The 144,179-nt window shown below is 44.8% G+C and overlaps 2 protein-coding genes across 4 annotated transcripts; one reads left to right on the forward strand and one right to left on the reverse strand.

The window, feature by feature from the left end:
- Window positions 1-4,229: 4,229 nt before the first annotated feature.
- On the reverse strand, window positions 4,230-98,575 carry XPO7 (exportin 7). Its single transcript, XM_054717233.1, has 28 exons — window positions 98,509-98,575; window positions 41,116-41,262; window positions 38,731-38,824; window positions 38,004-38,170; window positions 36,859-36,924; window positions 34,162-34,266; window positions 31,993-32,158; window positions 31,342-31,415; window positions 29,842-29,961; window positions 28,482-28,628; window positions 27,564-27,736; window positions 25,214-25,407; window positions 24,664-24,769; window positions 22,590-22,725; window positions 22,017-22,090; window positions 20,792-20,875; window positions 19,430-19,490; window positions 18,987-19,095; window positions 17,961-18,067; window positions 13,965-14,053; window positions 13,126-13,233; window positions 10,821-10,903; window positions 10,367-10,581; window positions 10,017-10,155; window positions 8,367-8,527; window positions 7,584-7,682; window positions 7,020-7,147; window positions 4,230-5,827 (listed from the first exon to the last, which is right to left on the reverse strand). Exons 1-28 carry the CDS (start codon window positions 98,524-98,526, stop codon window positions 5,734-5,736), a joined length of 3,264 nt encoding a protein of 1,087 aa, XP_054573208.1. The 5' UTR covers window positions 98,527-98,575; the 3' UTR covers window positions 4,230-5,733.
- A 5,983-nt stretch (window positions 98,576-104,558) lies between these two features.
- Window positions 104,559-109,296, forward strand: DOK2 (docking protein 2). Of its 3 annotated transcripts, XM_028160654.2 has the most exons (5): window positions 104,559-104,664; window positions 106,084-106,365; window positions 106,573-106,660; window positions 107,451-107,635; window positions 108,185-109,296. In XM_028160654.2, the coding sequence occupies exons 1-5, from the start codon at window positions 104,602-104,604 to the stop codon at window positions 108,839-108,841; spliced, it is 1,275 nt and encodes a 424-aa protein (XP_028016455.2). In that variant the 5' UTR covers window positions 104,559-104,601; the 3' UTR covers window positions 108,842-109,296. The 3 variants fall into 3 exon arrangements, with proteins under 3 accessions (XP_028016455.2, XP_054572780.1, XP_028016454.2); XM_054716805.1 differs by lacking the exon at window positions 106,084-106,365; XM_028160653.2 differs by lacking the exon at window positions 104,559-104,664 and having other exon boundaries at window positions 105,602-106,365.
- The last annotated feature ends 34,883 nt before the right edge of the window (window positions 109,297-144,179 follow it).

A 144,179-nucleotide genomic window follows, 5' to 3' on the forward strand; every position in this document is an offset into this window, starting at 1 on the left:
GGTCAAGGGCATGTACCTTGGTTGCAGGCACATCCCCAGTGGGAGGTGTGCAGAAGGCAGCTGATCAGTGTTTCTCTCTCATCGATGTTTCTAACTCTCTATTCCTCTCCCTTCCTCTCTGTAAAAAGTCAATAAAATATATTTAAAAAAAAAAGAGTTGGCATCCTTTCCTTTCCTTGTTCTTGATCTAAGGGAAAACATTCAGGTTTTTTTTACCTTCCAGTATGCTGTTGTTTTTTTTCTAGATGCCTTTTAAAAGATTAAGAATGTTTCTATTCCTAGTTTGCTGATAATTTTTTGGATAATAAATGGTTATTAAATTTTGTCATGTGCTTTTTATCTAATAAGATCAGCTTTCTCCTTTATTTTATATGGTGAACTGCATTTATTTTTTTTGAATGTTAAACCAAACTTGAATTCCTAGGATCAATCTCACTTCGTCATGATATCCTTGTTATGTATTTCTGAATATGATTTGCCTGCATTTTATTAAGGAATTTTACATTTATGTTCATGAGGGATATTAGTCTAGTTCCCCCTCCTCCCCTTTTAATGTCTATCAGGGTTTTGTTATCAGGGAAATGTATGTTTCATAAAATGTTTGGGAAAGTGTTTCCTCCTCTGTTATTTTCTGATTCTTGTGCAATTTCAGGTGCTCTGACTGCAAGAGCAGGGACGTGTCCTTGGTGCAGAGCACTCTGCCCTCATCTCCTTACTGTCCCATAGGACTTGCTATGCCTTGACTGAGTTGCTGCTCTATCCTGGAAGCTGGGAATCATACTAGAATCCTCTTCCCTTTACTCTCCACATCCAATTGGTCACAAGGCCCTGTTGACACCCCATCTCCCCCAATATTTCTCAACTCCCCACAGCCCTTGTCTTGGTTCAGATCCTTATTACCCACTAGCTGATGGGTTAAACAAGGGTTGGTCACTAGCCCGGCCAGCGTGGCTCAGTGGTTGAGCATCGATCTATGAACCAGAAGGTCAGAGTTCAATCCTCAGTCAGGGCACATACCCAGGTTGTGGGCTCCATCCCCAGTGTGGGATGTGCCGGAGGCAGCCAATCAATGATTCTCATCATTGATGTTTCTCTCTCTCCCCCTCTCCCTTCCTCTCTGAAATCAATAAAAATATTAAAAAAAGAAAAAAGAAAAAAGATTGGTCACTAGGCTGCTTCGCAAAGTGGCCCTTGGTGGAAATTTCTGGCTTTTAGGGCGAAATCGCAAGCTCTTGTACCCCACCCCTCAGTCAGACAAGTGTAGGTCTGCACGCGGCCTCCAGCCGGGCTGTTTCTGCGCCGCCTGGAAAGGTACCACGCCTCATGCCCGTGCTTCTGCCCTTCCCGGCCTTCGGCCCACTGGCTGGTTCTGGTGGGACTCCGCTTGCGGGCTCCTCTTTGGTACCCGCAGAGCAGGATGAGCCGCGCAGTGACTGACCCTGTCAGCCTGTCTGTCCGCTCCGCTGACTTCTTCCCGGCCAGGGGCATCGCCGCGGATACTGGGTGAGGCCACGGTGCGTGTGAAGTCGAACCCCTACCGCACACGGTTCGGTGCGGGTCCGACCCCGCAGGAGCCCAGGTCGGGTTTCCCCAAGAACGCAACCGTCCGGCTGTCAACCTCGCCCTCCGTCCCACCCGCCAAGCAGCCGCAATGCGGGGGCGGTCGGCGCAATGAGTCACAACTGCGCCTGCGCATGGCGACAGAACGAGCGGCGGCCGGAGGAAGATGCGGTCGGAAGCGGCCGTGTGCGCGCAGCGCCGCGGGAACGCTGGGACGCTGCGCACAACCACTTCCGGGGCGCGGCGGCGTGAAGGGAAGTGGTGCCGGGGCAGGGGTGGCGGCTTTCCCTCGGGCCTTCGTAGGGTCGGGGCTCCGATGTCGGTGGTTCCTGCCCTTTCCTTTTGGTGGAGGGCTATGGCCACGGTGTGAGTGAGTTTAACGCGCCCAAACCAGGCGGCCGGGGCTCCCTGCAAGGGCTTCACCCAAATCAGATCCAACCACTCTACCTTCCAGCTACCATCAGCAGGCGCTGCCAACGTCCCAGGCACACTTCCTTTCCATCCATCCTCATCCTTTTCGACTGGGCCCAGCTCGTCATGAGCACATTTCGGTTGCAGAGGCTGGAGAGGGAGTGGGGAAAGGGCTACCTCAAATAGGGCAGGTCGGCGAGGGAGACTTCAGAGAGGGAGGGGGGCTCTGTCTTGAAAAGGGCAGGTGGGCAAAGGGCATGCAACTCTAGCCTGAGGCGAGGGTTCCGCAGATGGTGCAAAGGCAGGGGAGGGGGCAGCTGTGTGGTTGGATGGAAGAGTTCCACTGCAGCACTTAATGGTTTGGTTGGTAGTTTATAACTCGATTTGCTGTGATGAGAACCCCGGACTGCCAGCTGTTGAAGGATGGGGAATTGGTTTTGAGAAATAGAAATGACAATGGCCTGCTGTATTCTTAATTGAGAGGATGCTTTACCTTCATTGCAGAGTATATTCAGTCTGTTAAGAGCGGAGGGGAGATGGCTTCCAGACTACTGCTTTCTTACATTTGCCCACCCTTTTAAACTGTCAGACCGTACCGTGGCCCCTCTGAGCTTGACGTAAGGCCACTTCTATTGTCCAATCAATTCTTATCCTGAGCTTGGTTGTCCACCAGACCTTGAATCCAGACATGCATGAATTTGCTTAATTTGTTACCCATTGGCTGACGGACTGATTGTCACTCTTTTATTCATTTGTGAACTAATAATGTGGTGGTTTGGACCACATAGGCGATGCTGTATGCTTGTCTCAGTTTCTGTCTTCATAGATATCAAGCAGAATTTAAAATATAATTGTGTGTGATGCTTGTAAAGTACTGTTCACTGTGTTTTGCAGTCAGTTTGTACTGGTGAGGGACCTTAGGCAGAATGATGGCAATGAATTTGCCTTACAAATGCTGGGTTTGCTTTTCTGGTGCTGGCTAAAAGGTAGTTGGCTTATAGTGGGTGCTAAGTATTTGATGAATGGATAGCCTGTCCTGAAAATCATGAGTTTTTCTGAGGAAGTGTGTGTGTGTGTGTATAGAGTATTCCAAGCTTGATTCTGTCCTCCACTCTGATCATCTGATGCCCCACTGGCAGCTGATCAGAGTGGACCATCTTGCTGAGTCCCAATGGGGCTGGCTGGCAAGAGGGAGGGACCATGGGAGGTTGGCCAGCCACAGGAGGTTGGCTATGGAAGCCCACTGACCATCAGGGGGCAGCTCCTGTATTGAGCATCTGCCCTCGGGTGGTCAGTGCATGTCATAGCAACTGGTTGACCGGTCATCACAGTTGTGTAGACTTTTATATATAGAGATTATACCAGGCTTAGGGACAAACTTGACTATGATGATCACTTCAATTTGCCTTCTAGCCATTAGGATACTTTTTTTTTTTTTGCCTTTGAAATAACTTAGCACCAAGAAGTTACCCAGCAGACAGCAGACAAAGGTACATCTGGATAAAGTGGGCAAGAACGGCACTCTGGAGTCTGATTTCTTGGATGTAAATCTGTATCAAGCACAACTCCTACCTGTACTTTAATACTTTCCAATGTTCCGGCAATTATGTCCCCTCAGACCGAGGTACTACATAGTATGGGGATGAGAAGCGGTCCCTGTTCACTACAGTGGCCTCATTTGATAATTCTGGCCCATGAGGTCTGCCAAGTATTTTAGGAGCTAACACTTATCCTTGAACTTGTCAGGTCTAATCCACATTAGAGATGTCACAACAGTAACAACTGGGCTTTCTGAAATTATTATTTCTCTGCTGGCTGCCATGCTGTCACCTGGAAACCAGTAAAGAGATAGAGTGGCTTCACTTTTATAGTTGTGGACAACAGCATGTATGTGTAAATATACACTTTTCCCTCACGCACATATGTAACCTCAGTCGCGTCAGCACTGATACACCAGACTGGAAACATGTTTTAGTCACACTTTTTGTTTTTAACCTTGAGTCAATATAAACTGTGTTCAAAAGTTATGAAAAGATGTACATACTTTACTGCAGATTGAATGGTATTATGTGTGTATGTGTATGTGTGTATCAACCAAACCAATCATACTCTTGGAAGAAATTGAGCCAGACTTAGTGCAATGAGAAAGTAATTTCCCAAGGTTGAGGGGCCCTGGCTTTTAAGAATGCAAGTTTCAAACCTCTTCATGTGTTGAGAGTGAGACGTTCCTGTAGAAACACTAGACTTGATTGCTGAAACCGGGTCAGTAGAAACCATTGAAGTTTATTGGCGGTCACAATGCTTACACTGTATGCAGCAAACACCCTTACAAGTCTATCCGCAACCTGATCACGCAAGAAAGGATTCACCAAACAGTCGCCAGAGGAGAAGGAAGAAAAAATTAATAGGTTTGTTTCTGGGGGTAGAGGAGAGAAATAAAAATAACACCTAATTGATGAGTGTCCCATGGGCAAGAGCTGAACTAGAGATGTGTACAACTAGCAGCAACAATTGTGGAAAAAGTACAAGGCAAATAGCTTTCTCCATTCATTTTCCTCTGTAGGTTAAAATTCTTTTTTTAAATATTCAAAACATTTATTATGGTTTTCATTTTATAAAAATGTATATTTTTAAGGGTATGGGAGAATGTTAAATACTTCATGCTAGGCAGACCTTGTTATTAAGAACCCCTCCACTTAGTTACTCCCTCCAGTTCATACATTCACGAGTGCAGGGCACACATATAAATATCCACACGCACACACCCACACACACTGCCTCAAGGGCTGGGGAAGACTGGAAGTTGTTGGCCACACGCAGTTGGGTCTCTGGTGGACTCCTCCAAATCGCTCCACAGGAGAGCAACTGGCTCATCTCTCTCTCTGGTCTCCACCTGTACAGAGACCAGGAACCCTAATCATAGACTTACATCCGACTGTAGAAGCAAGAGGCATCTGTCTGAGGATGAGGGTAAGCAAAGCGGGAAGCAGGACGAAGCTGAGAACACCGAACACTTTAGCGGGAGTGGCGGCACTGCGGGAGACCGGGGGCCTAGGGCAGCATCTGTGGTTGCGGGGAGGGGTGGTGCTCCGCATGGCTTAGAGTTCCGAATAACAAGGGCGATACAGTAACAGGAAGTGATAATGGGGGGGAGGGGGGGGGAGGGCAAGGAAAGGGCAATAAGAAAAAATATACATTTGGAATTTTTACCTTTTTTTGCCTCTCTACACTGTCACTAAATATATCTCTGCATGTCCACACACCCTCTTCAGTAAAGCTTCAGGCCACCAGAATACACATTTTCCTCACTCGCATACACAACCCCTCACATCAGCATTGGTGCACTAGACTCTGTAAAAATTTTTCAGTCACACTTTTTTTTTAAACTTGAGTCAATATAAACCTTGTTCAAAATGTTATGAAAAAATGTACATGTTTTTACAAGGCAGGTTGTGGCAGGACACCGGGGGTTCTTCGCCTTTGGGTGGCCCCAGGAGGGGGCTGGAGTCTCACATATTTGTGTCTCTATCTCCTCCCACCACCCTTCCCACCCCATCCCCCAAGAACCAGCAGCGCCCTGCCCCCTAGTGAGTGCACTCACACCCCTATTCCCTGGGGAAACAGCGAGGTGACCTTTGCCATTTTTCCCACCCCCTTGGAGGAGGGAGCCGGGATCAGCCAGGCCCTCTCCCTTGTAATTGTTTGCCCCTCGGGGCCAGACCGAAAGGACGCTGCTCTGTGCAGGTAGAGTCCAAGGAGGTGTCAGCTCATCATATCATTGCTGTTCACGCCGTAAGTGGAATTCTTCATCGAGTCGTTCACTTCCCGACGGAATGCTGACAGGTTCTGGGTGAACCTAAGAGAGGATGCACGGAGGTTGGGGGAGTAAGGTGAAAGGGGAAGGTCTTTGCCTAAAGGTTTCTAGCAGACAAGTGGCTACTGAGAGGCAGAGCTATGAACTGATGGGTTGTGTTTCTAAGGTCAGTAAATATCAGACTTAAGACTCAGGGAAAGGTGGGCTAGTTTGTGCCCCTTCTACTGGCAACTTCAGGGCAGGCCTCGAGATGTGCTCGTTACATGGGGCTGAGGGCACCGTGGGTTGGTTCACGGCAGCACAAAGGAACCTCACTGACAGAGGCAGGAAGCAACCGTCACAAAGGATGAGGATGAAGCTACTTCATTTCTTAATGCCTAAGAGACCTATGGCATCGAGCTATGCTGTCCAGTGTGAGAGGCACTAGCCACATGTGCCCGCTGAACACCTGACTTATGCCCAGTGCAACTGAGGAACCGATTCAAAAGAAATGAAATGAAAATGCTATATTTTAAGTTAGTTAAAATAACATAAACTTTAAAGTTTAATTTAGAAAAATCTCAATTTAGTTATTGGGAGAATTTCTACATGTGTTTGGAACAACTTCAGTATGGGGAATCTACTTTGTCATCTGTAAATTTTATAAAGATTTAGATTTTATCATATTTCTGATGAAACTTTAGCATCTGAATTGAGATGCCATGGTAAGTATAAAATACATAGGTTCTTGAACTTAGTGCAATAAAAAGGATGTTAAAATTCTATTTAAAAATACTGATTACACCTTGACAACATTTTTGATACAATGGGTTAACTAAAGTATATTAAAATAAATTTTGTGTTTTACTTTTTTTAATGTGGCTGCTAGAAAATTTAAAACTACTTATGTGGGTCCAGCCAGTGTAGCTCAGTTGGCTGAGCGTTGACCCATGCACTGAGAGGTCACCGGTTCAATTCCTGGTTAGGGCACATGCCCTGGTTGTATGCCAATAGGGGGATTGCAGGAGGCAGCCGATCCATACTTCTCTCTGATTGATGTTTCTCTCTCCCTGTCCCTTCCTCTCTCTCTAAAATCAATACAAACATACAAAACAAACAAACAAAAAATCCGAAAAACTACGCATGTGCCTTGCTTTTCTATTGGATAGCACTGCTTAAACGGCCTCTAAAGACAAAAGATTTGAAACACAAGTCATCCAGGATTTCTTGGCAGGGCCCTGCACACTCCACTCACCTGTCTCTGTTTTTCGTTAGAAGATTTCGCTCTATGCCTTCCATCAGGTTTTCGAAACACAGGTGCATCGCCTGCTGCTTCTCTGGGGGCTGGCTGTTCACAATGCTGCTCCTCAGGTCAGAAAAATACTGGGGGCAGGAGTGGGGCAGGGCAGGGTGAGGAGAGAAGATGGAAGAGCAGATCAGCCCTCCATCATCTGCAGGGTTGAAGGATGGAAAATCTACTAAAATTGGATACCTTTTTTTTTTTTTTAAATTTCAAGCACGCACTTGCAGGATAATATATCTTTACCTCACTTAATCACCTGCTCCTTAATGGGACTTATGCTTGTTCATGGAAGAGCTGATACTCTGATCTCCAAGTATGTTCTCCCCTTGTAACACTTGCTCATCCTTTACTTTTGTCTGACCTGCCCCATGTGCTGACTTCGACCAGGCAGGTGATTCTGTGTTGTTCAAAGCACGAGTTTCCCATTGTGGCATGTTTCTGTGCTGCTCAGTGTCCTGAAAAACGTGCCCCTCCCCGTGCCCCTGGCGCTGGGCGTCGGGGAGGTGGCTCGCTTACCTTTTCATTAAGCAGTATCAAGCCAAGCAGGGGTCGGGACATAGACCACTGGTTCCTACAGTCTTCAAAGATGATGATGTTCAGCACCGTTGACAACATCTGGAAATGGAGAAACTGAGGCAGTGACCTAGTGGTCGCTACCCAAACTAATTAGATTCCAAACGGAGGAGTTTATTAGGGTGGAAGCCTTTTCTGGCTAGGGTAAACCAGACAAATATTTTATGCAGCTTCATTTTAATCTTCTATTACAAGGTAAGTTTTTCTTCTAAGACATTTCCTTGCCTGTTCGTTAAAGTGGTTTGTTAATTCATTTTAAAATGAACCTTCCCAGTTCACCCTGACTTGTGGAAAATGGGATCAGTCAAGAAAATGATTATGGTGCAAAATGACTTTGCACTATAGCTCCTTGCACTTATCTCAGCGAAGAGAACTTTGTAACATTTTTGGGGATGTGATGGGATGTGCATTATTTTACTGCTTCCTTAGAGAACAATGTGGACCAAGAGGAGATATGGGAGAAAAAGCTTTACAGGTGCAAGCTGCTAACTCAGGCGCCATGCACAGCCAAGCGGGGCGAGGCACTGTGCACAGGGTTGTTGTGACACTAGAACGTCTATATCCAATGATTACTTTGCACACTCAGAACCTATCGCAATTCTAAGGCATAACTTCCCCCGGGCAGCAGTAGTCTGGTGAGCTACCAGACTCATCTTGCTTGGCCTCCCCTGTCTTGAAGAGAGGTTCCTCCCCTGTGGGACACCCCGCGCACCCTCACGTCCTTACCTGCTGGATCATCTCTGGATGCTGCTGCATGATGTGCAGAAAGCGGTCACTCTCCTGGTTCAGGGGTGCTGTCCTCTTCTTGGTGCTACGCGACAGCTGCTTGAAGAGGTACGTCACAATGTGGTCCAGGCAGGAGCAGCAGCCTGTGCATACCATGGTGTCTAGAAGGAAGAGGGGCCAGGGTAGAACGGAGCAGGGATACTGAGCTGCAGATGGGGACTTGGGCAAGCACGACTGCCCTTAGCTGAGACCCCAGGGGTACCCAGTCAGACTGGGAACCGTGACCAGTTCAGCCAAGGCCATGGGTTGGGATGCTTTTTGTTAACCTCTCACCCTTAACATAGGTCAAATTCTAAGTTTGAAAGTGAGTGTGTGATAATACTGTAAATAAATATTGAAATTATTGGCTCACTGTAGTATGGATGCATGTCTTCTGCTTCATAAAAAATAAATGGTTCACATGTAGCAAGTACTTCTATTGTGCTAAGGACTCTATAGATATTCTCTCTAATCTGTCCTCTCAAGAACCCAGGAGATAGGCATTCTACTTTACAAATGAGAAAACGGAGGTTTGGAGATCACACTGCTAGTGATCAGAAGCCAAGAAGCCAGAGCTGTGAGCCCACACTCGGAGGGACCTGGGGGATGGCGTTACACCCAGCGTAGCGCAGCCTATCAGCATCTGCAGTTTGCTAGTGGGCTGCAGACTCCGCTGTGCGTTTCACAAAGATGACACTGCAGCACAGCCTGTGGACCGAGCGCTGGGCTGGCGAGGATGAACCCTCACAAGAGTAAACCACGCTGTTTCTGTCTATGCAGAGGCCCCTCCATTCTTAAGAAGCTATAAAAAAGCCTTCCAGAGCAGGGTGTGCTGCCCTGGCTGGACTGCCCTAGATATGGCTGTGCACCCGGCTGACAACCCACAAGTCAGTCTATGCACTTGCAATGTATCCTGATTACTTTGCAGTTGATTTAATCTTCCATTTATGTTTTGCTCAGCCTAGTAATCCAAGACCCCTTGTGATCCCCAAGTGTGCCCCCACCCGTCTCTCTGCAGCTTCATTCCTTTTCACTCTCTTCTGCACGGGTGTACAGACATCTGGACTTCTGGTTCTTTCTTGCCTCTACGTGCCGGTACTTGTGGTCCCTGCTGCTAGGAAGCCTCCCCCGCTAACCTGGTAACACCTGTTCGGCTTTGAGGTTTATGCTTTGATACCAGTTCTTTCGTCAGCTTTCCTTGACCCCACTCCTGAACCCAGGAGTTTAGGGGTGCCTTCCTGAGAGCTCCCATAGCGCTTCTACTTCCCACTACTGTCCTGGGCAAGGGAATAGGTGGTTGTGTCTGTTTCATCCACCAGCAGGCTTTAATTTAATGAAGATTAAAATGAAGCTGCATGTCCCTTCTAACTGTGCATGGCGCCTGAGTTAGAAGGGACAGGGACCAAGTGTTATTAATCACTGTATCTGCAGTGCCTAGCAGGTGCTGGTCCTTAGAGGGGATCAGTAAGTATTTGCTGGATGAGAATGTACCCAGGAGTCATGTGCTCTGTTGATGGGCCAACTCCTGAAAGAGTAATCCTTTGGATACTGGGGCAAGATCCCCTCTTTCTGTTAAGTGGTAAAAACAAGACTACTACTCCAGGTGCTTACCAAGTGCAGTAAGTCCTTCAGATATGGAGGAGAGAATGTACATGATGACGTGAGGTTCCAGGCTGGCAATGAAGTTCATGTGGTCCTGCGTCAGGACTTCCAGTAGTGAGTAGTAGGACTGGCTGAGCTTGGGGTAATCCTGTGGGAGAACAGGAACACAAAAATCAGCCCAGGCGCTGTGCACAGCTCGCGGGGAGTGAGAGCCTAAATAAAAGGGCCCAGTCCCTTCAGATGGGAAAACAAAAGTTAGAGCTGGCTTAGAGTTCTGCAGAGAATGGTTCAATCACAGTCCGAGGCCAAGAGAAGACTGCCATGAGGGATCGGGCCTGCCTAGGAAGCTGAAGGCTTACCAGGAGATCACTGTGGGGAATGGAGAGGAGCAGCTTGATGAAGGTCTGGAGAGCATTGTCCAGAGCATCGTCTCCATAGAGACGAAAGACTCCAAAGTTGACATAACTCCCGCTGAGAGCAGCCTTCAGCATGGAGAAGCAGATGGAGATGCCCTTGAGCTTCAGTGCATAGACCTGGTCCTTTGGGACCTCTCCTAGTGTCAGGATGCGATTGCCTGAGTAGACATGTGATATATACTTATTTAACCACGTCACAATTGGTAGTTTATATACCAACTCAATCCTCCTGCTCCAAAGGCCCCGGTGCCAGCTGGCACTGTAATACAAACACTGAGCGACACAGCACGCGTGGCAGTGCTGTCCTGGTTACGGCCAGAGCTGGCCTGAGACCCACATGCAGCAACCAGGATGGAGCCGGAAGTCATGTCGGGCTGGACTCCTCTAAAGCACGTACCATACATTGTGATCATCTTGCTAGTTTCTCTGAAGAGTAAGATGCCATTGGGGGAAGAGACATCAAACTGGAGCCGCTGGGATCTGGGCCGAGAACACAAAGGAGAGAAAGTCAGAGGTGTGCTGCCGAAGGCTGGGTACCCCAGGCTCTAATCTGAGGACCTGGGGTGATTCTTTTTGTGCTGAGATATGCAGATTCCCTATCCTTATGTGAAGTAACCAAGTTGATCAAAGATATTTAACTAGTGATATAGCTTTTATCTTGAAGACCAACATGTTAGATTCAAGTTCTGCTGCTCAAATCGAAAACATTTAAAGGAAACAAAAACATGAGGCAGCAGATAAAATTACTCTCTTAAAATTGTTTTGTTTGATGAAAGCAGAGCTTCTACCACCATCACTTCTTGGTTTTAATGCCTTGTTTCTTTCCTAGGCATTTCCACTGTCTGAAATGACTGTCCATACTTGTTTTACTGTCTGTCTCCCCCCAGAATGTCTAACTCACAGCCTTTAGACATTAACCTACATTTACCTTTATAGCTTCGGTGGAACCAAGGGAGGGCACACGCATTGTTACACTTTGTAAGGAGACAAATGCAAAGGGACTGGGACTGCTCTTACATAAATCAGGCAGGAAGGCAAACATTTTAAAACAACCCGAGCTTTGAGTTCCTGACTGTTCCCTAGACCAGAGCAACTCTTCATTGGTCTGCCCTACCTTTTAATGAGTTTCACTGACTAATTGTAAAGTCTCACCCCCAGGAGTCCTGCTTAATCCTCTCCTTCCCTCCCACACTGATCCCACCAAGATCTCGCTCTACAATATGCCCTGAATCCTTCCACTTCTATGGCCCTCTACTGCCACTCTTGCCCCCGACAGTCCATTCTTCATGTGGTGGTTAGAATGGTACTTTAAGTAATGTAAACGAGATCACTTTAATTCCTTGCTTACAGTACTTCAGCAGCTTCCCCCTGTAATGAGAATACATGCCCCCTCTTCACTACTGCGGGACCAGGTCCTGTTAGATCAGCTTCTGCCCCTTGCTTGACTCCGCCTACCAGGGCTTCCCCATGTCCAAGGCCCAGCAAGCTCCCCCTTCTCAGGACTTCTGCAGTTGTTTTCTGTTTAGAGTGCTCTCGCCCCTCTCTCTGCAGGGCACCCAGAATTTTTCTTGTCATTCAGAACCCAACTTAAATATCACCTTCTCTGACCCCCTCTCCTTCAATTCCTTTGTTTAGTACCTTATTTTTCCTCTAGACCTTTCCACTGTTTGAAATGACTGTCCATGCTTGTTTTACTGTCTGTCTCCCCCCAGAATGTAACACCTAAGGTTTGGCTGGCACAATAGCTTAGGAAATTGCCTGGCAAAGAGTAGATGCTCTCAAATATATAGTTTATAAGTGAATAACTCTTAACGATAAGCCCCATGGGAGGCAACATCCTCTCTGAATTTTACAGACTCCGTCACCAAGGTAGTTTTAAAAATTATTCTCTCAGGAGTGCCACGAGAGGCGGATACACAGATCTGAAATTTTAGTTGAGTCAAAGTGCTGGATTTTTCTTTTTCTCCATCCCTCAATCATTGGACAAATCTAATTATCTGGTATTTGGGAATTTGTTCTTACTTTCTTTAAAGTGAATCTTTACTGATCCAGCTATAATCTGCCTAACAAATACCTTTTGTAAGAAAGGGTGTTCTGCCTGGCCTATGTGGCTCAGTGGTTGAGTGCCGACCTATGAACCGGGAGGTCAGGATTCAATTCCTGGTCAGGGCACATGCCAGGGTTTCGGGCTCAATCCCCAGTAGGGGGCCTGCAGGAGCAAGTTGATCAATGGTTCTCTCTCACCATTGATGTTTCTATCTCTCTCTCCTCTCTGAAATCAATAAAAAATATATACTTTTTTTTTTTTTAAAGAAAGGATGTTCTAATGTGCCCTGTATCACTCTTAACCGTCTCCATGAAACTTGATGGCACGGCATCATTTCCAAATGTTAACTTGTATGTGTGGGCAGGGAAATCAGAATCCTGGTTGCCAAATTCACTTCTCATAGGAATGTGGACAGTGAGACTCTTTTTAAAGTGACTTATTTCCTTCAAGCAGCCATAGCTTTGTATGGTTGGGACACCTTTCTTCTAAACAAAGGAAAACATATACCAGTAAACTTTTAGAAGTTTTCAAATTTTGATAGCATGAACCATATCATCTTCCACAATCTGCCGAAAACACTAGAAAAAGCAAATCCTCTTAGGACTCTCCCAGATAAAAGGGCAGTTGTGCCTTTAAAAATCTTGTTCCTCCTTACCTGTTATGAACTAATTCAGCCATCAGCTTGAGTACAGGTGTGGTGCAGGCTGGATCATGGTACCACAGCTCAATTGCCCGCTGAAGAATTGGCATGTAGGATGGGTATCTGTAAGTGAAAAGCTAAGGAAGAATTCTGAATTCAGAAAGGTACAGAATTTAAAATGATTTCTCAGCTCTGGCCAAGCATAAACTGTCAGATTAGTTTTCTAACTTCCTGTCTCTTGCTGTGCTAATCTTAGTCTTTCTAACCAGAAGGTGCTAAAGTGATTGTGTGTCCTTTAACTTGTAATAGGCATCTAATAACACATTGAAGTTCACATAATGCCTTTCTTCTGAAGAGCACAATGTATTTCATGTTGTTATTTATTCTCTTACCACTTGTGGTACGATAGGAATCAGCTGTTGGTTACATAACTTTGGAGAAACAGAGGCATTCTGCTTTGTGATTTGTTCAAATTATGAAGTCAGTAAGGTTAGACTTTGTAATTCCTAGTAAAGCTATCTTTCTTTAGTAGATTGAAATGTCTCTCTTTCCTAAGTGTGGCAAAATTCATGTGCAAAAATTCCACAGTGGGACAGTTCCACAGCCATTTATGTCTGGGACTCCGAGAAAAGCTGGGGAACCACCGATTCATTTCCCGACCTCAGTGACCAGCGCAGACAATGTTATGTCATTAAACTACACTGGAACGGCAGCTTATAGACATAGCTATGGCAGGTCTTCTGGGTAACTCTTCACCTCCTTTGCCTCCCCACTCCTCCACCCGCCTCCTTCCCCATAACCCCATCACTCATTCAAACGTCAGTTAAGGCCAGCTGTGACACGAGTTAGGATACATCCATTCAAACAGCATCATGAAACTGGTCTTGGCATTGAAGGCAAAAGCTATCCCTCTCAGGTCTCTTACCAGGCCAACTAGAGTTCGCTGTAGAAGAAGGCAAAAATATGTTAAAAGCAATGAAAAAGCAAACTTATAGCCACCTGATGGGGGCTTCACATATCTGTAATCGAATTCTTCCTCCCATCTTTCAAAAAACACTCCTTCCCAGAAATCTTACCTTTTGCGACAGCATGGATGAACCTGGATATTATGCTAAGTGAAGTAAGCCAGTCAGAGAAAGACATATGATTTCACTCATACAAGGAATCTAATGAACAAAAATAAACTGACGAACAACACAGAAACAGTGGCATGGACACATGGAACAGACAGACAGCTGTCAAGAGGGGAGGGGAATGGGGGATTGGATGAAAGAAGGTGAATGGATTATACATAAGGAAAGAGAGATGGAGGCTAGGTGGCGGTGGTCAAGGGCGGGGGGGGGGGGAATGCGGATGGAAATCGACTTTCCTTGGGGTGGTGAGGGCACGATGCAGTGTGCAGATGATGCTTTATTGAGTTGTACACTTGAGACCTATATGGTTTTGCAAACCAACATCACCCCAATAAATTCAAACAAACAAACAACAAACAAACAAACAAACATTTCTTCCCAATATTCGGAATCAATCTCTTCCATACTAGAATGACATCCTTTCCCTGGGAAAGTTAGAAAACGGGATGGTCCCAGGTTCATCACAGCAAAAGTAGAGGCTGACGAAGTTTTAAGATATTAATGTGATACGTCATGTAAACACGGATAAAGGAAAAACAGGCAGTAGAAGAGTCCCACATCCTGAAGGTCTGGTACCACACCTGGTGACACAATGCCAGCAGTGCCTCTGCCCCTCAAATGCAGCCCCTGCCAGGAGAAGACAGAGGAGGCCACACGGTTCCTGGAAATAAGACTCATGTGTCAGATCTTAGAGCCAAAAAGCACTAGGCTGTACTTTTTCAGAAAGAGGCCCAGAGGTCAAATAACTCGCCTGCAGCCACGCTGCTCCGTGGCAAGAGGGCCAGGATTAGGACTCAGAGCACCGAGACTCCAAACCCAATGCTGCCTTTCTCGATGGAGCCTTTGCTGAACAGCAGTAAGACTGCTCTTAAAAGCTAATCGGCACCAGCAGGCTCAAGGAGGTAGCACATTTGGGTATCCTGTCTCATTTGTTAAACATGACTGTACTTCTGCTGACAGCCTGCTTTAAGCAAGCAGTTCTATTCCTAAACTGATCCTGTGAGCTCAAAGTTCAAGTCTAAGACACGGCCAATCTAAAAGACTTGTTACATTAGGTGTAACAACAGTTGTAGTTCAAGGCCAGATGTTTCTTTCATGAACTTTACTTGCTTTGTACAGAACTAGTGTGATGGGGAAAGGGCTGATGTTTTCTGATATCCCTCAGCTATATTTAGTGCTAGCAGGTTGTCACTCTACATTACTAGTATGTCCCACACTAACTTAGCTTTTTAAAAAAATAAATTTTTTAAAATTGATTTCAGAGAGGAAGGGAGAAGGAGAGAGTCAGAAACATCAATGATGAGGAAGAATCATTGATCGGCTGCCTCCTGCACGCCCCCTACTTGGGACCGAGCCCGCAACCCAAGCATGTGCCCTTGACCTGGAATTGAACCCAGGACCCTTCAGTCTGCAGGCCGACGCTCTATCCACTGAGCCAAACCAGCTGGGCTGACTTAGCTTTGAATGGCACCCATCTCAGATCCTAAAACACTGACATAAAGAGGAGAGGTGGACCAGGTGGTGTTGCTCGCTGACGTCCCTGCTGACTTGGAGATAGAAAATAGAGGCTTTCTAAAGATAAAAAAGGAGAATTTTAGAATGTCAGGTAAAACCTGGCATTCTAGAATTCAGCCTCAATGTCATTATGGACACTACAAAACGTCCTACACATATTAATAGCACAGTGTCTGCTGGTTTTGGTACAGAGAGCTGTAAGTAAGGAGAGCGGATGTGCACGAAGTAAAAACACGAGGGAAGCAAAAATCTAAAAATGACAGTTTTGCCTTGGCTGGTGTGGTTTGGCTGGTTGGAGCGTTGTCCCATACATTGAAAGGTTTCGGGTTCAATCCCCGGTTGGGGCGTATTTCTCTCTCACATAGACGTTTCTCTCTCTCCCCCACCTTTCTTCTCTCTAAAAGTCAATGGACATATCCTCGGGTGAGGATTAAAAAAGAATAAATTAAAAATAAATAAAAATGATAATTTTGAGCCCTAGCCGGTTTGGCTCAGTGGATGAAGCGTCGGCCTGCGGATTGAAGGGTCCCAGATTCGATTCCGGTCAAGGGCACATGCCTGGTTTCGGGCTCGATCCCCAGTGGGGTGCATGCAGGAGGCAGCCGATCAATGATTCTCTCTCATCATTGATGTTTTTATCGCTCTCTCCTTCTTCCTTCCTCTCTAAAATCAATAAAATATATTTAAAAAAATGATAATTTTGAGGGCGAGGAATCAATAACTAAGGGTAAATTTAAAATTCCATATATATGGAAATTCATAAACCCTTCTAAATGACTCATGTATCAAAGAAATCTTAATGGAAATTAGAAAATACAAAAAAACTTAACGATAATAAAAATGTTACATTTCAAAACTTGTGGATTCTGCAGACCTGTTTCACAATAGTATGAACATACTTAATACCACTGAAATTAATACGATACACTTAAATATGGTTACACCAGTGGTCGGCAAACTCATTGGTCAACAGAGCGGCAAAATGCGGCTCACGAGTCGCAGTTTGCCAACCACTGGGTTACACTATAAATTTCATGTTATGTGGTTGTTGTGTTTTTTTTTTAAACCACAATTAAACAACTTCTGGCCCATCTGGCGTAGCTCAGTAGTTGAGCACTGACCTATGAACTAGGAGGCCATGGGTCAATTCCTGGTCTGGGCACACGCCTGGGTTGTGGGCTTGATCCCCAGTGTGAGGTGTGCAGGAGGCAGCCAATCAATAATTCTCTCTTATCATTGATGTTTCTATCTCTCTCCCTCTATCTTCCTCTCTGAGATAAAAAAAATATATATATATATATGTTGCTGAGACCGGTTTGGCTCAGTGGATAGAGCGTCGGCCTTCGGACTGAAGGGTCCCGGGTTCGATTCCGGTCAAGGGCATGTACCTTGGTTGCGGGCACATCCCCAGTAGGGGGTGCGCAAGAGGCAGCTGATCGATGTTTCTCTATCATCGATGTTTCTAACTCTCTATCCCTCTCTCTTCCTCTCTGTAATAAAATCAATAAAAAAAAAAATAAATAAAATAAAGTGAACAGATTTAAAAAAAAAAAAAATATATATATATATATATATATATATATATATATATATATATATATTAAAAAGCCCCTCAAAAACTTCTGCTGGAGTAATATACCTAGAGGGGCACTTATAGTCTTAAATGGTTACATTATGAAAGAAGGGCTGAGAAGTTAAGAAGTTAGAATAGCATCACCTCAACAAAAATATACGAAAATAAAGATTAAAAGTAGAAATGAATGAAATACAAAACATGGGTAAAACAGAGCTAAAACAAAGTAAAAAAAAGTACAAAGACTAATAAAACTAAGCTCTGGCAGGACTGATAGAAAAAAAAAGAGGAAGTACTAATTAGTATTAAAAATGAAAAAGAGACATAAACTAAAGATACAAAAATTAACAAGGCAATGTAAAAACATAAAATAACTTCATCCTCATACATTGAAAAATTTAAGATAAAAAATCCTAATTGCTGCTTAAGAACATGCTGTAATGTAAATATAGAGTTGATAAATCCATACTGGCCCTTCTATTTCAGGACCCCAGGAGTTGAGGAGGTTAAATAAAAAGCTAACTCTGTGGAAAATTCATGGATCAGCACTATTTTTTGTTAAGCTAATCGAGTCTCTATCAGGGACTCCCTCAACCAGAAGCTGACCAGTCAGTGGGTGAAGGACTCACCTTTGCCTCTTGCTCATTGAAACTATTGGTGCTAAACATCTGGGCCACCGCCTCAAACGCCGCTGTGAGTGGCAGCATGAATTGCTCATACTGATCCTCATCCTCTCCTGTAAGGGAAACAAGCAGGATGTGACCCCAACACACACAGCTCAAAGCTGGGTATGCAGAGAGAATGAGACGAGCAGGCCCAAGGGTAAATCAGGGGCCCTTTATTACCCTAATTAGTAGTAATTTCAGAATAAAATGTATACATATAGAAACAATTTTTAAGCTAGAAAATGGCTGAAATCATCTTGTCCAAATATGTTCAATTTTTTTCCATACTGAGTTACAAGATCAGCGATTCATATGTATGTGTATAAGGCACTCTGGTATTTATCTGTTTTTCCTTAAGTGAGAACTATAGTCAGCTGAGAGAGAACTGAGTCTGTTGTGTGAGAACTAGACGAGACTCAAGCTTGAAACAGGTGTGTGTAGAGACTTTATTCAGTTTTCTCTTTTTAGTAACCTTTCACAAACCTAAAAAAATCTTTAATGTCATTGTAGTAGGATTAAATTTAAATAGCTCAAAATGATGATGATGCCATTCTGCTTCAGTTATTAGTTGATCCCAAACTGCTAACATCACAGCTAGAGCTAGAAAGGTGTGTAGGCCCTCCGGGTTCATATGTGCTAACGGGAAATAAAAGGTTTCGTTGCACCCCTATGTGGGGTGGACGGGGTTATATGACCAACAAGAAGCATTTAGGAATCTCAATCCCCAATTCCTTATTTTACAGATGAGAAATATGGACAGTATTTTAAAACCACTGCACATCAGCTGAAAATTTCAGACGCATACTGCTATTCTCTTTCAGGTACAGGGACCCTGATAGTGTTATGTACTCTCAGACTATTACTTCAGATAGTTTTGTTTCTGTTGAAACAACAGAAAAGACCGACCCCACACCTAGTTTTCTATCCTCAAGTAAAAATTTAGAATAGTGTCAGATTACTTTCTCAAGTGTCTAAGATTTACTGCAGTACCTAAATCCACCATGAGGAGACGCCCAAGTGCTGTGTAGAAGGTAGTCCGACACCGCATGTCTGTCAGGTTGGACTGATTGTTAATGCCCAAAAATGAAAAGTGCTCGCTCTATTGAAAAAGAGAAAACAAGTTAAAATGATAAAAACGTGGGTTAGAGGCAGAATGCAAGCCAGTAATTTTAGAACTACTGATCCCTTTCAAGCTAATGGCTACATCATCATTCCGTAAGGATATGATGGGTATTAAGCATTTATTTTTTGATTTGTTATTGTTACCTACAACTAATTTATCTTGGTATGAATAACAGCTGGCGGTTTCACCATAACTCAGACCACCTGGAGCACCAAGAGCAGCTGTGACGACAGTTAAGTGTAAGCTGCAGTGTGCTGGGGGTCGGGAACAGTCTGCCTGGAGGAGCAGGAAGAGGGCTAGGACCACTCACCGTGTGATTGTTCAGCATGAACTGTACCGCACTCAGCTTCACTAGTTTCCTTACACTACTGTATGTGCAGGCAAAAGGAGAAGGTCAAGGAAAGTGTGATGCAAACCAAGAATCTTGAATGCAGAATGAAACTACTTTATTCTAAGTACAATTCCATATCCAGATATTGTTTTTCTTAACCACTTGAGTATAACACTGTCAAAAGGGGAAAAAACGTGTACTCTTCTAAGCAGTGTTTAACTGAGCAATGAGAATCCATATCAAACTCCTATCAGTAAGAAAATAGGTAAAATCCAGCAGTTTCCCCCAAGAACCATGAACATCCTAGAGCAGGGGTCCTCAAACTTTTTAAACAGGGGGCCAGTTCACTGTCCCTCAGACCGTTGGAGGGCCGGACTATAGTTTTAAAAAAACTATGAACAAATTCCTATGCACACTGCACATATCTTATTTTGAAGTAAAAAAACAAAACGGCAAAAACACCCGCATGTGGCCCGCGGGCAGTAGTTTGAGGACGCCTGTCCTAGAGTAGCTTTTCTCCAGGAGGCTTCTAAGAGATAATTAAGCCCTAAGGCCCTGTCTAAGGGGTCCATTGTGTGTAGTGAATTAACTTTCTCTACTACGCATTTAGGAGGATACTAGCTATATACACTGAGTGGCCAGATTATTATGATCTCTGAATGCATAATAATCTGGCCACTCAGTGTATGTCCTATATAATAAAAGGCTAATATGCAAATTGTCCCCTCGACCAGGAGTTCAATCAGCAGGCAGGCCAGCCAATGCCCATGTCCCCTCCCCCTGGCCAGGCTGGCCTGGACCCCACCCATGCACGAATTCATGCACTGGGCCTCCAACACACACACACACACACACACACACACACACACACACACACACTGAGTGGCCAGATTATTATGTGTTCAGAGATCATAATAATCTGGCCACTCAGTGTATAATCTTTGGGAGAATTGAGAAAAGTCACTCAGTATTTTTAAGGTTTACTTTTCTTGCAGATTCTGGCTTGTGAGAGGCTGTCTCAGAGTGGTTCCAACTTTGCAGCAGACCTAGTCCAAGTGGAGAGGAAGCAGAGCCACTGCTTTTACTGCGAAGCTTGTAATCAGGTTGCTTCTAGAGATAGCCAGGGATAAATCTGTAGTAAACTATCAGCTTGTGGGTTGCCTCATTTCTGGGGCCTAGACTTATTCCTGGATTCTGTGTGGGCACTGCTTTTGGCTCCTAGAATGGAAGACACTTAAACACCCATAAAGCTAAAGTAAAGTGGAAACAGCAGGCGGCCATGATTTCTAGGAGGGCGCACACCACAGTTCCTGCGGTGACAGAAGATGGCTTAGAAAAGGATATCCAATGGAGAGGTCATTGAGGAGCTGTAGTGTCTTGGAGGTGATTGGTTCACAGCGGCCCCAGTACTTGAGGTTGGTGATGCTGGAGGACAAAAAGAAAAAACAACACAGGAGACACTTTTGATTTGCCTGTTTTCCTTGAGGGTTGGGATTAGAAAATCATCCATCACGAATCACCACACATCTGCATCACCAATTCACAGACATCACAACCACAAAAAATGGGTATAAAATCTCCGTACTTACATTTGGTTGACTAGAAAAATTATCCTTCAGATAATCTTCACTACTTGGTTCCAAAGCTACACTGGCCCATACCCAGGCCCTTGGAATTCTGGGGCACTCCAGGGCTGATTTCTGCAGCAAGGGTAAGAGATTTCTGCGGCAGTGATAACATGCAGACGTATGCAATTCTGCACCTGCACCATCCACTGTCAGCTGCAGAATTCTAGTAGCCCTTGCTTCTGGATTCTTGGCTGGCAGAGTCCTTTAGACCCCCTTTGCCTTTTTCATCTTAAATTATCAACCAGCTCATGGATATGAGTGTTTAGGATTGGGATGGTTGGAAGGAGGCAAAATGTCACTTTGCACACAGCCCTGGGTAAGTTGGCTCCAATGTGTGCTTTGATAAATTAAGCTCCTAAAAAGGGGAAATGCAAACAAAGGGCGCAACTTAAAAACAACAACAACAAAAGGGCCAATTAGGAGCTTTCTTCCTTCCAACTTTGAAGACAAGTCAAACAATAGCACCAGATTTTGGAGATTCGAGACTCTCAAAGGGTGTGATGCTTGAGAGGAGCAAGCCTGTTTTAAAGTGGGGCTCTCCTCCCAGGGGGCCGCCTAGTGAAAATCAGCACCAGAAGGCAAGTGCCCACTCTGGGCACCCCTGGCAGCAGGGTGATGGAGTGAAGGCTGAGCACCAATCACTGGGGAGGGAGGGCCGTTTTGCTAATGCCACGACAGGGTTTCACCTGTGATTCCAGAGGCTTTGGATGAGATTCCACATGAACAAAATTAAATCCTTGCCTGTACAAGCCTGGAATGCTCTGGGGCCGGGCCATATCTCTAAGCACAGCTTGTCACACACTCAAAATGCACAGTTTTCTGACGCAAACGATCAATGCTGGAATACCAAGGCACTGGCAGCACAATGCCAAGATCACATTTTACAGTTGCAATAGGATTGCAAGGGACTCTTGCTGATGGCAAGCCAAAACACTTACATTTTTCCTATGAAGACGCTTAGGACCATGGTCTCATCATTCAAGCCCAGAACTTCTGAGAGGCGGCGGTACAGCTGGTGTGTTGAGAAGAGAAAGTAACCAGAAAACACGGATTAGAAAAATCACATCCCAGTACTGTTATGTCCTCATTCAGGGGGTAAGATGTGGGAAGAAGAATGGCCAACAATGCTGCAGAAGCCTTTCCTGAAGTGAAAAGCTAGGCTCTAAGTTACTAAACACTGGGTCGGGGTTGGGCTATCTTACAGTTCCTTCAAACGCTGCATTTACAAAAAGACTGTGAAACCTGCTGTTCTAAACATCAATTCATGAACAGAGACTGAGAACTGACAATTCTGGGAACACCAACAGGTACTTGTTAAGTATATGGAGCACTAGAGAAATGGGCCCATTCTTTGATGAGTCTCCCAAAATTCTATAAACTAAGAGGAGACAGCTGGACTATTCCTGATACGTAAAACCTGGAGACTGTCGGAACTGTTAGCAGCTGTTTCCTTGAACAGCAATTCCACAAACAGAAGGGAGAACCAATGGAGCCAACAGAGAGTCTGTTACCTTCGAGGATTTTTGCACCTGGTCCCCAATGTAGATCTTACGAAACTGTTCAAAAAAGCTCAGCATGGCCAGCTCTAGCTTCTCGTTGCCCGCCTGAGCCAAGCGAGAATCTGTTAGGTTCATCAGCTGGAGCACCCTAGAAGAAGAAGAGCAATGGTTCTCTCAACAGCAGGATATCCCAGTCACTCTAGAAAGAGTCGCACAAGTCTCCTCTCCTCCCCATACTATCTGAAAGGCATTCTCCGCAGGCTCTAAGTGCTGGGGAGGAACTAAGAAGTCTGTCCCACAGGAACCACAGCCAAGGAATAAATATGAATGACTAGTGAGATGTTTAAAAGTTCCAGTCCGCTGAGACTGTAGATTGAGGCAGAACTTGTAATCAGCTTAACGATGGGGGGTGGGGGGGAGGGCGGGGAGCCCATCTTTCAGTAATGGTTTTCCTTGAAACTTCTGTGAGACCTTGAGTAAAGCAATTTATTTTGAGTCCCTGTTCCTCATTTATAAAAATGAGGGAGACTGGACGAAACCAATGGTTCTCAATCATTTTTCTCACAGAGCCAAGAAAGAAATGAAGACACATGAAGGACAATGGTCACAGGTGGCAACACTTCCAGGGACCTAAAGCAGATATGCTGCCTGTGACTTCATCCCTTCTCCCTGGAGCCATCCCCACAAAGAAAGCATACTGGAATGCAAGTGCATGAATGTGAATGAATAAGAATAATGTTATTACAAGTGAATCACCTGACACTCTGATATTGTGAGAATAGGTAACAAACTATGTGTGACATGTCATGAGTGAATTAGATTCAGCCATTGTGCAGCAACACGCAACTAGAACTGGTATAGAAGAGACTGTCTGAACTCAATTTACATTGTGGCACACACACTATCACACCAGGCTGCAAACTCAAAGAGGCATTAGATGTCATTCTTAGTAAACCTTTGCTCGACTCGTCAAAAAATGCCAGTGTGACAAGCTGTGAAGTGGTCATCTGACAAACAAAATGGGGGTACAAAGAGACAAATGGGGATTTTCAGAATATGAATAAAGATTATGGATTAAAATATCTGGGGAGCAATACATTCTAAGGCACCCTGTTAAAATGTGTTTATCTCTAAGGAGACATCAGGAAGTTTAGAATCCTTCAGGGTAGCAGTTCTCTGAAAGGTCACAAAACCATTTTCATAAAAATACTACCACACTATTTGCCCTTTCCCTCAAATTCTCACAGGAGGGTGCAGTGTGGTTTCCTAGGGGCTACAAGACCACGGGATCACAAGACTGAATGCAGAAGCAGGTCTGAGAATCCAGCTGACTTCTATGCCAGACATTAGAACAAAGCCACTCTTCTCATTAGTTTTTTTTTTTTGGAAAAAGTTATTAAAAATATTATTTATGTTGAGATGTAATTTGGCTTACTGCTACTTTAAAATGAATTCTAAAAATTTTCTGTTTTATTTCTAATACGATAAACACTGACAGATGTATATAACATTAAGCAAAGGCTCTCTGAGGTCCTTAAGGTTTGAGAACCCCTGCTGTAGGGTATTCAATAGCCCACCGTTTTATTTCTATGGTAAATTTTTAGAAATCACTAAATGCTTACTTATGGGTTTTAGTAATGTAAGAATCACACAGATACAAAATAACCTGAAGTACTGTAGTAAAGGCTGCAGAAACTATATGATTCTATCTTTGGAGGATATTGGAAGAACCAGCTTTCTATTAGACTTGCTCTAGTATGGCAAAAGCAGTCCACATTTTATTAACTTTCAGGTATTGTCCTTAAAGAGAACTACAAGCAACTCCTCAGTCTAATTTCCTAATTCTGTACCCACCACTTCCTTGCCGAATTAAAGTAAGGTTGGTAGTCAGAGTTCTTGCTATACGTATGAAAGGTTTGAAACTGGACCTGTAACAGTCCTTCCTTCTCATGAGATTATATTCCATTAATAGGGAGAAGAGCATTGACAGAAGCATGTCAAGTTCCTGTGGTCTCCGAACCCAAAAGGGGTTGTGGGTGAGGGTGGGTCGCAGCAGTGAAACAGGAAGCCCCGTGGGAGCACTTACCGACAGACAAGCTCACCATCCATAGCATCCTGCTCATCAGTGCTGGCAAAAGAGACCCGGCCACCAATCACGGCCCCAATGATGTAAACCAGCCATGTCAGCCTTCCTGCAACAGGAGAAATCCCATTAATGTCACTTCCAGTAATAATTTCACAAAGAAATCCCTCACTGGGAGGATCACTTCTCATTAGGAGCTTCCTTTATCTTAAGAACACCATGGAGAAGCCACAAAGCCTTACTTTGCTTATAGAGTATAGCTACTACTCTGCTCTGGTAAGGGTGCTGGCAAGAGGAAAATAACCAAGATAACCAAGTTTCCCCTACCAGACAAGGTCATTATTTTTAGAGTGCAGAACTTAAACACAACCACTGCAAATGATTTCAGTTACTCTTCCCTCGTCCCCTGTGGCATTTAACAAACACTCTTTTGCATGCACAGAGGAAGCTGATGATGGAAGAATGCTTCTGAAGGAAAGGGAGGATAGAGGTGGCAATGAGTGAAAGGGTACTGACATCACCGCCGTACAGGCCCGGTCCACTGTCCACTCACCCTCCTGCACGGCAATATCCATTGGGCTTGCGCTGGCACTCTGCAGCAGCTCCTGATAGGACTGAGCCGACTGGTCAAACAACTGCACGAGGAGCGCACATGTCTTCTCGTATTCACAACGCCCGATTGTAGACAGCTGGTCCAACTGCTGCTGGACCAGACCTGTATCCTCCAGAGGATCTTCCAGTCCATCTCTACTCCCAAGGGAAGAAATATGCCTATTGATTTCCCCATCCGAGCACTCCTTCCTCTTCATTTACCCACTGTTTCCAACAGTGGAGGCCCATAGCTCAACACTACTTTTAATCAAAGAAGAAATATCAAAAAAATTCGAAGGCAGACACCTTCAACCTAAGCACCAGTCTCCCTTAGGAATATTTTGCTTGTTGGTGTCCAATCTTTCAATCTGGATTTCCAGTCCTTAACATTTGTTGGCCCTGATCCTCTCATTCCTATGTTTCTCCACCCCAGGAGCTCTGGCCTCTTAGCCTCTCGTTTGCTCTCGACCATAATAAACTTTGGGATGATAAGTATCCTGTCTCCTGAGTGAGGCCATTGTGACCAGATGTGTTTGGGAATTCAGAAATCTTGAGGTTTTAGGGAGACAATATGGTACTTCTGCCATGTAATATGAACCCTCAATGGGCTCTGTGGTGTGGCAAATACAATATTCCTACAGCGAATGTATAAATATTATGAATAGTCACACCAAATAGAATTTAAAAAGACCACAAAGGGTCTCATATCAGTGCATGTCACGTTTTGCCATCAAATCAATTTTGGTGCCAAACTTATGAGAAAATTTAGTTTTCACATCTTGGATTTCAGAATTACAGATGGGGCCCTGTGGATTTATACCAGGTCTGGCCTTCTCTACTAGTTCATAAATTTGAAAATCCTGTCATATTACAAGCTCTCTGTCTACTGTTACATCACAGAATGACAACCCAGCAGCAGCAGCACTACCACTACCACTACCACTAGCGGCTCATAGTTGGTTGTGTGTTTACTGTGGTCCACACAGTGGGCCAGGAGACATAGTAAATTAATCCCTATAATAACCTTGCCCAAGAGTACACGGCCATTAACTAGCTCTCTGGGCCCAGAGCCCACCCATATAACCACTCCCCGACATGGTCTCACAGACATCAGCTGACTCCTCAAGAACAGAAACTAAGCAGCTAATAAAAATAACACTTCCCAGTGGACTTCAAAAATACTCAAATTCTGAAATGATTCAAAGTCATAATCAGTTAAGACCATGACCTGTTATGACAATTAAATGCATTCGACTCTAAGCAAATTAAAAATCCAACTTAAAAAACCAAGATCTTCAGAGTCCAAGTAAATTCTCCTGAGAAATAGCCAATGAAAAATATACAAGTAGTCTTAAAAGTTCTCATCACAAGAAAAAAAATATTTTAACTATGTACAGAAATGGATGTTAACCAGACTTATTGTGATCATCTTGCAATATATACAAATACTAAAGCACTATGTTGTACACCTGAAAGTAACAGAAAGCTTTATGTCAATTATACCTCAAAAAAAAAAAAAAAAGGTTAAATGAGGTCTTGAAGGTGGGCCTCTAGTCCAATAGGACTGGTGTCCTTATAACATACATATATGTGCATGCACACACACAGAAAAGGCCCTGTGAAGACACAGAGAGAAGGTGGTTGGCTATCTGCAGGCCAAGGAGAAAGGCCTCACCAGAAACCAACCCTGCTGGGACCTGGATCTCAGACTTCTAGCCTCCAAAACTGTGAGGCAAAACAAACAACAACCCAAACCACAAGCAAGAAAGGTACCTAAACCAAGTAACTTAACTTCACACAGGTCATTTTTGCAGGGGTCTGACATTCCTTTAGCTATAAGTTTCTGGTACAGTTGACAGGGTAGACAGAAACCATGTGTAAATGTAATACAATCAGTGATCAGTTGCCTAGAATTATTATTTCTTCTAGTCAACTCTGGATTGTGTAATCCCTTTTATCTATTTAGTATTTTAGGAGTTCACATTAAGCACCTATAACTTACACATTATAATTCTTATAATCTGTAGTCTATAAATGTCTCTCTCCTATTTAAGGAAAATCAGTGGCAAGGACAAACATTATATTTTGTATTCAAAGATATTGCTACCGATGGCAATAATAGGACACAAATAGGATGTTAAAGACTATTCTTTCAGATTTTATGCTATTCTGCTGACATAGAAGAATGACCATTAACAGTATTAGCTCCAATAAGACTCCCATCAAATACATTTTTTTTTGCCAATGGGGTGTCTGATCTCTGGCAAGTCTAACACCAGGCTACTGGGGGCAGGCTGTCCCAATGTCCTTACCTCAGTATAATGTGCACAGACTCCAAACGGGATGTAATGTAGGCTTTGGTGACTTCAGGAGTATAAGTTTCCAGCATGTGGGGCTCTGTGGCTTTCACATATGGCACAGAGGCTGCCAGACGCTGCCATAGGCTCAGGAGATAGTGCACGCTATTTGGGGCAAATTCCCAGTGCTAAGGAAAACCAAAAGAGCAGGAGGCATACTTCTTATTTCTGTACACAATACACTAGTCCCATGCCACTCGACACAAAGGATAAAGACTTAAAAAAAAGATGAGAATCTTGTATGGGCTTTGTTCTGTGTATGGCAATTAGTCTAATGTGTTTACTAGTATTTCAGAGACTATGCAACTAATGAGAAGAGCTGTTCTATGCTGGATGAGTAAACCTTGCCACAAGGAAAACCTTGCATAAGTGGTTCTCACACATTAGTATGCATGAGAATCACTTAGAGAGCATGTTAGAAATAGACACCAGGCCTCCACCCGGAACCTAGTGAACCAGAAATTGTGGGGTAAGATCCAAGCACCTGTCTTTTTCATTAAGCTCCTCAGATGATTTTGATGCAAGCCATAACGTTTGAGAGCCAGAGCCCTATATTACATGAGGAAGAAAGAGAGGGCATTCACTCTCTCTTTACTCTGTCTAGTTCCCTGTTCCACTCTTGCCTATTGTGACTCTGAGGGGATTCTCTTTGCCTTGTAATTCCTATGTGTTCTCCCAATACTCCTTGCACTTTTGTAATACACAGAGTAGACTACCATAGTAATTACTCTGCAAGGTTACCCTACATGTATTTATAATTCACTTTTGCCAAGGGGGGGGGGGGGAGAGAATATTCTTAGAAGGCTAAAACCAGTGAGCAAGAGAAGAGGTTCCAATGTTTAGGAAGAAAGAGCCAAGCTATCAAAGACAAACCTGTAAGCTGGTCACTGTGAAGTTAGCTATCAATCGGATGACCTCAGGGTAGTTTTCCACCTTTACTAATTCTCCCAGTTGATAGTTACTCTTCAGTCGGGCCAGTAGTCTGCAAAACTCATGGTAATTGTTTGGGTCTGATAAACTCTGGTGACAGCACAGGAGGAAAATAAAATGTAAAATGTGACTCACTATACTTCCGAATGACATTTGGGATGGCATCAGGGGAGGGGGGAAATCTACTTAAACTTGTTAAGATTCGAGCCATCATTCAGAAGGACACATCTGTATAATGTTTAAAAATAATTTTTTAAAAAAGGATGGGTACTTTGCTTATCTCATGTGTTCACAGTAATCACCTTGTGGCATTAGCCTCAACTGAAAGATTCTGAAACAGAAGCCCAGAAGGATCACACTATGGGCCTACGGTTGTAAAGCTGATAAATGGCAAAAAAAAAGGGCGTGATCTAAGATGTAACTAGTCTGCTTGCTTCTCATCAATTAAAAGAAAAAGAAATTTTCATCTTCACATCTGTCAAACTTATCAAGAACAATTAAACCACAGCAGCAAAGTTATGCAAATGTTTTATATATTTAAACATTTAATAATTATAAATAAACTTATCTATTCCTATATTATGTTTTATATTTTATACTTATATCAAACTTTTGATTTATTCGCATATAATACCAGCATATTTATTTTTCTTATCTATGTCTTCCTCTATTGGCATAGGGGGACAGACCTTACTTTGTTCACCACCGTATCCCTGGCACATGGTAGGTGTTTCATAAAATTTGTTGAATGAATGAACTATGAACTGATTTTATGATATGTCCTAGTGTAGAGAAGTTATACTTTTAAAAAAAGAGATGTTTACAAAATCTTGGGGACTGAAAAAGACAAAAAGGACTACTGAGCTATGGAACAAATATTTGAATGAGAAATCTCTCCCTTCCCACCTAAAAGCTGTTCTATATAGTTAAATAAACAATGCACATTCAAAAAATTGGAAACAAAAACAAATTTAAATTCTTAATTTCTTAGGGGGAAATGACTCTAGCTCTAACCTTATTTTCCTGTGCAAAGCGATCCTTCCCACAACTTGTGCATTCCTAAGCTAGAGGGTACAAGCTCCTCGTTTGGGCCAACATTCTCAAGAACTTTCTACAAATACAGATTCACTTAAACCTTTTAGAACAAGACTGAGCTGTTTTCTGGGATTTCCACTAAGTATGGCCTGTAGATGGATTTCCTTCTGACTTGTAACAGACACACACACACAGAATCATATATATCACATATATAGACATAGCAATCATATAGTTATTCAAATAAAAACAAATCCTCAAATTTTACCTGTGGATTTTCCAGTATTCGTTTAACACCATCGACAAGATGAGAGAGAAATTTGGCCCTCTCTGCATTGTTAAACAGGGATCTTCTAACGGAGGCAATCTGTACTAAGCAAGATAATACCTAAAAACAGGGCACAATCCAAACACAGCTCGTATTAAAAAGATTGTACAGCTATTTTCATGGCCTTTTCCACTCCTCTACTCTTCTTCTTTACATATGCCTCTAATTCTCTTCTTCCAACCCCTGCTACAATTATAATATAGAAAGATCAAAGAGGATATAGCTTAGGATATCTAAAACAACTTTATTAAAAGAAAAAAAAAAGAGCATTACATCCAATCTGATCATAACAACTACTTAAATTCACACTTTGGAAATTCCTAAACTTAGGCATTATTCTCTGACCACCCCAATGCTTCCTTCATTCTTGTTAACATACATATTTAAGGCTTGAAAATACCAGGCAATTCATGGTTTAAATAAAGTTTTAGATTTCGTGTGTGTGTTTTTTTTTCTTCCTGTTTTATTAAGATCTTTTGGCTAATCAGGCTTTGCTATGTAGTGCTACAATGAAATATCTGGGCCATGAAAAAACCAGCGTTTACACTGAAAGCATTTTACCCTTTCCCTACTGTGCGAGATATTTATACTCTCTGCTGAACCAGACCTATTTTCTACCCTTCACCACCCTGCTCTGTTCCCTGGGAGGCTGACCTCTGTGAGTAACAGCAGCCCAGCTCCCTTGCCCTCTTGCTTCTAGTTGGCTTCAACCATTGGAAAGTACCAGCAAGGAGATCAGGGCAGGAGGAAAGAAGTGTCACCTCCCGCTGGGCCATGGTTGGCAGTCTCTACCTCTGCTGGACATTGTACAGCCCTGCCCTAGGCCACAGCTTCAGCTTTCTCCTGAGCTCCTACCTGGCCCCTTGAAGCTTCCCACAACTGCTCACCCCAGGGGGTATAGTCATCACCTCTTCTTAGATTCCCTTCATTTTGCCCACACCTTTATAAACAGCCTTTTCATTAATTACCCTTCTTGAGTACATTACCTTTTCCTAACTTGATACAAACAACACTGAATTCATGTTTTGTTAAAGCAAAGGAAGGTCTACATTAATTTGGAAAAGTACAACAATGACCAGGAAGTAGTCCACTGTAGAAACACTGCGCCAAACACCCATTACTATACTGTGTCTTCTTTACGTTTTGCACAACGGTATTTTACCTCAACCATCTGAAACACCAGGCCACCATCTTTTAGGACAAGATGAGACCAAAAGAGCTTGACATCTGCAGCAACTTGTCATTAAACAGGAATAATTTTAAAACAATTAAGACTTTATTGCAAGAACTTTTAAGCTATAAGCTTGACCTTGGCTAGATAACCAACCAACCCTAGTATTTCCATGCGTTAGTTCTATGATTTTGTACAACAAAATGAACTTAAGGCTCATTCACCATTGCAATTTTCTAGAAATAGGTTTGCTTTAGAAACTGACTCACCAGAGGTGAAAATGAAGGAGGGATGGAATGATACAGGTCAAAAAACAGCTGCAGAGTTGAAGAATCTAAGAATGCTGAAAGAAAGACACAAAAGCACTTCACTGAGCATGTCTGCACACTGCCACTGGCTGAGTGCTGGCACCGCGTTAGGGAGCAGATCTTTCCGCTTTCTTCACTTACACGGTGCTTATGATCTTTGAAAGTGATAAGCTAATAAGGGCTTTTTGTTTCCCGTTTTAAGGCATAGTTTTTGGCTCTTCTGAGAAACAGATCATTCTTCTGATTCTCAGAAACTTAAGACAATAGGGCTCTGTTCATAGCAAGAATTTTTATCCTTAGGAACACACAAACATAAGCACATGTTCTTTTGCTTGATTTTGTTTTTAAAGCTCAAATGAATAACCTAATGAAAGTCTCTAGGTGGTTAATGTAAGAAGGTCAAAGTCATACTGGTCAGTAATTAAAGAGTTCTTTCAGGCTGGGCGATCCATAAGGTCTCCAAGAAACTCTCCCTCACATTATGAAGACAGATGCTGAAATTATAAATGCTCTTGTACAACAAACAGGGACTGCCAGGGGTCCTGTAGACCGTCCTGCAGATACTGCGCAGAGCTGAGCAGCAGCCTGTTTCAGGTGGGGCGATGCTCTTACCTGATCTCCAGCTGGTGGGAATCTGTACTGTGCACAGGTCATCTGAGGACTCGTCAGTAGATGTGCCGATGAAATCAAAGTTTAGGCAGTTATGAGTAAGTTTGAGCAGTTGCATGAGCAAACCATGCTGACTTTCATCATTCAAGTTTAGATTCTTTCCAGAAGCCTGTAAAAATTAACATAATGAGCCCCAAGCAACCACTCCTCTTCCAAGCTTGCTACTAGACTCACAAGCAGACTGTTGAGCCAGAAAGGGAGGACTACATTTCAACACAGAAAAGCCACAAGATGCTGCACTTCTATTACCTCAATGCCACCATGACAACCCTGGCTCCTTATTACTATTACAACACATTTACTGTAAAACATGAAGCCGGTATTTAAAGAAATCCCCCCTTTGACACTTATTCTTTCCATGTAGACATAGTGGCCACAGGGAATCCTGAAGCAATATGTGTGGTTACTTCATTTGCATGTGAAATTCTAGCTATGTCTAGGCAGGGCTAGGGTTAAATTCTGGGAGGGAGTTCTAGTACGTTTTATATCCTGTCCTACCTTCCTTCCTCTTTTTAATATTACCATCATCAGAATCAACAAAAATCTTTCAAACCAAACCTAAAACAAAACCACCACTTAATTTTATTTATTCACTGGCAGTTAACCTGCCTGTAGCTCAATACTGGTCCATAGCTCCTGGGATTCTCATGTTCAAAGTTCATACCAGCTATGAACTTGGTGAGAGCTGACTAATTGTTTTTATTTTTTTTAATATATTTTTATTGATTTCAAAGAGGAAGGGAAAGGAAGAGAGATAGAAGCATCAATGATGAGAGAGAATCATTGATCAGTTGCCTCCTGCCTGCCACACACTGAAGATCGAGCCTGCAATACAGGCATGTGCCCTGACTGGGAATTGAACCATAACCTCCTGGTTCACAGGTCCACGCTTCAACCACTGAGCCACACCGGCAGGGAAGCTAGTTGTGTTTTGATAGTATCAGTGAGGAGGATTCAAACCTTAGTTTTCTCAAAAGCTTTTCCCCTCCAGGGGGTAAAACAGTTTTTTTCTGGGCAGCTCACCCAACCTGAGTACTATCTGGGAATTCTGAGATAAGCGGGCAATTGAGGAAAAAGATGGACATCATTAAGTGGAATGACAAAGAATTCAAACTTGTTTCTAAAACTAAAACTGGGCCCTAGCCAGTTTGGCTCAGTGGATAGAGCGGCAGCCTGTGGATCAAAGGGTCCCAGGTTCAATTCTGGTTAAGGGCATGTACCTCAGTTGCAGGCTCCTCCCGGCCCGGGCCCTGGTCAGGGCTCGTGCAGGAGGCAACCAACCGATGTGTTTCTCTCACATCGATGTTTCTCTCTGTCTTTCCCTCTCTCTTCCATTCTCCCTGAAAATCAATCCTCAGGTGAGGATTAACAATAACAACAAATAATAATAAAACTAAAACTGGGACACACTGAAAAATGAGAATAAGAACGAAAAACCCCCAAGTCCCCCAAATGAACAAAGAGCCAGAGACTAATCCCATTTATATTTCTATAGGGACAAAGCAGCCAAACATTGTTATAAATGTGTAGAACATGTAAGTTAACATTTCTTAGTTCAACTCTATCAATAAATGAATGGAAACACCAACTATTCTATTTTAAAACAGGTAATTTCCTTATGTGATACTGTCTACCCCTTCAGGTTATGAAATCTAAATGGATGTTAAAATTCCAAAATCTGCTTTCCTTACAGATGTTGCTTGTTTATTGGCTGCTTTTAGCTCAGCAGGGGACAGGGAGTCAGACGAGTTTTAGTGTGCTAACAATGTCGTCTGAGCCTGCTTTCAGAGCACTACATGCCTTTACTCCACACAGGAAGATTTTATGTGGCTATAAAAAGAACAACCAACAGAATCTCAAACTTTGTGGTAAACTAGATTCCTTTAAGATAGGAGCATAGGATAATATTCTCTCACTGCTCTTCCGTAGGGAAATCACAATCCTTTCTCCAACACCAGTGCTCAGGCTGGCAAGTTTCTTCAGCATCTTAGAGACGGGTATTATGTGAGAGGTGTTGATGGTGATTAAAGAGATGCATAAATACCTATGGGGTCACTCACCTGTCACCCTTTCAAAATAAACAGGGAAGCAGGACCCAGCCTACCATCTCACCTGTTTTAGTAAATTGCAGGAAAGTGTGAAGATATCAAATAACGATGAATCTCGGAAAGAAGAGGCAATTTTTCTGTGCTTGGTTAAAGGATGGGTGGTGTCTGCCTGTGCAGAAAAATAAACAATACAAGTTTTAGAATTAAATAAAAAGAAAAAAAAATTTCATGCAGACTTCAAATAAAGTAGAAAGATTTCCAATAAAAGCCACATAAATACAAAATACATTTTAAACATTTAAATTACTATAAGAATCATATAAAGTGAGAGGATGCAAAGGACAATAAGCTGCTAATAGCCAGAATATCATGTCTCCAAGGTTTACAGAGGGAAGACAGAAGGAGGAGTGAATATCTCCATTGCAAAGTTTTAATTTCCTCTACACCTAGGTAAAATTTAACAAATTTTGGGCAGATACTGGTAAAAATTACTATTATGTTGCCCTGTGGTTTAGTTTCAAAAACACATAGTAGCATGGCTTGGGTTTTGATAAACAATCCACTGGGCTGAAGTTACTGCAGAATTTCCAAAACAGTCAGTAACCAGCAGCCATGGACTTCAGATGAATGACAACAGCCTGTAAATACTTTCCTCCTTCTCTAACCTATTTGTTTCTATGTGGAGTCCTGACCCCAGGCGTGAACACTTCAATTAAATCGTTATATTGCTCACTTATTTTCCTTTTTTTCATCTTTTCAGCCTCATTTTAAAGGTTTTTGTGGTTAAGGATTAAATCTTTTACTTCTTTAGTATGTCCTCTATTCCTGCCGCTACTCAATAATAAGTAGGTGGTAACTCAATAAAAGGGATTAAAAAATGTTAAAGGTTGTCAGGGTATTTTTTCCAATTGAAAGCTTAAATCTTTCTATGCACTGACCAATTCATCCAAGAGGAAGCTCATTTTGCTTTTGGCACATTAAAGAATAATGAGGCAAGATTTCTGACAGCCAAGTTATGGGCCCTCCTGATTTTATTTCTAAGCTCAGACAGGAATGGTAACAGAAATACATTTTCTGATTTGAATCTGACAACCCCTTAACTAAAAAGCCCCACAGAAAATTTAGTTTATATAGAGGTTCAAAATATTCCTCATTTCCAGCTTCAATGTCACTGTGTTATCATACGTGTCCTAGATAAATAAGCTACTGCTGGATTATACATCCTATAACACATATAACCTATTATGCTGATCATAATACCAAGAATAATTACATTAAGTATGTTACACACATTTCTATTGTTTTCTTAAGACAAATAAAATTTAAGTCTTTTTTATACCAACACTGATGTATTTTGTGAGGCCAAGCTTCACAAGGAGAGAACATGAATCCCACAATCTCTGCCCTTAGTTAATGCTCGCTTTCCGACTACAAAGGTAACAGTAGTTAAATAAGTAGTTAGCCCTAGCTGGTTTGGCTCAGTGGATGGAGCGCTGGCCTGTAGACTGCAGGGTCCCACGTTTGATTTTGGTCAAGGGCACATGCCCAGGTTGTGGGCTCGGTCCCCAGTGGGGGGCGTGCAGGAGGCAGCTGATCAATGATATTCTCTTTCATCATTAATGTTTCTATCTCTCTCCCTTCCTCTCTGAAATTAATAAAAATATATTTTAAAAAAAGTTATTAAAGCACAGTCTTTGGAATAAGACTGTGGATTTGAATTCAGATACTGTTGCCTGCTAACTGTGACACCTTAGACAAATTATTTAGCCTCAGTTTCCTTCTCTAGAACATGGGATACACAGTACCTTTCTAGGACTATTGTGAGAATGAAATAAGTTAATACAAGCAAAGTGCTCAGAATAGCGCCTATCACACAGTAATCACTCAAACGTATAAGCTATTATTATTTTGATAATTATCGACCACAATGGGGATTGTATGTGACAGAGAACACGTACAGCCTCCAGATTTTAATAGGCTAAGCAAGTGTGTTTAAAATAGTACCAATACAATTAAAACTTCTCATAGGTTAATAAAAATGTCTGTACAATTATGAGCAACAGCAAAAGTGATGCCAATGTAATTATTAGCTGACAACTGAAGGGTGAGATATTATAACTAATATTAATACTGGCCTGTTCAGTAATTATAAATTTTAGCTGGATACGCAAGTAAATGACTGAAAAATAACAGCCAGAGCAAAAGAAAGCCACTGGTGTTTCCTCTGTAGTGATCTGTATCATCAATGACTACTTAAAACATTTGGTATTTAGTAGACTATTTTATGCATTCTGAAAAGATTATCAGCAAAATCTTTAATAATCGGACGTGGTAATTTATTTTTAAATGATTATAAACATGTATTAATGTATGCAGCAGAAGGGGCACACAAATGATGCTGGTTCCACTTTTGTGATTCCCTTTTTAAAACTCATTCTTTTTCATTAACAAATAAATTATTTCATTAAGCTTTTGACTTAGGACCATTGCTCGTATCTCTAATAGTGAACATTAATACCAGTGAGGAAAGCTGAGATGGGGATAAAATATTCTGGAGACAGAAGGGGACCAAGACAAAAAGAGTGAGGTAGGTTGTACTTACAGAGGAAAACCCAATGCAATTATTTCTTTTCAAAAGGGCATTAATCACTTACCGCGAAAGCACACAACTGCCAAAAACGATCATCCCACACAGAGCAGAAAACACCAATACTAAGAAAAATATGGCACTTACTTCAATGAGGAAGGCTGTAGCACTTACTTGATTAATTTCATTGGTTAGCTGAGATAAAATTGTGACGCCAATGATGCAGTATTCAACACTATCCTGGTAAAAAAAAAAAAAAAGGAAGAGTTGGTATGTGCAGCTCGATTTCAGCACTGGAGATGCAGTCACACTTTGGAAATGACAGAATCATGGGTTGCTATTAAAACTGCCTAGACAAGGCAGCAAGGAACCGTAGTTCAAAACTGCTGCTTTGCAGGACATAAAACCTAACAGCCATAAGGAAGACGGCTGAATCTGACTTCATCAAAATTGAAACCTTTCATAATTTAAAAATAACCATAAGCATTATACCATGCACATTATAAAAAGAGAAAGTGGCAAAACACACTTAAGATAAATTACAAATGAATGTGTAACAATTTTCAAAGAAACTGTATACAACAACAACAACAACAAAAGGCAAAGAAGCCGACTTAAAAATGTACATAAGATATAAGCAGGAAGTTCATAGAAAAACCAAAATTAAGTAGTAAATTAACCTATGAGAAATTGTTCCGTCCCATTCATAACTCAAATGCTGAGATACCAATTATTTTTACCTATTAAATTGGAGAAATACAACAGTTGAGCTTTCAGGGTGGAGGTACAGGGAAATAGGCACCTTCTAATTGTTGGAGGAAGGAACTTTTTTGGGGGGGTGATTTGGAAATATCTTTAAAAGCCAAAATACACATATCCTTTTGCTTGAATAATTAAAATAATCCCTATACACTTATTCAAAGTATGACAAGATAGATATATATGTAAATCAATCAATCAATCTACCTACCTACCTACCTACCTACCTACCTACCTACCTACCTACCTATTTGGATAGTCATTGAGTGTTTATTTAACAGTGAAATATAGAAGCAAACTTAATGCCTACCCCTAAGAGATCAGTTAATTAAAGTATGGTATTTTAGATCAGAATAGTATGTAGGCATTAGAAAGAATGAAGGAGGGTTTGTTTGTGCTGATGTAAACATACAAAGCCAAAACACATTATGGGTAAAAAAGACACAGACAAGAACATATCAAATAATTCTATTTTGTGTAATTTCTAGAGAGTAGAACTATATATAAGTATATGCATATTGCTTCTCCCATTCTTATTACATTAAATATATACATCATACCTGTAAAAACCTTGTGACGTCTGTGATTGCATTTCTGAAGACATAGTCATCCTTCTGACAGTCAAACCAGCCCAGCTTTGTGATTCTGGCATACAACTGAATAAGTGCTTGTGTCACGAAAGTAGCCAACTTTGGCCGAGTGGCAAGGTAGTTGAGCACATAGTTCCCTATAAAGCAAAAACAATCCACATGACATAAAGCTCTGTCAGGGAAGGGCATATATCTTTAAATGTACTAAATGTCCAAGAAATGGCAAAATTATGCTATTGATTCTAAACTCCCTTACGTCTTCATGCTACTGAGAAATGGGACTTTGAGTGTAAGATTACTAGGCTTTCTAAATGAGAATGTTATACTTGTCACAATGAAGAACCCGAAGTATGGCAGCCTTGAATCTATTCCTAGATGGTTAAATCACACAGTCTGCACAGAATTCAAATCTTTAACAATGTTTTTCTTAGTTATTAATGGCATAAAGACTGAATTAAAGAAACCTTCTGACAACTAAAGGGGTTACTTAGGCTTATCTAGAAGTAATTATTCTGGGCACTCTTCACTTTCATAAGCTCAAAATTCTGGGGGTGGGGGAAACCTAGATTCCAGATATTCTGTATGCTTAGCAATTTCAGGACATTATCAAACAAGCAATATCAATTTAACTATTACCACCAGCACGATACTAAGCAAACTAATTTCTTTAAGGAAGAATAGACAATTCTCTACTTACGAATATCTATTCGTTGCTCCAATGGTAGAGGGTTGTTTGTGCGTGATACAAGCTTTGTAAGGCATGTAGCTGCCAGTAACTGGGAGTACGATGACTGTGAAAAGAGGGGGTGGGTGGGGGCAAATGTACAATTACATTTTATTGAATTAGCCAGTCATAAGATTTTTTTTTTTTTTCATTTGGAGATATCTGCTCAGATTCAAGAAAGAATTGTTTTGCTATATTAAATCTAGATTTTAGAGCATCTATCATTCTAAGAAAAAGAGGCCAATATAGTAGCCTGTGCTCCATTTGGCTGATTTCAGTCATGAACAAGGGACGAGATCAAGTAAATGGCCTGATCAAACTGAACCCAATATTTCCATTACTTCAAGGGAGCACATGGGAGAAGGGATCTTTTCAGAAAGGTATTAAGGTTTTTAGAAGACAAATCTCTTTTCATTTAAACCAAGAACTCTTCTCCCATCAACAGCCTTGTTAAAGTGATGTTTCAAAAAGTTTCACCTCAAAAATATTCCCAAAGTCACCTCAAAATATTCCTTTAGTATGGTAGAAAGAAAGAAAAAGAAAGAAGTATTAGAGGGAAGATCAAGTAAAAGGCTTGATCAAACTGAATCCAATATCTCCAATACTCCAATATCTACATTATGCTGTATAGTTAACCCCCAAATTACTAGTATGTCTTTTCACCAGCACAGCTATCTATCAGCTACAGCTTTGGAGAATATACTAGTTTTAAAGTAAATTCATAACAATTATTTATGAGAAAGAGAAATTATGGCCACAGAAATGGAGTAGCATTATCATATTCTCAAGTGTGGATTTTAATGAATTTTAACCTTATACAGAATCAGAATTATCTATCTGATCATAATGTGCAAGAAGGAGCCATGTGCGAATTCCTCCATGTGACTGTATTACATAATGTCATAAACAGAGACAGACTCAGTACCATTAAAATAATTTAATCAAGGATCAAGGATAATTGTCTATAAAACTAAAAGTCCTTAAGACAGTACGCTATCTACAGGCATTACATTATACCACCAGTTATAAAAAAAATTTAAGCTTAAGAAAAAATCTATAAAAGTGACTTTGGCATGTGACTTTTATTCAACACCCCTGAACAGGTTTTAAACTGATTAGAGTGGGTGTGTCAAATCACTAATAACGTCAGAGAGGCTGCTGTAACATGGTGTATAACTAAACACTACAAAACACGCAAATGGTCTCCACACATAATTCCAATAAATCTGTTAGGTCACGAAGAAGTCAACATAGATGAACAGGGAAGAATCCACTATGATGAGGTGTTTTCGTATTGCAGAGGTCCTGTTCTATTGCAGCTGCTCACTGTCAGTAGGAGCGTCTCCAGTTAGCATAGTGTCACACAGGGAGTCAAACGGGAAAAGCTAGTTGTGCATTGTCCACAGTACAAATCTAAGTGGATCAATCCTAAGATCAAGTGACTGAAAGGAAATATATAAAACACTACATATGAAAACAGAACAGAGCACCGTGCAATCTCTGCCCATGACTCTGTACCCTTCGGATACTTGCAAAAAGAGTTAGCTTCTCCAACTACTAAAGGATAATTTTTAGACTGTAATTTGTTCTGTTTACTGAATAATACAGTAACTCTACTAATGAAAATGTAAAAATGGAGCCACCCAGAATTGTACCCTCTGAACAAATTAGTTTCTTTCGTTCTTTTCCCATTTCCTTCCAGTCTTAGGTACAGCACTAGCCTCTAGTCTGGTTGGGATTCCACTCTCTCAATGCCCTTTCATGATGGTTGGATTTTTACCCCTCCTCAGACCCCCATCTTCCAAAAATATTTATCAAACTATGTCTCATTAAAAGTATTATTTTGATCACTGCCACTGCTATTTTTAGCTAGAAGAGGTTCTAATTCCATTTTTAAAACTGTAACTTCAATACTTTTCATTGTCAAGACCATTTCCCCTATATTTCTAAGGCAAGAAGCAGCAGCTGTAGCACAGAGGAGGAAAAATAGAGAAGGCTGGGGAACCTGTAAGGTGACATGGACTTTGTGGATAAGAAGTCATTTATATACAGACCTTCCTTCTTTGCAAGGAGGTAGTGATTAAGAATAAACAACAGAAAAGGAGTCCCAGAAACTAGACAACATAAAAAATGACAGGACAAAATAGATCTGTTCGGTGTGTTCAATGAGATTTTACTGAAGAGGCTATATGGCCTTCCTTCTTCTTTTTCTTTTTTTTGGCTAATCTGGCAGGTATGGTGCTTTTTAAAAGTAAAATTAAGAAGGCAAAGGCACCTAGAAGAATCCCAATTCACCCCTAAACAAGAATATATTTTCTTAAACATGTTATCCTTTAGGATTTTTCAAATCTTACGTACACTTCCTCTTTCGAGGAGTAGCTGGCACTTGCTCAGGCAATCGGGGCTGTTGGTGAATTCAACCAAGGCTTTCTCTGCCTGGAGCCGAGTGGTTGTATCTGTGGTTTCATACAGCTGTTTGCACAGATTCTCTAACTGGGCCAGGCTCTGGAAAAGATCAGTCAAGAAAGAAATCAGTACAGCCTACTATATAAGCAAGAAACCGTGCTTGAAATTACTGGACAAAAAGAAATAATAATCAATGAAGAGAGACTTGCTTCTCAACTCTGAGGAGAAGCCAGGTGACCTTTATCTAAAAAAAAAAATAAAAATTATATATATATATATATATATATGTGTGTATATATATATATATAATTTATAGCTCTTTATTTGATGTTTTAGAAGACAAAATGATAGACTGCCTAATCAATCTATATATTTTTTCACTTACTCCGTTAAAAATCAATCACAAATGATACCTTTTTTCCTTGAAAATACACATTCTCCTAAGCTTTACCCAAAAGCTTTCAAATAAAAATTCACAATTTATTTGTTTGCCAAAATTATGACTAGTCAATGCTGTAAAATGAAGCACATGGACACATACTATAAATGTCACATATATCTTTACATAGTTTTACATATTTCCTCTTTGCCAAGTAGTTATTAGCTTACAATTATGTGCATGCATACAGATACCAACCTCTCTAAGAAAACTTCAGAATGTATGTACATACGCACCTTCCTCCCTGGGTCCCTCATGGCTAAAGTTCCGTAGCCAGGAGTCTTTTCTGTTGTACTTTAAACTCTTGCTTCGGTTCCAAATTTAAATGGCAGGGTCAAAATAAATTCAACCCTAGCATATGCTCACACAGAGATAAGACAAGGGAAACGCCCCCAAATAAACCCTTCTCTCCAAATCTTGAACCAGTTCCAAATAAGCAGGAAGGGGATGGGCGTGTGCTTTGGTCAAACCCCAGAAGGACACAAATCTACTTCCACTTAATGCGGTGTTAAAAAGCAGAGGAAAGAACTAGTAAGAGTTGACTTAATACCACCCTGCCCTAACTAGAAATGGTGAATGGGAGGAGGCAAAAACATCTGTTAGTGTTTAAAGGAATGGTTTGGACTTTAAAAAGGAATCTATGCCTATTTTCTACAGTAGCAAGCAAGATGTGGTTTAAACAGTTCAAAGAACCCCACTACTAGAACTGACAATTCTGATAAGAAAAAAAATATTTTAAGAAACCAACCTGGGTGAATAGCCTAAAATAATATTGCACAGCCACAGTCTGCCCAAGACTTTTATTACCATGTTATTTCACTGGGCTGTGACTATAAATCACAGTTTTCCCATTAAGCAGGAAAGCTCTTAGGGCAGCATACCTATTTTACTCAACATGATTAATAAATTTCAAACATTAACCTAAAGAAAACCAGAAAGACAAATACTGACACTCCAAGATCACCACCAGTCTCACTTCAGAACACAGCAAAACAACAAAACCAACCAACCACCCTTCACAACATCTCGGCTCTGACCAGGCCTGTGTTTAACTGGTTCCTCCCTGACCTACACTTAATACCTTCTTCAATGCAAAAGCACAGAGAAAACTGCGCTTGCAAAGATCTCAAGGAATAAAGCTCTGTAAGTAGTATCTGGATTTTTTTTTTCACATAGCTTATAAAGACAAAAAATTAATTACAAATATTCCATAAAACACATATGAAAGTCAGTGATCTGCTTGCCAATATTGGTCCAAGACCCTACCGACAAATAAATCAGTTTAATTACAAATTCCCTCATCGAAAAGTTTTTGTTTCAACCTACCAGGCAAGTTTTCCCTCCCTCCACCTATAAAATGGTTCACTTAAAAGAAAGGGAACACATTATTTTAACTAAATGGGAAGAACTATTTTAACGAAATGGGAAGATAGCTGTAAAATCTGGGATTGGGTATTAGCAGCCTCAAAACCTCCACAGCCACCACACCCTGAGCAGATTCCCTAAACAGTCCTGCTGCTTAAGGTATAATGATATCCTTAAAGTCGGATAATCAGTTCCTGGTGGCACCTCCAATGCAACTCTTGTTTATGTTCATTACAACAAAGTTGTTCACACAACGGCAAAGCATCTGTCACCAGTAGTTCCGTACTGCTAACAACAGACATGCAGGTTATGGTGGGCATCTTGTTGTTGTTTTGCTTTAATTTAGCAGAGAAAAAACATACTGCAGGGTAAGTCTGGTAATGAGTTTTCAGCTCAGGAAACAAGAATGTTTAAAAAACAAAAAGTAATTTGACTATTTACACAAACAGTTTGGAGAACTAGAGCTTTTACTTCTTTGTTTCCAGAAGAACAAATAGGAAACAATTTTGTTTTCCCAAACAATTAGTAGAAACATCTAAAATCCACAGGGTTGAGAGACATTATATTTGCCCATACTCCCCATGGAAGGAGAGGGGCTGAGACATTTACATTATTTTGTTTGGATCCTCATGTTCCCAAAGTAAATCTAATAGATTATTCTGAATGACCTTTTTCTGGACACAGAATAAAATAATTTATCTTATTTGATTAGCTATTAAGACTAGTAACTTACATTTAGGGTAGCAACAATACAACCCAGCATCTTCCCCTTTTGCTTGGTCATACCTGTATGAAACCTCCTCCCATTCACCATTTCTTATTAAGGATGGCTACCACATGACGCCAGTTCAGTCACACAGAAGCCCCCAGAGAAAAATGCCTATTTTCTGTTCCTGAGATGATCAAACCTATAATCCACAGAGAAGCTTCCATCTAGTCCCACTGCAACAGAGAAGCCCGTTGGGTTGGGGCGAAATACTTCACAGAACTGGAAGGCAATCTTCAACTAACAAAGTATTGTTTTAGTAAAAACGCAAGGCGATCAAACCCCCAAGCCTAGACCACACGATTTCACCAGCAATAGTTACAACAAAGGTATTAAGAGAATATATCTTCTTCAATGTTTAGCAATGTTATTTTTAATATAGTCTCTTAAACCCGGATAGAGAAAATGTAGCTCAATTATTCTCTTTTCAATATAAGGTGCTACCAGTTCAGACTATGAACCTCAGAATATAATGATTTATCTGAAGATTAGAAGAAAATGAAAATTTTGTTTGTACATTAGATGCTATATACTATCCCACAAAGTAGAATACCTTGGAATTTATTTTTATTAATTTGTAAAACATGCTTTTTAAAAAAGCCTAACAGTATATACTTTTAAACTAGTCTCACTGCTTTAAAAATATCCACTTGGAGGTTTACAGGAGACTAGGCTACTCTCTTTGAAAAAGGATTTGATGACATTCCCACTAATGCCAACTACTGAACTAGATAGAAAACAAGCACAATCCTTGGGTGGCTAGTGAGCTGTGCAGGTGCTCTGCAGGGCACATCTGTCGGAACCACCTGGAATGATCAGAAGCCACAAAGTGTAAAGGCAGGCTCAACCCAGAGAAGTTCTCATGAAGAGTATAGAGTAGAATTACCAATCTAATAGCTGAATTTTCATGATTAGGATGCCTTAAATATAAAAAGAATTGCTGGGAGATAAAATCAAGCCATTTTCAACCTGTTTATAAACTACATCAATTTAGAGCTTCAGTTGGAATTTTTCTGTGTTCTAGAGAACACTGTTAAATAAATTAAAAGATGTATACTGAACCTGTCAGAAAACGAAGCATGTTAAAGATCTACAAGTAAGGTTTAAAAGGCGATATACTAAAACTCCTAAAAATTCAGTAACAATAATTATTGAGAGGTTAAAAAAAAAAGTGACAAAACATGCAGAGTATATCATGTGTAATATATGTTAGCAAATTCATAGATGAAAATGTGGATGAATACAAACCAATTATTTCTGGAGGTGAGATTATGGGAGACTTAATTTCTATGTTACATATATTTCTGTAATTTATTATCACAACCATATACTACTTATAAGCAGGAAAAAACACACCCAACAACTGTATATAGATTGAGCAAATTTAAGTTACATTCTTCTTCTAAAGTAACTCTTCTAATTAGTAACATATTACTAATTAACAGCTGATTCTGTTTTCAATCAGAATTCATAAAACCAAAAAGGCAAAAGGCTAAATTTTTAAAAAATATGTCTCTGTTTATTACCACTTTTATTTTGTTCTTTCTTACCATTAATAAATGTTGACAGTTTTAAGGGCCTGAAAAGAACATTTCATGCAAAGTTTCCTCTTGTTTACCAAGTAATCTAGACAGCAATCTTGTAGGTCAAAGCTATTTTGGTTTTATACATATATTAGCAGATCTCTAGGATGTCACTGCAGTGGGGCCAATGGGGGAAAGTAGATGGCTCTCTGAATGAGAATGTTTACATATACAAACTGTTTATTTTTAAAAGTTAAAGAAAAAAGTTTACGAAGCCAGTGCACAAGACTAGAATCTATACTTTGCAGGAGAACATCCGAATGGCCAACAACAAATGAAAGGTGCCGCAGCTCAACTATCATCAGGAAATGGAAACTCAAACCCCAACGAGATGGCCATTAGAACGACTAAAATGAAAATGCCCAGATCAAGTGGATAAGAAACTGGAACTCATACACTACTAGTGGAGTCTGAGTTGGTTCAAACACATTGGAAAACTGGCAGCCATCTATGAAAGCTAAACATATGGATACCCTATGACCCAGCCATTCCACTCCATTCCACACCTAGTAGATGAATGTGCTAAATTCACCAAAAAACACGTACAAGAATGTTCATGGCAGCACTAAATGTAATAGTTCCCAAACAGAAAGCCATCATAGTAGTATGAATAAATATTTCATTAAAAAAAAATATCTTTATTGATTTCAGAGAGGAAGGGAGAGGGAGAGAGATAGAAATATCAACGATGAGAGAGAGTCACTGATCGGCTGCCTCCTGCAGGGCCCCCCCCCCCCCGCCCCGCTTTTACTGGGGATTGAGCCCACAACCCAGGCATGTGCCCTTGACTGGAATCGAACCCAGGACCCTTCAGTCCCCAGGCCGATGCTCTATCCACCGAGCCAAACCAGCTAGGGCAATATTTCATTTTTTTAATCTGCATGCTGGTTTCACAGGCACGCTCATTTTGAGAAAATCCATTGAATGTACATTTATAATTAGTGTATTTTTCTGTATATTATATTTCAATAAGAAGCTTTAAAAACAGATGCGTGGCCCTAACTGGTTTGGCTTAGTGGATAGAGCGTCGGCCTGTGGACTGAAAGGTCCCGGGTTCGATTCCGGTCAAGGGCATGTACCTTGGTTGCGGGCACATCCTCAGTGGGGGGTATGCAGGAGGCAGCTGATAGATGTTTCTCGCTCTCTGTTCCACTCCCTTCCTCTCTATAAAAAATCAATAAAATATATTAAAAAAAACAAACAAACAAATAAAACAAAACAAAAAAACAGATGGATGAATGAATGCCACAGTTTTCCCCACATTCCCCAGGTATTTACTCTCATCTATTTCTTTCTGATACTTTGGAAAAGAAGTTCATCAATAACCAACAACTGCACGTTAGATTTAGAATGTTTAGAAACACAAGTCCCATTATTTTCTCAGTAAATAAATAAGGTAGGACTTATGGATGCATTTAAGGACATTCTGTTTCTGAGAGTACTAAGAGGGTGAGTAAAACTTTTTGGTTGCAGATGCTGTGTAATGTGTATTGCTGTAAAACAAGATAAAACACATATTTTTGGCAAGTGATAATGCCATGCAAGAGCCTTGCATGCATTAGATAAGGATGGCAAGTCTGCGAACATATGAGACTGCAAAATTTACACTTCAAACTACTAATCAATTCTAATTTGTAATAAACACATGATTTTGCATCGTGGGTAATAGGCAACCAAAACACATGTAAACATTACAAACTGCCAGACTAAGTATGCCTGGTCACTGAGTGGTTTATTGACTTATAAATTTAATTCAACAGTTTCATTTAACATGTCCCTAGAAACCGGTTTTGGTCCCTTCTCACAGTCACTAATGGTGCAGAGAAATACAAGCTGTAGTGTAAGCTGAATTTTCTGAGGCACTGGTGTCAAACTGGTGGCCTCAAACTGGTCCATGTTTCTGTTTTTCATCTGGTTTAAAACTTTGGTTTTAAAGTTTAACAAAGTTACCAAAATTTCATAATAACACCTGGTTTTCTAGCTTCCCATTAAAAATGAGAAGATCTTATAATACTGGACCTGCATTTTCAAGTGTCACTAATCAGATGACACTAAGAAGTCAGTGCTCTGGGCAGGCTGCTCTAGGGACCACAGTCCCTAAGCACCTGGACACTGCAGACATCTGAGTTTTCTCGCTTGAATGGAATTTTGTCTCATACCATTGGTTCCCTCTGGGAAGTCAAAGTTAAATAGTGAGCATATGGCAGTACAACAGACTTTGGCTTAACTTTGGGTACTAACTTTGTGCCAAATGTGAACTTTTGAGTACAAGGGGCTACATAAAATTTAGGCAAAGAATTAGATGGAGAATTAAGCACTGGATATTGGTCTTAGTAATTAACTGGGTGACTTTGGGCAAGTCAATTTCCTTGAGCTTTAGTTCTCTCCTGTGTAAAATAAATGGGTATTATTATATTCTTTTTAAAAGACACTCCCAATTCTAAAATACTATGATTGCAATATACTGTTCTTCCTACTTTAATTATTTAAGTAAATCAGATTTAAAGACAAGCAAAATTAAAATTAAAATAATGATGAAAACAATAGGGCAAATTTTTTAAAAGAGAGAATTACACTTAAAAAATAAATCAGGCAATACTCACTGTAGCATAGCAGCTTACCCACAACTTTAGTGACCCAGCAGCAGGAACAGGATCCCTTTGGCGTGGAGGGTCAGTACAGTCTAATAGTTAAGACCTCAGATGTCAGACAAATCCCTACTCCTCTATTTACTAGCTGTGGAAATATGATTAATTACTCAAATCTTTCAACCTAGCGTTCATTTCTTTTAAATAGAAATAACATCTACTTCACAAGGTTGGAAAAGTCAATGAGGCAATGTATGTAAAGTGTTAATTACTGACTTTATTACTGGCTGTTATTGATTACATTGGCTACTAAAAGCTGGAGAACAACATAAATGAGTATAAAAATCTGTAGTTTCTTCTAGAGGGGTTATAAATGCCTTTAACTGTAAGGCTAGAGGGTTGGGGATACAATATACAATTGATCCTTATTCTTCGAGAATTCCTTATCTGTAAATTTACCTACTTGTTAAAATTTATTTGTAACCCCAAAGTCAATACTTGCAGCAAGTTTGTGGTCATTTGTGGACATGCACAGAAAGGTGACAAGCTTGGAGCCTGACACACACATTCCCAGCTGTGGTACAAGGCAAAGCTTAGCCTTCTCGTTTCAGGCCTCATACCATACTATCTAAGTGTCCTTCTGTGGTTTATTTAGTGCCATGCTTTTACAATTTTGTGCTTTTTGTTGCCAATTTCACTGTTTAAAATGGCCTCCAAGCATGGTGCTGAAGTGCTGTCTAGTGTTCCTAGTAGCAAGAAGGCTGTGTGGAAATACATTAGATAGGCTTCATTCAGGCATATTAAATAAGCTGTCTACACAGAAACACACATAAAACAAGGTTGTAGTTTGGTTGATGAAAATGTTATGACCAGAGGTTGGCAGGAACCTAACCCTGTATATCCTTTAGGCAATGGTTCAGTATTTGCTAATTCAGTGTTCCTGGACAACTTTATAGAACACAAACACCAAGAATAATGAGGATCAACTGTATTTCTGGCATCACTGGGTGGTATTTAGTACGTATTTCCCCACAGAACTTGATTATATTGCCACTGTTACAGGCATTTGTTCAAACAGGTATTTATTAACCTTTTGCACTCGGATGTCGAGTGTGACTCGACACGGTTAGCATTAGAATAAAGGAATCGAGAAAAAAGCAAGCGAGTGCAAAGGGTTAACTTATATAACTTTCATATTAATGTCCATAATACTAAAATTGTTATTTTTGGTCAATCCTCACCCAATGATATTATTTTCCACTGATTTTTTTTTTTTTTAAGAAAGAAAGTGAAAGGGGGAGAGAGCGAGCCAGAAACACTGATGTGAGAGAGACACATTGATTGGTTACTTCCCGCACTCACCCCAACTGGGGCCAGAGATTGAACCTGCAACCCACCCAGGTACGTGCCCCTGACCGGGAATCAAACACTGACGCTTTAACCACTGATCTTACCAGTTAGGGTCATAATACTCAAATTCTTGCACAACTGGCTCAAATGTCTGCTTAAATTGCCATTTATGTTGATTATGTGTTGTGACTTTAGGTCATGAGCACTAATGTACACATACACGTAAAGGACAAAAGTCTGCTTTGGTGTCTGGCACACAGTAGGAGCTGCATAAAGATGTTTTGCAAAAATAGGTAAGTCTAACTCTTAAGCTTCTAAAAGGACTTTGTGTTAAAATGACACAACTGACCACACATCTAATTTTGTTCCCTCCCAAACTTAACTGAAATAACACTAAAGGAATTTCTTTAAAAGTCATAAACCCACAAGGATTATGACAGGAGAGGGGTCAATAGCAACAAAATTTTAGAATCCAGAAAAATCAGTAGTAACTGACTTAACTGACTCAAGAGAGCCAAATCCCTTGCCAGTGGCGGGGAAAATCAACCTGATTTACACACCATGCTCAGGTGTGAAGGTGAAGTGGGGTGACCACAGCAAAGAAAAACAGGGTGAGAGTATTTTTGAGAAGTCAGATATCTTCCTTTACTCTACGCCTCTGAATGGCTGTCCCACGTTCTCTGGCCTGGGATTCACCACGGCAGTCAAAAGCACACTTGATGATGTGGACATCATATAAGCTAATAGGTTAAGTGGCCACGTGTGCATCCCATGCTGCTGAGTCTCTCCTTACTCTGTTCCTTCCACCCAGAAATGCCTGTATCTAGACTATTATCTAGACAGGAGTTTAGAAGATTTTTCCCCTGAGAGTCTCATTAGTCATAAAGGAAACACCTAAAAAAGATGCACTAATATAGGGGTTACCCAATAAATGGCACAGTCCAATTACCCTACTTGTCTGCTTGATGCCTCAAACAGACAAGCCTCACCCCACACTTAGAGTTTCCAATCAGCTTTGTAGTCTCTTAATCTTGATTTTAAGCAAATAATCAAGGGTTACCAGAAAACTGAAGAAAGACTTTAATATGGAAGATAGTGTTAAAAACAAGACAACAGACCCAAAAGGAAATTGCTTATGTCAAGCCCCATGTCACCAAACTGAGACAATTAGTTTCAGCTCTCCCAGAAATGGAATCATAAACCAGTCAATCAGGAAAGTAACTTGACACTAACCAACCTTCCTTTTTGCCTATTATGACTTCCTTATTCCTGCTCTTCCGTCTGTAAGTCTTTCGTTTTACACAGCTCCGCAGAGCTTTCTATCTGCTAGACTGGATGCTGTCCAACTGAAATAGATATTTGCTCAAATAAACATAAAAATTTTTTAATATGCTTCAGTTTATCTTTTAACAATTTGAATCTAAACAAACACACCAAAAGCAACCTACGAGGAGCAAAGAGAAACTGCAGGGAGAAGGAAACTTGAAAATATAAAAAAATAAAAAAATAATTGGGGGGAGGAGGGGATATTAACCTCACCAAAAGATAAGAAAACATTACAACTGTGGAATAACAAGAAGCACTGAAAAAAAAAAAAAAAAGATACAACAATAACAACATACACATTTAAAAAACATAAAAGAGATCTCAGAAATTAAAAATACAATAGAGGAGACAAAATATCTACCGAATGCTTTTAGCACAACAGATGAAAATCAAGTCACACCCAGGCTCTTACTGTGAAACCTCATAAACCTGAGGGACAAAAAGAAGATTCTATAAGCTGTGGTGGGACAAAAAAATAAAATAAAATCCAAGCCAGGTAACACATAAATGATGAGGGATCAGATGGCTCTGGACAACACAAAAGCAACACTGAAAATAAGCCAACATAACAATCAATGTCTGCAAGATTCTGAAGGAAAATGATCAACACAGAATGCTATACGCAGGCCAAACACTAATCAAGTGTGAGGACAAAAAACCATGCTATTTCAGGCATGGGAGGCCACAAGAATCTATACCCGTGCTTCACCCCAAAATAAGAGCAATCTCATAAAAAGGTAAGCATGGAATGCAGGAAAGAACTACAAAACAGGAGAGGGACATCAAGGGACCCCTGGGAGGGTGGTGAAGGAGATGACCACTGTGTGCTACTCATCCAGAGGAGCCAGGCCTGTCCCAAGCAAAGTGGCCCGAGGGGCAGGTCACGTGCCGAAAGGCATCACCAAGATGCCTGATGCCATGCAGGGCAGCATACCTGGGTGAGAGTTCTCATGTTAAGAAGTTTTCACCTTATTCCATATTAAAGGTCACAGAAAAGCTCTCAACAATGTAACTGCTCAACCTTAAACTTTGGAAAGTTTTTATAGATCTGCATAATCATTTAAAACTAACATTCTAAGGACAAAGGCAGTTGTGCAACATTAAAGGATGACTTTGAAATCAACACTGCATTTAAAGGCTGTAATAAGCTTTAGGCATAACATTTCTGTACTCTACGGAGTTCCAACTAGAAAAAATAAAAACACAATAAAGTTGGCTTTTGTCACCTTCACTTTCTTGGTAAAAGAAGTCTGTCTCTGCAATGCCTTTTATGAAACTTGATTCTGTCATGCTGACAGTATTAAAAGACCAAGGCAAAATGGTGAGTAAGAGAGTAGACCATGGAGGCCACGCAGGAATTTTCATCTATTTGTGTTAAGCATTAGGTAGACCCTTTCATTTTGACAACTGATGTTCTTCAGTTCTTAGGAACGGAAGCCAACACACAGACACTTGGGAACACAAATTTGCAGTTTGAAACAATCATATGTGTAAATAAACTTCTCTGCTATATTACCATTGCCCTGAAACCTTATTTTTAAAAGCACATCTGTACAATGCTATAATCGTTCAATACTACTGTTAAAAGTGTTAAGTCACATCTCTAACAATTTAAATTGGAATATACTGTCTACTGCTATTCTCAGATTTTTTCCTTACAAAGTTAATAATGATTTTAACCACATAGCAAGCATGATCAAACAATTACCTTCTAAAGGTCAGAAAGTGATAGCCTATTGGTTAAGTATTAAAGGAGCCAAAATGTGCGAGTTGTATAAACTTTCACCTCATTTAGTCCTGGTTTCCAAGAATTATTTGCTTTGAGTTCTATACTATTAAAGTTACACTATAGAGAGATACTGTTGGGCCACTATGTATTTGTCAACTTAATTTTATGTTCTTAATATTAGTTTGGTACAAGATTCAAACTTTATAGAGTATTGAGGGTATTTTGGGCAGAGTCATATTAAAATATTAACCTTTTGCACTCGGATGTTGAGTGTGACTCGACACGGTTAGCATTAGAATAAAGGAATCGAGAAAAAAGCAAGCGAGTGCAAAGGGGTTAAAAGTGCCATTTGAACACTGATCCTATATAATAAAGAGGTAATATGCAAATTGACCATCACACCCTCACAAGGTGGCTGCCTATCACCAAGCCAGCAGGGGGGTTAGTGAGGGACGACCAAACGACTGAACAAGCAGGCTGTGTGGGGCGACCAGGCCGGCAGAGGGGCAGTAAGGGGTGACCAGGCCAGCAGGGGGGGCAGTTGGGGGCAACCAGGTTGGCAAGGAAACAGTAAGAGGCAACCAGGCTGGCAGGGGTGGGGGGGCAGTTAGGGGCGACCAGGCCGGTGGTGGTGGGGTGCAGTGAGGGTGATTAGGCTGGCAGGGGGGGCAGTGAGGGTCGACTAGGCCGGCGGGGGGGTGGGGGGGGGGCGGCAGCAGTTGGGGGCGACCAAGCCAGCAGGGGAGGGCAGTTAGTGGTGACTAGGCCGGCAGAGGGGGGCAGTTGGGGTGACCAGGCTGGCAGGGGGGCAGTAAAGGGTGACCAGGCCAGCAGGGGTGGCCAGTTAGGAGCGACCAGGCTGGCAGGGAGGGGACAGTTGGGGGTGACCAGTCCGGCAGGAGGGGCAGTTAGGGGCGATTAGGCTGGCACGCAGAAGCAGTGAGGGACGATCAGGCCGGTGGCGGGGGGGGGGGGGGGCCAGGGGGGCAGTTAGGGGTGAACAGGCAGGCAGGCAGGCAGGTGAGCAATTAGGAACCAGCGGTCCAGGATTGTGAGAGGGATGTCCGACTGCCGGTTTAGGCCCGATCCCTGGGATTGGGCCTAAACCTGCAGTCGGACATCCCCTGAGGGGTCCTGGGTTGGAGAGCGTGCAGGCTGGGCTGAGGGGAGCCCCCCATGCATGAATTTCGTGCACCAGGCCTCTAGTTTGTATATAAGAAAGCAAAGGAAGCTATCAAACACAATCACCAATCATCTGAGGCCACCAATCACTACATAAAGATCATATTATGTTTTACAATGACTAAATAAAGCACTTATACTTAGTTTTATTAATAGGCTAGGCAAATAAGTGCAACTGGCCTGGTAAGTATTTAAGGAACTTTAGGAATCTTAGGCCCCCTCCCCCCCTTTATATGTTACTAGTTCTTACAATTTTCACCACTGATAGGAATTGCATGTACAAATAGAAACCATTTTTAAAAAAAGACTATATGGACTAGCTACAGACTGAGAGAAAATCTTATAAAATATGTATCTAAGAAAAGACTGGTATTTAAAATATACAAAGAACTTTTAAAACTTGACAACAACCCAATAAAAGAATTGGCAAAAGATTTGAACAGAAACCTCACCAACGATGTACAGATGGCAGATAAACATAAGAAAAGATGCTTAACAATGTATATTATCAAAGAAATGCAATTAAAACAATAGTAAGATATTACTACACATCTATTAGAATGGCTAAAATCCCAAACATTGAAAACACCAAATGCTGACAAGGATGTGGAAAAACAGTAACTCTCATTTACTGCTGATGGGAATGCAAAATGGTAGAGCCACTTTGGAAGACAGTTTGGCAGTTTCTTACAAAACCAAACATGCTCTTACTATATGATCCAGCAATTGTGTCCCTTGGTATTTACTCAAATGAGCTGAAAACACATCTACACAAAAGCCTGCACATGCGTGTTTACAGCAGGTTTATTCAGAATTGCCAACACTTGGAAGCAACTAAGGTGTCCTTCAGTAGGAGAATGGGTAAATAAAGTATGGTACATACATTCAGCCAATGGAATCTTGTTCAGTGATAAACAGAAATGAACTACCAAGCCACAACAGTCATAGAAGAACCTCAAATTCATATTACTAAGTGAAAAAAAAGTCAATCTGAAAGGCTACATACTGTATGATTCCACCTACATAACATTCAGGAAAAGGCAAAACTACAGAAACCATAAAAAGAGCAGTAGTTGCCAAGAGTTTTTTTGTTTTTGTTTTTGTTTTTGGGGGGGGGGGGTAGCTGGGGGGAGGAGAAAGGGATGAAGAATAGGCTGAACCCAGGGGATGTTTAGGGCAGTGAAACTAGTCTGTATGATATTGTAATGATGGATACATGTCGTTATACATTTGTTAAAACCCATACTGTAGACTGTATAACATTAACAGTGGACTTTAGTTAATAGTAATGTATCAATACTGCTCATCAATTGTAATATTACTACAATAATGCTAATAACAAATAATGCTAATAATATACTACAATAATGCTAATAACATGTTAATAACATAGAAAACTGTGAACAAGGAAGTATGTGAGAACTCTACTTTCCACTCAATTTTTCTATAAACCTAAAACTGCTCTAAGAAGTATATTATAGCCCTGGCCGGGTGGCTCAGTTGTTTGGAGTATCGTCCCATACAGCAAAAAGGTGTGGGTTTGATTTCCGACCAGGGCACATACCTAGATTGTAGGTTCAATTTCCAGTTTGGGCATGTACTGGAGGCAACTGATCAATGTTTCTCTCTTACATCAATGTATCTCTCTCTGTATAAAATCAATTTTTAAAAAAGTATATTAGAGATTAAAAATGGCGGTGAAGTAAATGGAAGCTACACTGACACTCTCACAGGACCAAACTAGAAATACAACTAAAACACAGAAAAACCACCCTGAAGAATCAGCTGAAGACTAGCTGGAGAGAACCCTGATGACCAAGGACAGTGGAGATTGCATAGAGACTGGTAGGAAGTGCAGAGGTGTGAGAGGGGTGGCTGTGCTCACACAGACAGTAGCTGAAGATCTGGAGGGATATCTCAGCTGTGGGGGGTTCCTACTGAGAACTCTTGGGTCTAAACCCCAAGTAGGGCTCCCCAGCCCAGAGCACCAGAACTGAGAAAGGTGCACACATAACACCTGGCTATGAAAAGCAGCAGGGTTGCTGTCTGCCAGGCAGAGACTGCTGAAAATGCAGGCACCCTCTTAAAGGGCCAACACACAAAATTTCATGTGCATCTATTCACCTTGAGCTCTGACAGAAGGAGGGCAGAGTGGATTGGAGCTGTGTGAGGAGAGTCTAGGGTTGGGGGCTTTGGGGTTGGAACTCTGAGGGCAGCCACCCTGGTTTCCTGTGCTGAATCATTCCCTCACGCTGCGGAGGACATCTTTCTCTCATGGACCTTTGCTATCCAGGTGGTTTTGGCTTGGGGGAAAGGCAGTTGCCCCAACCTGTGGTCAACAGCCTGAGGCCAATCAGGATAATACCAATCACACTGCAGGCAAAGGTGATCTCTGGAGGCTTTGAGTCTTTGCCTGATCCATTTCTGGGCCCGGGGCTAGGAAAAGCAGACCCTGGTGCACATCTTGGTCCTTTCTAACCATGCAGCCCCAGCAGAGAGAGGCACAAGCTGTGGATTGCTGATAGCCCCAAACAGGGTACTCAGGGCCAATCAGAAACAGCATCTGATATTGTCCTTGACTAGAGATTGGGAGTTGTAGCAGATCTACCTAATACACAGACACAAACCCAAATAGGCAGCCAAATTGGGGAGATAAAAAAAACAACCCCCAAATGAAAGAACAAAAGAATTCTCCAGAAGAGATAAATGAAATGGAGATAAGAAACTTATCTGATATAGAGTTCAGAATAAAGATGGCAAGATGCTCAAGAGCATGAGAAAAAATGTAGTAACTATGAAAAACGAACAGATGGAAATAAAGAATGACATAGCACTAATAAAGAAGACACTGGAAGGAATACACAGCAGATTAGGGGAAGCTGAGGATTGGATTTGTGAATTAAAAGACAGGATAGAAAAAAATCACTCAGAGAACCAAAAAGAAAAAACAAAATACAAAAAGAAAGCTTAAGGGAGCTGTGGGACAACATGAAATGTAACAATATTCGCATAACTGAAGTGCCAGAAAGAGGAGAAAGTGAGCAAGTAATAGAAGGTGTTTGAAGAAATAATGGCAGAAAACGTCCCTAACCTGGTGAAGGAAAAAGTCACACAAGTTCAGGAGGCAGAGAGTCCCAAGCAAGAAGAACCCAAACAGGCCCACATCCAGACACATCATAATTAAAATGCCAAAAATTAAAGACAAAGAGAGAATCTTAAAGGCATCAAGAGAAAAGAAATTTGTTACCTACAAAGGAGCTCCCATAAGGCTGTCAGTTGATTTCTCATCAGAAACTCTACAGGCCAGAAGGGAATGGCATGAAGTATTCAAGGTAATGAAAAACAAGGATCTGAAACCAAGATTACTATATCTAGCAAGGTATCATTCAAAATACATGGTGAAATAAAGAGCTTCCCAGAAAAAAAAAAAAAAAAAAGCTCAAGAAATTTATCACCACCACACCAGCACTGCAAGAAATTTTAAAGGGACTACTGTAATGAGAAGAAATAGAGAGAGAGAGGAACCAAGATGGCGGCATAGTTAAACAACTAATCTGCTGCCTCACACAACAATTTCAAAAATACAACTAAAAGACAAAAACGTCTACCACCCAGAACCACGGGAAAGCTGGCTGAGTGGAAGATTTACAACTAAGAAGAGAAAGAAGCACAATCGCTGAAAAGCTGAGGTACGGAGGCACGCGAATCGGGCCGGCGGCGGGCGGCTGGGTGCGCGGCTTTTCTTCAACCCGCAGGGAGACAAGCTCCCGATCACTCTGAAATCCAGTTTCTGGGGACACTCGGGGGACCCAGACGCCTACGGGGAGAAGCTGGACTCTCGGCCATCGGGTCGGAAAGTGAGAGTGACTTTTGCAGTGGTGCGCCCAGCAATCATTGTTTACTGCGCTGGAGCGCGGGGCGCAGGGACTTGGAAACGTGGAAAGGCAGAGACGGCTGACGGCAGCCATCGCCGTTGGCCACGCCCCAGCCTAGTGACGTCCTGAGACCCCACCCAGCCCGGAGGCCCCGCCCTGAGGCCCCGCCCCGCACATTCTACAAACCCGCCCCGGCTCCACACAGCGGCTTTTGCATATAAATGGCCTGTTCTGGAGCAGCTTAACCAACTGCAGCTCCAGTCAGACTGCTCCAAAACCGCCCAAGCAAAGGAGGAGAAAACTAGTTCTTGCTGTAGCTCCTGCTGGGGGACACACAGTACACAAGGGTACACCAAGAGTGTCCACCTCAAGTAACTGGGAGGCTGACCCGTTGAACCAATAGGACACCTAGTACACAAAACTACCCTACCAACTTAGGGAAGCAGAGAATATGAGAAGGCAAGGAAACAGATCACAAACCAAAGAAATGGAGGAGAACAAGCGACTGGACATAGAGTTCAAAACCACGGTTATAAGGTTTTTCAAGAATTTCATGGAAAAGGCCGATAAATTCCATGAGGACCAACTAGAAATTAAACATACACTGACTGAGATAAAAAATATTATACAGAGACCCAAAAGCAGACTAGAGGATTGCAAGAATCAACTCAAAGATTTGGAATACAAAGAGGCCAAGGACACTCCTCCAGAGAAGCATGAAGAGAAGAGAATTCAGAAAGTTGAAGATAGTGTAAGAAGCCTCTGGGACAACTTCAAGCGTACCAACATCAGAATTATGGGGGTACCAGAAGAAGAGAGAGAGCAAGATGCTGAAAACCTATTTGAAGAAATAATGAACGAAAACTTCCCCCACCTGATGAAAGAAATAGACTTACAAGTCCAGGAAGCGCACAGAACCCCAAACAAAAGGAATCCAAAGAGGACCACACCAAGACACATCATAATTAAAATGCCAAGAGCAAAAGACAAAGAGAGAATCTTACAAGCAGCAAGAGAAAAACAGTTAGTTACCTACAAGGGAGCTCCCATACGATTATCAGCTAATTTCTCAACAGAAACCATGCAGGCCAGACGGGAGTGGCAAGAAATATTCAAAGTGATGAATAGCAGGAACCTACAACCAAGACTACTCTACCCAGCAAAGTTATCATTCAGAATTGAAGGGCAGATAAAGAGCTTCGCAGATAAGAAAAAGCTAAAGGAGTTCATCACCACCAAACCAGCATTATATGAAATGCTGAAAGGTATTATTTAAAAAGAGGAAAAAGAAGAAGAAAGATAAAAATTATGAACAACAAATACATATCTATCAACAAGTGAATCTAAAAGTCAAGTGAATTAAAAATCTGAGGAACAGAATAAACTGGTGAACTTAATAGAATCAGGCATAGAATGGGAGTGGATTGATAATTCTCAGGGGGAAAGGGGTGTCTGTGTGGGGAGTATGGGAAGAGACTGGACAAAAATCATACACCTATGGATAAGGACAGCGGGGGGGGGGGGGGGAGGTAAGTGAAGAGGGGGGGTAGGAACTGGGTGGTGGGGAGATATGTGGGGAAAAAGGAGAAACAATTGTAATCTGAACAATAAAGATTCATTAAAAAAAAAAAAAAAAAAAGAAATAGAGAGAGAGAGAAACATAGGCATACAGAATTAAAATGATAATAAATAAGTACCTATCAATAATAACCTTAAATGTAAATGGATTAAATGCTCCAATCAAAAGACATAGGGTATCTGAATGGATACAAAAACATGACCCAATTACATGCTGTCTACAAGAGACCCACCTCAGAACAAAAGACTCACACAGGATGAGTGAAGGAATGGAACAATTATTTCCAGGTAAATGGAAATGGGGGGGAAAAAGACTTCAAAATGAGGGCAATCACAAGAGACAACAAAAGTCATTACATTAATACTAAAGGGATCAATCCAACAAGAGGATACAACCCTGGTAAACATACATGCACCCAGTATAGGAGAACCTAAATATATATTTAAAAAACTTCTACAGGACTTTAAGGGAGAGATCGACAGCAATATAGTCAAAGTAGGGAACTTTAACACCATGCTGACTTCAATGGATAGATCTTCCAGACAAAAAATTAACAAGGAAACAATGACTCTAAATGACACACTGGATCAGATGGATTTAATGGACATTTATAGAACATTTCACCCCAAAGCTGTAGAATACACATTCTTCTCAAGTGCACATGGGTCATTCTCAAAGATAGCTCACATGTGAGGACACAAAACAAGTCTCTTTAAGTTCAAGATTGAAATCATATCAAGCATCTTCTCGGGTCACAATGGAATGAAATTAGAAATCAACTACAGTAAAAACACTCAAAAACATTCAAACACATGGAGGCTAAATAGCATGTTATTGAACAATGAATGGGTTACCAATGAGATCAAGAAAGAAAATAAAAAATTTCCTGGAAAAAAATGAAAATGAACACACAACAACACAAAATCTCTGGGACACAGCAAAAGAAGTCCTAAGAGGAAAGTTCATAGCACTACAGGCCTACTTCAAAAAAAAAAAAAAAGAAATATTAACAATAAATTATTTAACCCTACAACTTAAAGAATTAGAAAGAGAAGAAAAGCCCAGAATAAGTAGAAGTAAAGATTAGAGCAGGAAAAAAATATATATCCTAAGACATCCGAAACACCTATCAGAAGAATGTATGCACCTCTATGTTCATAGCAGCACAATTTACAATAGCTAAGATCTGGAAACAGCCCATGTGCCTATCAGTAGCAGAATGAATAAAAAAGCTGTGGAACATTTACACCATGGAATACTAAGCAGCAGTAAAAAAGAAGGATCTCTTATCCTTTGAGATAGCATGGAGGGAACTGGAGAGTATTATGCTAAGCGAAATAAGCCAGTAGAAAAAGACAAGTATCACATGATCTCACTCATATGTGGACTCTAATGAACAAAATAAATCGATCAACAAAATAGATCCAGAGTCATAGAAGTATAGAACAGACTGTGGAATCTCAGAGGGAAGGTGGGGAGGGTAGGTGGGTGGGAAGAGATGAACCAAAGAACTTGTAAGCATATATGCATAACCCATGGACACAGACAACAGGGGGGTGAAGGCCTGGGGCGGGGGGTGGGGGTGGGGTGGAAGCAGGCTGCAAGGGGTCAATGGGGGTAAAAGGGGGACATTTGTAATACTTTCAACAATTAAGATTTAATAAAAAAGTATATTACAAAGTCTATTAAAAGCAAATCTAATTTCTCATTTAAAAAAAGTCTTACTCTTCCTCTACAAGTTTTATCTTACTGTTTTTTGATTTACTAACCAATGTTCTATAATACAACATGACATTTTACATCTTAGTTTTCATGTCACTGGTCCACTTGGCAGGGCAATAAAACGCTTAAAATTATCTAATTTAATACATAGACATTATAACACTGTCATTCATCTTCAATGATGAAAAATTTTCTTTACTTTTTTTTTCTTTTTTCTTTCTTTGTTACTTTTTGAATTCCACTTTTACCCCAAATATCAGTTACTATACATTCTTAATAAAATCCAAAGTTAGCCCGGCCTGCGCCCTCTCGCAGTCCAGGACCCCTCAGGGGTTCTTAGTGCTGTCGCAGAGGCAGGAGAGGCTCCTGCCACCACAGCTGCACTCACCAGCCGTGAGCCTGGCTTCTGGCTGAGTGGTGCTCCCCCTGTGGGAGTGCACTGACCACCAGGGGGAAGCTCCTGCTTTGAGCGTCTGCCCCGTGGTGGTCAGTGTGCATCATAGCAACCGGTCATTCTGCTGTTCAGTCGATTTGCATATTAGGGTTTTATTATATAGGATTATAGTCCATTATTTTGGTTTTGTCTTTTTAGGACTAAGAATTACACATTACTATTATTTAATACAACGTTTGTTTAGATTTACTTGTGTTTTATCAATTTCATTGCTCACCTTTACTTCTCTCATAATCAAACCTTTTTAGAGTATTTTCCTTCTTCTTTAGTATATCTTTTATAGAAGTTCTCTAAGTAAAAATCTGTTGGTGGTAAACTCAGTTTTTGTTGATTCTTAACAGATTATTTTGTTGGGCACAAATTTTAAGTTGACATTCATTTTTATCTGTACTATTTTTTGGCTCACAGATTACTGTTGTCTCTATAAAACTGTTCTTTTTATTTGCAGGTGATATTTTTCTTTTTTTAAAAATATATTTTATTGATTTTTTACAGAGAGGAAGAGAGAGGGATAGAGAGTTAGAAACATCGATGATAGAGAAACATCAATCAGCTGCCTCTTGCACAACTCCTACTGGGGATGTGCCCGCAACCAAGGTACATGCCCTTGACCGGAATCGAACCTGGGACCTTTCAGTCCGCAGGCCGATGCTCTATCCACTGAGCCAAACCGGTTTCGGCTGCAGGTGATATTTTTCTTTCTAATTTTAAGACCTCTTTATCTTTCTAGTTTGTAGCTTTACTATAAATATGTCAAGATGATTTTTAAAAATTTATCTTGTTTTGTAAATGTAGACTTTAACTCACATTCACATTTTTTTTCAGTTCTAGAAAATTCTCAGCCAATATTCTTCAAATATTTCTCTCTCCCATTCTTTCTAAGTAACCTCCATATCTCTAACCTTTCATACTTTTCCTGTCCTTATCTCCCTGTGCTGTATTCTGAACAATAACTTCAGATCTTCCAGTATTCTCTCTTCCTCACTGTGTCTAATATCCTAAACTATTTATTGGGTTTAAAATCTCAATGATTATATTTTTAACATTCTATTTCATTTTTGCATGTGATTCGTCATTTTTGACGACCACTTTTTGCATACTCAATTTTTTTCTTAAAAATTCATTATTTTGTTAAGTATTTCATAGTTTAATTTTTAAATTCTATATCTAATGATGTTCCTGTATCTGAAGTATTGTGTGTGTGTGTGTGGGGGGGGGGAGAGATGAGGGGGAATTGAAGTAATTTATACCTGCTGCTTATATTTTCTGCTCAATCTCATTTATAGGTGCCTTTTTCTGTGTGGGGTAATATAAACTCATAATTGGTTGGTATAAATCTATGGAAATTGAAATATCCATGTTGGCCCTAACCCCACTAGTGGTAGGCAAACTCATTAGTCAACAGAGCCAAATATCAACAGTACAAAGACTGAAATTTCTTTTGAGAGCCAAATTTTTTAAACTTAAACTTCTTCTAACGCCACTTCTTCAAAATAGACTCGCCCAAGCCGTGGTATTTTGTGGAAGAGCCACACTCAAGGGGCCAAAGAGCCGCATGTGGCTCGCGAGCCGCAGTTTGCCGACCACGGCCCTAACCAATTTGCCTCAGTGGATAGAGCGTTGGCCTGCGGACTGAAGGATCCCAGGTTCGATTCCAGTCAAGGGCATGTACCTTGGTTGTGGGCACATCCCCAGTAGGGGGTGTGCAGGAGGCAGCTGATCGATGTTTTTCTCTCATTGATGTTTCTGACTCTCTCTCCCTCTCCCTTCTGCTCTGTAAAAAATCAATAAAATAAAAAAAAAGAAAGAAAAGAAATATCCATGTTGTTCTGTTTCCGCTAAGAACTACAGGGCTGCCTGGCCAGTGTGGTTCAGTTGGTTGAACGTCGTCCCATGCAATAAGAGGTCTCAGGTTTGATTACTGGTCAGGGCACATGCCCAGGTTGCTGGCTTGATCCCCAGTAGGGGGTGTGCAGGAGGCAGCATATCGTTGTTTCTCTCTCTCCTTGTCCCCGCCTCTCTCTGAAATCAATTAAAAAAAAAACCCGCACATACTGGGGGGGAAAAGAACTACAGCGCTTTCTAGGATCTTGGGTTAATGTGAAGTTTCAGTTTTGGTTTCCTCACTTTGCAGCACAAGTGTTCAGTTTTAGCATTTGACCCTAGAATGATTTTTGCTTACAATTCACTCCCCACACTCCAGTTTGAGAGGGTTCATTTATATTAATTAATGGGGGTGAGGACTTGAAGGGTTCCCTTATTTCTTACAAGCTTCTCAATGCTTATTCAAATTCTAACAGGATCTACTTAATAGTGACAGGGCACTTCAGAAAAATAGTTTGCTATACAGTAGGAAAATGAACTCTATCTTCCTACTCACGTTTGCTCCCAAGAGATTTTCCTTACTTTTTTCAGGGTAAGGTCAAATATGGTTTAAAGGGAATTATTTTAACACTTTACTAAGCATTTCTGAGTGTTGTATAGAAGAATTTTCAAGTAGTATATTCTGCCATACTGCTAGAAATGTTGTAAGTCTTCTTTTTTTTTCAAACGCTGCTGTTAAACTAGATCTCTCCCATCACATACTTCGGAAGTTTTTCTATACCTATGGGTGGGATCCGTGATATTTATCAGTATCATCCTTATCTTGTCAGATTCAGAGAACTTTTCTAGTCTATTAAGATCTTTTTAGCTCCTATTTTCAAACAACCCTCCCCTTGCCTTGTTTATGAGCAGCACATTAAATTTATATTTCAGCAGTTATTTGTTTATATGATTGTTTCTCTTATTATCCTTTGAAACTAAAGGATAGGATACATCTTAGTTACTCTTGATTTTTGAGGACATGTAGGAATATATAACTCATAGGAAGTATTGAATAAATGCATGCTAATTGAATGTCCTTATCTAAGTTGCTGATAAAAAATATTGAATAGTGTAATAAGTAGATTGCCAGAGCCTTGAGACCCATAATAGAGACCCTGCTCCCATCAATGATCCATTGACAGCACTCTTGGGTATGACCATTCAACTATTCAATGATTCAACAAATAGTTGGGTCTGTACGAAATCTTGCATTTCAGCCAATTACCTAATTACTATGAGGATATTCTGAGAAATTTTATCAAATGCTTTGCTGAAATCCAGATATATTGTCTACAGCATCTCCTTTTTCTACTAGCCTTACTGACTCACCTTAAACCCTTCCAAATCATGTTGATCTCTTTAGTACAACTTTGAACTCAGCAATAGACATTTTTACTTTACATGCTGCCTTACTGAATTTCAACTTATCTTCTCATGATATGTAACATGGTGCTGAACATACAGTAAGCCATCAATAAATAACTACTTTATTATAGCAGAGTATCCTTTAAATGTGTGGTAATTGGGGAGAAAATGAGAATGCTCATCTCTAGTCCCCCCTCACTAGAGGGAAAGGGGAGAAGAAATAGGATTCTGTATTTCTTTACTCCAAGGAAAGGGAATAAAGGATGTTGTGTTTGCCCAGCTGGCGTGGCTCAGTGGTTGAGTGTCGACCTATGAACCAGGAGGTCACAGTTTGATTGCCGGTCAGGGCACATGCCCGGGTTGCGGGCTTGATCTCCAGTAGGGGGCATGCAGGAGGCAGCCGATCAATGATTCTCTCTCATCATTGATGTTTCTATCTCTCCCTTTCCCTTCCTCTCTGAAATCAATAAAAAATATATTAAAAAAAAGAATGTTGTGTTTAATAAAATTACCCTTTAATACTACCAAAATCTGCTTTCATTTTGTTAAACATCATTTTTTCAAACAAATACTTGTGAGAGTAATGTATTCAGTTACCAATCCAAAGAGGAAAGGGACATGTATATTTCTCAGATGATGTGAAATAGAATATTTTGAAACATACTGTCAATCACTGTAGCATACTAACACTACATCCCTAAATATTTTAATTGATGACATTCAAAAGGAACTTCCATCAAGTTCTAATTCATTTTTCCTAATTCATTTTTTATTTTATTTTAGAGAGAGAGGGAGAGAGGGAGAGACACACACACACACACACACACACACACACACACACACACACACTAGTACACACACCCATCAATCGATCAGCCACCTCCTATACCCCCCAACTGGGGATCGAAACTGCAACCCAGGCACGTGCCATGACCGGGGAATGAAACCCAAGACTTTCTGGTGCATGGAACAATGCTCCAACCAACCAGGCCAGGACAAGTTCTAATTCTTGAGAAGCCTGGGAAAACCACACTGTGCGCCAATTCCTTAAAAACCCAAGATTATTTTTGTATCTTTCTAAAAAAGGAACCAAGATGAGTGCTGAATATGACAGTCAGTGAGACTCCACCAAGTTCTCTAGTTCAATGGTTGTCAAAGTGTGGCCCACGGACCCCTGGGGGTTACGGAGACTCTCTCAGGAGGTCTGTAAAATCCAAGCTATGTTCATAGTAATACTAGGACATTATTTACCTTTTTCACTGTATGGACGTTGGCACAAATGGTGTACCAAGGGCACCAATGCAATGGTGGATAAAACTGCTGGTGCATTAGCACAACCCAGTGGCATCAAGAGTGTAACAGCAATCATTGTATTTTTCACTGCCACACACTTATTTAAAAAAAGAAACAGAAAAAAAGAAAAGAAAAGCTGGTTTCATTTAAGAATGTCTTTGGTGAAGGAAATGAAAAATTATTATCCTTAAACCTCAATCTTGAGGACACATCTTTTTAATATTCAATGTGACAAAGGGAAAGTACACATAAAACGTTTCTGCTGCATACCAATGGGTTTTCATGTAGCAGAATAAAAAAGTTCAGATGTGGTTTCAGATTTTATGTTGCAACTAGACTTCACGAAACTACTACTTGCCAAAGAAGTATTAAAGAAGGATATCCACAATTACTTGAAAAGGCTATTAAAATATTACTGTTTTTCCAATTATATATCTGTGTGAAGATGCATTTTATTCATACATTTCAACCAGAATAACACATGGTAATGGATTGAATACAGAAGTAGAGCCCATCCCCCCGATCCTTGGGTTTTGAATTAGCAGATTCAACCAACCAATTCAACCAACCATGGACTGAAAATATCCAGAAAAATATGTTACATTGTTACTGACACATACTATGTAGTAAGGCTTACAATGGCTGTCTCTATACTGAACATATACAGACTTTTTACTTGTCATTAAAGAATACAGTATAACAACTGTTATTTAGCATTTACATTGCATTAGGTATCTTAAGTAATCTAGAGATCAGAAAGTACACAGGAGGATGTGCACAGATTATATACAAACTAGAGGCCCGGTGCACGAAATTCGTGCACGGAAGGGGGGGCGTGTCCCTCAGCCCAGCCTGCACCCTCTCCAATCTGGGACATCCCTCTCACAATCCAGGACTGCTGGCTCCCAACTGACCACCTGCCTGCCTTCCTGATTGCCCCTAGCTGCTTCTGCCTGCCAGCCTGATCACCCCCTAACCACTCTACTGCCAGCCTGATTGATGCCTAACTGCTCCCCAGCCAGCCTGGTTGCACCCAACTGCCTTCCCCTGCAGGGTTGATCGCCTCACAACTGCCCTCCCCTGCAGGGTTGATCGCCTCCCAACTGCCCTCCCCTGCTGGCCTGGTGCCTCCCAACTGCCCTCCCCTGCTGACCATCTTGTGTCCACATGGGGGCAGGATCTTTGACCACAGGGGGGCAGCTATATTGTGTGTTGCAGTGTTGGTCAATCTGCATATTACTATTTTATTAGATAGGATAGAGGCCTGGTGCATGGGTGGGGGCTGACTGGTTTGCCCTGAAGGGTGGGGGTTCCCTTGGGGCTTGGGGTGGCCTGAGCGAGGGGCCTGTGGTGGTTTGCAGGCTGGCTACGCCCCCCTGGCGACCCAAGAGGAGGCCCTGGTATCTGGAATTTATTTACCTTCTACAATTGAAACTTTGTAGCCTGGAGCAAAGCCAAGCCTGCTGCTCGCTCCACGGCCAGCAGCAATTTCTGTTGGAGTTAATTCACCTTTTATAATTGAAACTTTGTAGCCTTGAGTGGAGGCTTAGGCTGGCAACAGGAGGCGCGGAAAGCTTGGCTTCTTTTGTTACTGTGGAAACCCTCCCGCTCTCAGTGGTTGTAGCCATCTTGGTTGGGTTATTTGCATATTTGCTCCTGATTGGCTGGTGGGCGTGGCTTAGGTGTAGCAAAGGTGCGGTCAATTTGCATATTACTCTATTATTAGGTAGGATACTATGCCATTTTATATAGGGACTTGAGCATCCGCTGATTTTAGTATCCATGGGGGTGGAGGATGTGTACTATAACCAATCCCCCATGGATACTGAGGGGCAACTGTATGAGAATCCAGCAGTACTCCATGAAGCCAGATATTAGAGATGTACCCCCCAAAATGCTACTTTAGTAAATTTTTGTTTTGTCTTGGAACGTTTTTTCATTAAAATGTTTATAATGGGTTATGACTGTTATTTTAAATGAATTTAAAAACATTCTAAAAATTATACTTTATTTTTTAAAAATGTTTTCATTGGTTTTTAATTAATTAATTAATTTCAGAAAGAAAGAGGGAGAGATAGAAACATCAATGATGAGAGAGAATCATTGATAGGCTGCCTCCTGCACGCCCCCTACCGGGGATAGAGCCCGAAACCCATGCATGTGCCCGTGCCCTTGACCTTGACCGGAATCGAACCTGTGACCCTTCAGTTTGCAGGCTGACACTCTATCCACTGAGCCAAACCGGCTAGGGCTGCTTTAATTTCTAAAAAGTAAATACTGTAGCTAAAATTACATAAATAAAAACTCTTTGGGGTCCTCAATAATATTAAGAGTGTAGAGAGGGGTCCTGATAACAAAAGTTCGATAACTGCTGCTGTGGCTGATGAAAAACATCACTGGGGAGTCCTGTTCCACTTTACACACTGCAGGAACAAACTACCTAATTTACCTTATCTAGCAAGAAATACTTCGGGCTACTATTTGCCATCTGTACATCTCCAATATTGCAATGTAAGACCTAATACATTACTATAAGGTGAACAGCAGTCACTCCCAGAAACAACTTTGCCAACCACCTCAGAAACCCTGCCTCTGTGCCCCATCCCAAACATAACACCTTCCCTCTCTTGCTGTAAATAATCATTATCCTGGCTTTATAGTACTCTCTTCTTCGTCATTTTCTTTTTATGGTGTGCTTCCCTAGACACAGCAGTTTAGTTTTGCCTACTTAAAAAATTTCTTTTGGTGTCTTTAGGTTTCTTTTTATACACAGGATTCTCCAGCATCCCTTTCATTTCCATATAATTTATCTATTGAAGAAACCCAGGCTGTTTGATCTATAAGTTCCCCAGGTTTGAGTTTTGCTGACTGTATCTTCTTGGTACAGTTCAGCATGTTCCTGTTTTGGGTATTTCCTAAAAATTGACAGATGGATCCAGGCTGAATTAGACTTAGGTTCTTTCCTCACTACTCTGGCAAGATTATAGGAGACACATGATGTCTGATTGTTTCTTTTTCTGATCTTAGGAGCCCCTGATGCTCTATACCAATAACCATATCCGTTCTGTCAGTGCGGATTGTAAAATGGTGATGCTTTAATTCTATAATACTTTTTCACTTATTCGTCGGAATATATTTATAAATTCTGCCCCTCATCTACTATTTGGTTATGTATTGGTTCAGTACATAGAAAAGACACAGGAAATAATTGTTTCTTTTCCTTTATCTGTTTTTAAGATAATGAATTGGTTTCCTGCCATCCTCTGAAGGTGACCAGGCATTCTTATTTTTAAAATATAATTAAGAGTTAATTAATTTAAAAATAGTTGATTAACCTCTCTGCCCAATTTTCTTTTTAAAAAATATATTTTACTGATTTTTTACAGAGAGGAAGGGAGCAGGATAGAGAGTTAGAAACATCGATGAGATGAGAGAGAAACATCGATCAGCTGCCTCCTGCACACCCCCTACTGGGGATGTGCCCGCAACTAAGGTACATGCCCTTGACTGGAATCGAACCTGGGACCCTTCAGTCCGCAGGCCGACACTCTATCCACTGAGCCAAACCAGTTAGGGCTCTCTGCCCAATTTTCAAACAGCACAAAACTATGTTAGATTTAGCTGTGTAACAATCCGTTTCATATGCCTGTAAAGGTACATCTCCATAGTAAAGGCATTTTTAGTTATAGAAAAGGTTGATAACTATTTAGTTCTTAAATATATGACAAAATACTAAAAAATGATTTTCTTAACACTTACGCTGATAAATTCAGATAAAATATTTTAAAAAGTTGTCTGTTTTGGTGATGCTGTTTTTCTGACCCAATGTTAAAAAATTATCCATAAAAATCTAGAGAGAGTTCATACTACAAGTATTTTATAAGAACCTTATTCAATTAACTTTGGCTTTAAAAAACATGACTTGCCCTGGCCAGTGTGACTCAGGTGGTTGGTCAATCCCATGCACTGAGAGGTTGCAGGTTCAATTCCTGGTCAGAGCACATGCTTGGGTTGAGGATTAGGTCCCCAGTAGGGGGCATGCAGGAGGCAACCGATCCATGTTTCTCTCCCTCTGTTCCTCTCTCTCTAAAATCAATAAAAACATATATACATATTTTTAAAAAATGACTCAATTGTTGAAACTAATTACTCTAAAATAACTTTAAAAATAAAAAAATGTTATCGCTTGAAAATCACGGACACATTCTGTAGGCAATGCCTATATCCATCTATTTTTAAGTTATAAAGAATATATAACAAAATAAAAATAAAAGGGCTAAAAATAAAATCATCTCATTTTATGATCAACTTTAAGTTTCCAAAACAGAAGTGTTTTTCATGTTCCCAGTCACAAAAATTATGTAGATAAAAATCTTGTTTTTTAATCTTATTCCGAAATGAGATAGGAATAAGACTTTCCCAAAAGATATTTTCCATACTGGAGAGCAATTACCATAAAACATTTTAAGTATAATAAGAGATTTAAATGCTCATGCTCCTCATTCTCACTAAATACACACAAGACCTCAACCAGTATAGAGAACAATGTTTTGAATATGGGATCCTCAGATATAGTTTGTTCCATGAGTTCTCTATGAGAATTTCATAATGATGCTTTCATTTTAATGACTGTTTAAAAAATAATACAATCATATTTTAGATTATCTGCCTGATGATTTTGGCGCTCACATATGTGTTTAGGGATATACTGGTGCCAAGTATGCTTTAATAATTGAGATCTAATAAAAAGGACTTGATTTCTCAGTCCTTTGAATGCAGAAAAATGGTGGGCGAATTGGGTCATCGCATGGCACACAGCAGTACTAGCATGCTGAACTCAATAAAGAACTTACAAAAATGTCTTAATAGGTGCAGGGGTTCCTATTGGGGTGATGAAAGCCACTGAGTTATATACTTTAAAAGTGCTGATTTTTATGTTATGTGAATTTTATCTCAATAAAAAAAGAACTTGGACCATAGCAGTCACTATTGTAGATAGCATATTAAATGTATGTTGCCAATTTGAATATAATTAGTTTTGTGGTTTGTTTTAAATTTGTAGCTTCATTTATAGTTGCATAAGAGTGACAATCCTGTGGAAATTATGCCTAGTTTTATGTTTGTTAATATTTGTTCCATTAGAACCAAAATAATTCAAATCAATACTGGGGATCTGTGAGACACCATTTTCAACTTTAAAATGGGCTACTTATTAAGAAAGTTTGAGAAAAACTGATATGAAAGACTCATAAACACTATCCACATTTTATTTCTCTGAAACTATAGTAATAAAAAATGGGAACATATTAGAAATTTTATATCTTCTTTATAAATTACTCCAAGACCTTTGAAGTTTCTTATTTACCCATATAATATTTCTACTTGTAAAAACTGAATTATCACCCAGCCAGCATGGCTCAGTGGTTGAGCGCCGAGCTATGAACCAGGAGGTCATGGTTCGATTCCTGGTCAGGGCACATGCCCGGGTTGCGGGCTCAATCTGCAGTGTGGGGTGTGCAGGAGGCAGCCGATCAATAATTCTCTCTCATCATTGATGTCTCTCTCTCTCTCTCTCTCTCTGCCTCGCTGAAATCAATAAAGATATATTAAAAAAACACACAAATAAACCCCTCCCCCCAAAAACACACACACCTGAATTACCAATTTAAACATAGCAGCTGCTCAACAAATATACATTGCTTTAAAAAATGAACAAAGGTACCAAGAATCAGGTACTGAGAAACAGAAATGCAGGTTTCCGCATTGGTCCCAGGATACTTCAGTTTCTGCTTGATCCTCTACAATTAAACAAAGTTACTAGTCAGTAACTTCTAGTGGTTCTAGTGAGCATTTTAGTAATTAATAAACTCAAAAAAGGAATACCCTCCCTGATCTGACAATTGGTAAGCTGTAATAGACAGGGATAGTGCAGTGACAGGAACAGTGATGGGATTAGGAAGGAACTATCTAAGAGCTACTTCAGAATCCTAAGGAACTAGATAAGCATAGTTTGAAAAGTATACTAAGCTCAGCTCCTGTGGGGTCAGCCAGCAAAACATCAGTTGCAAGTCTTCCCTGTTATATTTCAGTACTAAGAGATTTAATCTTGGTAGTAGAGAAATCAAGTGTTTTTGTCTGAAACATATCAAAAAAAAGTTTTAAAAAGCAAATAAATCTGCAAAGTAAAAAAAAAAAAAAAGCCAATAGTTTGTCACCTCAATCATGTTTTGGAAATACACTTAATATATCCAAATAAGATTCATTCATTCAAACAATATAAATTTGTGTACAATTTATGGTGGTGGATTTTATAATCTACCAATGATTATGTAAATTACAGATGTTACAGTAACATTTTATCCCATGTTGAAAATTCCAGGAGAAATGCAAGTTTGAAATTTTTTGAGCTCTTATTGTGCTAGGCATTTAAAAATATAGTGCAATTTTGGAACTCAGATTTGATTAGTCAAAGTCTGAGTCTGTCAAGGCTGATGACAGAGTAAGTGATTATTCTGCTGAGGCGGATATGTAGTAACAAGGCACTCATGTAGGTTGTGCGCAGTCTAGTTAAGCACTCCACATTTACCTACCTCTCAACTCCCAGTTCACCCTCAAAACCATCCAATGTGAAGTAGATACTACTCCCTCTTTTCAGATGTAAAAACAGAAAATTCTATCTATAGAGCAGTGAGTGTTTCACATCAACTACTTATGGAATCATGAATAAAAAACATGCCAATTTGGGAACTGCCAAGTTAAAGCAAAAATCATTTTTAAACTGAAAAATTTCTAAGAGTCCTTCAATATGCTAATTGCACACCAGGAATTTATGAGAGAGATACAATATGTCGTTTCCCAACTTCTAAGACCAAACAATCAATCCTTTTGTGGGTGGGGAACAGGTGATAGACCAATGAGCCATGAAATACTTAGGAAATAATGCCATTATGATCTCACAAAATTTGAAGATTCATAAAAGTTTGGGGATTAATTTTCATTGCAGTCTATTGGTTAGGACAGGCATCATACATAATCATTCTTTATAAGGCAGGAATCTAGTGATTTGGATTTTATAAAGGATTGCAGATTCAAGATTCAGCAGCCTTTATGAAACAAAAGGTCAAAATTGTTCTGTTGATTATATCTTCTGGACATAAAGAGAAGTCATGGTGGCAGAAGTAATTACCAACAATCCCTAAATGACTGCTAATCAGAATCAGTTGGGGGTGCTCTTAAAAAAATCAAATTGCTATAGCCAAATAAGAAAAAAACACCAAATTGCCACAATCAAGATTCTGATTCATTAGGTTGAGGTGGGTCCCGGTGATTCTAATAGAGGTAGGGTTAGGAGACAGAGGGAAGAGACTAGAGAGCTTGGCTTTCAAGAGGATCAAACAGAAAGGCAAATGCCTCCAGCTGCCATCTCAGAATGGAGTCAAGAAACAGTAAGCCATGTACCATAACCATGAGTATTGGGTAACCTTTGTATCTTTAGTATACAGAGTGGCCAGATTATTATGATCTCTGAATGCATAATAATCTGGCCACACAGTGTATATCCTATATAATAAAAGGCTAATATGCAAATTGTCCCCTCGACCAGGAGTTCAACCAGCAGACAGGCCGGCCAACTGCCCATGTCCCCTCCCCCTGGCCAGGCTGTCCGGACCCCACCCATGCACAAATTCATGCACAGGGCCTCTAATAGACACACACACACACACACACACACACACACACTGAGTGGCCAGATTATTATGGGTTCAGAGATCATAATAATCTGGCCATTCAGTGTAAATTGCAGGGTTGTATGATTGGAATAGATGAGATTTAGGTTTAAATTCCTACTCCATAAGTTACTATCTGTGTGAAATTTAATCTCTCTGTGCCTCAGTTTTCTTACCTATAATATAAAGTACTTAGCAAAGTGTCTGATATGTGATAAGAGCTCAACATACACTGTCATTATTGTTATTCCTGGTCAGCCTTCCAGTAGTGATTAGGAGTAAAACTGTTAGGGGTAGGGAGAGCCTTATGATATTATTTTAGGAGGAAACAGTACATAAAAATGTTTTGGAAGCCTGGCTGGTATGGCTCAGTGGCTGAGCATTGACCTATGAACCAGGAGGTCACGGTTCAATTCCTGGTCAGGTCATATGCCTGGGTTGTGGGCTTGGTCCCCAGTGTGGGGTATGCAGGAGGCAGCCGATCAGTGGTTTTTTCTCATCATTGATGTTTCTATCTCTCACTCCCTTTCCCTTCCTCTCTGAAATTAATAAAAATATATGAAACAAAACAAAAAAGAAAAAATATATATATTAAAAAAATGTTTTGGAAAAGAAAACCCCAGGGTACAGAATGAGATGGGGCAAGTAACAAAAGTGAGGAAAGAAGACTTGAGTCCCTGGTATTTGTAGAAATTGGACAGAGAAAGAGAAAGAAAGATCCTGCCCATAATACTCCCTACAGGGACTCTGCATGGGCACGAGAAGCCATGATTTAATTAGGAGGAAGTTCTAATGCCCCAAACAATCCCAATACTCCAGACAACATTTTACATTTAAGAAAACTAAAGTTCTGGTGGTTAAAGTTATTTGCCCAAAGTTACACTGCTATTAAATTAAAATTTAGATATTGCTTCAAATTCAATGCACCTTCCACTGAACCAAACTGTCTGAAAAAAATTCTTCATTAAGTCCTATCTCTGAGAAGGAAGAGGCCAAGTTATTTGGTGAAAATAAATACATACCAACAAATACATACCAGGTAATTAGGTCTATTTAGTGGAAAAGAGGGAATATTGGCAAGAAACCTGTTTTAAGAGCTTAATACTAGAATTTTAATCCTGGCATTCACTGATTGTGTGACTTTAGGCAAAAAACTAAAATTTCCAATTAGTTTGCTTGCCTGGGAGAAGCTTGCACCTTGAAATAAAAATCAAAATAATGTATTTTGAACCTATTTATAAACTAGGTTCAGACTTCTGGTTCCAGCAATATGGCAAAGTAGTTAGCTTCAAAATCCCTGAAATAAACATCTAATTATTCCAGAGAAGGAACGAAAGAAAGAGGAAAGGAAGGGAGGAAGAGAGGGAGGGAGAGATAGGAAAGCTCCTTACTTGAGTCTGAGGCTAGTATAATCTTACACCAAAAACAGACAAGGGTAGAGCATAGAATGACAAAGGAATATTACAAGCCAATTTTTAAGAACAGTCAAAAAAATTCCAAATAAAATATTAGCGATCCAAATCCTCGCCTCCCCCCCGCAAAATAAATTCAACAAGCTGATCCTAAAATTCATATGGAAGAGAAAATGGACCAAGAACAGTAAAGACCATTTTGAAGAAGAACAAGTTTGGGGGCACTAGCCTTACAAGAGACCAAAACTGATTATAAAGCTACATTAATTAAGACGGTATGATATAGCGAGTGTAGTGATAGAGAAATAGACAGATGAAACAGAGCATCCAAAAGAAAGCTTCTTATATCACAGACTAGAGGCCCGGTGCACAAAATTTGTGCACGGGTAGGGTCCCTAGGCCTGGCAGGTGATCAGGGATGCTCGGGGCCTTCTTTCCCCTGGCTGCTGGCTGGGGCCTTCCTTCATTCCGCGGTGCCCCCTGGTGGTCAGCGCATGTCATAGTGAGCGGTCAAACTCCTGGTCAGTCAAACTCCCAAGTGGATAATTTGCATGTTAGCCTTTTATTATATGGGAGGATATGGCAATACAGATCAGTGGAGAAAGCTGAGTGAACTATACAATAAACATGGTTGGGAGGATCCATTGGGAAAAAGTAAAATTAGACCTCTATCCCAAAATGAATTTCAGTAGGTAACATTGAAAGTATGATGAAAATATAAGTTTTTACTTTTTCCCATAAATAGAATGGTTTAACCAAAGGACATTAAATGTTCTTCTAGAAAACAATTTGAATCTCTATAAATACTAGAATAAATGTCCCAGCTAATTGAAACTAAAATTACAAGGTTATATATTATAATACAATAAAATATATAAACACATACACATATGCATTACATACCAAGTACAAGTTAAATGCACATAAAAATAGTATAGTCCTTATAGATTATAAATTACCATGGGAAAAAGGGTATTTTTATTAATTCAAATGCCCCTATTTTAGTCACATAATTTTTCATGACATAATTCCAACAAGCAGCCAAACTGAAATGTAGGAAGAAATAAAAAGTACACGGATGATCATGATCTACTTTATGGTGCATTCCCACCTTTTTGCTATCACACCTCTGTCCCTGCAACTGAAAATTAGAATCAAGATGCTACACACAGTTTTATTCCTTGTTTTTTTCCATTTAAATTGTGAGGTGATAATTTTCATAAATCACTCAAATCTCTGACAATCTGTTTTGAATGCCTGCCTAGCCATCCATCACATTCTAGTTCATGCTAATCTCTAGCCTCATCTCCTCCCTTGGTTCACTAAGCTTCGGTCAGGATGGTGTCTTCGTCTGTGAGGAGAGGTCTTCCTCACCATAGGGTGGTTAAACAAGCCATTTCTTTTTGTTGGGTACACTGTCCTTTCCTTCCTCCTACATCCCCACCTAATAATAAGAATAAGAAATCAGCACTCTGAAAATCCTATACAATGAAAGCCTAATATGCAAATCAACTGAATGACAGAACAACTGGTGGAATGACTGGTCGCTATGACATGCACTGACCACCAGGGGGCAGATGCTCAATGCAGGAGCTGCACCCATTCTGCAGGCCCCAGGCCAGCCAAGGCGGGTGCCAGCAGGGGCCCCCTGATCGCCCCGCAGAGGGAGGCGACTGGTGGTGGTGGGAGTGGGGTTGGCCGGCGAGCGGGCGGCGCCAGGCCGGCCAGGCCTAGGGACCCTACCCCTGCACGAATTTCGTGCACCAGGCCTCTAGTGTTATAATATACCCCCTTTCTTCATATCACTTATCACACAATTTTTAGACATGTATTTATTGGTACAATTTGTTAAGTATCTGTAAGCAAGGACCATGCCTATTTTGTTCTCTGCCTTATCTCTAGTATTTAGCACAGAATCTGTTCCATAGAAGTGAAATATATAATTACAAAAACCATTTTCTTATTTAAATCTACTGTTGTCTAAACCTTCCTTAAGCATGTTTACTTGTATTTTTTTCTTTAATTGTGCTAATCCTATCTAATAAAAGAGTAATATGCAAATTGACCATCATTCCAACACATAAGATGGCTGCCCCCATGTGGTCAAAGATGGCTGCCACAAGATGGCCAGCAGGAGAGGGTAGTTGGGGGCGACCAGGCCTGCAGGGGAGCGCAGTTGGGAGTGACCAGGACAGCAGGGGAGGACAGTTAGGGGTGACCAGGCTGGCAGGGGAGGACAGTTAGGGGCAATTGGGCCAGCAGGGGAGCAGTTAGGCGTTGATCAAGCTGGCAGGGGAGTGGTTAGGGGGTGATCAGGCTGGCAGGCAGAAGCGGTTGGGGCAATCAGGCAGGCAGGCAGGCGAGCGGTTGGGAGTCAGCAGTCCTGGATTGTGAGAGGGATGTCCTACTGCCCGTTTAAGCCCAATCCCAGCCTGATGGGATCGGGCCTAAATGGGCAGTCGAACATCCCTCGAGGGTTCCCAGATTGGAGAAGGTGCAGGCTGGGCTGAGGGACACACACCCGCATGCATGAATTTCATGCACTGGGCCTTTAGTTGTATAATAAAATTAAGATTTTAATAGTGGAAAAAGTTAAATTTCTTATATTATCTCTAAAAAACAATATACAGCTAGTTATCCTTCAAAACTATTGAAATGAGGGCATATCAATATTTTAAATTGTAGCATCACATTCTAAAATTCTTACTATCTTAAAAAATTATGATTCTAATCCCATTTCATTAACCTGATAACAGTATTCTTTCGATTACCATGGACACATAATATAATTGTTGCATTCATAAATAAAACATTCTAAACATTCAGTTGTGGATAAACAAAAACAATGCATTTGATGAAGAAATGTTAATTGGCTTTAAAATGCTTTCTTAACCCTTTGCACTCACTTGCTTTTTTCTCGATTCCTTTATTTTAATGCTAACCGTGTCGAGTTACACTCGACATCTGAGTGCAAAAGGTTAATACAACCACATAAATAAAAATGTAACATTAAACAGGAAGTTACTGTTGTACATTATTAGAACAGCTGTCTGCTTAAAAACAGGAGTCTGGACAATATTCCTATTTTAAACAAACCTATATTTGTGATTGAAAAATAATGATTTCTATACCCCACAGTCATGAATTAGGAGTTTGCAGACATCACTACTAAATAATAGTAACAACGATGACATCATAATATTCAGTAATAGGAGGAAGATATTTCAATAGTTTTCTAAAACCGCAGAATGTGAAGTGCAACTATAATCCTGACAGTGAAGTACTATAGTATATACCACAGGCCAATTAATACTTTGTCCTATTGCGATGCATCCTTGATTCTCTAAGTCAAGATATTTATTAAATACACATTACAGCCAACTTTCTTTGAATGACCCCATTTTGTATGTTATTTCTTTATACCTGTATATCACAAGTATCAAGAATGAACAACCTATAGTTTCCGAGTCTAGCTCAAACTAAATATTCTGAGATGTTAAGTGAGCATAACCTTTTGGCCTGACAGTCTAACGACCCTATATAATAAAGAGGCAATATGCAAATTAACCATCATGCCATCACAAGATGACTGCGCCCACAGCGGAGGCGGGGTTCCCGTAACACAAGATGGCTGAACCCACAGTGGAGTTCCCATAACGAGTGATCAGCAGGGACCTGAGGCTGTGTGGAGCCAGGCCAGGGTGGGGGACCTGAGGCTACACCCCCACCCAGACACCGGGCTGGAGGACCTCAGGCCGCGCACCCCGCCCAGCAGGGCTTGATGGGGGACTCAGGCCACGCACCCCACCTGGCGGGGCTTGATGGGGGACCTCAAGGCCTGCCCCCACTTTGGCACTGGGCTTGACGGGGGACCTGAAGCTGCGTCCTGCGCCTGGCGCCAGGCCAGGGCCTGGTGGGGCTTGACGGGGGTGGGGCCGGCCGGGGCCAGATCTTGCCCAATGGGGATGGGGCCAGTTGGGTCTGGGTCTTGTGCGATTGAGGCGTGCGGATAGGCGGGGACTTGACTCTGGGTCCCATGGCGCGCCCCAGACTCTGACAGGAGAAAGATGTTCATATACATTTTACTAATTTTCTTTCATCTCTGACACTTCTATTATAGAGAAAGGGCAAATAGCAACATTAAAATATTCCCTCTAATTAATTCCCTTTTAATGTGCACGAATTTCGTGCACCAGGCCACTAGTTGATAATAAATGTCTAAAAATTTGCTAGTAAGAATGAAAGAAATTTTAAGAAATAAAGGCAGAAAGAGGACAGTGAGTTTTTACTCATGTAAAAATTCATTTATTAAAGATTTTAAAAAATTGATTTTGAGAGAGAGGAAGGGAGAGGGAGAAAGAGAAACGATCAATGTTTCAATTGGCTACCACTTGCATGTGCCCTGATTGGGAATTGAATCTGAAATGCCCAACCAAATGAGCAACACCGGCCAGGGAAAGCCTAAAAATTTAGAAGAAAGCTTCTCAGCTCTCCTTATCTCTTTTCTCATGAGAAAAGCCCCCAAACACTGTACGTACTCCTTTAGAAGACTCAACAAAAAAGAAGCATAAGAAACTCAAAACAGAACATTAAAAAAAAACAACGGATAAAAGCAATCACGAATACTTAATCTTGGAACCTTGAACTTTGATTCAGAGAAGTAAAGAATTCAGAACTCCATATTTACCCTCTGACCAAACAAGTAAAAAAGAATATTAAAAAAAAAAAAATATTAAGTAAATGTTTCTTAAGAAGTTTTGGGATACATGTCTCATACATGCTGGTTTTCTGATTCTCTGGAATTCTAAATAATATTTTCCTTAACAGTTTCATAAAATATCAATCTGTCTTTGAAGTTTATACTACTATATAACCTATGAAAAATGCTTTCCAGGAACTCAAGTCAACAAATGAGGATCAGGCAAGTTGTGAAATACAAGATTTAGAAGAATCTTCTAATAGAAGAAATGGGAGGTTTAAAAAAAGAAATATTTTCTGGATACCCCTCAAACACTAGCTATGAAGGGACAAAGAAAAACTAATCTGGTTTTCCAAGTTAAAGATGGGACGGGGAGACAAAACAGACCAAGTGCAAATTAAGTAGATTTAATTTTAATTGCCTTAACAATAAAGAAAAAAGCATTTTACTCCTGTTGCTAACAGAATCTGAGGCTCTTCCAGCAAAGAGACTAAAATAAAATAATGGATTTTCATTCAAGCTTTACAGTTGCTAAGTCTTAATAATAAATAATGAAGGTGTATATGAGCAACTAACGTTTTACATATTTACAACAGCTGATGGCTATTGAAATGGGCTTTCACTATGAAAATGAGAGTTCTAACCCAGGTCAGTAACAGACATGCCTACCAGACATCTCCACTCAAATGTATACAACCACCTCAAAATCTGGGTATTGGAGACTGACCTTACTATCTTTTTTTTCAACATCCTGGTCATTCACTCTTCTTAGCTGTCCAGAAATATGAGCGCCTGCCTTCTCACTTTGCACATTCAACTGTCATTCAAATCCCACCAAGTGTAAGTTCTTTAACAGCCATGTCCTGTTCTCCATCTTCACAGTTATTAACCCTGGCTCAAGTCCCAATTAATTCTTGTCTGGACTACCACTTCATCTCTTACTTTGTCTACATTCAACTGATTTTCTATACCATTGCCATCATAATGTGATTATTGTCACGCTACTTAAAAACCGTCAACTACACATCTACAATACAAATTTTTTAGCAAGATATAAATTCATGTTCTCGTCCCTTCCTACCATGACAATCTCATGTCATCTTGCTCCTCTATTTCCAATACAGCAGCAATATTTATTTATCTATTATTTACTTATTTATTTATCCATCCCCACCCAAGGATATGTTTATTGATTTTTACACACAAAGAGAAACATCAATATGAGAGAGAAACATCAATAAGTTGTCTCTCCTATGCTCCCCAACTGGATATCAAATCTGCAAACTAGGTATGTGCCCTGACCAGTAATTGAACCCACAACTTTTTGGTGTTTGGAAGATGCTCCAACCAACTGAGCCACCTGGCCAGGGCATACAGCAGCAATATTTAATTGCTTTCACTTTCCTGGAATGTTCCAAGGACATATACAGTTTTGTTTATGTGTTCTCTCTGCCTGGTATGCTACTTATCAACCTAGAGAATATTACCACATCTGTTAAGATCTGGCTTAGTAATTCAGCACTTTAAGAAGTATTTCCTGGCTCTCCAAAGGAGGACTGACATTTGTGTCTCATTATGTTCTATGCATACATGTGTCATATCACCTATATCAGTGGTCGGCAAACTGCGGATCGCGAGCCACATGCGGCTCTTTGGCCCCTTGAGTGTGGCTCTTCCACAAAATACCATGTGCGGGCGTGCACGTACAGTGTGATTGAAACTTTGTGGCCCATGTGCGGAAGTCGGTTTTCGGCTCGCAAAAGAAATTTCAACCGTTGTACTGTTGATATTTGGCTCTGTTGACTAATGAGTTTGCCGACCACTGACCTATATCACTCTATATCTAGCGACTGAAGTCCTTGAGCACAGCTGTGCCTATTCACCTTTATATTTCCACTGCCCAGCAATCTGGCACACAGTGCACAATGAAAAACTATCAGCCAGATGAAGAAATGTTTACTGAGAAGTATATTTAGTTGTGAGTTCTTCTACCTCACTAAACCAACAGGGTGATATGATTATAAATAATACTATCCTGTCAAAGAAGCAAATAGTTGACACATTTAGGGTGCATATGAAAGACATCAGGTCAATTTGAGAATGTGACAAAAATTGTTTCAAACCAGAAATTGTTTAAAAATGTACCTTTCGCTGGCCCTGGCCAGAGTGGCTCAGTTGGTTGGAGCGTAATCCCGTACACCAAAGGGTGGGGGGTTCGATCACCAGTTGGGGCGTGTGTGGGAGGCAACCGATTGATGTTTCTCTCTCTCTCTCAAAAAAAAAAAAAAAAAAAAAAAAAAAAAAAAAAAAAAAGCACCTTTCTGGAAGTCTCTGAAATATCCATTCATTATACATTTCCTTATTCTGTATTAACTGGTGTTGTTTTTTTTGAATAATTATATATATTTTAAATTTATTACAGATGCCCAACATTTTCCACCCCTTTGCCCCACTCGACCCAGCGCCTATCCCACCCCAGGTCTTCCCCACACTAGTTAGTGTCCGTGTCCTTATATAGTATGTTCTTTGGTTAATCTCTTCCCACCCTCTCCACCCACCACCCCTCTGAGATCTGTCATTATGTTCCATGCATCCATGTCTCTGGACCTATATTATTTGTTAGTTTATTTTGGTCATTAGGTTCCATATACTAGTATAAGTGAGATCATGTGATATTTATCTTTCTCTAACTGGCTTATTTCACTTAGCATAATAGTCTCCAGGTACATCCATGCTGTTGCAAAGGGTAAGAGCTCCTTTTTTTTTTAATCCTCACCCAAGGATATTTTTTTCCGATTTTCAGAGAGACAGTGGAAAGGAGGGAGGGAGGGAGGGAGGGAGGTTAGGAGGGGGAAAAGAGAGAACAATGTGAGAGATACATCAATTGGTTGAGGAAACTCCATACTGTTTTCCACAGTGGCTTGCACCAGTCTGCATTCCCACCAGGAGTGTACTAGGGTTTCCTTTTCTCCACATCCTCACAAGCACTTTTTGTTTGATGATAGCCATTCTGTCAAGTGTGAGGTGATAACTCATTGTTTTTATTTGCATCTCTCCGATGATTAGTGAAGCTGAGCATTTTTTCATGTCTATTGGCCATCTGTATATCTTCTTTGGAGAAGTGTCTTATTCAGGTCTTTTGCCCATTTTAAAAATTGGAGTCTCCCTGATGTTGAGTTGAATGAGTTCTTTGTATATTTTGGAAATTAACCCCTTATCAGATATATCATTGGTGAATATGTTCTCCCATACAGTGGGTTCTTTTTCATTGTACATTTTCATATATGGTATAGCCCAGCAGTCACCAACCGGTGGTCCACGGTGGTCCGTGAGGTCCGAAAGGTTGGCGACCGCTGGTATAGCCTATTGTTCTTGGGCTAGGAACCTGCAAAACATGTTACTGTGTTAAATACTGTAGGCAACTGTAACACAATAGTATTTGTGTATCTAGACACAGAAAAGGTGCAGTAAAAATCTATACTAATAAAAGGGTAATATGCTAATTAGATCGGAAGACTTTCTGGATGTCCTTCTGGACAAAGCCATGGTGGTGGGGCCGAGGCAGAGGCGGTTAGGGGTGATTAGGCCAGGAGGGGAGGGAAGTTGGGGGTGATCAGACCGGCGGGGGGGGGGGGGGGGGGCGCAGATGGGGGTGAGCAGGCTGGCAGGGTGGGGGCAGCTGGTGGCGATCAGGCCGGCAAGGGGGGGCAGTTGGGGGCAAGAAGGCCAGTGTGGGGGGGTCATTGGGGACGAGCAGACCGGCAGGCAGAGTGCTTAGAGGCCATTAGGCAGGCAGGCGAGCGGTTAGGAGCCAGGGGTCCCGGATTGCAAGAGGGATGTCCGACTGCCGGTTTAGGTCCAATCCCACAGAGATCAGGCCTAAACCGACAGTCGGACACGCCCCAAGGGGTCCCAGATTGGAGAAGGTGCAGGCCAGGCTGAGGGACCCCCCATGCACGAATTTCATGCACTGGGCCACTAGTCCTATATAATAAAAAGGTAACATGCAAATCGACCGTACAGTGGAACGACCAGTCACTATGATGTGCACTGACCACCAGGGGGCAGATGCTCAATGCAGGAGCTGCCCCCTGGTGGTCAGTGCTCTCCACAGGGGGAGCGCTGCTCAGCCAGAAGCCGGGCTCACACTGGTGAGCGCAGTGGTGGTGGTGGGAGCCTCTCCTGCTTCCGCAGCAGCGCTGAGGATGTCCGAGGGATGGCTTAGGCCCATTCCTGGCCTGCTCCCCGCGGGGAGCGGGCCTAAGCTGTCCATCGGACATCCCCCAAGGGCTCCCAGACTGCGAGAGGGCGCAGGCCGGGCTGAGGAACCCATCCTCCCCTGAGTGCACGAATCTCATGCCCTGGGCCTCTAGTATAGTATAAGTGATAAAAAATGGTTTACCCGTATAGGGCACTTAACATGAATGGAGCTTGCAGGACTAGAAGTTGCTCTGGCTGAGTCAGTGGTTGAGTGGTGAGCAAATGTGAAGGCCCAGGACATTACTGTGCACTATTGTAGACTTTATAAACACTGTACCCTTAAGTTACACTAAATTTATTAAAAATATTTTTCTTCAAGAACAGTGGAAGGGAGGGAGGGGAGGACAATGTGGGAGATACATCAATTGGTTGAAGAAGCTCCACACTGTTTTCCACAGTGGCTACACCAGTCTGCATTCCCACCAGGCGTGTACTAGGGTTTTCTTTTCTTTAGCTTACTGTAACTTTTTTACTTTATAAACTTTCTAATTTTTAAAAATCTTTTGACTCTTTTATAGTAACACTTAGCTTAAAACACAACCACACTGTACAGCTGTATAAAAATATTTTCTTTGTTCATATCCTTATTATGTAAGCATTTTTTCATTTTTAAATTTTTTACTTTTAAAACTTTTTTGTTAAAAACTAAAACACAAACACACACTGTAGCTTGGGCATAAACAGGGTAATGATCATCAATATCACTGTCATCTACTTCCACATCTCAGCCCACTGGAGGGTGTTCAGTGGCAACACACAAGGAGCTGTCCTCTCCTATGATAACAATGGCTTCTTCTGGAACAAGTCCTGAAGGATCTGCCTGAGGCTCTTCTTGAGAAGGTTATCACTCTTTTCAGTAATTTTTCTCATCATAGATTTGCTTGTAGGCAGAGGATATACCATTAACACCTCTCTCTATTAATGAAAGCTTTCCATGTTAGTGTCCGTTTTCAAACTTAGTAAGGAGCTTATTGAGGTCTGCAAAAGCGTCTGCTAAACACTTAATTGTAAATTTTCATGAGGGATGGGTCTTCTTTTTCTTCTCCTAGTTTTTTATGTTGCCTCTTCTTAAGTTACACATTCCTTTTCCAATTCCAATGACTCCTCATTAGCCAATTACTCAGGAATCACCTCCAGAAGCTCCTAAATGTCATCCTTAGGCTAAAGTTGTTTGCCATCTCAACCACAGTCTGATTATTGTGGATTATTGTAGTCTCCTCATCCTTGGCAAATCCTCTGAAGTCACGGATGGGCCTCCTGAGTGTCTTCTTCCAGATGCTATCGGTACATTCCTTAGTGACATCACCCCAAGCCCAAGCAAGGTTCTTGATGCAGCCATAGATACTGTAATCCTTTTAGAATTACATTAGCTTCTTCTCAGTGTTTTCCTCCGTTGCAGCAATAGCCTGTGCAAAGGCCCTCCTCAGATAGTAGGCCTTAAAAGCTGCCATAACTCCTTGACCTATTAGTTGGGTCTGGAGGGAGAAACACCACTTTGATGTTGGGATGAAGATCACCATCAAAAGGAGGATGGATGTCCAGGAGCATTATCAACAACTAGAGGCCCGGTGCACGGATCCATGCACGGGTGGGGTCCCTCAGCCTGGCCTGCGCCCTCTCGCAATCTGGGACGCCCCCCCAGCCCCCGAGGGATGTAGCAGTGCCGAAGCAGCAGGTGGCCGGGCGCAGCTCTCCTGCTGCTCATCCTGGCCCCGCTGCACCTGTTCCCAGCCATGAGCCCGGCTTCTGGCCACCAGGGGGCAGCTCCTGCCTTGAGCATCTGTTCCCTGGTGGTCAGTGCGCATCATAGCGACCGGTTGTAAGGGTTGCTTAGGCTTTGATATATATATATAGATAAGCAAAATCTTGAAAAGTATGCTAGTCTCCAAACTGTACTTGTCCATTTCCTTGGCACAGCAATTCAGGAGAGCATCTTAGAAAAGGAACTGGGTCATCCATGACTTCTTACTGCTCCTATAGTACAATGGCTGCCTGTACTTACTGATAAGCTTGAAGGTGTTCTCACTGTGCCAGATCACAATTTGTAGCCTGCAACACTGCCCCCAAGCAAGACTGTTATCCTGTCCTTAAAACCTTGAAACCTGTCATTGACTTGGCCTCCTTCTAGATAAGAGTCCTTTCAGGCATCCATTTCTAAAATAAAGAGGTTTCATCTATATTAAATATTTGCTCTAGCAAGTAATTTTCCTCCACAATCAGCTTATCCAGAGTTTCAAAAAATTCTTCACCTGCCTTCACATCAGCACTCACAGACTCACCACTTACTTTCATACGATATAATGAATAACAACTCTTAAATCATTTAAAACACCCAGAGCTAGTGGTAAATTCAACACTGTAGTCGGGTCCAACCTTTTTCTTTCAACATTGCAAACAAACTTTTTGCTTTGGCCGTGATCATCATGGTGCTGAAAGGGACATGTTTCAATGTCTGGTCTTCAATCCAGGTCAATAGAAGTTTCTCCATCCCTGACATAGACCCTTCTCGAATTTTTGTTAGTCCATCGCCTTCAATGAAACTGATCCTTTAACAGCTTTTGTCATTTTGTTCTTGTTCTTCAAGACTGTAGATCGTGGTGGAATAGGACATGCCTGACTGGTAAGCAATAACTATCACTTATTTTCCACCTTCATAGTCTGTAATCACTTTTAATTTTGTTTCCAAGTCAATTATTGTACATGGCCTCTTTCTGGCAACATTAGCAGTGGATTCTGTATACTTAGGGGCCATGATAAACAAAACAACATGAGATTAAATCAAGTACAAGAGAAAATGGTGCAATCTAGAGATGCAGCAAACATGGAAGTACGAGGCTGCTGCCAGGGTAACATGCCATACTGTTTTACAGCAAACCCTTTCTTTATAAACCCTTACACTCAAAATTATGATAAATGGTATTATAAATACATAAACCAGCAACGTAGATGTTTATCATTATGTACCATAATTGTATATGCTACACTTCTATAGAACTGGCAGTGCACTAGGTTTGTTTATACCAGGGCATCACCACAAACAATTGAATAATGCACTGTGCTACTAAGGTACAACAGCTATGATGTCACCAAGCGACAGGGATTTTTCAGCTCCATTTATAATCTTATAGGAAGGATATAATCTCACTGTCGTATATGTGGTCTGTCATTAACCGAAATGTATTTAGAAACAATTATGCCTGCCCTTAAGAGTAGAATCACACAAAACAGTTTCCAGAGACATGAAGATTAAAATTCAATTTTAAGCCGAAACCGGTTTGGCTCGGTGGATAGAGCGTCGGTCTGTGGACTGAAAGGTCCCAGGTTCGATTCCGGTCAGGGGCATGTACATTGGTTGCGGGCACATCCCCGGTAGGGGGTGTGCAGGAGGCAGCTGGTCGATGTTTCTCTCTCATCGATGTTTCTAATTCTCTATCCCTCTCCCTTCCTCTCTGTAAAAAATCAATAAAATTTATTTAAAAAAAAAATTCAATTTTAAAGTAGGCCTTCTTAATCATTTTAACTTAGAATACTTCTGGGTTATTTTCCAAACTAATGCTATCATTATAAAAAACTTTAAGAGCAATAATATTTAAAAATTAGTAGCTAAAGGGAACTCGGCTTGCTAATGTATCAAGAGTTAGCACTTAAGTGATTTCATGGTTTTAATACCTTCCTCAATAGTCCAATCTTATCTGTAAAATGGTTACAAATACATGGGAATTTTATAAAAGTTGTTTTTGCAAAATGATGTGGGGAAAAATACATTTAGAACATTTTTTTAAGTCCTTAAAACACTACTTCCTCTCACTCACCAGGCTAAGAAGACAGAACATACCACAGGCTCATGGTGTGAACAGTCAATAATCTTAAACGCTTTAATACAGTCATTTGCATTCACCTCTGGGAGAACGAGGATCTAGCTTATTTTATTGACACACAGGAAAGCAATTCCAGAGCCTAGGTTCCCCTTCTGCTTCCAATCCCTTTGGTTCAGTGGCCAAGTTTTTCTTATTCTAGAGTAGCACTGTCCAATAGAAATTTCCATGATAATGGGAATATTTATATTTTCACTGTGCAATATGGTAGTCACTAGCCACAGGCTGCTACTGAGCACTTGAATGTGGTCAGTGTGACTGAAGAACTTAATTTTTAACTTAATCTAAATTAAATTTGAATAGCAGCATGTGGCTAATGGTTACCATTTTGAACAGTGCAGTAGAGATCCCAGAATGCCACAGTCAACAAAAGATATCAAGTCTGATCTGGTTCCTGTCAAACTGGGCTTGAGTTAGAACCTTACTGAGCTAGCCCCTTCCCCACCCAACAGCCAGGCAATAGATATGAAGGGACATACAGCTAGGAATATGCAAACTTTTTATGTGAAGCGTCAGACAGTAAACATTTTAGGCTTTGTAGGCCAATAAGCCAAAAGGTCCCTGTTGCAACTATTCAATCCTGCCATTGTAGCAAACGTAGCCACAGACAATCTGTAAAGGAACTCGTGTGGCGGTGTTCCAATAAAACTTTTATTTACAAACACTGAACTTAGAATTCCATATAATTATCATGTGTCATAAAATATTACTCTCTTTTAGATTTTTTTCAACAGCTTAAAAATATAAAAACTATTCTTAGTTCTCAGGCCATACAAAAACAACTGTGGAGCCAAACCACCAGCCTGGTTTGCAAACCTCTCAGAGAGCACATTTAGATATTCAACACTACTAGGCATCAAACAAGTACAACCTAAAACCACAGTTAGGTCCCACAAGAATGACAGTATCAAAGGTTGGTGAAGATATGGAGAACTCTTATACAGTGCTAGCGAGAAAGTAAAACGGTCCAATCACTTTGGAAAATTGACAGTTTCTTTAAAAAGTTAAACATACCCTAGAACTCAGCCATTCTACTTCTACTTAAATCAAGAGAAGTTAAAATTCATGTCCAAAGACTTGCATATGAATATTAACAGTCCCTTTATTCAGTGACTAAAAACTAGAATTCTTTCAAACATCCTCCAAGGGTGAATAGATATATAAAATGTGGTACCTTCATACAGTGGAATACTACTACTCAGCAATAAAAAAATAACCAACTACTGATACTATGCAACAAACTGAATGATTCCCAAAATCACTGCATTGAGTAAAAGTAGTAAAAAACAAGAATACACAGTAGCCCTAACAGGTTTGGCTCAGTAGATAGAGCGTCAGCCTGTGGACTGAAGGGTCCCAGGTTCGATTCCGGTCAAGGGCATATACCTTGGTTGTGGGCACATCCCCAGTAGGGAGTGTGCAGGAGGCAGCTGATCGATGTTTCTCTCTCATCGATGTTTCTAACTCTCCCTTCCTCTCTGAAAAAAAAATTAATAAAATATATTAAAAATAAAAAAGAATACATAGTAAATCCATTTTCTAAAACTCCAAGAAATGAAAACTAATTTACAGTGACAGAAAGCATACTGGGGTTGCCTGGGGCTGAGAGAGGAACAGACTGCAGTCAGGAGAAAATGTTCTGTATTTTGATAGTTGTGAAGGAGTCACAGGTGTATATCTGTCCAACTGTACGCTTTAAATAGATGCAGTTTACTGTACACACAAAGATAACTCTGCTGGCATCAGTTACCCAACAATCCCTATGAATTTACTTTCAAATGTGAAGAGCTGGGTAAGGAGGGATAAACTAGAAGCTGATTTGAAGTCTCACACTCTCACTGGTGATGCGAAGTGTGCCTCTGGGACTTCTAGCACACAGTGATAGAAATCAAATCAAAGAGCTTGATATAGACAGGCTCTAGGAATTCTGTAGACTGAAATCTTTCCTGTTCACAACATTGTGATCTCTGTATTTGGAATATGGATCTTAAGTTAGGCTACAATATAGAATTCCAGAATCCTATATAATAAAGAGGTAATATGCAAATTAACTCTCACACCCTCACAAGATGGCTGCCAACAATCAGGCCGGCAGGGGGGTTAGTGAGGGACGACCAAACGACTGAACAAGTAGGCTGCGTGGGGCGACCAGGCCAGTGTGGGGTGGGGGGCAGTTAGGGGCGACCAGGCAGGTAGGCAGGTGAGCGATTAGGAGCCAGCTGTCCAGGATTGTGAGAGGGATGTCCGACCCTCCCCCCCGTGCACGAATTTTGTGCACTGGGCCTCTAGTTAATAAATAATCCTTTACATTACAGCAAGTTATCATTTGTAACACCTTTGGGATAATGTCCTTATTTTAAATACACCCTGCTGCTCAGGTTCAATTTGTTTAATAACTTTTTGTTATAGGTCTTATGAAGGCTTGATGAAACTTGCTCAGCTGTGGAACAAGAGGTCAAAATATTAAGAGTAGAGAAAACAAGGTCCCATTTTCCAGTAAGTTTTAATTGTTCCTCTCAATTCTTGGGTATGCACTAGACTAGTTTTTGATAAAACCCTACAGGATTCCTCAGGGTCACTGATAGAGAAATAAAAAATAAATCTACTAACACAAAACAAATAATATTCTTTTTAAAAATATAACAAATAATATTCTAAATAATTTGTGGCTATACATTGGGAAAAATGGAAATGAAGGGTTTTTTTTTAACCAAGAAGAGATATGTGAAATGCATGTCTGGCTTCCCAGATTCTTCTTTGTTTTTGACCCTCACCCAAGGGTATGTTTATCGATTTCCAGGGGGGGCGGGGAGGACATGGCAGGGTGAGAAACATCAATGTGAGAGAAAAATCAATTGGTCACCTCCCATTTGTGCCCCAACCAGGGATCAAAGCTGGGATTGAACCCACAATCTAGGTATGTACCCTGACCGGAAATCAAACTCACAACCTTTTTGGTGTATGGGAGGATGCTCTAACCAACTGAGCCACCTGGCCAGAGACCCAGATTCTTTTCAGAGCAAACTATATGTTATAGGTTCCTATAGCCAAATTAAATTTCATGCATGACTTTAGACAACGTCTTTTTGGAAGACAGAAAGAACACACCAAAATTCAGGTGTCAGTGGAGGTGAATAAGGTTAAAAAACTGAGCTTTGAAATTATTTTTGCCAAATTTATGACACATACTTTTGAAACTTTGCAAGCAATTCTAAATAGAATTGGACAAAAATCCGAAAAAAACAACAACAAATAAATAAACAAAAAAACCCCTGCTTTTCCTTTCTTAGTCTTGAATACACCCCTTTTTAACCATGCAATTGACTTTAACTTTAGGGTAAATGTCTAGCATAACTTGATTCTTTCGGAGACTACACACTTTAAATGTAATTTATCATAAAATTACAGATGAAATCAGCATTTGTGTCCAACACAAGTTTGAACATTTAAAAAATTAGAAGGCCACCAGAGCTATAAGACCACAACTTCCTGAAGCATCACAAGGGATATTTCATGAAGTTAGTTGTCTTCAGAGGTATGTAAAGGAATGAATTTTGACTGTTTTCCTGGGATTTTTAAGTGAGAATCATTTTTCAGTATACTAGCATCAATATCTGACTAATGTCAATTTCTTGTTCCATAAGAAAAGTCTTTCACTGCTTATAGGTGTGGTAGAGGAAGGCATATTTAACAGATGAAATAGAAATATTAGTATGAACATAAATATTTTAGAAACATTTACAAAAAGGTACATATGAATGGAGAACACAGTGGTTTATCTGGGAGAATGCTGGAAATCCCAACCAGAATCTTGGAATATAAAGTATTTACCAGGTCACCTAATCCAGGCTCAAAGACTAAATGAATTATCCAATTAAATGGCATAACACATATTAAAGGGTTTTAGCATGGTGCCTGGCTAACATGTGCTCAACAAATGTTGGTTATATCCCTTTCCCTTATCCTCAACCAAATCCCAAGCCAGGGACTTTACAATAACCACCACCACAGTCATCACCTAAATCTTCCAACAGTTCTTCAGTCTTCCAGAGACAGAGGTCTTTTCATCAGCCTACTTCAAGGAAAATTTCATTACTATTATCTCAGTAACACCAGCCTTCTAGAGTTGCTGTGAGCATTAATGCGGCGAACAACTAAAAGTCCAATGCATGAAGTTTCCAACTCTGCCTTCTCTCAAACACATCCTTTCCATTTATGGTAGGGTGTGTGTGTGTGTGTTTGTGTGTGTACATACATGAATGTGTACAAAGGGATGCAAATATTGGACATAGGACCCAGTTTTTGATAACTGCCCTCCTTTCCCCAAGATTTTGATATGCCTCTTGGGTACCAATCTCATTCCACTGAGAATTCCCTGCTATAGTGAGTCACTACAAATGTGAGGCAGGAGCTCAGATGTATTGGAATGGGGGGGGGGGGGGGGGGGATGGGAATAATAGTCTCCTCATTCGGGAACATGCTGACAAAACCATAATCTCACTGTAAATCCACAACTCAATAACCCAGGCTTATTATTATCTTCCCAACTAAAAGGCAAAGCTCCTGAAAATAGGACATCACATCTTATACTTCCTTCAGTGTGTCAGCATTAACACCAAGAACAGGACATAGGTAAATGCTTAATAGTCACTATTTATCATCCCCAAGAATTCAATTTTAAAAAATTCAGCCTGGGGCGGTGACAGGTGCAGGGTGGAGGGGGGTCAATGGGAAAATAAAAGGGGACATATGTAATACTTTCAACAATAAAGATAAATTTTTAAAAAATCAGTCTACATATAACTGTCCAGGAATACATATTGTGACCCTCAACTAGCCTTTCATATAGGTCAAAAGAGAAACACTGGTAAATCAGTTTCTGAATAAAATGTAGTGAGCATTTTTATCTAAAAAGGAGTATATCTTTAAACTCTAGTTCTAAAGTCCATGAATGGCCTGAAACTATAAGCAAATTTTTTTGTAGGTACTTTTCCTCCCTGGAGAGCACACAGCTTCCATCACATTCTAAACAAACATCCTGCCAAACTTCCCCAATACAGGTAGTTGGAGAATCACTGCCATATATTGCTTCTTCCCTGGCTTTGAAGTTCAAGCTCTCATGTTCAAGTTTAAGCATTACTCAGCTTGACTTCTAGCATATTAAAAATCAAATGACAGGATAGTAGTTACCCTTAGGAGAGTGTACAATTAGTTGTTGAGGGGGACTTATGAAGCACTGATAATATTGTGGATTTGGATGTGGTTATAAAAGAGTTTTCAGCCCGGCCAGTGTGGCTCAATGGTTGAGCATTGCCATGAACCAGTAGGTCAGGGCACATTCCCAGGTTGTGGGCTCGATCCCCAGTAGGGGGTGTGCAGGAGGCAGCTGATCACTGATTCTCTCATCACTGATGTTCCTATCCCTCTCTTCTTCTCCTTTCCTCTCTTTGAAATTAATTAAAAAACAACAGCACTTTAAAAAAAAGTGTTCACTTTGTGAAAATTCATCAAGCTGAACACTTAAAATTTTTGTATGTGAAGGTATAGTTTAATAAGAGATTAAAAACAAAACAAAACAGTAGCAGACAGGCTACCATACAAGGGAGACATCAATGTGAAATGCAAAAAAGAAGTCCTTAAAAATTAAAGCCCACAAGGTGAGGACCCGAAACCTCTGGGCAATAGCCAGTGATGCACTGAGGCCCTTAGTCCAAAAGCCTGCAAGTAACTGAGCCTGCCAATGGCCCCACGAGTAAGCGTGAAAGCAGATTCTCCATCCTGTCAAGCCTTGAGGTTGATTGCAGCGCCAGCTGAGAGCCTGACTACAAATGAAACACCATGAACTAGAACCCTCAAGATAAGCCACTCTCAGATTCCTGACAGAAAATCTGTGAGATAATATATGCTTGGTGTTAAAAAAATTAAAAAAAGATATAAACACTATCCTCTTTAACATATATTGAAGTAGCCTTAGTAGTTGTACCTACAAAGACAGTAGCTTATTAGTTTAAATTGGCAATTTTCGCTTCTTGAAAGGCTGTGGTGCAATGCTGCTTTCAAAACCCAACAGAGAAAAAAGAAAATACAGCTGGTTATTCTGAACATTAATTTCTGGATCAATGGAAGTTAATTTCTATGTAAGATATAGATCAGGGAGCTTCTCAATGCATCTTTCTCCTACCTCCATCTAAATTAGAGATTCTGTTAGAATAATGTTTTGAGTTTTACTGCGTAAGTGTTTGAATGATACCATATGCAATATACATCCCTTAACTTTTCCAAAGTCTTTTCTCACAAGAGGAAATATACTAAAGTCAGAGTTATCAAGTAAATGTAAGCATATTATTTGTATAAATCCACAGAAGAGGTAATGGGTTCAGTGAGGGAATGTAGCGATTCCAAAATCATACAACACAAATGTAGCATGTTTTGGAATCACTGTATTAGTTCTTATATGTTTGTCTTCTGAACCTGCTCATAGACAGCACCAGAACTGATGCTTCAGCAGTCTGGCTCCTGTCTTTTCTCAGTTCTGAGTCCTCTGCAGTGCCCAGCACAGCAAAGGGTCTTATAGACATTGAGCATCATGGTATTAGTTTAACTGGTGGTGGTGGGAATCACAAAAGTTACCATTTTTCCCCCCAATTTAAAATTCTCAAAAGTTGTACAGAAACCCCTTCTCAAAATGGACTACCATAGCTGCTATCATTTCCTTGCATATTTTTATAAGCTGAAAAAACAACAATCAATTTTGCTACAATCAGGCTAAATTTCTGCACTCTGTTAAATTTTAACCTGCCAGTTGTAACGATTCTTCATGGCTCTCTAGGGTTACACTGGTGGTCAATGTTTAATAACTTCACATTAAATTTAAAACAAAGTATGAATATTTGAAAATAGTATTTTCTGTTATTACATAGTCATAATGCAGAGCCCAATAATACTTTAAGATTCTGTGTAAGGCCTGGCATAACAACAAAATAAACCCAACAAAACCCCAGAATTCTCCTTCATTTACATTATTATTTATATTACAATTATTTAATATATATATTTAGTAAGTACTTGATATATAATTATAATGCCATACATTCTTCCTTTTCCTCAAGATTCTGATCACCTGCTAGCACTATTAAAGCTTTTTTATCCTTCTTAATCTTTTGCATTACCACTGTATCCTAAGAGTTATCTTCATCTTTTTGCAATAACTAGCCAGCAAAGACACCGAATCCTCATTACCTTCATCTAACTTTATATATAAATTTAAAAAAAAAAGGAAGGAGGGGCATTTGTTTTATGAAGATAAATGCAAATGAAGTTTGTTTGTTGTTTTTACAGTCAGTGCTCTGTACCTTCTGTCTCCTTGGTGGGTGTAAGATATGATCCAAGACCAAGAATAAAAAACCGTGCCCTGACCAGGTGGCATGGCTCAGGGGTTGAGCTCGACCTATGAACCAGGAGGCTATGGTTCGATTCCTGGTCATGACACATGCAGGGTTTCGGGCTCAATCCCCAATGTAGAGCATGCAGGAGGAAGCCGATCAATGATTCTCTGTCATCATTGATGTTTTTATCTCTCCCTTCCTCTCTGAAATCAATAAAATTATATTAAAAAACCAAAGCCAAAACATTGCACCCTGGCTGGTGTTGCTCAGTGGTTAGAGTTCTGGCCTATATACCATAGGGTCTTGGGTTTGATTCCTGGTCAAGGGCACCTACTTGGGTTGCAAGTTCGATCCCTGGCCCAGGTCAGGCCTGTGCAAGAGGCAACCCTGTGCAGAAGGCAACCAATAGGTGTGTTTCTCTCACACTGATGTTTCTCTCTCCCCCCCCCCACACACACCTCCCTAAAAATCAATGGAAAAATATCCTCAGGTGAGGATTAACAAAAAACAAACAAAAGGATTAAAAAAACCGGATTACAATAAGGAGTTGCTGACAGCCACTCCTCTAAAGAAGTTTGACTGTGACATTGACAAAACTAGAAGACAAATCAAAATTACTTTTTCACTATTAACATTTTGTGACACTTAAATCTTCCATAAAACACATATCCAAAGAGATGCTCAAGACTTCAGCCTGAGAATCATATGACACTTGCTCAGTGTTAATTAAAAAAATAAAACCCAAAACCAAGAAACTGCTCACCCTGGTGGTTCAGAAAAGTAGTAGATAATAATGACTCAACCATTTGGTCCTATATAGTAAACTTGCAAATAATCACTGTCTCGAATTTGTAATAGACACCTATTTATTACTGTTTGAACAGTGTTTTGAGAAAAGTATTTCTCTCAATGCACTTCATATGTGTCTCTAGTCCTTCCATTTATTTACTCATCCCAAACAGGGAAGGTGTTATCTTTTTCTTGAGGTTTTCTGCTACAGCGTTAAAGTACCATGTTAAAGTCTGTGAGTATCCAATACGAAAATTTAGTGATTTAACAAAAAAAAAAAGCAATATGCCCCGTTTTCTTTAAAGAGAAAAAAATTCTCTCATGAACTTATCCTATTGATATAAGGATCACTCATTTAGGGAGCAATGTACTACAGCTCTTAAAAGTAAAATAAAGCCCTGGCCAGTTTTCTCAGTGGTTAGAGCATCAGCCCGAGGACTGAAGGGTCTTGGGTTCAATTTCGGTCAAGGGCACATACCTCAGTTGCAAGGCTCAATCCCTATCCAGGTCTGGGTGTGTGTGGGAGGCAACCAATCATTTCCCTCTCCCATTGAGATTTCTTTCTTTTTGTCTCCCCGCTCCTTTCCACTCACTTTAAAAAGATCAATGGAGAAAATATCCTCGGGTGAGGATTAACAACAACAACAACAAAAGTACAATAAAACACTGACTGGCACACTCCTCCTTCTTTTGAAAGTAAGTTCATTTTGGGGTGGGTGGAAGAATAACAACATGTTACTAAAAATAAGGTAGACCCTCCTCTGAGGCAAAAATGCTAGGAAAATTGGGCCCTAGCCAGTGTGGCTCAGTTGGTTGGAGCACCATCCCTTAACCTTAAAGGTGGTGGGTTCAATTACCGGTCAGGGCACATACCCAGGTTTCAGGCTTGATCCCTTGGGGATGGATGTGGGAGGCAACAGATTGATGTTTCTCTCTCTAAATATCAATTAAAAAAATAATAATACTAGGAAGATTGCTTTGATGCACCTTGACTTTCCGCTGGTGAGGAACGACAACCTTTTTGGTTCAAAATATGGGAGAGATCACATTAAGAGATACTTCTTTACAGATGTATAGTCATAAAAGTTCACGGACTTCCTCTGAATTCCCCTTTGGACAGTCTCACCCAGAAAGGCTAGCTAATTCAAAGCCTGCTCTGAAATGCTCAAGGACACCATTCCCACCCCCCACCCAACCACCTCCTGTAGATAAGAGCACCAGTACCAAAGTCAAGGGCCTCTGGTTCACTCAGCCTTACCTTAAGTAAATCTCCTATCAGCTCAGTGCTTTTGCTTGTTCTTTCAGAATGACAGAAGTAATTCTTGCTTATCTACTCTTTCGGGATAGCAGAATTTAAAAAAAAAAAAATCACATAAAATCTTTCACGCTTCTTAGAAATGGCTGCTATAAAACTCAAGGTTCTACACATTATTATCATCATTTTGTATAGTTTTTCGGCTACTTCTTAATTAGGCCATGACACTGGCTTTAAAACACAAATCTTGTGGTCTCCCATCTGTACAGTTTTTTGATGTAACTCTGTCCTAAAAACTAGTCCCTCAGATTCCAAAGATTTAGTCTACAGATCACTGGTCTGAAAATTTAGTCCCTCTCTCCCAATCAAAGACACGGGTATAAGTCACACCACTCTAGCTTCCTGTAGACATGACATTAGAGCAAGACTTATTCCTTTGACTTGAGGAATACTCTATATAAAATGCACAATAAATCTACATTGATTATGCTCTCTACTTGGCAAAACATAAAACCTGGGTGGTTGGTTACCTAGAAAATCTCTGAAGGTTTCTGATAATAGATTGGTGTCAATAACTGTCATAAAAATACCAGATCTAAGGCACAGATTGGAAAAACTTTACGGAGTTTGCAAGAAATAACCCTGAACTCCTCCAGGTCTGGTCCGGGCTGTCCTTTCCTAGGGCCTGTGCCCTGTCTGCGGAGAGTGGCCTGGGCCCAAAGCATGCCCCTGGCAGCTCTTGAACCGGATCAAGACCCTCCACAGCAACCTCTGCACCCAACACAGCACCTCTCAAGACTGACACACCCCCCTCCACCCTGCGTTTCACAGGAGGTGTGGGCACTCAACTCCCTCCCTGTGGACAGGGGCGCCGGAGGGCGGGCGGGCCTGCCCGAAGCACCCATTTTGGAGGACTGGGGCGCTCGGCCTTGTAGCTGTGTGATTAGGAGTGTGGGAGTGAAGGGCGCATCCGTGGGAGGGAGGCCGGAAGGGGGTCTCTGGTATTGGGGGGCAAGAGGAGGAGGGCGGCGGAAAGACTGGGGAGAGCGAGGCTCTCTTTTTGTTATTCGTTTCGGGCCGGCGGGTGTGATGGGGAAGTCCCCGCAGGGCAGAGGCGGCAGGGGGTCTCCCTCCGTCCCGCGTCCTGGGGGCGCCGAGGACTCGCGGGGAGGCCTCCCTCGGCGGGAAGACAGTGACTGCGGCGCGCGATCGGCTGTTCACGCCAGGGCGCCGATCCCCGCACCCCCAGCCCCGAGCCAAAGGCGTGGGACCGGGTGGGAGGGGATGGAGGAGGCCCCCGGCCCGGAGGCGGGAAAGGCCCGGAGCCCGGCCGGGCGGCGGCTCGGGGCCCGGACGGCGACGGCGCGGGCCCAGGGAGCCCCCAGCCAGGCGAGCCGCGGGGGCCGCGTGCGCCCTCTCCCCACGCTGCGCGGCCGCCCCCTCCCCCGCCGCTCCTCTCACCTGCACATGATCCGCCATTTTGCTCCATTCATGCTCCTCTCCGGCCCCCTCCCCCCCAGCGCGCACCTCGGCCGGGCCGCCGCCGCTGCCGCCGCCGTCGCCGCTGCGCCTGCGCGCTGGGGCCCGTCGCTACGCTGGCGGCGTAGCGCGGCCGGGCTGCGCAGGCCCCGGTGGCCGGCCGGTGGTTGGAGAATGCGCAGCGCCGCTGGGACGCCGTAAAGGCGGGGGCAACGTCAGCGGCCGGAGCCGTCGGGGGCGGGGGTTGGGGGGGCGGTGCGGGCCGGGGCGCGCGGAGGGAGGGGGCCGGGAACAAAGCTTTGTTTACATGGGTTTAAAGGGGCCGCGCGCTCGGGCCGGCGGGCGCTGGAGCGGGAGCTGGCGCTGCCTGAGCTCGGTGAGAGTCCTTGGAGAGGCCGGGACCTGTCCCCGCCCAGACCCCCGCACCTGGCGGACTCCTCTCTTCCAGAGCTTCCTCTTGTCTTGCCCCTGGACGCCCCTGGTCCCCGCCTGTGACACTGCATCCCCGAGGGGTCTGCCTCTGCGCCCACCGCGCATGACCCCACGTTGGATGCCTGCGTTCTTCCTGACTTTCCAAGCCCGCGGCCGAGTTTATGTTTGCGTCTCCCTAGCTTTCTGCTCCAGTCGACAAGGACCATTGCTCTCTGATCCTGGGTTTTACCAGCAACCCAAATAGTGATCTTGTTTTCATCTCTATCCTTTTCTCTTCCATAAACATTCATGGCAATAGCCGCCAAATAGTGGCGATGATAGAAACCTGCAGAAGGCACAGTTCCAATCTTCCCAAGTAGATTGTTATCTTAATCAATACTCTAGGCTGCCTCCTGAGAGGGGTCAGATGCTGGGAAAGTGGGGTTGGAGGGAGATCGAGAGGTTTTTAGGACCTCTGGGCTCAGTCTGAGTGGAAAAGCCATCCTGCTGGGTCAGATCAGGTCAGTCCCTGCCTGCTGAGGCTAATTCCAATCTTTCCCATTAGGCATTATCCGGTTAGATAATGCCGGTTCCTGTTTCCCATTGGATGCCACTCTGGCTTCCAATCAAGGGCCCCAGATTAGATTTTAGCTGCATTCTGAGAGTGTTGGTTGTTTGGAGAGTTCGTACTGACTGGGGGCTACCACGTGCGATGGAAACGATGATGGTAGTGAATATCACTTTCTGTTTTGGATAGCGTGGACTGGTTGGTGCTAAGCGTTCTTTTCAATCTTAGTCCTCCTCCTAGTGTGTCTTCCTGGTTTGCCGGGGGTGGGGCTAAAAACTACATTACCCAGACTTCCTTGCCGCTATGGTTCTATATGCAAGATAGTCTCTGCCAAGTAGATTCACTCAGATAAGATGCCTACAGAGCTTTTTTTTACTGTTGCCCCTGAGACGTAGTTTGTTCGTTTTCCAGCAACTTTACAGTGTTGGAAACTCGCTGAGTGTAGAGAGCAGGGGTGGTGGGACAGATGCTTCCTGACCTTGGCATCACAGCTGTAGTGGTATATTCTTGGAGTCACAGTTTCAGTAGGAGTCTTCCAATACTCTGCCTGCCTGACTGGGTAGAAGTAACAGCTTCCTGTGGGCCAGGCCCAAATCCATCTCCCACCACACCCTTCCTGCACAGTTGTTTCTCTTATCTTCCTCATCTCAGTAAATGGTGCCACCATCCACCCAGTTGCTCATACTAAAAACCCAGGAGTTACCTTGATGGCTAGTGTCTCAACAGTCCCCACACTTGGAAGTCCTGTTGAATCTTTATCTAATACGTACTTAAATCTGGCTACTTCTCTCATCTCCACAGCTAACACCTTGTCTAGGCCCCCATCACACTTCTCCTGGGCTCTGGGAATAGATTCCTAACTAGTTTCTCTGCTTCCTATCTTGATCTCTGGATAAGCCACTTTCCATATAGCTGCAGGACATTCTTTTAAAATCATAAATCAGATCATTTACTCTCCTGCTTAAAAATCCTTAAGTGGCCTCCCAGTGCATTTAGAATACATTCCAAATCTTGGCTGTAGGCCAAGATGCCATGTGATCTGACCTCATCTCTACTGTGCCACCTCTTGTCCACAATGCTCTGGTCATTGAGGCCTTCTTAAGATATCTCACACACAGGTGTTCCTGCTTCAGGGCCTTTGCACTTGAAGTAACTTCTGCCTGAAATATTGTTTTCTCAGATCTTTAAGTGGCTGCTGCCCTCATGCCATTGACTATTTTTTTTTTTTGCAAGAGAAAATAACCAAATTTAATACATACATATGTATTCAAACCCCACATACAGGAGAGTTTCAGAGATAGAAATGGAACATGGGGCCCTGGCCGGTGTGCTCACTGGTTAGATCATTAACCCATGCACCGAAGAGTTGCAGGTTCCCTGTCAAGGGCATGTACCTGGGTTGCAGATTCAATCCCCCGTCAGGGTGCAGCCAGGGCACATGGTGGAGGCAACCAATCCTGGGGTAGAAGTAATAGCTTCCTGTGGGCCAAAAACATCTCTCTCACATCAATATTTCTCTTTCTCCCTCTTTCTCTCTCTCTCTCCCTCCCTCCCATCCACTCTCTCTAAAAATCAGTGGGGAAAAAATATGCTCAGAGAGGCTTTTCTCATCACTCTATTGAAAGTTGCCTGCTGACCCCATCACTATCATACTTATAACATTGTCACTCTCTGTCCAAGACTATTTACTTATATATTTACACTTTTCATTGTCAGGGAAAGTAACCACAATAAAAACAAAGATTCTATCTGTCCTGTTTATGTTGTGTCCCTAGTACCTCTGTACAGAGTAGATGCTTAGTAAATAAATTTTGAGTTAATTAACTTCTTTATAGCTCCGTCTTATTCTAGGGGAGTTTGGAGCTCATAGGAGAACATAAAGAATTTGAAGTGTTATGTCAATATTAAGGAGCATAATTATTATGTTATAAGCCCTTCCTCTCAGAGTTTCTAGCACTGTTCTCTCTCTCTCTCTCCTCTCTCCACTCTCTCTCAACTGGGTTCTATTTTTACTTAGTAGTGAGAGCCACTTCCAAGCCATCTTTGAAAGCTATTTTGATAAAGCACACCACATGATATATTTAATGGAGAAAGAGCGAGGGCTATAACAATGAAACTCAAGACTTGCATTGTTCCCCCTCTCCCCCCAAGTCAGAAACCAATGGGGCAAGGAGGTGAGGGGTGTCCCTTCCTAGACTATAAAACAAAAAGAGAAGCCAGGGGCACCCCGCACCTCACCTGTGCCTCTGGATAAACACCTGGTTGCTCTTTTTGTCACTGGTACCTGGGTTGGCCTATGGCGGGGCAGAAGGTACTGGGGTTAGTCCTTCTATGCAGGGTCCGTCCTGCCAAGGACACTGGGAAGTGCCTTGAGGGGTGTCGCTCTTAGGACACTCCTGCTGCCCTATCTTCTGCAGACAACAGCCACAGGATGCGAATTTCTCCAGCTGCCACCGTCAAGGGAGGGCATGGGGGGTCTGGAATACCTAGGGCTCCCGGTTTAAATAGCTTTCCAGTCGTCTGGTGCGCTCGGGTGCCCCCCTGTGGTTCCAAGTGGAAAGTGTCTACCTTAGGGGAAGGCATCAAGGTGGTGGTGGTGGTGGGGGGGGGGGGGGACATCTATTGTCTTGCTACTCAAAGTGAGGTCTGGTCCACTCAGCAGCAGCATCTCAGGTCTCACTGCACACCTGTATCAGAATATGAACAAGATCTGCACACACGTTTGAAAGGCACTGCTCTGCCAGCCTCTGGGATGGCCCTAAAAGCCCTTCTCACTCTGTATGAGATGCTGATGTTGGCCATTGACCACACAGCTCTCAGGTAACGCCTCTCCTTAGGGACTGGGGAGACGTCCCCGGGACCTTTCCCCACACCGGCATCCTTGGGTCTCCTCTGGCCTCTGGGTCAACCTGTTGGAGCCCAGGCAGCAGGCCTGAGTGCCGAGAGCTTTATGTGACTCAGTCCTCTCCTCCAAGGGCTCATAACAGCCATCTTTTAAAGCTGTTTCATTTATTTATGTTTAATCCTTACCTGAGGATATTTTTCCATTGATTTTTATTTATTTATTTTTTTATTTATTTTTTTAAAGTATATTTTATTGATTTTTTACAGAGAGGAAAGGAGAGGGACAGAGAGCTAGAAACATCGATGAGAGAGAAACATCGACCAGCTGCCTCTTGCACACCCCCTACCAGGGATGTGCCCGCAACCAATGTATATGCCCTTGACCGGAATCGAACCTGGGACCTTTCAGTCCACAGACTGACGCTCTATCCACTGAGCCAAACCGGTTTTGGCTTTCCATTGATTTTTAAGAGAGAGTGGAAAGGAGGGGGAGAGACAGAGAGAGAACTATGGATGTGAGAGAGACACATCGATTGGTTGCTTCCTGCATGAGCCCTGAACTGGGGCTGGGGGTCGAACCTGCAACTAAGGCATGTGCCCTTGACAGGAATCGGACCTGGGACCCTTCAGTCCATGGGCTGACGCTCTATCCACTGACACTCTATCCACCGGCTAGGGCTGACACTGTTTTGATAAAGCACACCGCGTGTAAGCAGAAGGCCTGGGGTGTGCCCTGCTCTGCTCTCCTTCCCAAGGCAATTGAACCGCAGGTGGTAGAGGAAATGGCCCAGTTACATTGCCCCCATTATGGGGTTACCCCAAGAATGCTGGTCTAATTCTCCCATCCCCCCAGCATTTCTGCATCATGCCTCTATCAGATTGCTTCTTAAAACCTTCTGGCTCTGAGTTAAAAATCCTCTGGGAAGCTTAGATTTCCCTAAAAAAATGTACCTACCTTCTTGCATGGAGTGTGATGCCACTTAGGGGACAGCAGTAAACGGACCGTTGAATTCAAGATCAGAAGCCCCAGAACTTCCTCCTCTGCCCCCACAGCCCCGTGACCTCAGGAGGAGAGCTGCAAGCAGGTGCGTTCATACTTGCCCTTCCTTCTTCCAGAGCTGGGCAGTGTGGCAGGTAACAGTGTGTGTCTCTGGGAATTTTGGCAACTGTGAAGTAATTTTTTTTTTAAAAAATGTAAGAGATTGTTATTGTAACTTTAAGCGATAACCTCGAGAGGAAACACGGGTGCCTTTATAATGCTCACAGAGTCTGGGAGATGGTAACGCCAGCGGTTTAGACGTTCCCTGGGAGCAGAGCGTGTTTGGGGACGTGCATACGTCTGGAACCTCAAGGAGGCGGTGTCAGTGTGTGCTGTCCTGGGGGGAGGGAGGAGTGCTCCCGGGGAGAGAAACGGCCGTGTGTGAAAGTGATGAGCTGTCATGTTCCTGGTGGGCTGGTGGTGTGTGTGGCTTTGGCTCTTACGGAGTTGAGAGGCTTGGGTTCCAGTTTAGTGGCCTTGAACATGTCCCCCAGACCTTCCTGAACCTGTCTCCTCATATTTATTTATTTTTAAAAATATATTTTTATTGATTTCAGGGAGGAAGGGAGAGGGAGGGAGAGAGAGAAATATCAATGATGAGCGAGAACCATTGATTGGCTGCCTCCTGCACACCCCCTGCTGGGGATCAAGCCCGAGACCCCAATTGATCCTGGGACTCTTCAGTCAGTGGGGCTGATGCTCTATCCACTGAGCCAACCCGGCCAGGGCTCTCATTTTTAAACTAGGGTTTGGGCTGGTTGGTTTCTAGGTTCTCTTCCAGCCTGTCATGCAGACCACCCGTTTGAGTGTGGGGCCTTTGCTGTTGGCGTTACTGTCAGAGTTGGTTTCTGGGTCTCTTTGTTCCCGGGGGTCAGCCACTCTCCGTTGGTGACTTCCCACGCCAGCTTTTGGACCCGAGTTGTTGCTCCCCAGAGAGCTGGCATTGGCTGTGTGGAAATTATCTCTCACTGACTGAAAATGCAGGAAGCTTGAGCTTGAAACTCACTCATCAAAAAGAAAAAACACACACACAGAGCAAGAAACCACAGGGCTTATCAGCCTGTCGTCATCAAGCAGACTAGAATAGTGCAGAGAACTCTAGGCAGAGAGGAAATGAACTTGAGAGAAGGGGGAACACACAGGGCAGAGAGGAGAGAAAGAGGGCGGGAGGGGAAGGCGCGAGCGGCAGGGCAGGGCCCGCGATGGTGGGAGGATGGAAGACTTGGCGGTGAAGCAGGGCTTCCTGTACCTTCAGCAGCAGCAGACTTTTGGAAAGGTAGGAGGAGGCGGGCTGGGCTGGGGGCTGCCAGAAGTTCCTGGGGAGGAGAGGGGTGCGCCCAATGTCCCCAAACCCTTTCAGGGTGGCGGGGGGAGTGGGGGGAACTGTACCATCACCACGTTAGACCCAGAGCTTGGCTTGGGAGGGCTCCTTCCTCAGCAGCTGCTCGCCTCCCCCAGCAGGCCCCAAACTGTGCTCTTTGCTGATGCTGCTCCCCGGGGGGAGGGGAGCGGATGAGGAAGGCTCCAGCCCCCTCTCTTGCCTCTCTTGCTCCGTGGTGGCTTCTCACGGGGACACCTTGGAAGGGAATGGAAGAAACAGCGGAGGGGTCATTCAGGATTGCTGTGGTGGTTCCTTCCTTCCCTGCCCCACGGGGTAGGTTTGGCTGGTGTTAAGCTTGAGCGGAGCCCCAGTGTGTCCAACCTCCTTCTCCTTCTTTGGCCTCCTTAAATGAGGAAGTCCTCTTCCCTCAGCTGACCCACACAGGGCACCCCTCTCCTCTCCCCTCCTGTCCTCTCCTGTCCTCTGCTCTCCTCTCCTCTCCTCTCCTCTCCTCTCCTCTCCTCTCCTCTCCTCTCCTTTCCTCTCCTCTCCTCTCCTCTCCTCTCCTCTCCTCTCCTGTCCTCTCCTCTGCTCTCCTCTCCCCTCCTGTCCTCTCCTGTCCTCTGCTCTCCTCTCCTTTCCTCTGCTCTCCTCTCCCCTCCTCTCCTCTCCTCTCCTCTCCTCTCCCTTCCCCTCCTCTCCCCTCCTCTCCTCTCCTCTCCTCTGCTCTCCTCTCCTCTCCTCTCCTCTCCTCTCCTCTCCTCTCCTCTCCTCTCCTCTCCTCTCCTCTCCTCTCCTCTCCCCTCCTGTCCTCTCCTCTCCTCTCCTGTCTTCTCCTCTCCTCTCCCCTCCTCTCCTGTCCTCTCCTCTCCTCTCCCTTCCTCTCTCTCTCCCCTCCCCTCCCTTTCTGTCCATCCTGTCAGGAGATGAGGTGGGAAGATCCCGGAGGGTCACCTGAAGTTCCTGGAGATAAGGCCTTCTACAGAGCGAGATGCTGGTCTGCAGTCTGGGCCCGGGCGCTGTCCCCCTCCCTCCCGGGCATCAGCGACTCACAAGCTTTCCCTCTTCCGTGTGGACCTCCTGGGCCTGCCTGCCTGGCCGCCTCGAAGGCCACCTTCACTGTGCTTTTCCTGCCTCCGGCTCTCTCTGCTGTCATCTCGGGCGTTTTCTTGGCTGCTTGCGGTGGCTCTCAGTTCCAATGCTTTCCGATTCCTCAGGCCGGCTTGCCTCCTTGGGTCTCCTGGGATCTTTACTTCTCGCCCCGAGCTGCTGCCCCAGCCCCTTCCCATGGATCCTCCACTCCCCTTTGGTCACCATCTCTCCATCTCTGGTTGGCTCCCTCTCGGCACCTCCCTGCCACGCACCTGGGTTCAGAAATGGCGCAGGTTCGGGGCCGTGCTGTACGGACAGTCGGGCTGCGCCTTGGCCCGGCTGGAGCTCCAGGAGGGCCCGGAGAAGCCGCGCCGGGGAGAGGCTGCCCGGAGGGTGATCCGCCTCAGTGACTGCCTGCGGGTGACGGAGGCCGGCGGGGAGGCCAGCAGCCCCAGGGACACCAGCGCCTTCTTCCTGGAGACCAGGGAGCGCCTGTACCTGCTGGCCGCCCCCACTGCCGAGCGTGGCCACTGGATGCAGGCCATCTGCCTCCTGGCCTTCCCGGTGAGCTGCCCAGGGGTGCAGGAAGGGCCCCGGGGTGGGCAGGAGTTGTGAGAGCCAGGGCCAGGGTGTTGGGGGGCAGGCCCTTGGTGGGGGTGACCCCAATCCAGAATGCAGACAGGGCAGCAGGCTGAGTGTGCCCTGAAAGAAAGCCGGGGCCGGAGGTGGGGCTTGGGCTTGGTGACATGGTGAGACCGGCCTTGTCCCCAGGGCCAGCGGAAGGAGCTGCCGGGGCCGGAGGGGCCGGGCAGCGGGCCCTGCATGGAGGAGAACGAGCTGTACAGCAGCACCACCACAGGTGAGGGGCTGCCTGCTCTCCCGGGGCGCGGGGGGAGGAGGTGTGGGCCGGCAGCGCGTCTTCCTGCTTGTGGTTGTCCCCGGCGTGGCCAGCCCCTTACCAGCCTCTCCACATGGCTTCCGGGCCTGGCCAAGGTGGAGGAGCCTGGCTGCCTGGACGGCCAGCCCTTCACCCCGGGGTTCACTCCCTCTTGCCCAGGCCCTGCTGGTGGGAGAGGGCAGGGCCGAGGGGTCCACGGAAGGTGCTGCTCTTGAACCCTCTGTCGTTAGGACCTGGGCAGCTTCTGGAGAATAAAAAAGGCTTTCTTTCTGTGGCTCGAAGGGGTCCCGTGGGAGGTTTCTGCTGACAAGGCCCCCCTCCCTCCTCTTGCCATCGGTCTGGTCCTCCGGGTGGGTGGGGGTGGGCAGGAGGGGCAGGATACGGGGCACCCAGTCTCCACCCCGCAGAGGGCACGGGGGCATGGGCAGTGGGTGAGGGGCTGAGAGCGGGGAGGGCAGGGCCAGGTGCACCTGCCGCTGAGACAGTAGGGCTGGGGGGAGAGATGAGACAGAAAAGACAAGGCTGTGGCTCTGGCAACAGGTCGGAAGGATGTGGGCACGAGGTTGGGGCGCATGTGGCTGGGTCACGGTGCCTGCTGGGGTGGGAGCGGTACCTGGCATTTGGGGGAGTGTGACCCGGCACAGAGCAGGTCACGGGGAGTGAACGCCACTCTTCTATGACCGCTGGCCGCTCACTGGGAGAAGGGCAGGCTGCGGTCCCCCTTAACAGACTTCTCTCCCCTCCTCCCCAGGGGCCCCCTGCAAGGAGTTTGCTGTGACCATGAGACCCACGGAGGCCAGTGAGAGGTGCCGGCTCCGGGGGGCCTACACCCTCCGGACTGGAAAGGGTGCCCTGGAGCTGTGGGGGGGCCCTGAGCCGCGTGCCCTTTTGTACGACTGGCCCTACAGGTTCCTGCGGCGCTTTGGGCGGGACAAGGTGAGGGGGGGGGAGAGGGGAAGGGCTGCAGCAGGTGTGGAGGGGGAGGAAGAGGGTGGGGGAGATTGTCAGGGAGACGCAAGGGCCCTGTGAGGACGAGTGGGAGGAGGAAGGAATGGGGAGAAAGGCCCGAAGGAGGAGATGGGAAGGGAGCAGAGGAGGAGGCGGGGAGCGAAGAGGAGGCCGAGATGTGAGACAGGGAGAGAGAAGGTGGAGGTGGCGGAGCGGGAAAGGAGGCTGGGAGAGGAGGCCGGGAAATGAGGCCGGGAGAGGGAGCAGACCGAGGGGCAGGTGTTCCTGAGGGTGAAGTATGTGCCCAGCTCCACACTTGGATGGAGGAGGGAGGATGAAGGGAGAGGAGAGCGAGGGCTTTGTTTGAAGGAGAAACATGGAGGAAGGGAGCAGAAGCAGCTTGGGGAGAGGGCTCGGCCGGTCCCCGTGGGGCAGGCTGGACGTGATGGGTTTGAGTCTCGGAGCTCGGTCCAGGGGAAGCAGCCCTGACCTGTGGCCTAGCCAATTGTCTCCCCTCCCTTCTCCTCCCTCCCCCAGGTAACCTTTTCCTTCGAGGCAGGGCGGCGGTGCGTCTCCGGAGAGGGCAACTTTGAGTTCGAAACGCGGCAGGGCAATGAGATCTTTTTGGCCCTGGAAGAGGCCATCTCTGCCCAGAAGAATGTGCCCCCCGCTGGGCCGCAAACCCAGCCAGCCCCAGCCCCAGCCCCAGCCCCAGCCCCAGCCCCAGCCCCAGCCCCAGCAGCGCTGCCCCGGCCCGAGAGCCCGTACTCCCGGCCCCACGACTCACTGCCACCGCCTTCACCCAGCGCCCCTGCGCCCACGCCCCGGCCACGCGGCCCGGAGGGGGAATACGCAGTGCCCTTCGATGCCGTGGCCCGGAACCTGGGGAAGAGCCTGCGGGGCATCCTGGTGGTCCCGCCCCAGCCCCGGGGTGACCCTCTGTATGACAGCATCGAGGAGCACCGGCCGTCCAGATCCGACCACATCTATGACGAGCCCGAGGGGGTGGCAGTCCTGTCCCTGTATGACAGCCCACAGGAGCCCCGGGGGGAGGCCTGGAGGAGGCAGGCCACAGCCGACGGAGCCCCCAGCGGCCCCCAGCACAGCTACCCCGTGGGGCAGGACTTCCCTGCTTCTGGCCTGCCGCAGGAAACCGAGTATGACAACGTCATTCTGAAGAAAGGCCCCAAGTGATGGTGGGTGGAGAGTCTGGAGCCCACGGAATGCCAGCACCGAGGCGGGCCTACCAGGAGGGGGCTGGAGGCTGGCGAGAAGGAGCGGGAGGGGGAAGGCAGGCCTCCCTTCGAGCTGCTGCTGCTCACTCCTGCCCACTCCGCCCAGGAGCCTCCCTCCGCTCCTCGCACCACAACCCGAGGACTCGTCCCTCCCTGGGTCTGCTGGGTCTGCTGCCTGAGTCATGATCCCGAAGCAGGAAGAATGCCCCGAAGAGACCCACCCTCCTCCTACCCTTTCCCACTTCCTCTTGTTCTTTCCCGGGTCTAAGGGGATCAACCTCAGGCTTTCAGGACAGAAGAGAAAAGCGTGTCGGCAAGTCGCTGGCTCCCCGGGCTTGCGCAGGCCTCCAGGCTCGCAGGGGGCGCTGCAGCTCTCTGCAGGCGTTGGACTTCTCTGTGGCATTAAACGTTTCTGAGGTGTTTTTGTGTGGCGAGTGCTGTGGGGCGGGGACGGGACAGCCACAGCCTCCCTGGTGGGGAAGGAGCGCTGCTCTCGGCGATTCATACGCCTCTGCCAGCGGCAGTGTCCTCTCTGGTCCCAAGCATCTGAGCCGGGATCTGCCGAAGTCGGGCCACCCCGGGAAAGATGTTCAAGCATCCCTAACCCCTTGCTGGTGCAGGGCCAACATCAGAAAAAGTGGGGAGTGGGTGTCTGTGGGAAGAGCTAGACTGGGGGACAGGAACGAGTTGGCAGTTTTGAGCCTCTCCTGGATGAGGAAGGAGTGGAACCCACTCCACCCCTCACCCTGGTGGGGTCTTGCTCTCTTTGTAACAGGAGGGGGTTCTACCACATGGGCTTCCTGCCCTGTCATTCTCCACAGGCCTGTGTCCCACTCGCCCACACGTCGGGGCCCATGCACTCTCTTCCTCAAATCCTGCTTTCGTGGCAGTTCTGCTTCCAGCCAACCGGCCAGCAGCACGGAGCACCGTTTGTAGGCTCCAGACTGCCCTGGTCTTGAGAGGCTGACAGGCCAGAGGGGGTGGCGACAAGGACATGGATGTCCGTCATGAGAGGAGGGCTTACGTACCGTAGGGTGACTCAGGGCCTTGGGGTCAGAGGAGAGACCTCGGGGTTCATTGGGGGACCAAGAAAGGCTTCCTATGGAAGGTGGCATTTGAGGTGGACCTTCAAGGGGGGAGGGACTTGATGAAGATTAAGGGCGTGAAGAAGAGAGCATCCTGGGTAGAAAAGCCGGAGCGAGTGAAGGTCGGGGAAGGTGCGGACAGACTCAGCAAAGCGCTCTCCATTCCTGTGGAGGGAGCCTTCGGCCCTCTGGTTGGGAAGGCGGGCCCCAGCCATGTGGTGGAGGAATTTGTACGTGATTAGAGGGAGGGAGGAACGACAAGGCTTCTGAGTAGAATCCCCTAAGAGCTGCACACTGGGGCTAAAACCCCGTGGAAATGGACCGGGCGCAGGGTGGGCCGGGGCTGAGCTGTAAGAGGAACTCAGAAGAGACTGTGGATTCAAAAGACACTGTAGAGAGGTGGCCTGGAGATCTGGGAGTCTGTTGGATGTTGAACGCGGAGAAATAGGGTTTCTAGAGAGATTCAGGTCTTGGGAAGAAGGAGAGCTTAGTTTCTGATATGTTTAGGTTAAGCTGACTCTACTCTACCCACCAAGAGGCGTGCTCGAAGCAGGTGGAAAGGGGCTCTCAGGTGGGAGGGAGATGAGCTAGAAACCTGAGAATTGCCTGCAGCCTCCCAGGTGTGCTGTGATGTAAGCTGTGCCTTTGCTCGCATGAGAGTGGGCTGGACACGGGAAGGCCCTGTGCAAAAGGGCTGTGCCGCGTCTGGGCCTACCCCCAGAATACACTGCCCCTTGGGGTTTCAGTTGTCCCCCAGTCCAGGCTAGGGGTGGCACTTGGGGGGGCTCTGAGGCAAAGAGGCCTCGTTTCTTATTTGTCAGTAGCACTTGAGGTGGACGTTCCAGATCAGCCCAGCAGGGGGCAGTGTTAGCCTGTGGAAAAGGCTGCTGGGGTCCTATCTGCTGTCATGTCTTCTGGCTGGACCCTGAAGGAGGGAACTTAATGTTTTTTTTTTATGACCCTAGAGAAGGGAGGAGGACTGTCCTGGTTTTGAGAGACTTACAGGCCAGAGGGTCCTCAGAATGCTACTTGGAGGCCTGTGGGCTCTGCCTCCCAGAAGTGTGAGACCCTAAGCTGAAACTTGCCCTTCTCCCCTCTCCTCCACCCCAGGATCCTGGGACGCTCTGAATTCTTTGTTCTGATGCTGGCTTTGCTCGAAAGGGGAAGTGGTAGATGGGCGCTGCAGGGAAAGGTGGGCGAGGGCTGCTGGGACGGGGAAGTGGAGCATTTGGGGAACTTGGGAAGGGTAATGAAAGCCCTTGAAACAGTTCGTCAAAGACGCTGACCACACTGCCAGGGGCCCTCTCAGAAGGCATGACCGGGTGGGTGGGTCATTCTGCAGAAAATTGTGTCAGCACCAGCGCAGCCATCCTTAACCGCACCATCGCTTGTGACATGCACATCATTTCTTAGTTCATTCCTCCTAGGAGCCCTGCCCAGAGCTGAGGAGCCCGGCGCTGGGGGTAGGGGGTGGGGTGGGGGAGGGAAAACCCGTCCCCACCGCCAGGAGCCCACATGCAGAGCTGGTCTGCAGAGATGGTTGCAGGCTGGATTCTTAAAGGCGTGAGCCTTAGGGATCCATCTCCTCAAACAAACACAGAGGAAAAGCCCTCCTTGGCTGTCGAGGGGCAAATTCATAAATAAGGAGACAGCTGGTTTCAAAGGAAATGGGGCAAAGTAAGACCAAGGACTAAGACAGGGTCTCAGCTCCATGGTCTGTCTGCTACCCAGCTGCTGTCGATACCAGGAGAAGCATTGCTGTGGCCAGGACACTGTTTCTCTTTGCTAATTATGATGCAGAGGTTGCATGGTGACTGAGCCCATGATAGAGCTATGTACCCAGATTCATATAACTGTGGCTGTGCACACGTGAGCATACGTTATCATTCTTCTGTTTCTTTTCTTCTCTCTCTTTTGCCTCCTCTTATATTTTCTTTTTCCAGAGCATGGGGATGGTGTGTGTGTGTGTGTGTGTGTGTGTGTGTGTGTGTGTGTGTTGGCCTGTGGTCCACCCCTAAGCCTGCTCCCAGGCCAGGCCCTCTGGCGAGTTCCCACCTTGGAGCTTCAGGATAGACCAAGGCCCAGATTGCCTGGGCCTCTCCGCTCCCTCAGACTCCTCCCTGATGGCTGCACTCAAGCTGTTGCTGCCACCACCTTTCAGCTGTGATGCTAACCAGCCGCCTGCCTCCTGCCTCGTGGGCGCTGATTCAATTAGCCAAGGTGCCCACCTCCTGCATGGCCATTTATACAATCAACCGGGGCAGCTGGAGAACAGGGAGGGCAGGGCTGGGAAGCAGGGGAGGGCGGTGAGCTGGGGAGGGGCGGTAGAAGAACGGGGCCCTGGTAGGGGAACCTGATTCGATTAGCTATCAGGCTGGCTTCCCTGAGCAGGTGGCTGTACATCACTGCCCTGCTCCAACCCTCCACTCCTAGGCCAGATGCGGGCCAGCACAGAGCCGGGTCCGTCCATCTCCAGGCTCCTTCTTGCTTCCCTCCCACGCTGCAGCCCTGGATTCCTGGGCCAGAGGTGGCTGGTGTGTTTGGGAGAAGGAGTGGAGAGGGAAGCAGGGGGTTCTCAGGGATTTGTGGGGAAGCTGCAGTCCCAGGGCTGGGTTAAGTAATTCTGGGACCTGCACCCCAGGGCAGGGTCAGCCTTGTGCGTTCAGGAGTCTGATCAGAGAGGGCTGACTGGGGAGGTGGACTGAAGGAAGGCCTGGGGCAACAGCGTTTGGGAAAACATTGTTCTTGAGTTCGTACAGCATTTTTTTTCCAGTACAGACTGCTCAGGGGCCTGACTACCTGTGTCCAAGCTCTGGCCCTGCTGCTCCTTAGCTGTGTCTCCACGCATCTGTTTCCACATCTGTAAGGGGGAGATAATGGTATGTTTTTCAGAGGCTTGCTGTGAAGACAGTGAGTGAATACAAGCCCATCGCCTAGAGCGGTGCCTGGCACACAGAGCTGCAGCATTGCCCGTCATCTCCCCTCCCCTCCCCTCCCAGTGACCCCACAAGGCCAGCAGGGCAAGATGTCCCTGTTTCGCAAGCAAGGAATGGAGACGTGGACAAGCAGAGTGAACTTGTGGGGTGCAGGAGGTGGGCGGGGGGGGGGGGACTTAGGCTTTGTGGAAGTGGGAGGACTTGGGAGGAGAGGTAGGATTTTGATAGGAAGAAAGAAAAGTGGGGAAGCGTTGCAGGAGAGGCGAGAGGAGTAACATCAAAGGGCAGGATGGGTGGCTCCCGGCTGGGGCCTCTGCACACCTGGGCAGAGCGGGCTTGTCCCCCTATTTTGCCCAGAAACAGGAGAGCTTGGAAGGAAAGCCGCTTTCCAGACTGGAAGGCCTTTGGCTGGAAGCAGGCTGGAGAACCAAAGCCACAGGGCAGATTTTCCCCTTTCATCTGAGCTGCTGCCTCCGCTCATGGCCTGCAGCTGGCCCGCCAGGGCACGGGGCAGGCTCCTTGCTGGGCAGGAGCTCCCGGTGGTCCAGACGGCATGGCCCACCAACTGGTGCGGTGAGTGCGCAGCCTGGGGCCACTGCTCTGCAGCTGGGGAGCCCACCTGTCTCCCTGTGCCCTCCTCTAAACCTGGGGAGGAGGCTGGGAGGACGGGGCGGACGGGGCAGACGGAGCGGAGAGCACTCTGAAGGAGGTTTGCCTTCTCTCCCGCTAGACTGCAGACGTCCTATGGGTGGCATTCATTCTTTGCCCAATTTATCATTGTACCCCCAGCACCTAATGCGATGCCTGGCACCAGGTAGGTACAGACAACCCTTTCTTTTAAAAAAAATATGTTTTTATTGATTTTTAGAGAGAGAGGAAGGGAGAGGGATAGAGAGATAGAAACACCCATGAGAGAGAAACATCATCAATCACCTGCCTCCTGCATGCCCCCTACTGGAGACTGAGCCCACAGTCGGCAACCAGGGCATGCGCCCACGACCAGGAATCAGCTGGTGACCTCTTAGTTCCTGGGTCAACACTCACCCACTGAGCAGCACCGGCCGTGTCAGGTAACTCTTTCTCGATGGAAAGAATAAATGAAGCCCACTTTATTTGGAATGGGGGGGGGCACAGGTGCTCCCCAGCACGTAATGATTTGTGGAGCCCTGGGAAGACTCCCTATCCAGAAACGTCTCCCCCACTGACTCCAGGAGTCTCCCCCTTAGCTTTTGGAGCCCAGTAATGAGCGGTTAGTAATCCTTGGGAGACCGCGAGGGTGAAAGGAGCTGGGCTGGCCTTGCTGGGGCAGGGGGGCCCCGTGGTGGCAGGAAGGAGGCGCTGAAGGCGTGAGTGGCCCTGACCTGGGTGTGAGTAAGGAGGTTGGCTGGGGCTGCCCCTCCGATGCGTCCTTAGCCTGGCAGCCGGGCCCGCAGGGGCAGGAGGCACACAGGGCCCGGCTCAGGGCACACTGCGTAGCTGGCCCAGTGCTGAATGGGACTGGGAATTGGTAAGTTGCCCTGTGGATGCCCATCTGTCTCCTGTGCCCATCGCCCACCCTCAGCCCCACTCCCCCGCGGGCCAGATGCCCCGGAGGCTGAGAAACCCCTCTCCCCTGACATTTCAAGGAGCAGAAAGTCTGAGCCAAAAGGGGCCTCAGCAGCCCTTTCGCCTGAGTCCTTATCTTCCACTTAAGGAAACTGAGGCCGAGTTAGTTTTTAATCCCTCTCAGATGTATTGATATTTTACTAGAGGCCAGATGCACGAAATTCGTGCCAGGGGCTTGGCTCCCCACCCCTCCCACCACGGTGGCCGGCCGCCTCTGCCTTGGCCCCCTCCTCCGTGGCTTCGTCTGGAAGGTCGTCCGGAAGGACGTCTGGTCTAATTAGCACATTACACTTTTATTATCATAGATTAGAATTTGTTTACAGTTGTGCTGAATGCAAAGCAACAAATCACTAATGCTGACACTTGGGATGTTCACAGGGAGATCATGTGTGACCTTTTATGTGGATGGGGAGGGACAAAGGGGAGGGTCCTACCATCTCTCAGCAAAGGCTTTCTTCCATTCCCCAAAGTCATGTGGGCTAAAAAATATTAATCCTCTTTCTCCCACCTTCTAAGTTCCTCTAGGCTGGGCTAACAGCCCAATTAACCGAGACAGATTAACAGGAGAAAAATTTTAATACATGAGCATGGGGAATTCACATAGACATGATACAGCCATGAAAAGTCCAACACTGGGTGTGCAGGACATTTTGGACAAAGGAGAAAAGGGAGAACATGGGGTATTAGATGTCAGAAGGGGCGATTTACAGGTAGTTGAGGAAGATCGGAACACACGTGGCAGGACAATTCTTGCTGGCTGACGCAGAACAACGGGACACAGGGGCTGTCGAGGTGACAGGCACCTGCCCAAAACCCTCCTGTTTACCATGCTTAATTAGGCTAAGGCAGCATCCTAAGATCTCCTTCCAGAAGCAGGTTTCTCTGTCTGAATCTCTTGGGCAGGAGAGGGGGTGGGGAGGGTCAAAGGTTCTTTCTTAGTCTTTTGTTTCTTAATGAACAGCTTAAAATCAATATCCGAAAAAGCAGCTTCAGGATGGCAGACTTTTGATTCCTTCAATCATCACGCAAACGCCCAGGGGTGTGACCAGAGGCCCAGGTTAATCAAGGGCAGCTTACGCACTGGAGCTGTTCATTTTCTGCTGGTCGCTCACTGGTCCCCGAGGGAAGGAACGCCTGCAGCCCTATTCCCTTTTCATTTTCCTTCAGTCACTACCCCCACCCAGCCCCTTGCCCACTTTACCCTTGACCCCAGGGCAGCTGGGCTCAGCAGGCATCTCCCAAGCAGGGGCAGCAGCCAGACCTGGCTCCAGGGTCCTGCTTCTACCTGCAGACCAGCCAACGCAGTCCATACATGTGTGTGAGGCGAGGGCAGGTGAGGGGCTGGTGGACAGGAGGCGGATTGTGGGGAGGCAAATGGGATGGATCTGGACAAGAAGATGTGAACGAACGAAGGAACAAACAGAGATGGTGACTGAGTGAGGAGCCAGAGGCTCCAGTGGGGTGGGGGTAGTTATCTAGGGATCTGGGGGGGGGGAAGCAGGGGGGAGCAGCTGGGATGAGACCGCCTGCCTGGTCACAGAGGAAGGAGACACCTCAAGGGGTGGTGGCTTGAGAGAAGCAGAGTTATGGAAGCCAGGACCCAGGGCTGCCAGGTGGCCTGGGGGGTGGGTTTGTCTAAACCTGGGTTTATGCTTTAGAGCCAGTGAGAAAAATCCTGCTTTTCTTCAGAACAGTTGGCTGAGAGGGAGTGGGGACCTGGCTGGGTCTGGGGGGTGGGAGGTGGTGCTGGTGGAGGAGTGGAGGGTCAGGGGAACAGGGCCGGCCTGGGTGGGCCCAGCTGGGCCCGCTGGGTGTGCAGCACAGGCACAGAGCACGGGCATGGAGCACTCAGCAGGCTTCTGTGCTCAGAGCCAGGCATCCAATGCCAGAGGCCCACAGGGCCAGTTGGGCCCCATGGACCAGCCGAATCCAGCCTGAACCTAAGGCAGAGACTGGGCTCTGTCAGGTTCTGACAGCCGACCTGCACTCTCCTGTTCCTGCCTCTTGCTCAGCTGGCCTAACTCAGGATCCTGCTTCCTAGTAGACAAAATACAGCTGCTCCACCCCCCTGAAAAAAAGGCCTTTTGATTCCTTTGATGGCCAAGGCATCGAGGCCAGCAGCAGGGTATAGGGCATGGGGATTAAGCTCTGTGCCCTTAAACTCCATGTGTCCACGAGGAAGGAAGATATGGGCCACCAGACCGAGCCCTGAGCTGGGAGCTGTACTCCCTGCCTGGCCACTAACTGGCTGTGGCATGTTGGGCAAGTCTCTCAGGGCCTTATTTTTCCATCTGCAAAATGAAAGAGCTGGATTCTAGGTTAGAAGACCTTCAGAGTTCCCATGAACTCTACAGGACCTTGTTTGGGCCTAGTAACACCTCCCTGACATGTCAGGGAACCTCTGGAGCGGTGGCCTGGGCCCCCCAGCCCTGGCTGGGAACTGTTGCCCTAGAGAGCCCTGCCCCTGTGCTCCAACTCCAGACCTACAGGCTGGACACAGACAGAATGAGGCCTCCTGGGGGGAGCTGGGTGGGGAAGGGGAGGGGTCAGACAGTGATGCAGCTTCCCCAGGAATCAGGGACTGAGAACTGGGCTTCAGAGGGGAGTGCGGCTGATGGCTGCGTGATTTGGGGTTCTGACTCTCCTCTAGGTATTCATCTGCCTTAAGGCACCCTGAGTGGGGCAGACTGGGCCCCAAAATATCTCCCCCATGTAATTCATCCATTATCGCTTCACTCCATTTGCTAATGAAAGATTTTATCATTTCTAAAGGCCTGCCTATAAAATGCAGAGACCTCTATAAAGTGCTCATGCCTTAACTTCATCACCAGCTAACAGTCAATTATTTTCATTTTTAACAGGAAATAGATGAGCCAGGAATTTGGCCTGGATAGAGGTATCAGGGTTGTGATGTGTGTGTGTTCGGGTTGAGGATGGAGATGTATATTTCCATTCATTCAACAAATATTGACCAAGCGTGGATGAGGTGCCAAACAGTGTTCTTGGTTCTGGGGTTGCAGAGTATAAAAAGGGGACAAAAATCTTGGCCCTTGTGGCATTTACATGGGGGGGGGGGAGGGGCAACTGGACAACACACACACACACACACACACAACACAAAAAAACAAAAAGCCAAATACAACTTTTGTATGTCAAATGCAGTCCTTGCTGTGGGGAGAAGTAAAGCAGGGGCGGGACAGGATTATGGCTGCAGGAGGGGCAGACCTCTCGGTGGGGGCTTGTCTATGAGGGAAGGACTAGCCTCGTGGCCTCTGCAAGCCCCGGGACTAGAAGGAGTTGCTTTAAAAATTTAAAAAATAAATTTGTTATTGATTTCAGAGAGGAAGGGAGAGAGAGATAGAAACATTAATGATGAGAAGAATCATTGATTGGCTGCCTCTTGCATGCCCCCTACTGGAGATTGAGCCCCAAACCTGGGGAATGTGCCCTGACCGGGGATCGAACCGTGACCTCCTGGTTCATAGGTCATCACTTAACTACTGAGCCACACTGGCTGGATGAAGGTCTTATTTTGAGGGGTGTGCCCTTGGACCTTCCCTATGCTCTTGCCGTCTCCTCCTCCATCCAACACCCCAAGAGCCACAGAGCACTTGGGTCCAGCAAAGGGGACTGTGGGAGACCCCCTGGCAGACCACCATCTGGAAATGTTCCCTGGGTTACAGAAGGAGGGAGTGGGTGGAGCCAGAAAGCTCTGGACCAGCCAAAATTAGTGAGAAACAGTGCTTGCTCACCTCTTATGGCTGGTTACCCAGCCCTAATCTGGGCCATTTCTCTCTTTTTCACACCAAGGTTTGGAGGGAGCAGTGTAGCCATGTGGGATGTCAGGGGTCACTGCAGCAAAGAGTCAAGGCTTGCGATGGTGTTGTGGTGAGAGGGGAGGAGGTGGGGGGGTGGAAGGGAGGTGGTAAGGGTGTGTGGAGAGAGGGGAGGGTGTGTGGTGTGGGGAGGGCACAGGATAGGTGGCCATGGGCCTGTTTCAGAAGGTGCCTGGTCTCCCTTGCTCTGTTTATTTCTCCATCTCCTTTTCTCTCCCTCCCTCCCTTCCTCATCCACCACAGGGCCTCCTCTGGCCAGGTAAGGGGTAGAGAAGCAAAGGAAAATGTCTTGCCTCGTGGAGCCTAGTGGACAGACAGCAGATGCTCCAGGCTGGGGGTGTTTAGTGCTCAGAGGTCTGCAGACACAGCATGGCGTGGCGGTGGCCAGCTTTAGAAAGGAGGCCTGACTCTACCTGGGCCTGAAGGAAGGCGTCCCAGGGCAGGTGATGCAGGGCAGCCCCCTAAACTGGGGAGGAGAAAGGGCGCTCTGGGCAGAGGGACAGCGTGTGGTCCCTCTGGATGGAATGTACTGTGAATGTGTTGAGTGAAGCCAGGAAGGGCTGGTCATAACCCAAAGCACCGCCCCTGGCAGGGCAGGGAGGAGGCCTGCAGCGGACATTCCTGAGGGCTGCACTCATCACTGGCGGACCCCAATAGGGTCAAGGGTCACTGCCACTAGAACAGGTGAGGCTGAGGGATCCTAGTGATTATGGGTCCAATCCTCTCCTTTATGGTTACGGAAATAAGCTCGAGGGGCTGAGAGAGCTACTCAAGGTTTCATAGCTACACACAGGGAGGGGCCCCTCCCCCACGCTGCTCCAGCGTGCTGGCCCTGTGCTGCAGTGAAAGAATACCTGCAGCCATCCTCACTGAGCTTTTCACCAAGCCAGGCCTTGAGGTCTTCCTATGGACTAACGCCTCTGTCTTCACAGACCCCCCGAGAGGCAGGTACATGGTTATGACTTCCCCTAAGGCAGAGAGGGGCAGCAACTTACTCATCTTACAGCTGGTGTGTGAAGAGCAGGGGTCTGAACCCCATAGTGTGCTCCCAGGTCCATGCTCTTACGCCTGGAAGTGATGTGGAATGTGGGGTCCTGACTCCTACTGATCAAGGCTGCCGGATGTGGGCATGGTGCTGGCTCTGGTGAGCTGGCTCAGTTTCAGCAGCCTCAGGGAAGTCTTCTCCATTCCCAGGCTCCCCATTGCTTATGGTGTTTGCAGATACTGCCCCGCCCCGTCCCGCCAAGCAAAGACATAGTGATAGTATCTGAGCAACCTGCCCTGGAGATAGAAGTATGGGATGCTCTCATTTGTAGCACTTGCTGCTTTCCAGGGTATAAACATTCCCACTCTCAACGGATGGTCCTTGGTGACAATTCAAGGCCAACAAGAACCCACAATCTGGCGTGCATGCAGCGAAGAGGGAAACTTTACCAAGTGCAAAACCGCTCAGCTGTGATACAGCACGTTGTAGAGCAGCTCTGGGGCCAGGCCCTCTCTGCCTGGGCTGCGTGATGCTCTTTGATGGTCTGTTCTGCTCCTGCTGACCTGCTTTGCACTGCGCTGGTCTGCCTCCCCTGGCTTTACTCTGCTTAACCAGCTCCAGGAAAGGTAATCTACATTCTCTAGTGAAAAGGAAAATGCCCTCTCAGAGAGCCAGCGGGGAGCTGGCTTATATGACAGGAGTCCCTGTCCCTGGGGTCCTTGATTGGTTCCTCCTCATGCAGATGAGGACTCCAAATCCTCACAGTTTGATTGGGCCCAAAGGCACTGTCCTGATTGGTCAGAATAGAGCCACTCTGATTGGCCACAGCTGCACAGTTCTGATTGGATGGGGAAAGGCTCAGTACTATTGGTTGAAATAGGATTTCAGGCTCTCCTTTATAAGGGCTGGCTCAGGTGGCAGAAAAACAGTGCAATTCTAGTGCAGAGGCAGGCGGTTCAGGTTTCTCCATGAAGTGCAGTTTGTGTGAGAGGTTCTTGTGCAGAAATGGCTGCTAGGCTCTATTTTATTTCATTTTTAAAATTTGAGCCCAGTTAGCCATCAGGAGCCCTTCTTACTAGGTGTCTTCTCAGCCCTGTTCACATCACTAGGGCTGCTTTCAAGCTGTCAGACATCAGTTGGCTTTTGAAACCCCTGAAACGTCTCACCATCGGCTCTCAGTGTGGGCCAACTCCAGTGCACCTGGCCACAGGGCCCCACCCCTCCCGACACTGCCCAAAGCCCCCCTCTCCCTTCCCCTGCCACCTCTCTCACCGCCTCTGAGGAGACTAGGTTCACATAAAACCGGTGTGATCTGAAAGTTCTCAACTTGGGAGGTTTGACAACTGTTTTATTTCCTCTGCGCAAAAAGAAATAATAATAAAAGATTCATGGAGTGCTTCCCACTATGGTATAACCATTTTCTGGACGGGTCCTCTGTGATTTATTGGAACCTTGGTTTGCAGATATGCAAAGTCCACCCTGAGCGGGGAGGGTCTGGCCTGAAGGCACAGCCAATAACTCAGGAGCTGGTCACAGGCCTCCTGGCCCCTGGGTTTACTCCCGCTGCATCTCAGCTCTGTTCCAGGTGCAGGGGGGTGGATGCAGGCAGACAAGAGAAAAAGGCACGATGGAGTTTGGCTTTGCCATACACCAGCCGGTGGCTTTGAGCCAATATCTTAGATGCCTTGAGTCTTAGCTTCATCACTTTAAAATGCAGACCTTATTAATACTTGCCTTTTGTATCTCATGGGGTGTTGTGAAGACCAAATGAGATAAATGGGTAACAAAGTACATACAAGGGAAGGAAACACGAATAGCTCTTAAATGTGTACGGCGAGCCGGGCCTGTGTGGCTCAGGGGTTGAACGTCCACCTATAAACCAGGAGATCATGGTTTGATTCCCAGTCAGGGCACATGGCTGGGTTTTGGGTTTGGTCCCCAGTGGGAGCATGTAGGAGGCAGGTGATTGATGATTCTCTTTCATCATTGATGTTTCTCCCTTCCCCTCTGAAATCAATAAAATATATTAAGAATGTGTATGACAATGTTCAATCTCATTCAAAATAAGAGGAATGTAAATTAAAATTACACTGAAAAATAATTTTTTCACCTCTCAGATTGGCCAGATTCCAGAATTTGATAACCCACTCTAATGGGGAAGTTGTGAGGACACAGGCAGTTTTATATTTCTCATTGGGAAATAAATGTGTGTAACTTCCACGGAGGGCAATTTGGCAATAGCTAGCAACGATATAAATACTCATATCTTCTGACCCAGCAATTCCACTTCTGGGAATTTATCCTACAGATATGTTTGCATAAGTGCAAAGGGTTTATATTTATGGCTGTTTGTCGCAGTTGTTCTAGATGGGAAAAGATCTGAAGCAATGTGAATGCCCACCAAGAGGGGTCTTTAGGAGACCATGGCTCAACCACACCATGGAGGATTATGCAGCTGCAAAGAGGAAAGAGAAAGCTTTTGTACTGATGTAAAAGACACATTGCCAAGTAAAGAAAAGCAAGGTATGAATGCTATGTACAGTATGTACATTTGTGTTTAAAAAAGGAGGAAGTGGGAATATTTGCCATGATTATGTAGTGAAACTCTAGAAGGATCTCTGACAGTGGTTAGCTGTGGGGGATGAGGCTGGGATCTTGAAGGATAAGAGGTGAGAGTAACAGGGAGAGTCTCCAGGGTTTGCCCTTTCTAAAAAAATATATATTGATTTCAGAGAGGAAGGGAGAGAGAGAGAGAGAGAGAGATAGAAACGTCAATGATGAGAGAGAGTCATTGATTGGCGGCCTCTTGTGCGCTCCCTACTGGAGATCGAGCCCGAAACCCGGGCACGTGCCCCGACTGGGAATCAAACTGTGACCTCCTGGTTCATGGGTTGACGCTCAACCACTGAGCCTCGCCGGCCAGGCCAGGGTTTGCCTTTTAATATGCATATTTTATTTTTTGAGACTTGTGAGTGTATTAACAATTCAAAAGTATAAATTAAAAATGGTTTCGTACACTGTAAAGCACCGTGGAGATGCTAGTTCCCTGGGCTATTATAAAAATGAGCTAAATTGCATGAGTGGGACCAGCGTCTGTGGGGTGGGGGTCGGTGGGGGAGGGGCAGGGAGCGGAGAATGCTTGGGGTTCTGGACAGGGCAGGAGCAGCTGAAGTGGGGCATCTTGAAGGGAAAGTGTTCTCCCTGTTTTATTGGAAAGCAGCTGGTCAGCGGGACGTGGAGGGTCGGGTTGGTGGTGGGGACTGATGTTCTTGCCCAGACCCATCAGAATGGGGGTTGTCCCCTGTTTGGGTAATGGCACCAAGGCTCCCCACTTTGCCCAGGAGTGCTGGATCCTACAGGGAGAGGTGTGCTGGGCTCTTGCTGGCTGAGTTCTGACCCTGGGCCAGGTGTGAGCGTGAATGCTCCACCTGTAACCTCCCATTTAAGCCTCTTACAATGCACGGGTAGGCATATGATTGTCTCCATTTTACAGATGATGTAACCGAGGCCCAGAAAGATCAAGCACTTTATTCAAGGTGCAGCCGGGAGGGGGTTGAGCTATGATTCCCGTCAGCCTGGCTCTGGAGTGGTTCTCCCAACCATCAGGCACCCTGCCTCTTGGTGGAAGGCCCTCGGCTCCCTGCCTCCCCTGGTGCTGTCCGTCCCTCCACTGCTCCGAGATTAGAGCACCAGCACTGGGTCAGAAAGGAGCCCCTGACTTCCTGTTAGGTGGGGGCAAGCATCACTGTTGGGAGACCCCTTTGTCTCTCCTGGATGTCATATGGGCAGGCACGGTGGGGGCACCATCCAGGTGGCTCCTGCTGCTTCTGTGTCACCACCACTCTCCCATCCTGACCCCGCCCCAACCCCGCCCTGCCCTGCCCTGGCATCTCTGACATCCCAGAAACCAATCCTGACCCACGGAGGCCTCTCGTCAATGAGAGCAAGGCAAGGGCCTCGCTATCTATGGGGGAATCTGGAGGGAGGTGGGGCTGCCCAGCAAAGTTCCAGCATCGTGTCTCCAATTAAAGTTGTGAGGATCCATCTTCTAACTCAGCCCCCCGCAGAAATTGACATTTATTAGGTTGTCAAAACTGATTTTTCTTCCTGGCCCTTTTCTGCCCCCAAATCAGTGTGTGTGTGTGTGTGTGTGTGTGTGTGTGTGTGTGTGTGTGTGTATGAACATGCTTTTTAAAAATTAAGCCCTGTCGAAGATCTGGCTTCTTGATTCCTGACAACGTGGAAGGAAGCGACCTGGGGACAGAGGTCGGAGGTGATGGTCCCCTGTCCCCGGGGATTCAGCCAGCCTCCTGCAGAGGCAGAGGTTGCCTGCTGTGTGGTTGTAGAAGCGCCCCACCCCCAACTCTGAAAATATTTCTCCTCCATGTGCCACGGAACCTGGACTACCTCCACCAGGGACTCATTCCTATGAATTTATTCATCTTTTTCCTGGGGTCTCTTTTAAAGTGAAATATGAGCTCCTAAGAGGGAAATGCATTAAGTCACTAACATCCCCGAAGCACAGAATTCAGAGCCGGAAGAGATCCTGAAGATAGTCTTATCTTCTCTTGTAGAGAGGGAACTGAAGTCTGGGGAGACGAAGGGATTTGCCCAGGGTCGTTCATCACATCAGTGACGTGATGTGGCTGTCACCCAGATCCTCCGACTCCAGCTCAGTGGGATCGGGTTATCAGCTCAGTTTTCTTTGGTGACAAGAGGGATCCCGGCCATATGTAGGCCCTGGCCCCCAGCGGAGGGAAGGCCAACAAGGGGGTGGGGATGGGATGGGATGGAGGAAACGCACAGAAAAGCAAGACTGATGTGAAGGTAATTTTGCCTATGTCCTGTTTTACCTGATTGTATGTGCTGTCATTTTCATTTTATCTTTTGCAGTTTATGATTCAAGACATCAAAGATAGCTCTATACTGGCTGGCTGGTCTTGGCCTTTCTTTAGACGATGTATGCCAAATATCAGTCTTCATCCCTACCTTTGCTATTTTGGCCATATCTTATGCCACTTTTATTAATATGAGATAACATTTAAAAACTCATTTTAACTTAATTTATTTAAAAGCTAAACTTTGTTTTATTACTGTGCGAGGAAAACCAGTTATCACTTGTCAGAAATAGATGGTAATCATAAAATAATTATAATGGGATCAAAACACAGTTATTAAAATATTGTTAGGTGCCTTTGCTGCCAAAGGCTTTTAGCCTGAAGTTTGTTTCTCCTCTGTGAAAAGGAAAATTAGCAAGTGTTGGGAAGGCATTAAAAATCTGCTGGCTGCCGATACCGGTTTGGCTCAGTGGATAGAGCGTCGGCCTGCGGACTGAAAGGTCCCAGGTTCGATTCCGGTCAAGGCATGTACCTTGGTTGCGGGCACATCCCCAGTAGGGGTTGTGCAAGAGGCAGCTGATCGATGTTTCTCTATCATCGATGTTTCTAACTCTCTATCCCTCTCTCTTCCTCTCTGTGAAAAATCAATGAAATATAAAAAAAAAAAAATCTGCTGGCCACCACCGCGCCTCCCCCCCCCCCCCCCCCCCCCCGTGAGACTTTCCTGAGGTATCGGGATCTGTGTTAGTTTCTTGGGGCTGCTGCATACTGAACGGCTCAGCACAACAGGAATGTGTAGTCTCACAGTTCTGGAGGCCGGAAGGCAGAAACCGAGGTGTCAGCAGGGACACGCTCTCTCTGAAAACTGTAGAGGAGAAGAACCCTTGCTTGCCTCTTTAAAATTTTTTAAAAAATTTCTCAATTACAGCTGACGTTCAATATTATATTAGTTTCAGGTGTACAGCAGCATGGTTAGACATTTATGTAGTACTAGGGGCCCAGTGCATGAATTTGTGCACCTTGAAAGGAACTGTGGGCTGAAAGGCTGCAGTGGGCACAGGGCGGGTTTCGGCCCACCCTCCGAGCCCCCACCTGGCCCCTCCCACCAGGGCCCTCAGTCCCCTGTCTGCCAGCACCACCACTCCCACGTGCTGATGGTGCAGAGCAATTGGGGCCAGTGCCAGCCGCGAGTGCCAGCAGTGGCTGCTGCCCTGATCACTCCTCAGGAGCAGGGGGAGGTGGAGAAGCCCTCACGGGCGATCGGGCCGGCAGTCGCTGCTTGCACCCGCTGACGCTGACGGCGCTGAGTGATTGGGACCAACACCGCCAGCAGTGGGTGCGAGAGGCGGCTCCAGTGCCAGCAGCAGGTGTGAGCGTTGGCTGCTGGCCCCGATTGCCCCTTAGGAGCAGGGGGAGGTGGAGAAGCCCTGAGGGGTGATTGGGGCCGGCAGCTGCCACTCACACCCACTGATGGCGCCGAGTGATCGGGGCTGGCACCGGGTGCGAGCAGGCCGGCGCTGGCAGCAGGTGCAAGTGCCCAGTGGGACCGCAGTGGGTGGGAGCAAAGAATTTTCAGTAATCACCAGAGGCTCACCTCGATGACAGCGACCGGCGCCCTGCCTTGGTCTGGCGGCCCTGCTCACCTGCTCCACTATCCAGCTGCAGCCATGCCCACCATGTTCTGTGCTTTGCTGCCTGCTGCCAACACCTGCCAGGTTCCGAGTGTGCCCCCTTGGTGGTCAGCACACGTCATAGCGACCGGTTGTTTGGTTGTTCTGCTGTTTGGTCTATTTGCATATTAGGGTTTTGTATATATATAGATATTAATTGATTCCCCAGTAATTCTAGCACCCATCTGGCACCATACATAGCAATTACAACATCACTGACTATATTCCTTATGAGGCTCTTTACATTCAGTCCCGTGGCTATTCTATAACTGCCCATTCGTACTTCTTAATCCCTTCACCTTTTCACCCCAACCCCAAATCTCCCTCCCATCTGGCAACCATCATTTTATTCCCTTTATCTATAAACCTGTTTCTGTTTGGCATGTTTGTTTATTTTGTTCTTTAGGTTCCACATGTAAGTGAAATCATGGTATGGGTCTCTTTCTGCCTGACTTATTTCATTGAGCATGATGCCCTCTCGTCCCATCTATAATGTCCAAGTGGAAAGGTTTCATTTTTTATGGCCGAGTACTAGTCCATTGTTTATATGCGCCACTCCTTCTTCATCCTGGATGGATGACGTATCCATCTCTGGATGGACACTTGGATTGCTTCCACACCGTGGCTGTTGTAAGTAGTGCTGCAATGAACATAGGGGTGCATGTGCCTTCTTGAATTAGCGTTTTGGATTTCTTCCAATAAATGTCCAGAAGTGGAGTTGCTCCGTCAGAAGGCAGTTCTGTTTTTAATTTCTTGAGGACCCTCCATCATGTTTCTCACCGTGGCTGCACCCATCTGCGTTCCCACCACCAGTGCACGGGAGTTTGCTTTTCTCCACATCCTCACCAACACTTGTTTTTTTTTTAAAATTTTTTTATTGATTTTTTACAGAGAGGAAGGGAGAGGGATAGAGAGCTAGAAACATCGATGAGAGAGAAACATCGACCAGCTGCCTCCTGCACACCCTCTACTGGGGATGTGCCCGCAACCAAGGCACATGCCCCCGACCGGAATCGAACCTGGGACCTTTCAGTCTGCAGGCCGACGCTCTATCCACTGAGCCAAACCGGTTTCGGCACCAACACTTGTTTATTGGCTTATTGATGCCGGTCATTCCAACAGGTGTGAGGTGACATCTCATTGTGGTCTTCCTTGCCTCTTACTTAGAGCTTCTGGTTGGCTGGTGATCCTTGTTGTTCCTTGTGTTACCGGAGGAAATAGGTCCTGCAGCAGTGTCCCAGGGGAAGAGTTTTGGGGACACTCACATAGATGGAGTTTTAAGGGATAGTGGCAAGATTGATTAGAGCAAAAAGCGGTCGTACACGCTTGGAGAGGCAGAGAGTGGGCCAGCTAGAGGACAGCGGCTGTGTGGACTCAGGAAAGGAAGTAACAGAGGCAAAAGGAGAGCCATCTGCCACTGCTCGCTGCTCCCCGTAGAGTTTAGGAGAAAAGGCAAGAAGTACGTGCCTGAGAGAGGGAGGGCGTGCCTGGGTTCTTTGTCTAGCTTCCATATATTTCCTTGGGTTCAGGAAAGAGCAGGCTTTCTGCCCAACTACCTAATCTCTTTCCTGGCCTATCCCGGGCTCAGGCTCGTGCTCTCCCCCTAGCCAATCTCCTTCCTGGATTCTCCGGGGCCGTGCCCTTCCCCAACCTGATCTTTCTCCCAGACTTTCCCAGGCCAGTGCCCTCCCCTTGCATGGTGCCGGTTTGGCTTGTAACATGCATGTGCTTTGTAAAAGGGCTTCCCTCTAGCGATTTTCTCCCTTCCCCATTAATCCTGCATACCCTCCCCCCTCCCTGACTGTAAAGCTATCTTTCAGTCACTAGGCAGGATGTTTGGCTCTGGTTAGTGGAAAGATGCTGGTTACCCTCTGGGGTGACTGCTCCAGTGGCTCCCTCCTCTTCTGTTAATATCTAACTAACTGCCTACTCTAATGCTCGCTTTATGGCTGCAGCACTCCAATCTCTGCCTTCATTGTCACATGGCCATCTATCTATTTATATATAAAAGGCTAATATGCTAAGTGTCCCTCCGCCAATCCAACCAGTTGCTGTGATGTGCACTGACCACCAGGGGGGTAGACACTCAACGCAGGAGCTGCCGAGCTGCAGTGACTTGGCAGCAGCGGTTCTTGGGTGATGCACCCTGAAACCAGAAAGGAGAGAGCCCGATTGCTCGCAGAGCTGTGCGATTCCACCTTCGGCTGTGGGTTATGTTGTTGCTGGGGCACTGCCGTCCCGAATCTGGTTTACTGCACACTCGCATTTGCGTTCCACACCCTGTACAACAGCAACTTTGCAGAGTGCCCTCTTGCACTCCAGGACCTGTCGGGGGATGTCAGAGAGCCGGTTTTGGCCTGATCCCCGCAGGCCAGACCAAGGGACCCCACCTGCTGGAGGGACCCCACTCACTCCGCAGATGCCCTTGGAGCCACAGCGTCACCCCAGGTGCAGCTGGCTGGGGAGGGACCCTGGGAGGTTGGCTCCAGGGCATGCCTGGCCCTTCTTGCTCAGTCCCACCCTGCCCACCACCTTCTAATTAATTTCCTTTCAATGTGCACGAATCCATGCACCGGGTCACTAGCCTTCTTAGAAGGACAACAGTCCTGTTGGATCAGGGGCCCGTCCTACTCCAGCATGACCTCATCTTAACTAACTACATCTGCAACAACTCTATTCCCAAATAAGCTCTGAGGTGTTGAGAGTTAGGGTTTCCACACGCCTTTTATCCGGGTGTGTGTGCGGGGGGGGAGGGCGCAATTTTTCCGTAGCAGGGTCTTTGAAAGAGAATGAAAAGGGAGAGCTTTTTCATTGTGTGGTCAATGCTATTGAATGCCTGTCCAAGGTCCGGCAGCAGGACGTAGGTAGACTTCAGGGGCTGCGAAGGCTGCGAGGCTCCCTCACCTCTCCTGGGCCGAGGAGCGTGAAGGTCCCCACAGCTCTCAGGAGCAGGTGGGCTTGGGTAAGTCAGCTCTGGGGCCAGTAGGCGGCCCCCGGGTCAGGGTGTGTGTAGTCATCAAGGACACTCAGCCCCACTTGGACCATGAAATGAGCAACTTAGAGACCTCGCTGCAAGCGGCCAGCCTTTCCTGAGATCCTCTGGGGAGCCAAGCCCTGCAGTTCCCGGATGTTGCTCCCGAGTGTCTGATCTCATGGGCACACCATGGCAGTGCCAGGCAGAAGGGTAAGTGGAAAGGGCCAGAGGTGGGCGAGGGGGCCAGAGGGTGGGAAGGAGGGGAGACGCTGTGGCTTCTAGGACAGGGGGCCGCTGCAGCTCCAGGGAAGGGTCTTTTAGGCGGCCTTCATTGAGCACTGCTGGGCAGGGAGTGGAGATAGCCGCCCATCTCCTGAAGCTCTGCTGGGTGGGGGAGGGGGAGGCAGAGAGCGGATGGCGGGGTGATAGGACTAAGGAGAAAAGGAAAGAGGGCAGAGGACAGGGAAGAATATTCCTGGCAGAGAGAGCAGCAGCATAACGGGCTGGAGCGGAGTGAGTGGGCAGAGGCGGGACAGGAGGTAGAGAGGCAGTGGGGGGCCAGGTCTTGGGAGGGCCTGGGGGTTCCACGTGGGTAAGGATGTGGTATTTTATTTTAAGTGCCAATGCAGGATTTTGAGCAGAGACTTCAGTAAAGTGATTTACTTTTAATCAGATCACCCTACTGTTGAGAATATACTCTGAGAGGCAAGAGGAGCGGCAGAGAGAGGCTGCGGCCATAACGCACACAAGGGGATGGTGGCCGAGACTGGGGCGACGGTAGTGACCGGATTCTGGATATTCTCTGAAAGTAGGTCCCGTGAGAGTTCCTCATTGGATGAGCGTGAGAGGGGGACGTTGAGGCGGCAAGGCTTTCTGAGCAGCTGGAGGGATGGAGCTGCCATTTGTGGAGACGGTGAAGGCTGCAGGAGGTGCAGGTCTGGAGGGAGATCAAGGGCTCCCCGGGGTGCAGGTGAAGGTGAAGATGAGCCTTTCAAGTGACGATGGTGGGTGGGCAGTTACTCACAGAGCCTGGAACTTGGGGGGAAGAGTGTGGGCTAGAGAGCGAACGTTGTGGGTTAGTTTTAGCGTTCAGGTGGTGTATGAAAGCCCTGAGACAGAATGAGCTCACTTTGAAAGTGAGTGTTTGTAAAAAAAGATAAGAAATCAAAGGACTGAAGGATTGATCCCTGGGGCACCACAACCAGTAAGGCTGAGGACAGATCAGCACCGACCACAGAGAGGAGGCGGCTAGTGAAGCTGAGAAGAACCAGGGGAGAGTGGCTGCCCTGGAAGAAAGGGTTTTGAGGGGCGGGATGGTGACCCACCTGCTAATGAAATGTTGCTGGTAGGTCGCTGTCTTAGAGGAAGGCAGAGGCAGGACACCGGATGCAGTGGTGGGAGCCTGTGGTCTCTGGTTGCTTCTGTTCTCAGTGAAGTAAGAATCACGGGCTGAGGGGTCGGGGGAGGAGGTGCTGGAAGCCTGAGGAGAGGAGAAAAGGGGACTCAGGAAGTGTGGCGACAGCTGGGCAGCACTTAGGGCCACCCGACGCGTGGCAACTCCAGAATTTCTGTGTTTGAAGGACTTAGAGATGCAGGTCTGGTCTGAAGGGGAGCTTGACCATGAACCTGCACAAGGCCCACAGGAGGCGGAGGAACTTCAGTCATTCATATTGAAGAAAAGAGGAGCTGAAAGGGAAGAAAAATAAGGCCAAACCCTTAGGGCACCCCCCTTCCTTCCAGGGTAGGTCTCACAGAAGTAGGGGGGAGGGAGAGCTTCTAGGGGAGGTAATCCCTGCAGCTGAGAGCCAAGCCGTCCCCTCTGTCCCTCGCTGTGTGCAGTCCCCAGAAATGCAGCCAGTGGGATGACAAGGGAGGCGCAGGACTAGAGAGCGGGGCGCCAGCTGAACTAGTGGCCACGCCCCCTCATGGGTCAGGAAGGGACACTCCTGTGACACCTCTCCTTGCTCTCTCCTTCTCTCAAATACCAGGTGAGACATTTAGACAGATCTTTCCAAGGGTATATAGGCTACATCTCTACAGTGCCTTGGCTGATTAAACACACACACACACACACACACACACATACACATACACACATACACACACACATGCACACATACACATACACACACATGCACACACATACACACACATATACACATATACACACATACACACATACACACACATACACACGTGCGTGTGCGCCATCATCTTGCACCATGAACTTACTGCAAAGATGTTGCCATGGCATAAAATACTCCCAGAACTCCTTTTTTTTGGGAAATCCAACTGCGCATGGGACACACGCTGCCTGTTCTCTGTGGGCTCACTCTTTGTACTTCAAGGGTAGATTTGATTTCTGGAAACAGCCCAAAGTCATTTAGAGCCAAGTGTGATGACCAAAATTGGGGATTAAGAGTTTTTTTCATGGCCACCGATGAGGTTTGATACAGATAGAATAAAACTAGCTTTGTCTTGTTCAAAAGGGGACAACATTTCTTTTACAGGATTTAATAAGGTATAATATGCACAGCTTGGCGTAGTTTTTTTGATCCACAGCAGGCAGTTCATAATTGGTAATGATTAATATTCCTAAAACAGAGATTCTGCAATGAATAGAAGCATCATTGACATAAGCGATTCCTCCCCCAAGGTGACGGCTTTGAAGGGACAGACTTTATCCAGACTGATACATTTTGCTAAGTCTGTTAAAAAAGCAGCTTCATAACTTTATGATTGTATCTGTTAATCTCTTTATCAGCCTTGCAGAAAGGAAGACGGAAGGCTCCGTATCAGAGAAAAGAGCAGCTGGAGGAGATCACGGGGAGAAGAAAATGGCAAGGTCTCCATCACCCCTCAGACCACCACTGTCACCAGTGGCACGTGGTCATCCCGCTCTAGACACGGTGGGTCGCCAGGTACCCCGGAGGCCGACTGTGTCCTCCCTCCCGCACGGCCGCCCTCGGTGCTCCGCTGCAGGGTCGCTGACGCCAGGGAGAGACTGCAGGATGAGAAATTCTTGTCTTTGGCTTACATTTTCAAGCCTTCATTCAATACGAGAGCAAATAACCAGGAAGAAGATAGCACGATAGCATGAGTGTAAGTCACACCTGTGTGTGGAGGAGGAGGTTACCAGCTCATTTCCCGAGACCAGGCCTGGGGAGTGGGAGAGTGGAGACAGCAGAAGGGCCACGGGTGTTCCTGCCAAAGGGGTGGGAAGGAGGAGGCATCACTGGAAGCCAGAGGGGCGCGGCAATGACCTCGTGCTCCACTTTGAGCAGTGCCAGCCCTGCCCCGTGCTTCCCTCCCCACGGGGCACGCGAGGGGGCGTCCCAGCCCAGGGCTGTGCCGTGAAGCCTCCGGTGCCACCTTGCTGCCCCAGCAGCCGCAGCGAGACCTGGTCCTGGCCCCTGGACTCCGCTAGCCAGGCTGGCACCTTTGGGGGCTCCCTCTCCGAGCCTCAGTTTCCCAGGAAAGAAAATGGTGCCGGGGGCTGTCTCCGTGTTTCCTGGACTTTTTGTTTTTTAACTGTGATCTGCAGTAAGAAATACATTTTACATGGAGACCCGATATATGTATTCATATTGCGTGTGTATATGTGATGGGTATATATGTATATATACCTCGGTGTTAATTTTATGTGCCACCTGGACTGGCCATGGGGTGCCCAGATTAACATGGTTTCTGGTGTGTCTGCGAGGGCGTTTCTGGATGAGATTAGTGTTTGAATCAGTGAACCCAGTGGGGTAGGTGGCCCTCCCCAATGTGGGCACCTCCCGGTCCACCGAGAGCCTGAACAGAACAGAGGCAGAGAGAAGAGGCATTCCCCCTTTCCTCCGTCCTGCCGCGCCGGGATCTCAGCTCCTCTCCTGCTCTCAGACTGTCACCTGCACCCTCCGCTCCCCTGGCTCCCAGGCCTTTAGAGCAGAACTGAGCTACACCACCAGCTCTCCGGCTCTAGTGAGCAGGCGGCGGGTCTGGGGGCTTCACAGCCCTCGTCACTGTGTGAGCCAATTCCTCATTCTCTGACTCTGTGTCTCTGTGTCTGTCTGTCTGTCTCTCTGTATATACACACACAGGGTGGAGCAAAAGTAGGTAGCTTTACAGTTGTTTGTATGGAAAATAATACAATAATTAAATAATAATACAAGAATAAACTCTGTGTTTTGGGTACTCACAGCTGTAAACCTACCTTTGCCTCAACCTGTGTGTGTGTGTGTGTGTGTGTGTATCTCCTATTGTTCTGTTTCTCTGGAGAACCCTGACTAATACACACACACATTTGTGTATAAATATTTGTGTGCACATTTATCTCTATTATCTATCTATCATCTATCTATGTAATTGCACAAAATTGCAAGCCTCGCAGTGTGAAAAACACTGAGAATAGGTTGTCGATAATGCCCTTTCCAATTCTGCTATTTTAAGCTTGTTTCTAAGCCCCTCATTGGCTGATTGGTTGAACGTGCAGGTAAAGGTTATGGCTACGTCCCTGTGGAGCCCCAGCACAGGGCGCGGCCCCTCGAGATGTCCTCTGACGGCCCGTTGTTCCTTTGCTCTCTTGCCTGGATTGGCCTCAGCCCTGGAGCCCCCTTCACTTCTCCCTGTGGCTTTTCCCTTCAGGTGCTTCTCATTTCCTGTCCTGTAATTTTTTATTGTGAGATGATTCCCCTAGCTTATTGAGGTATAATTTACAAATAGAATGATAATGTATCTGAAGTGTACAACATGATGATCTGATGTACATGTTCATGCTGAAGTGATTCCTATAATTAGGTTAATAACACACCCTCACCTCACACAGTCACATTGTGTGTGTGTGTGTGTGTGTGTGTGTGTGTGTGTATGAGAATGCTTAAGGAGGAACTATCTCTTAGCAAATTTCCAGTATAGAATGCAGGATACTGTAGCCACCACACTATACATAAGCTGCTCAGACCTTATTCAACTTATTTTAAAAAATTATTTATTGACTAGTGGCCCGGTGCATGAAATTCGTGCATGGGGGTGGGGGCTTCCCTCAGCCCAGCCTGCATCCTCTCTAGTCGGGGACCCCTTGAGGGATTGGGCCTAAACCGGCAGTTGGACATCCCTCTTGCAATCTGGGACTGCTGGCTCCTAACTACTCACCTGCCTGCCAGCCTGATCTCCTTAACTGCTCTCCCCTGCCGGCCTGATTGCTCCTAACCACCTCTGCCTGGGCCCCACCACCATGCTTTGTCCGAAAGGACATCCAGAAAGTTGTCCGGAAGTTGTTTGGTCTAATTAGCATATTACCCTTTTATTAGTGTAGATTGATTATAGAGAGAGAGGAAGGAAGAGAGAAACATTGATTTGTTGTTCCACTTATTTATGTACTCACAGTGTCACTTTGGGCTGATAGCTTAACCTCTGGAGCTCTAGCTATAGAGTGGGGAGAGTATTTGTACCACCCCATAGGCCTTTGGGAAGATTACATGTGCTTGAGTACTTAGCATGGTCCTTGGCACAGAGTAAGTGTTCAATAAATGTTGGCTGTTACTGTTTTACTTCTTGTCTCCCTAGGGTCCCTGTGGCCACGGTTTTCCCACCTCCTGAACAGGCTGCCATCTCGGCAGTGGGTGCCCGGGGACCCGGGTCACTGACTAGCTGTGTGAATTGGGGCATGTCACTCCATTCCACTGCTCTCTCACATGTAAACATTTTCCTCAGCTGTGAAACGAGAGGGTGGACTAAGAGGTCTCTAAAGATCTTCTCACCCTTACAGATGTGAGGCTCATAAGATTGGTGTGAAAAGCAAAATGCACTACTCAAAATATGGTATTTGTCCAGGCAGCCCTCAGCATGCGAACAGACCGTGCCCCAGAGCTGATCTGTACAAGCTGGATCTTTGGAATCTGGCACTTATTTTTCCGTAAGCGTAGTTTTTACGTGCTGGTTAGCGTCCAGGGCCAGCTCACGAAACGCAGCTGATTAATCCCCAGTGAAGCAGAAACACTGCCCATTTGCACTGAAAACGGCAGGAAACAATACTGCCACAACACTGGTAATTAAACAAAACAAAAACAATTCCATTGACTAAGGACTCATTTTTTATTTAGCTAGGATCCTGGTGCTCGAGGGAAGCGGCTTAATTTAGAAGAACTATGGAAATGTGTGTTGGGGGGGCGGGGAAGGAGGGAGTCTGCGCTGGCTCCTCTGGGCTCTCTCAGGGGATTCCGACGGAGGCTGATGGCACAAGTTCTTTAAATGTCTGACTTTGGTTAAAAAATGCAAGGATTTCTCTATACCACTTCATCTCTTCCTTGAGATAGCATTGACCTAAGTCCTCACATCCAACAGGCATTGCAATTTTTTGGGCTTAGCAACGAAAAGTGGAGAGGGAGAGGGAAGAAAGTGAAACAGGACAAGAGGCAATCATTATCCCAGCATTACCCACAGGCCTGTGTTGTTGGGCCTGAGTCATGCTGGCCAACATAATTATTTTTATAATTAAAATTTTTAAAATTTTATTTTCCCATCTTTGTTGAGGTATGATTGACAAAAAATGGTATATATTTCAAGTGTATGGCTTGATGTGTTGATGTAGCACACATTGTAAAATAATCACTGCAATCAAACTAGTTAACATGGACATATTCCTCACTTTGTATAGTTACCGTTTTCTTTTGTGGTTAGAACACTTAAGATCTACCCTCTTAGGAAATTTCCAGTGTACCACATAGCATTTTAAAGCTTTAAAAATGATCTTCCAGAATATTAAAATGCCATTAAAAATATTCAGATTCCTGGCTATGGGAAGCCCTAGCAACCTGGGCCTGTGGCACTAAACTTCCACAGGTGACAATAGGCTGGTGCTTCCCAGATTAGGTCCTTTTCATTCAATAAAAATGTTTTCCGATTGGCCTCTGTAGGCATTTAGGTTTGGAAACCCCAAGTGACATAATTTAACAAGGGGATGGAAAAGAATGTGAGTGTGATTGCATGAAAGAGATGACCTGAGAGGGAATCAACTGGAAGAAGTAATCTGCTAGTATATACCTAAAAACCTAAGCTACCGTTATGACTGGACGACCTGAGAAACGGCCGACTGGCCAGTAGCTATGATGCGCACTGACTACCAGGGGGCAGATGCGCAATGCAGGAGCTGCCCCCTGGTGGTTAATGCGCTCCCACAACCAACCTCCTGCCCCTCCCGCCGGCTAGCCGGGTGGTCAGAGTGCTCCCACAGCCAACCTCCCGTGGTCCCTGGCCAGCTGGCCCAATCGGCCCTGATGGGGACTGGGTGAGAAGGCCACGATCGGCCCAGATCGCCGGTCAGGCTGAGGGACCCCACCTGTGCATGAATTTGTGCACCGGGCCTCTAGTAAAAGATAAAAAGCGAAAAGGGAGCTTAGTTGTGTATATCACTGAAAGGATGAGGGCAGGGAGGGGATAGGGGTCAGGTCAGACAGTTCCTCCTGTGGCCACCAGGTGGCCTCTCAGCCCTAGAGCAGCTTCAGTGCTGTTTGAGGGGACTTCTAGATGGCTGGGAGAGGCAATGTGCAAATATTCTGTGCACTTCTAGGTACATGAGATTTCCAAGTTAAGACTCAGGGTTCTCTGTGCCAAATCCTGGGGTTCCCAGAGAAAAGGGTGTGCCTATATATTAGATATAAGGGCAATCTGGCATCCTCTTGATCACCAGGGTGGACTTGGTGATCCGGATGAATGGGTGGGCTCTCTGTTCCATGTGAGACTGTCCATAAGCTCCATGCTGGCTACAGTCAGGGACTGCTTCCCTCTACCCACATCACCATTACATGCTGTCTCTCCCTGTCCCTAATGCTTGGTAGTTTCTGAGTAGCTTCAGCAGACCAGGCTCCTCTGGGGCATAATTCTCAAGTTTTGGAGTGCACTCGTACCCCTTGGGGAGCTAAGTAACATGCCGGGGTCCATCTCGGGCATTATGAAACAGACCCTCAGGCTGTGGGGCTTAGGAATCTGCCTAAAACAAGCAGCCCGTAGGTGCTCTGATGTGGGGGTCCTTAACCTGCTACTCTGGAGACTGGCTGGAAGAAGGTGGGATTATGTGTTCATGAAAGCCAGTAGCACATGCTTAGGGACCAGTTATAGCTTGAGCAAGTCCCTTACCTTGGTTCCCCTTCTCTGCAAAATGAGGGATTTGTAGGGGCTGGGCTTTAGATTCTCTTCTCAGTCTGCCAGCTGGAATTCCACAGCTCTGCCTCTGATCCCTGGTGTGGATGTCCCCTTCTCCTCTGCTCGGCCCACTTCTCAGAAGGCTGTGCAACTGTAATTGGTTACCCATGGGTTCAGGGGGTACTTCCTGCTGCTCCTGGACCACACATTCCTCCAGCCCCATCTCCAGGTGCTGGGGAAGGGTCAAGAGAGAAGGCTCCTGGGTACCAGGGGGAGTCTGCATTTTAGCCTTCCTGCATTCTGTCAGACTTCCCCCTCTAGGATTATGTGCTACCGGCCTCTGGTACAGAAGAAAGCTGTGCTCCAGATGTGCAGTAACCAAGGCCCTGCAGGGCTGCTCCTAGGTCAATGTGACATGCAGCTCTTTACATGTTTCTACATTCTTATGCCCAGAGCTGGCCTCCAGCTTATGGCATGGAGGTGTTATGGACTGATTATGTCTCCCCCAAATTAATATGGAAGCCCTAGCCCCTAGTGCAGTGGTTCTCAACCTTTCTTTTTTTTTTTAAATATATTTTATTGATTTTTTACAGAGAGGAAGAGAGAGGGATAGAGAGCCAGAAACATCGATGAGAGAGAAACATCGACCAGCTGCCTCCTGCACACCCCCCACTGGGGATGTGCCCGCAACCAAGGCACACGCCCCCGACCGGAATCGAACCAGGGACCCTTGAGTCCGCAGGCCGACGCTCTATCCACTGAGCCAAACCGGTTTCGGCTGTTCTCAACCTTTCTAATGCCGTGACCCTTTAATACAGTTCCTCCTATTGTGGTGACCCCCAACCATAAAATTATTTTCGTTGCTACTTCATAACTGTAATTTTGCTACTGTTATGAATTGTAATGTAAATATCTGTGTTTTCCGATGGTCTTAGGCGACCCTGCTAGGGGTTCTCAACATGCCAGCCAGGCTGAGGGACCCCACCTGTGCATGAATTTGTTCACTGGGCCTCTAGTAAAAGATAAAAAGAGAAAAGGGAGCTTATTTTGTATATCGCGACCCACAGGTTGAGAACCGCTGCTGTAGAGCCTAAGACCATCGGAAAACACAGATATTTACATTACGATTCATTAACAGTAGCAAAATTACAGTTATGAAGTAGCAACGAAAATAATTTTATGGTTGGGGGTCACCACAACATGAGGAACTGTATTAAAGGGTCTCGGCATTAGAAAGGTTGAGAACCACTTCCCTAGTGGGACTAGTTGGAGAGAGGGCTTTTATTTTTTTATTTTTCACTTTTTTTAATTTAGGTATTATATGTGTACATATCTTACCATTGTCTCCCCCACCCCACACCAGAGTTTTTGTGTCCATTGGTTATGCTTATATGCATGCATACAAGTCCTTCGGTTGATCTCTTATCTCCCCTACCTTGGAGAGAGGGCTTTTAAAGAGGCAGTTAAGGTTAAATAAGGTCATGAGGGTGGGGCCCCAATCTGATAGAACTGGTGTGCTTACTGGAAGAGGAAGAGACACCAGCACTCTCTTTCTCTGCACGAGCACAGAGGAAAGGCCAGGTGCACACAGTGAGAAGGTGGTGGTCTTCAGGCCAGGAAGAGAGCCCTCACCAGAAGTCAACCCTGCTGACACCTCGAGCTCAGGTTTCTAGCCTCCAGCCCTGTGAGAAAATTGATGTCTGCTGTTTAATCCACAGAGTCTCTGGCATTTTGCTATAGTAGCCTGATCAGGCGAATACCTGAGGGAACATTCATTCATTCAAGCAGGTAGTGCATTTATACATAACGAATTACCAAAAGGAACCTTCAAATTAGTCTGAGCTTTGGGAGATCACAAAAGGTCATTGTGGGTCAAGTTTCCCCCATCTTGGCCCCCAGAAGTTTCCCATCCAGCCAAGCATTTCAGGGTACAGGATGCAGGTGCTCCAGACCCATTTTGACCCTTTAACTGCTCCCCCACAAATTACTGCTCTTGGCATCAAAAGATAAAAGCCGAAGAGGTAAGGTGCCATCTTGGGGCGTTGCTTGGGTCTGCACGTGTGTGGGCTTGCGTGTGGGGACACAGTGTTCGGGTAAGTATAGCGGTCACATGTGGATCTGCTAAATGAGGCTGAGGGTGAGCCCAGGAGTTTGAGTATCACACACACTTGTTTACATGGAAAAGACTAGATTTGGAGTCTAGAACCCTGGGTTGAAATAAGCTTTTGCTTATCAGTTATGCTATCTTCAGCAAGATACTTCATTTCTCAGGGCCTCAGGATCTTCCTCTGTGAAAGCAAGAGAATGGACATGTTTCTCAGAGGACGGGGGGAGTGAGAATGGAATCCTCTGTTAGCGGCCCAGCTGCCCACAGGTGTGAGGAGTCCGGAGGCTCTTTTACCCTCCCCAAGGCTTGTTGATTCTGGCCCCCAGGGAGGAGGGGGGACCACAGGCGGGGTGACCTCTCCAGGCTCTATGTCTTTCTCAGACCTGGGCTCCTAGAAATGCTGGTTTCCTTTTTCTCCTCTTTCCCCATGTGTCTGACCCTGGCCCACACTGGGTATTTAAGAATTATTTTTGAACGCATAAATGAATGAATGGCACATTGTAGACACTCAGTACCCAAGTACTGAATGGAACAAGGTGACTCATGGGTCCTGTTTAAGCATCCTACCTGGGTTTTGTCAACTGCAATGGATAAGTATAAAACTAACATTTCTCAGTAGCTATCTGCTGAGAATAATGCTAATTTACCCCATAGTTTGGGGAGCAGAGGCAGGGAAGGGAAGCGCTCCACGGATGGATGCATGAGAGCCTGCTAGTGTCCCCAGTGCAGTCAGCTCTCTGCTACATGCTCCTTAATGGCTCCTGTTTATTGAACAACTACTATGTACCAGGCACCATGCTGGGTGCTGGGGGTAAAAGCATGACCCAAACAGACCATTAATTATCTCACAGGACAGCATTATTATCTCATTTAATCTTTAGAACAGCTTTGCTAGGACCAGGTGAAATATTGTACAGGAAAAGAGTTTATAAACTGTAGAGTGCTATAAAACGTCAGGAGCTGTTATAAAGATGATTAGTACCCCCTCCCCCCACCTCTGCAGCTTGCCCAGCAGCCTCCAGGTGCAGCGCTGGCACCTACCTTGCCTGTCTCCTTCCTGGCTAATTGGGGAGGCTCTCCAGGCCTGATTTATGCGGACATTCACACACTCTCCCACTGAACATTATTCTAATCAGACACCTCATTATTGGAAGCCTGCCTCCTCGGGCTGGCTGGCCAGGGTTATTACAAGATATTATACAGACCATTTGCATGGCCACCTTTAGGTCATTTCCATCACTTTAAGCTACTTACAGGCCCATTTTCTTCCCCATAATATTTGCCTAATTCGATTACTCCACGGCCTCAGCTGGTTCAAAATGGAATCAGAATTTACACCTGGGAGCAAAGTCAACTGGATCCTGACACACCCTCAGACCTCTGGGGCCTGCCTGGTCCCAGGGGACTGCCGTCGCAACTCACAACCTCGTTTCCAGATCCGAGGGGAGACTTCTGAGCCTGGTGGGTGGGGAGAGGTGGCTTGTTGGATGGGCCGGTGTTTGGTATTTTATAGTTTGAGATGACACAAAAGAGCTGTTTCTAGCCCCCCGAGTTCATGTTTTGTAAATTTATGCAGAGCTCTCTGTGCTTTTCCATCATTGTCATCAATTGCGTAATTGGTATCTGTTTTCCGGCTGGAGAGCAAGCTATGTGAGGGCAAGGCCTCTGCTTATCTTCTTGTTCTTTGTGTTCCCAACATGTAGCACAGTGCCCAGTGGACAGATCAGTCTACGTATATAAAAGGTTAAGTGACCGGCTGACTATCCAACCGGTAACTATGACATGCATTGACCATCAGGGGGCAGATGCTCAATGCAGGAGCTGCTGAGCTGTGCTGACTTGGCAGTGGCGGTCCTCGGGGGATGCACCCTGGAACCAGAGAGGAGGGAGCCTGATTCTGGGGTGCGTCACCCGAGAACCACCCTCTTGCAATCTGGGTCACCTCGGGGGATGTTGGAGAGTGGGTTTCGGCCTGATCCCTGCAGGCCAGGCTGAGGGACCCCATCTGCTGGAGGGACCCCCACTCACTCCACAGACACCCTTTGAGCCACGACGTCACCCAGGTGTGGCTGGCTGGGGAGGGACAGTGGGAGGTTGGCTCCAGGGTGTGTCTGGCCTGTCTCGCCCGGCCATATTCTAATTAATTTCCTTTCAATGAGCATGAATCCATGCACTGGGCACTAGTAAATACATATTTGTTGATTGGCCGGTTGAACGACTAATTGCTTGTAATCACCTCTGCTAAGACTGTGTATCTGCGACTGCTCAGAGGTTAGTCCTGACGTGGGGTCAAAGCCCCTATTCCTTCTTATCCCACAGTGGCAGGTTCTGAAGGGCCCAGAGCGACACTGAGGGAGGAGAAGTCGGGGAGTACCAAACTCCAGAGCAGGGCTCCCAGGAGGCGTTCAGCAATTTCTGGGGACCCTTTTGGTTATCATGACTGGGGGGACACTACTGGCATCCAGTGGCAGGTCCGGGATGCTGCCTACCAGCCTCCAGTGCCCAGGGTAGCCCCGCAGCAAAGATGATTCCATCCAAAATCCCGATAGTGCCAAGGCTGAGAAACCTTGCCTAGGGTCCATCCAACACGGTTACCAGAGGAGGGACATCAGGTTTCCGGTCAGCTGGACTCTGGTGGCATCTGAGGGGATCTTTATATGATACCTTCTCTTCCCTGTGCAAATTCTGAGTCATGAATCGGGCAGAGGGAGGTGAAAATGCCTCCTTATTACTGAGAAAGCAGCCAGCGAATAGGGCATTGGTCTGCATCTGAGGAGCTTGCTAATTTGACATGTCTGCATTGCATTTATTCATCTCCCTTGGACACACAGGGCTCTGTATGGAGCCTGGCACAGCAGAGGGAAGAGGGCTTTCCCTGCTTCAAGCCACAGGTGCCTGGTCCCTGCCCCCCTTCCCCACCCCCCCCCGCCATCCCCAGTGAACTCTTCTTTGCCTAAAATGGCAGCCAGTGCAGCCCAGACCCAGTTGAGGTGAAAGTGGAGGTCAGGACCCAAGGGACGTCTGCAGTAGGATCTTTGAATTTTACTTTCCTCATCTATAAAATAAGGAAGATGACAGATATTGTTCAGTTTTGTTGTAAAAATCAGAAGAGCCATGATTTACAAAGTGTTTGCTTGTAGTATGGGACAGGGCACGCCAAGCTCTACAGTGACCACAGAGGTGGGCGGGCGCTGTCTGCGGGCCCAGGGAGGCGATGGCACGTGGTCTAACAAAATCATGCACATAATGAGAGCCCAGACGGAGGGAGCGGGGGCAAAGTCCACTCCCACGGGCCGCAGAGTAGAAAAGGCTCAGACATCAGCGGAGGGGGAGCAGCCTGTGGGGAAAGTGGCTTTGGATTTGGGCCCAGAAGCATGGTAGAGCTTTTAAACGTGATTAACTTATTCTTTTTATAATGCAAAAGCAATGCATGCTCATTTTAGAAAACTGAAGGAATGTACATAAATCAAACAAAGAAAGCACAAGCTCTTATAATCCTGAGATAATCACTGGTAACATTTTCCAGTTTGGGGTACGAACGGGGTCGCGCCCAGCTGCCCCCTGTGTTAGTGAACCCAGCGCCTCGCCCTCCTCAGGCCCTGGGGGTTTACTCGGACTAAAGGAGTCAGTCAACCTGACCCAAAAGCCGAGTGACCCAGCACTGCAAGGCTGCAGCACGGCCCTTGCCTGGACTCCAGGGCTGCAGCTCTTAGCTCAGGCATTCGCTTCGCTGTGGGGTTAGCCTGCTCACACTGCCATAACAACACACCACACGCTGGGCTTAAACATCAGACATTTATGGTCTCACAGTTCTGGAGGCTGGCAGTCCAACACCCAGGTGGTGGCAGCGTTGGTTTCTCCTGAGGCTGCAGATGGCTGCCCTCTGCTGTGTCCTCGAATGGTTCATTCTCTGTGCATGCACATCCCCGGCGCCCCTTCCTCTTCCTGTCAGGACCCCACTCCTATTGGATCAAGGCCCATCCATATGACTAATTTAACCTTAATTACTTCTTTTTTGAAAAAAGATGAAAAAACCCTCACTTGAAGATATGTTTGTATTGATTTTAGAGAGAGAGAGGAAGGGAGAGGGAAAGAGAGAAACTTCTTCACCCCCCCTAACCCCTCCACTGGAGATGGAGCCCGCAACCCAGTCATGTGCCCTGACTGGGAATCGAACCATGACTTCCTGGTTCAAAGGTCGACGCTCAACCACTGAGCACCACTGGTCAGGCTTAATTACCTCTTTAAAAGCCCTCTCTCCAAATGTAGTCCCATCAGGGGTTAGGGCTTCAACACGTGTATTTTGGGGAAACACAGTTCAGTCCATATTCGCTGTGCTCCCCCAAATTCAACAAAGCCACAGGGTTGGCATCCAAAGGACTTCTATCCCCGTCTCATACTGTTTTTGGAAGCTGATGATATGGCAGGGGCTGGGCGGAGGCGGGGGGGGGAGGGGGAGGCTGAAGCTCTCATAGGGTGGCTTCTAGATTCCAGGAGACAGAGCTAAGCCACATGACCTTGGGAGCTCTTTCTAAGTCTGGCATGGAGGGCGTGGAGCCCAAGTTCTTTCAACCTGTCCCTGCACTGACTGTCCCCCAGGCTGCTCATCTCCTTGGGTTGGGGGAGGGGGTCCTCTTCCTTTGGAGGAGTAGGGTCTTTTTCCTCATGTCTGTCTGTAGCACATCCTGTCAATTGCATCCTTACCATGTCTCATCCCCACCTCCACTTTTGTGGCCGTCTGTCCCCTCTCTGCTTTGAGGGGCAGTTTTCTGGAACCTGGCACAGTAGATGGTTCAGCAGTCAGCACATGGAAGTGTATCTCCAGGCTGGAAGATAAGCATATCGTCATAAATGCTGAGCAGAGCCGCTCATTTCAGGGATGCATACATTGTGGCATAATTAAGAGGGAAGGCTTGTCCTTGGAGAAGATTTGCAAAAAGGGTTTATAATTGCAAGGACATAGAATTAGTTTTAAGGCTCCTTGACTTTTGTGATAATCTCCAGGGCTTCTTTATCAATTTGTGCCCAGATGATGTTGCTCTCAAGTCATAAGCAATTGGCTTATCAGTTCTCTCTGGCCCCTGGTGGCTTAGCACAGCCCGGGTGGGGTTAGGTGAAGCATCAGAAATGGTGGATTATG

Source organism: Eptesicus fuscus, chromosome 6 (assembly GCF_027574615.1).
Source record: "Eptesicus fuscus isolate TK198812 chromosome 6, DD_ASM_mEF_20220401, whole genome shotgun sequence".
Taxonomy (NCBI): domain Eukaryota; kingdom Metazoa; phylum Chordata; class Mammalia; order Chiroptera; family Vespertilionidae; genus Eptesicus; species Eptesicus fuscus.

What these genes read in the sequence shown, in the direction of transcription:
- XPO7 (XM_054717233.1), bottom strand. An exon ending in TCAATGAGCAAGAGGCAAAG is followed by an intron (nt 14,054 to 17,960) that starts GTGAGTCCTTCA and finishes CTTCTTCTACAG; the next exon opens with CGAACTCTAGTTGGCCTGGT. An exon ending in CAAGATGATCACAATGTATG is followed by an intron (nt 10,582 to 10,820) that starts GTACGTGCTTTA and finishes ATGTCTACTCAG; the next exon opens with GCAATCGCATCCTGACACTA.
- DOK2 (XM_028160653.2), top strand. Translation starts at nt 105,997, where the DNA reads ATGGATCCTCCACTCCCCTTTGGTCACCATCTCTCCATCTCTGGTTGG. An exon ending in TCTGCCTCCTGGCCTTCCCG is followed by an intron (nt 106,366 to 106,572) that starts GTGAGCTGCCCA and finishes CCTTGTCCCCAG; the next exon opens with GGCCAGCGGAAGGAGCTGCC. An exon ending in GTACAGCAGCACCACCACAG is followed by an intron (nt 106,661 to 107,450) that starts GTGAGGGGCTGC and finishes CCTCCTCCCCAG; the next exon opens with GGGCCCCCTGCAAGGAGTTT.